At 35.0% G+C, this 144,179-nt stretch overlaps 14 protein-coding genes across 18 annotated transcripts in view; 3 read left to right on the top strand and 11 right to left on the bottom strand.

The window, feature by feature from the left end:
* The window catches only part of LOC100375190 (uncharacterized), an 11,187-nt gene extending 9,070 nt beyond the window's left edge, over positions 1 to 2,117 (top strand). For both annotated transcript variants that reach the window (XM_002739558.4, XM_085492841.1), the window contains one exon: positions 557 to 2,117. In XM_002739558.4, coding sequence (XP_002739604.2) covers positions 557 to 678 — 122 coding nt within the window. In that variant the 3' untranslated portion in view covers positions 679 to 2,117. The remainder of the gene's footprint in view (positions 1 to 556) is intronic.
* Positions 2,118 to 13,223: 11,106 nt separating this feature from the next.
* LOC146731528 (uncharacterized) lies at positions 13,224 to 19,760 on the bottom strand. The gene is made up of 6 exons (XM_085493202.1): positions 19,708 to 19,760; positions 18,780 to 18,962; positions 15,709 to 15,768; positions 15,437 to 15,466; positions 15,143 to 15,236; positions 13,224 to 14,974 (listed from the first exon to the last, which is right to left on the bottom strand). The coding sequence occupies exons 1-6, from the start codon at positions 19,751 to 19,753 to the stop codon at positions 13,594 to 13,596; spliced, it is 1,794 nt and encodes a 597-aa protein (XP_085349328.1). The 5' UTR covers positions 19,754 to 19,760; the 3' UTR covers positions 13,224 to 13,593.
* A 15-nt stretch (positions 19,761 to 19,775) lies between these two features.
* Positions 19,776 to 27,205, bottom strand: LOC146731527 (membrane cofactor protein-like). Its single transcript, XM_085493322.1, has 5 exons — positions 27,178 to 27,205; positions 25,826 to 26,008; positions 24,897 to 25,079; positions 19,820 to 19,890; positions 19,776 to 19,781 (listed from the first exon to the last, which is right to left on the bottom strand). Exons 1-5 carry the CDS (start codon positions 27,203 to 27,205, stop codon positions 19,776 to 19,778), a joined length of 471 nt encoding a protein of 156 aa, XP_085349448.1.
* Positions 27,206 to 32,705: 5,500 nt separating this feature from the next.
* On the bottom strand, positions 32,706 to 40,229 carry LOC146731526 (kremen protein 1-like). The gene is made up of 6 exons (XM_085493321.1): positions 40,126 to 40,229; positions 36,368 to 36,511; positions 35,945 to 36,121; positions 33,544 to 33,873; positions 32,794 to 33,126; positions 32,706 to 32,719 (listed from the first exon to the last, which is right to left on the bottom strand). Exons 1-6 carry the CDS (start codon positions 40,196 to 40,198, stop codon positions 32,706 to 32,708), a joined length of 1,071 nt encoding a protein of 356 aa, XP_085349447.1. The 5' UTR covers positions 40,199 to 40,229.
* Positions 40,230 to 56,312: 16,083 nt separating this feature from the next.
* On the bottom strand, positions 56,313 to 58,291 carry LOC146731525 (uncharacterized). Its single transcript, XM_085493392.1, has 4 exons — positions 57,257 to 58,291; positions 56,907 to 57,128; positions 56,716 to 56,800; positions 56,313 to 56,580 (listed from the first exon to the last, which is right to left on the bottom strand). The coding sequence occupies exons 1-4, from the start codon at positions 57,300 to 57,302 to the stop codon at positions 56,385 to 56,387; spliced, it is 549 nt and encodes a 182-aa protein (XP_085349518.1). The 5' UTR covers positions 57,303 to 58,291; the 3' UTR covers positions 56,313 to 56,384.
* Positions 58,292 to 58,396: 105 nt separating this feature from the next.
* On the bottom strand, positions 58,397 to 64,679 carry LOC146731524 (scavenger receptor cysteine-rich domain-containing protein DMBT1-like). Of its 2 annotated transcripts, none has more exons than XM_085493390.1 (7): positions 64,564 to 64,679; positions 62,101 to 62,244; positions 61,683 to 61,859; positions 61,126 to 61,455; positions 60,482 to 60,820; positions 60,195 to 60,389; positions 58,397 to 59,313 (listed from the first exon to the last, which is right to left on the bottom strand). In XM_085493390.1, the coding sequence occupies exons 1-7, from the start codon at positions 64,664 to 64,666 to the stop codon at positions 59,054 to 59,056; spliced, it is 1,548 nt and encodes a 515-aa protein (XP_085349516.1). In that variant the 5' UTR covers positions 64,667 to 64,679; the 3' UTR covers positions 58,397 to 59,053. The 2 variants fall into 2 exon arrangements, with proteins under 2 accessions (XP_085349516.1, XP_085349517.1); XM_085493391.1 differs by having other exon boundaries at positions 61,153 to 61,455.
* A 4,963-nt stretch (positions 64,680 to 69,642) lies between these two features.
* LOC146731523 (uncharacterized) lies at positions 69,643 to 71,615 on the bottom strand. Its single transcript, XM_085493419.1, has 4 exons — positions 70,581 to 71,615; positions 70,237 to 70,458; positions 70,046 to 70,130; positions 69,643 to 69,910 (listed from the first exon to the last, which is right to left on the bottom strand). Exons 1-4 carry the CDS (start codon positions 70,624 to 70,626, stop codon positions 69,715 to 69,717), a joined length of 549 nt encoding a protein of 182 aa, XP_085349545.1. The 5' UTR covers positions 70,627 to 71,615; the 3' UTR covers positions 69,643 to 69,714.
* A 105-nt stretch (positions 71,616 to 71,720) lies between these two features.
* LOC146731522 (scavenger receptor cysteine-rich domain-containing protein DMBT1-like) lies at positions 71,721 to 78,003 on the bottom strand. Of its 2 annotated transcripts, none has more exons than XM_085493417.1 (7): positions 77,888 to 78,003; positions 75,425 to 75,568; positions 75,007 to 75,183; positions 74,450 to 74,779; positions 73,806 to 74,144; positions 73,519 to 73,713; positions 71,721 to 72,637 (listed from the first exon to the last, which is right to left on the bottom strand). In XM_085493417.1, exons 1-7 carry the CDS (start codon positions 77,988 to 77,990, stop codon positions 72,378 to 72,380), a joined length of 1,548 nt encoding a protein of 515 aa, XP_085349543.1. In that variant the 5' UTR covers positions 77,991 to 78,003; the 3' UTR covers positions 71,721 to 72,377. The 2 variants fall into 2 exon arrangements, with proteins under 2 accessions (XP_085349543.1, XP_085349544.1); XM_085493418.1 differs by having other exon boundaries at positions 74,477 to 74,779.
* Positions 78,004 to 82,972: 4,969 nt separating this feature from the next.
* LOC146731521 (uncharacterized) lies at positions 82,973 to 85,361 on the bottom strand. The gene is made up of 4 exons (XM_085493406.1): positions 83,920 to 85,361; positions 83,567 to 83,788; positions 83,376 to 83,460; positions 82,973 to 83,240 (listed from the first exon to the last, which is right to left on the bottom strand). Exons 1-4 carry the CDS (start codon positions 83,963 to 83,965, stop codon positions 83,045 to 83,047), a joined length of 549 nt encoding a protein of 182 aa, XP_085349532.1. The 5' UTR covers positions 83,966 to 85,361; the 3' UTR covers positions 82,973 to 83,044.
* A 10-nt stretch (positions 85,362 to 85,371) lies between these two features.
* Positions 85,372 to 91,342, bottom strand: LOC144355689 (scavenger receptor cysteine-rich domain-containing protein DMBT1-like). Of its 2 annotated transcripts, none has more exons than XM_085493404.1 (7): positions 91,227 to 91,342; positions 88,764 to 88,907; positions 88,346 to 88,522; positions 87,789 to 88,118; positions 87,145 to 87,483; positions 86,858 to 87,052; positions 85,372 to 85,976 (listed from the first exon to the last, which is right to left on the bottom strand). In XM_085493404.1, the coding sequence occupies exons 1-7, from the start codon at positions 91,327 to 91,329 to the stop codon at positions 85,717 to 85,719; spliced, it is 1,548 nt and encodes a 515-aa protein (XP_085349530.1). In that variant the 5' UTR covers positions 91,330 to 91,342; the 3' UTR covers positions 85,372 to 85,716. The 2 variants fall into 2 exon arrangements, with proteins under 2 accessions (XP_085349530.1, XP_085349531.1); XM_085493405.1 differs by having other exon boundaries at positions 87,816 to 88,118.
* Positions 91,343 to 96,246: 4,904 nt separating this feature from the next.
* On the bottom strand, positions 96,247 to 98,112 carry LOC144360985 (uncharacterized). Its single transcript, XM_085493319.1, has 6 exons — positions 98,097 to 98,112; positions 97,619 to 97,801; positions 97,209 to 97,391; positions 96,838 to 97,059; positions 96,645 to 96,729; positions 96,247 to 96,511 (listed from the first exon to the last, which is right to left on the bottom strand). Exons 1-6 carry the CDS (start codon positions 98,110 to 98,112, stop codon positions 96,316 to 96,318), a joined length of 885 nt encoding a protein of 294 aa, XP_085349445.1. The 3' UTR covers positions 96,247 to 96,315.
* On the bottom strand, positions 98,024 to 108,063 carry LOC144355688 (uncharacterized). The gene is made up of 11 exons (XM_085493318.1): positions 107,943 to 108,063; positions 105,480 to 105,623; positions 104,810 to 104,986; positions 104,296 to 104,625; positions 103,660 to 103,992; positions 103,373 to 103,567; positions 102,308 to 102,490; positions 101,370 to 101,552; positions 100,432 to 100,614; positions 99,494 to 99,676; positions 98,024 to 98,738 (listed from the first exon to the last, which is right to left on the bottom strand). Exons 1-11 carry the CDS (start codon positions 108,043 to 108,045, stop codon positions 98,479 to 98,481), a joined length of 2,274 nt encoding a protein of 757 aa, XP_085349444.1. The 5' UTR covers positions 108,046 to 108,063; the 3' UTR covers positions 98,024 to 98,478.
* A 6,112-nt stretch (positions 108,064 to 114,175) lies between these two features.
* Positions 114,176 to 117,208, top strand: LOC100375723 (medium-chain acyl-CoA ligase ACSF2, mitochondrial-like). The gene is made up of 2 exons (XM_002736491.3): positions 114,176 to 114,246; positions 114,516 to 117,208. The coding sequence occupies exon 2, from the start codon at positions 114,534 to 114,536 to the stop codon at positions 116,244 to 116,246; it is 1,713 nt and encodes a 570-aa protein (XP_002736537.3). The 5' UTR covers positions 114,176 to 114,246; positions 114,516 to 114,533; the 3' UTR covers positions 116,247 to 117,208.
* Positions 117,209 to 141,873: 24,665 nt separating this feature from the next.
* The window catches only part of LOC102809337 (thiopurine S-methyltransferase-like), a 2,765-nt gene continuing 459 nt past the window's right edge, over positions 141,874 to 144,179 (top strand). The window contains exons 1-6 of the mRNA XM_006818656.3: positions 141,874 to 141,901; positions 142,293 to 142,425; positions 142,844 to 142,896; positions 143,407 to 143,481; positions 143,778 to 143,863; positions 144,018 to 144,062. Of these exons, the coding sequence (XP_006818719.2) occupies positions 141,894 to 141,901; positions 142,293 to 142,425; positions 142,844 to 142,896; positions 143,407 to 143,481; positions 143,778 to 143,863; positions 144,018 to 144,062 (400 nt within the window). The 5' untranslated portion in view covers positions 141,874 to 141,893. The remainder of the gene's footprint in view (positions 141,902 to 142,292; positions 142,426 to 142,843; positions 142,897 to 143,406; positions 143,482 to 143,777; positions 143,864 to 144,017; positions 144,063 to 144,179) is intronic.

Here is a 144,179-nt window from a genome sequence, read left to right as displayed (position 1 = left end):
AAACAATAGCAAAATAAAGGGTTGGGCAACTACTCTTTTGTTTAGGCTTGGGAAGAACAATGCAAGCTTTTTACAAATAATTTCAGCTGGATGTACGTTGGTGAGCAGGTGTTGAAAGTAACTAGGCGACCCACCTAAAACCCCTTGTGAAGAACACTGTACATGTATATGACTTAGATGCAACATAAAACATATGTACCCTGCGCAACATCATCATTTTTGGTCCTTTCATTATAGACTTAGCATTATGAAAATACTAAACTTATCTATGAAATGATCAATTTTTAGTCCTCTCTATAGTTCACGACGTGTACATGTATGCACTAATAATAAAACAAATACTGTACATGTAGCAAAGTAATTAAAACAATAATTAAGAGTTTAATCCTCTTTCTCCCATATTGAACTTTTTTACCTGCTGATATCTACTGTTAAAGATATTGATGATTTTCACTAGTTGTAATCAAATTCACTAGACTTTTTCCTAGTGTCTTGATCTGTCTCTGCTTATGACTTACCAAATTTTTAATTTATCCGTACTTGTTATTTTCAATAGATCCATTTCCTGTTATGCTGCACACTTCCCACAAGGAACGAACAGAGAATGATATAGTACATATTACAGATGTTCAACAGGGTGTGCCTTCTAAACGACCACGTCGGAATACATCCAAATGAATATAACTCTTAGTTACTTGAATTATCGATGGTCCTATGGGAATTATGTGATACTTTATTGATGAACAAAATAATTGCTAGCTATAATTACCTAAAATGATTGTTAGCAAAAGAATAATTATGTCATCGCTATCATGGATCGGAAAGTGCTGTTCTATTGTCATGACCTGTGGGTCCCATATTAACAAAGGTGTTGACTGCAATTGTTGCGCAGATCCACATGTGCAAACAAAAGAGAGATTCTACAAGGATTTCACTGAATAATTCTTGCTATGATGGGAACACATCAAAGGAATTTAAGCAGATGTTTTACGACCAAATTAAAACTTGAATTCCTGCTTGCCACTGAGAGAGTGCATTAGGTTGTAGGAAAATCACTGCTTATCAACACACTAATCTTGCAGATGTGAATGCAATGACCTCTAACAGCTGATTGTGTGCAACAATTCTCTGATGAATGTGTATAATACTTTAATATAACTTTTTTTTAAAAACATGCTGTATCACAAATATGTATCTGAAGACTAGTTTAGATGCGTCTCTTCAGACTATGTTTTAGATTGTTGTAATGTTTGAAAATCAATGAATACATGTAAAGGTATTGTAATTACATTTCTTTGGTAAGTGTAACTGCCGAGTCATGATTAAATTGTTTTTTCAAAGCACAATATATAAAATTTGTTCTACCCTACCTACTGTTTTGGGCATACCTTTTTCTTGGAATTCATCAATTGCCACAATCTCTAGAGTTTTTGCATATATGTCTGTGTGTAAAACAAAGTTAATGCAATTTTCGGTTTATGTGCATTTCAATCAGAGGTATGTTTCTATTAAAGCAAATATGGTAGTACAAATGTATATTTTGTTTTGCTACGTCCCCTGAAATGCTTTGTGTCTGGTCTGAATGTGCATCAGTTCAAAAAAGGCCACTCTTTTGAAAAAAAAAAATATATATAAACTATAAACCAAAAATATAAGAAGAATTTTTCAAACGGCTTGGGGTCCAGAAAGAAATCATCGTTGTTTATATATATAATTATATATAATATAATCTTTTCCATGCCTTCTTTATTATGGGTTAATACTATTGGGATCATTAGACAATTTTGTGGGAAATGACATTCTGAAATGCCATGGAAAATTGGTTTCCATGGTGAAATTATTTCTGCACGTCTAAAAATTTTGTTTGGTGAGTTAGAATAGAAAAGGTTATATATCAATATTGGTTTTAATCATAATATTTATCGAGTTACCAGTGTGATAATATTTTCCCATGATATACAATGGATAGTCCTCTTTCGTAGTTCATTGCATATATATGCATTAGCATGCTCAGTACACTGAATTCAGCGTGAACTCCCTTAAATCTATATTGTCAATGTCAGGGTCCTTGAATTTGAAAGGTATCCTGGAAATAAACAGTCTACATGAAAAACATTTCTTTTACAAAGTGGACTTTCAAAATTACAGTAAAATGTAAAGACCTGACCCCTGTCATTAAACAGATAATGAGTGATTCATAATGAATAAGATATTCACATTAGTTTCCATCAAGTCATGACTGTAAGTTTTATGCCTGTCTAAATATCTCACCTGACGAAAGAGAGTGAAGAAGAATATTATTCTCATTTCCCTATGGAATGCTTTTTGTTGTATGGTATTCATTTTAAGATCTTCATTTTAAATTAATTATTCATGGACAATTTTGGTTTATGTGCGGTTTTAGTGAGGATGTGCTAATAATAGAACAAATACTGTGTTGTTTTTTGTACTAAGTCACAGGGTGTTTGTGTAGAGTAGGTTGACACATCTACAGTCAATAATGTATTTGACCTGTGCCCTGTACTTTGTGGAATGGTTAAACTATCTAAATAAACACCTTAGGGTCTAATACTCTGTCAACAATATGCGTAAAATGTGAGTCCATACTCTATCTACAACGTGTGTAAAATGTGAGTCCCATACTCTATCTACAACATGTGTAAAATGTGAGTCCCATACTCTATCTACAACATGTGTAAAATGTGAGTTCCATACTCTATCTACAACATGTGTAAAATGTGAGTCTCGTACTCTATCTACAACATGTGTAAAATGTGAGTCCCATACTCTATCTACAACATGTGTAAAATGTGAGTCCATACTCCATCTACAACATGTGTGAAATGTGAGTCCCATACTCTATCTACAACATGTGTAAAATGTGAGTCACATACTCCACTTACAACATTGTAAAATATTAGTGCCATACTCAATCTACAACATTGTAAAATGTGAGTCCATACTCTATCTACAACATGTGTAAAATGTGAGTCCTATACTCCATCTACAACATGTGTAAAATGTGAGTCCCATACTCCATATACAGCATGTGTGAAATGTGAGTCCATACTCCATCTACAACATTGTAAAATGTGAGTCCATACTCTATCTACAACATGTGTAAAATGTGAGTCCCATAGTCCATCTACAGCATGTGTGAAATGTGAGTCCATACTCCATCTACAACATGTGTAAAATGTGAATCCCACACTCCATCTACAGCATGTGTGAAATGTGAGTTCATACTCCATCTACAACATGTGTAAAATGTGAGTCACATACTCCATTTACAACATTGTAAAATATTAGTGCCATACCCAATCTACAACATTGTAAAATGTGAGTCCATACTCTATCTACAACATGTGTAAAATGTGAGTCCTATACTCCATCTACAACATGTGTAAAATGTGAGTCCCATACTCCATCTACAGCATGTGTGAAATGTGAGTCCATACTCCATCTACAACATTGTAAAATGTGAGTCCATACTCTATCTACAACATGTGTAAAATGTGAGTCCCATAGTCCATCTACAGCATGTGTGAAATGTGAGTCCATACTCCATCTACAACATGTGTAAAATGTGAATCCCACACTCCATCTACAGCATGTGTGAAATGTGAGTTCATACTCCATCTACAACATGTGTAAAATGTGAGTCACATACTCCATTTACAACATTGTAAAATATTAGTGCCATACCCAATCTACAACATTGTAAAATGTGAGTCCCATACTCTATCTACAACATGTGTAAAATGTGAGTCCCATACTCCATCTACAGCATGTGTGAAATGTGAGTCCATACTCCATCTACAACATTGTAAAATTTGAGTCCCATACTCTATCTACAACATGTGTAAAATGTGAGTTCATACTCCATCTACAACATGTGTAAAATGTGAGTCCATACTCCATCTACAACACGTGTGAAATGTGAGTCCCATACTCTATCTACAACGTGTGCAAAATGTGAGTCCCATACTCTATCTACAACATGTGTAAAATGTGAGTCTATACTCCATCTACAACATATGTAAAATGTGAGTCACATACTCTATCTACAACATGTGTAAAATGTGAGTCCCATACTCCATGTACAACATGTGTAAAATGTGAGTCCCGTACTCCATCTACAACACGTGTAAAATGTGAGTCCATACTCCATCTACAACATGTATAAAATGTGAGTCCCACACTCCATCTACAACATGTGTGAAATGTGAGTCCCACACTCCATGCACAACATGTGTGAAATGTGAGTCCATACTCATCTACAACATGTGTAAAATGTGAGTCCCACACTCCATCTACAACATGTGTAAAATGTGAGTCCACACTTCATCTACAACATGTGTAAAATGTGAGTCCCATACTCCATCTACAACATGTGCAAAATGTGAGTCCCATACTCTATCTACAACATGTGTAAAATGTGAGTCTATACTCAATCTAAAACATAAATATATTCATTTATTCACAGAAATTCACTGCTGACAACACCGCCATCCTTTAAATACCACTTAACCCACATTGATGCATATTTTCAACAGGTCATTTACAAAAGCACATGTGCTTCTAAGAGCAAATCAAGTTTTCTGAGGAGTGAAAATTCAGGCATTTTCAGCATCTCACAACCATCACCTGTGAAAAAAGCCGAAAATTTCAGATAAAATATACTTTGAGTTAGTTGTTGAGACTTTGCTGAACAGTGTAACAAGACTACCCCTACATGTACATATACAACATGTATAAATCTTGTTTCTCAAGATTATCTAAAAGTTGAGTTTGTGCTATTTTCTTGACATCGTTGTTTTTACTACCTCTTTGACCAGCGTTCCACAGCAACTCAGGCACAACCCTTAGAAATGCATTGTACAGTGGTGTGTGTCCAAGCAACATTCTTCCATGACATAAATCCATCCTCCTGGAATATTTGATATAACATATACTGTGTTAATTCACTACGTTCAATTACCCACCATAGACTTCGGTTAGTCAAAATTACTATTTTGAACTGCAAGCATTAATCAGCGATTCTGCCAATGACGGAGAGATAGAATCTAGTTCAGGGGAAGCCCCATGACCCCAAGACTTTTTTCCCTTACGTCACGAACCACGTGACCGAGGCCATATGGCGGCGCCCATACGGCTGGCTAATCACTCTGGTTTTCTCTCTGCCTCGAATGGAGATGAAATCTAGCGAGCTCTGCCTGGATCGCTTGCTTTTTTTTCCTGTCCAGCTTGGGTTGTTGCCGCTGGGCAGCATGCAACATTGTAGCTGGTAGGATAAGTTTTTCTTGTCATTTTTACCCTCTTGTCGTTTTCCTCTTTGTGTGTAGCATTTTTCACAACAAAGAAATAAAACCTGGGCCTCGTAGCTTAATCACTTGTGGATTGCATTATGTTAACTTTTGCTACTGTAATTCGCTTTCCTCATGCATGTCGTCTTCATTTTATACTTGATCTACGTATTTAGAAAATGACAGCTCCATGACTCGCTGCCGTTTTTTGGTCTCGTTTTTGAGTCGACTGTGGAGTGGTTATATTAAGAATTTACCAGCATAGAACCTGCATCCGCTAAGCTTTTTGCCGTGGCTGCGTCCGAGGGTAGGAGTCTTTGCTTTGAAGGCGTGCGTTTTTCACTGGAGTTCCGAGGCCTGAGATATTTTTTTCAGAGCCATCAAATTGCTGAGACTGACCACGTCGTGTGTTTGGCATGAGTGAAAAGTCCTCACACTTGCTTACCTGTGCTTCGCGTACCGGGACCTCGAGTAGGAGGCCCGACCAATATTTTTTCGGTCTCCCCCAGCTGATCAAAGGGCATCCTCACAGTCTGTGTTTTCAGGCGGTGGTTTACCCGATTTTACCGGCTACCGCGAGGCTGTGCCCCTGGAGTGTTTTTCCTCCTATGGGGCCTGTCACAGTTCCCTTCATGGATCATTCCTCGCACGGCGCCGGGTTTGCCTCAGAGTTGAGGGCTTTGGTAGGACTGTAGGGGCAAATTGCATCCCTGGCAGGCCAGGTAGATCAGACGCAGTTGGAGCGAGCTGTCTCCACTGCGGCCCCCAGTGGGCAAGCAAAAAGAAACATGAAAACATTGTTTGCATTCAAACACATCTCTTCTAGGGAACCCCCATTCCCAGCCGTGGCTCTCCCACTAATTTGGGTGAGGCCGAGGCTCAGGCTAATTGCACTGGGTCTCCTCTGGAGCCTCAGGCACTGAATGCCAACGGGGTGCTGGCAGCCAAGCCTCCAATCTCAGGGTAGGGCTTTCAGGGCAGGGCAAACGTTGACCCCCCTACTTTCAGCCAGCCAGGGTTCGTTGCACGGTAATGGTACAACGGTAACGAATTTACCTTTGTGTCCGGTTTTCGCTGTGGGTTTTGACTCCCTTATTACCGACCCATGGGCGTCCCCAGAGGGAACCGACCCTGTCATGAGACACACATTCGAACACGCTCTCTCTCACATGTTTAAAGTGAAAATGAGACACAGTTCGCTCATGCCGGATACAGCCGATACCTCAGGCAGTCCGTCAGAGTCTTTCATCTGTAACGACTCAGTGAGCCATGCTTTTGGGGTGATACAGAGTTTCATCGATCTTAGTGATACTATGTAAATACCCCCACCCCTAAATACCCCCGACCACTTACAGTTGCTTCAACGCTTATGGGATTACAGGCACCGGATTCAAAGCAACCCCATCGGCAGGTCTCTCCCTGTCCGTCTGAGTGCAGAGTGGGACACAGGGTGGCTACTACTGTGCAACAAGACGCTGCCTTAGACGTGTGTGTTTTCCCCAGGGAGTCAGGGCGTACGACCCCACCTCAGTGATGCAGACTGGACATCTTCTACCCTCTTTGTTCAGGGAATGGTGGGTACAGTCTCGAAGCGTTGGAGTGCAATGAACCCTGCCAAGTGGAGGGCACCTCAAGCACAGAAAACACAACGCCTAGGGCGTTGTCCTCTAGCCAGAGTCAGAAGGCAAGCGCTCATACCCTTTTACAGAAGGGAAGAGTAGGGGCCGCCCCAGGGAGGAAAGAGCCAGGTGGTGGCTCCTCACCCTCCTCGAGTGGTCGTCTACCCCAACAGCAGGGAAGCATGTTTGACACTTACATCTGCAACCGGTGGACAGGCAGGTATTCGGCGAGTGGCCAGATCACAACTTAGTGACTACTTCAGGCCTTGATAAAATTCACCTCATGGGAGTGGAGAGCACCCCTCCCCCTCGCAACTATCGAACCAATGGCCACATATTCCTGTCATACACAGATTGCGTCGGTGTAGTCTGGTTTGGAGACAGCGGGTGCCTGATTTCAGGACCTTTTCAGGTCGTGACATTCTGTTACTGGATACTGCTGAAATCTCCATCTCTCCCGTCAGTGTCTCCCCGATTGGGCACTGTCAGGGGACTCCCGCAAGGTGAAAGCAATCAAACGGGAAGTAGCAGTTTGCTGGGAAAAGACGCCATACACAGGGTAGATCAGCCGGCACTAAGTCCAGGCTTTTACCCAAATGTATTCATTGTTCCAAATCTACAGGTGGCGGGCGTCCAGTTCTGGACCGAGGCAGACTGAATCAGTATGTGCTCCTCGATAGGTTCCACATGGAGATGCCATTCAGGGTTTTGCTCTCCATCCACCGTTTCTACTGGCTAGCCCCACAACACTTAAGCTGGGCCTACCTGCACATACTGATGTACCCAGCGAGTTGCCAGCTCCTTCCTATCACCCAGCTGGGCCAAGTATTCAAATTTTTGGTGCCCCCATTCGGGTTATGCACAGAACCCTACATGTTCACCCGAGTGATGAAACAGGTAGTGCTGCTGCTTCACCAAATGTCGGCACAACCTCATACCAATCAATCCATACCTAGATGACTCATTACTACACAACTCGTACAAGGGATTATTATGTCAGGCTAACACAGGATTTACTTCACCAGTTGGGCTCTTTAGTAAATTGACAAGTCCCATCTCTCCCGTCAGTGTCTCCCCGATTGGGCACTGCCAGGGGACTCCTGCAAGGTGGAAGCAAATCAGATGGGAAGTAGCAGTTTGTTGGGAAAAGACGCCATACACAGGGTAGATCAGCCGGCACTAAGTCCAGGCTTCTACCCAAATGTGTTCGTCATTCCAAATCTACAGGTGGCGGGCGACCAGTTCTGGACCGAGGCAGACTGAATCAGTATGTGCTCCTCAATTGGTTCACATGGAGATGCCATTCAGGGTTTTTCTCTCCATCCACCGTTTCTACTGGCTTGCCCAACTAGACTTAAGCGGGGCCTACCAGCACATACAGATGTACCCAGCGAGTTGCCATCTTCTTTGAATCGCCCAGCTGGGCCAAGTATTCAAATGTCGGGTGCCCCCCGTTCGGGTTATGCACAGCACCCTACATGTTCACCAGAGTGATGAAACAGGTAGTGCTGCTGCTTCACCAAATGTCGGCACAACTCAATCCATACCTAGATGACTCATTACTACACAACTTGTACAAGGGGTTATTACGTCAGGCTAACACAGGATTTACTTAGATGGGGTTGCTGGGCATGGAGTTTGACACAGAGGTAAGCTTGGTATAGCTATTTCAAATGTGTTGCTTAGCCAAACGCCTAGTCAGCGTTCCCTCAGTGTCCTTCCAAGAACTAATGGAAATCATCAGAATGATGACCTCGGTTCGAAAGGTGGTTTCCCAGGCCGCACTACACAGCTTGTTGTTACAATGCCAAGCTCTCCTATGGGAACTAGATTTTGATCTCGGACCAAGTCAAGGAAGCCCTGCTATGGTGGTCGTCACTGGCCAACCTCGGACATGGGCCCTCTTGGACCCACTCGCCGCAGGTATGACTCTGGTAACAGATGCCTCCCCCAAGGTTGGGGAGCACATCTATTGGACGAACAAGCCCAAGGATATGGCCCCCGCATTTGTTTCGGGACTACCATATCAACCGGCTCCAACTAAAAGCAGTGTACAAGCAAAGTCCTGCTCCACACAGGCAACACAGTGGTGGTCTCCTTCAAGAAGGAGGGAAGGGCGTTCCTCATCGTTGTCAGTCCTAGCGGAGCAAATCCTCCTTTGGTGCATGGAATACAATGTGGAGCTAACCGCACACCACCTTCCAGTCTCACAGACGCCTTTTCAGGGTGGCTCCGTCTCAAGAACACGGAGTGGCTGACACCCCAGTGGGTAACCCCCAGGCTGTTTTGACTGTGGAACGGTCCAAGGTTGGACTGGTTTGCCGCACCCGAAACACTAAGCTCCCGATGTACGTAACACTCCTGCTGACTCCAGGAGCCTGGGCCAGGGTCGCTTTGCTAACCATGTGGACCCACTTAGTTTCCACATCTGTTGGAAATGCTAGTCGAAACACCAGTAGTGCTTCCGGACTTACCGGATCTGCTGTCCCAACCAGACGGTGCACTACCAACGAGCCCAGCAGGTATCACTTACATGCATAGAGGCTCTCAGTAACCTGCACATACGAAAGCTTTTCTAGGTTGCGAGCATACACTGAGTGGTGTAGCGAAAAGGAGCTTGATCCATACCATCCCTCTATTGGCCAGGTAGCAGGCTCCTTTGTCCACCTGTTTGACGAATTGGGTTTGTCCTACGCAGAGTGGTTCATCCCGGACTGGGAAAAGACTTTCATAATTTTTCTGTCTGACTCTGCCTACAGTTCAAAATAGTCATTTTGAATGACCGGAGTCTATGGTGGGTAATTGAATGTAGTGAATTTAGGCAGAGGGTTCTCCGAACCCGCCTATTCACATAGTTCATACCCACCATAGACTCCGGGACCCCAACGACCCCACACTTTCCATAGCGTTGGTCTAAGTCGTCGAGGCGAAGAGAAAGGAACCAGAGTGATTAGCCAGCCGTATGGGCGCCGCCATATGGCCTCGGTCACGTGGTTCGTGACGTAAGGGAAAAGAATCTTGGGGTCATGGGGCTTCCCCTGATCTAGATTCTATCTCTCCGTCATTGGCAGAATCGCTGATTAATGCCTACAGTTCAAGATAATCATTTTGACTGACCAGTCTATGGTGGGTATGAACTATGTGAATAGGCAGGTTCGGAAAACCCTCTGCCTAATTCACAGAAATTCACCACATATGTGCATCATTTGTTTTAAGCAGGAGTGGATTTCACACAATGTAGTGGTCAAATTCGCAGATTTGATATAAATTCAATAAATGTACAATTTGTTCATTTAATAGTGTAGGAACCATTGCTGAATGAATAGAAACCAGTATTTAACAAGTTTTGCCTTCTACTGAATTATTATCCGAGTGTTGCTAAAAAGTGTGTATACATTGTGATGTGTTGACTCAGGAACACACAAAACAGTGAATTTCAAGTTTAACTTCTTGTTTATTTTCTCATTTTCAGTTACAACAATGGCACTACCCGTTTACATATCAATACATTTGGGTGATCAGGTGACACATAGCACCATTAGAAAAGTATGCATGCAATAAAGTAGTCTCAAAAACGTCACAACATGAACATGCACTATTAAAAGAAAACACTGCCATGAACCATGTTTGTGTTATTACCATCAAGTGACCACAAATTGAATTGGAAGATTATTGTCGCTATGGATACTCATAGCTTACTTTGTTAAACTTTAATTTTGTAACTTCTTTAACTATGTAACTTCTTGAACTCTGATTGGTTGAGCCATATAATTTGTAATGTTGTTTTATACTGTAAGTTGAAGAATGCATTGGATAATGTATCCTGAGATATCATGAACTGAAGAAATACATTGTTCTTGTAGCACATAACTGAGTACTCATTGGATGAAAGAATATATGTTTGCCCTAATGTGATGTAATGGTGTGATTTGGGATGCTATGACTTGTGAAGCTGTGACTTGTAATATTGTGACTTTTGTAATATTGTGATATTATGTGTGTTGTGATGCTGTGACTTGGGAGGCTGTGATTTGTGACTTGTGATGCTGTGACCTAGGATGCTTTGACTTTGGACCTTTTGCCGATGTGACTTGTGATGCTATGACTTGTCAAACTGTGGATTGTAACTTGTAACTTGTATATATGACTGGTTATACTGTGTCTTGGGATGCTGTGACTCGTTATGCTATGACTTGGAATGCTGTGGTTTAGGATGCTGTGACACGTTATGCTATGACTTGGGATACTGTGGCTTGGGAAGCTGTTGATGAGTTGATGAAAAAACATTTCTTAGTTCAACAGACAATGAATGATTTTCACAGAAGATATTACAATTTACACAATGAAATTTGACATTTGTTGGTGTACGTTTCTGGGAATCTAACCCGTTACAACAATAAGATACCAAGACGAGTAACCACTATCTTGATTGCCTCGCATGCAATGACTTTACGGTTCACTTGACTATTGCCTGTTTGTGATTTAAGGGTTTTTGTAGCACTAAAACACTCATTGCATATTTCCAAATAATTGAGGTACCCGAACATAATGTTCTTTAATTATGAACCCCAGTTGTACGTATCATGCTCATATTGTAATCGAAAATGACCGACACATAGTTTAACGCCAGGGGGTACGGTACCATGTCAATGTTCTTTTATAATTTAGTTGATGGTAGTTTTCACTCAGCAACTTATCATAACTGTAAAACCAATTCAGATTATTATTTTAATTTTAATAGGCTATGATATATTTTTTCATAGCGCACAAAAATTACCCTAATTAAAATACAAATCAAGACATTAAAACGACAATACAGACATGCTAATTTTTCTGATAACTTTTTGGTTTATATATCTGATTACAATTTATCGTCAATTATACGTTAGTTATGTATCATATCAATATTATAGTCGACAGTTCTTTGCAACATTATCAATAAAGCTTAATATGTGAATTAATTTCCATATAGCATACATATCTGGATAAATAAGTGTAGCATTATGTGGAATTGTAACAAACTATATTTGTTTGCTTTGTTTCAATATTTTGTACCGGAGATACAACTCCAATCAATTGTAATTGATGTCAACTGGAATATAACAAATGTAACATTACTGAACAATACGTGATGATAATTACAAAAGAATACATCATGTATCTATAATCAAAGTAAATGAAACTATCCTGCTACCTATACACCGTATATATGTATCAATCAGTAGTTTTGAACTGTTGACTGTATAACATCGTATATAATACAAAAATATATACATCCGAATTACTTTAGTTCTAATAGGAGAAAACAAATCGTGAACAATCTCGATTGAAATATGACGATAGTTGTTTGAATATGATATGTGCAATTTTCAACAGAAACAGCTTATTTCTGTCCAGGCAGGCAATAAGGTTATCAAATTGCGGTAGATATAGAAGATACATTAGTCAGCATATAGCCAGTGAAAATATAATAGATAATATACTTGCAATGCAAGATTTACCTTTCTATAAAGTATAAATTTAAATAATAGGTGTGGTATTATCAAGCGTAAATAATATAAATTGAGCAACACTATATCCGCTTAATAAATATCAGAATTATTTACTTAGAAAACCATATACTAATACCAATTACCTTTACATTTGTAATTATTATTTACGAATGTTCAGATTATGTAATGTTGAGGTAGAGATGCAGTTTGCCTGACAGGTATTTTAAATAGTTAATTAGGAAACCAAGATGACCTCCCTTGTCCACTAAACTATATATTTTCGGAAAGTTATTGTATGAATTTCAACATTTTGTTAGTATTTTTTTTATGGACACTCTAGTTTGAAATATGCACACAAATGTGCTTTTTCGTCAAAAGTGATTAAAAAATTAGTTTCGAAACCATGCTTCTGTTTCCTGTCAAAATTGGTTTATGGGTACATCTGTTAACTATGAAGAAAGTGCCATCTTGAAAACCGTCTACCAGTTTTGCAGGGCAGCAGCTCAAATTTCACTACTTCAAGTTTATGCATAAATTAACACCCAGGCTAGTTGTCTGTACGATTGTTGTGACACTGTTCAACCAAAAACAATGCCCCGACGGCGTTTTGAAAATAAACACATTGTTAATCATTTGTGAAAATTCAAAACAAAGAGTCAAAGCGTCTAGGAGCTATTTTTTTAAGTTCTGGGATGTGCACTAAAAAGAAGCTGAGATAATTGCTAATTTGCATAACAATGCACTCAATAAGAAGTTTGCTAATGCTCATAATTAAAATGGCTGTAACAGTTCCAAATTTAAATGTATTATCGTTTTGTTAAAAGTTAAATATAGTGCATAATATGGAGATTCCGTCATTTCTTTTTTTTCACCATTTTTCTTTTTTATTATTTATGTACAGCCTTGCTAAATCTTGCAAAGCATTCAAAAGAGAGAATGTTTGCACCCGTTATCTATATTTTAAACTCGTTTTTTGAGTATGTTCCACTATTCGCAATTCTACAAAATGATAACAGTCTATATAGCCAAGACTGTTTGGATAATAACAAGCCAAAAAAAAAAAATCACTCCCAAGTGCCCACAAACCTGCATCTCTACCTAAAATTCGCACACTTCTGATTATCTGTTTATTCGAATAAGTTTGAATTTGTTTTATTACGTCACACCAGTAATAATTTATAATGATTCATACAGAACATTGTCAACAAAACCTTCAGTTGAATCTTGAAATCTTGGTGCTGCTGCTGTCTCATACTCTACACATTTAACATCTGGATAGACAGGATTGGGAGCAACTGACAACTCAGCGGACTCGTATATTGTGTTCAAAGCAAACCCCTCATCGGTAGCCGATGGCACTGTAACTTGAATATCACTGCTATTTCGGAATTGATCCATTACTGTTTCAGTAGCGTCATCCAAATTAGTAGACCTAGCTGTATTGTTAATGGGATTGTCTACAAAACCTTCCTGCTGATCGAACTGACCTTCTGACTCTATCATGGAAAGTCTCTTGGGAGGCACAGGGGGAACACTTCCACCAACAGTATGATTTCTATCCGGATCTGGCTCTACTATATAGGCATTATTATCCACTCTGGAGCGTTTGGGTTTAACCACTACTGAATACATGTCACCACCTGGTGATGTCTCATCTGTAGCATCAGTCATGCGAGACGATGTTGGCAGAATCTCTACCTCAGTCTTACTTGGATCTAATCTAGGAGAGACCATTGGTACATTGTATTTCTTTGAAGATTGACCCATAGTTGCTTGGAGAAATGAAGAGTCATCCAAACCAGTGAAGCTAATTGACTCGTAAATGATATTATCTACAAAACCTTCTTCCTTCTGATTTGACTCGTCTTCTGACTGTTTCATGGAAAATCCCTTTGGAGGCACTGGGGGAGCACTTTCATCAACAGTATGGTAGGTATCAGGTACTATATCGACACTTGTATCCACTCTGGAACGTTCTACCTTGGGTTTAAGCACAACTGAGTACATGTTCCCAACTGTCTCATCTGTGTTATCATTAATAGAGGTTAATGCGGATGGTATCTTTACATCAGTACCACTTACATCTAACCTGAGAGGAATCAATGGATGCGGCTCTCCATCGCAATATGTCCGGGAGTTCTGAATGATTACGTTATGATCTTGGCTCCCAGATATATGTTGACTATTACGAGGGTTTTTTACACATGCATACATGTCCTCCAACAATTCATCTCCAATCCTACGTTCGTGACCTTCATTGTTTTCAGGAATATCATCTGCCATCAAATTGGTTCCGCCAGATGGATTGCCATGGTTTTGAGTATGTGCATCTTTGTCTGATCTATGACTTGGATGGACAAGAGCTACTTTTGGCAGAGGTGTTTTCGTCTCAACCGATGCATCCATATCATCCGTCTCCCCACTGTCATATGCCGGGTTATTAAACACAACATTATATTTATTTTCTAAACCTGCGGTATTGCCTTGTTGATTCTCAGTTACTTCGCTAGCTTCGGTCACTACACTTCTCTCGTTTTTTTCTTCTTTGGTGCTACGCCTGTCAAATTATATAATATACAGATCGGTTTCTTATAACAGATACTGATTGCCACAACATATTAAATACGGAGTTATTTTCTGTGTTTCAATTGTTGCTGAGTTTTTTATTGGATTGCGATTGTGCACGATTTCGTTCTTTAAACTTATTTTCGGAATTTGCTCTTACCTATTTATTTTGAGTATTATCACTAATATAATGATAATTATCAGAACCATGACAACAAAAGACCCCGCTCCGACACCTATGTACATCACCATACCTAGAATATGATCGTATTTTCAGTTAATATAATCTAATCACAATCCTATGATGTATTTCGAAAAACGTATTCCCTCATTACAAACAACACTGTATTTATATATGAAATTCACATAAATTTGATGGCAGCCTGAATATGTAAATCGAAGTAAAGCGATCAACATGAATTATAGAAATACGAATAATACAAATGTTTCGTACCTGTCCTTTTCACTAGTGACTTAAAAGAACCTGCGATGGAATTTATTGTTTTCGCCATTAGAAACACAATGAGTAGCTTGTTACGAATATATATCATGAAAAACAACTTTTTCCGTCATTAAATACAGGCATTGAATATTATAGCTTTTTCATTGTTAACATTGTACATGTAATTTTATTTGAATAAATATATCTAATTTGAACTGAACCACGTCTGTGAATAAAAAATAATCCTTAAAAAAGTAGTAATAACCAATAAATACGGTTCTCACCTGGAGATGGTTCAGATGACATAGTGTTAATAGTTGACGTATGTACTGTACTTGTCACAGCTGTTAATGAAACATATTTATTGAGGAATTAAGATGTTGGGATGTAGATTGGTTCTTAATAATAAATAATAATAAACATTCCAAGGTGTTACATAAAAGATGTCCATAGCAAAGAAGCGATTATAATTATTAGGGTGAAAATTATGTAGAGTAGAGAAGAGTAAAACACTATTGGGAAAAGAATCAGGGAGATTTCCACAGAACTGGGGCTAGATAAAACTGACGGAATGATATTTAAGACATGTGTTACGACGGAGAAGAGCTATACCAGTATTATTTATTTTATGGTTATTTATAACAGAGACACACGGCAATTGGTTTGAGTGAGAGGTGTACATTGGAGCAAAGTAGACTATCAGTGTCTGTATACAGGTGATAATTAGAGATAAATTATTTCTAATTGGTCCGATATAGTCTTAATATGTAAAGCAATCATCGGCTGTAATTGTGATCATATATGTTACAGCGTTTATCCAGTGAGACCCCCTTAGATGTTGTAGAAGTATACTTCAGAATACTTTATATAGATAAATACGGAATACTATCAAACTTGACTTGGTAGATTCACGGATACAGTTCTACCACACAACATATGTCCCTCCAGGACCCAAACAAAATGTTTTAATTAAGGATGTAGTAGACTTTCGTTGGGCAAAACAGAAAAAGCTTGATAAAAATAATAATAATGATTAATGACTAACAATTTTTACATGTTATTGTAGCCCTTGCAACACTCTATCCCAAAATTATGATAACGCTAATGTCAACATTAATTACGTCACGTGACTGCTAAATAAACAAAATCGATTGTTCTACTATTTTTACTGCTACTAGAAAACGAAAACAGTTAGCCAACATATTTTTATGAGAAAAGGAAGACTACAATGTTCTTAACAATAATGTAAAAGAGATAGTTTCTGAATTGTTTGGTTCTTTTACAAAGTGGTGGAGAAGAATTCTGTAATAAATTAGAGTGCTCTTTTTTCACAGGTCAATTAGTAATGAAATATTACTGATACTTGAAAAATATTTTACATTTTGTTTTCAATTGATCTTGAGTTCAATCTCTGATAAAATCAATGAAATCGGGCAAAAACTGTTCGCGTAATCGTGATTTTTGTGGTTTTAGACACGTTACGTTTCAAGTGGCTGAAAAGACTCAAAAACCAAAAGTAGCACAGTCGAGTGGATATTTTCTGTTCAGCGCATCGTGTTCAGTTAATTTTTGATGTTTAGGATAGCTACTGTGTTGGTTTTATAAAAATCAAAACAACCCGTTTGGTACAGGGCCGATAAAGTATGAAAAAATCGATAATTTGAAAAAAGCAACGTGAAAACGAAGTATGGCCGCCTTTGAATAAACAGTGTAATCCCGTTATCAATTTAAATGTATTTGCTTGACAAGCTTAGTTTCGAGTGTTATCCCATATCACAACAAACTTGGCAATTGTTTATGTACAAAACGTGATATGTGACCGTTAAACTTGAACACTGTCGTGTCTACGCTCCCTTTCTTGCAACTTTCTCGTAAGCCACGGCACCTGAACCGAGCGAAAGTGTCATCAGAGCAGAACTACATAATGAGATGCGAGTACTCGAAAAAGCTACGCTTTTTATTTTTACTAAATATCGGCGATGACACTTTTGTTGTTGAATATCAATTAAAAATCGTATTTGAAGTAAAAAAGGGCCTACTATTTGCTGACTGAATCCGCTTGGAAGCAAGTCAGTCAAGCTTGCCGACAGTACTGCCGTGAATTACAGGTTGTCGTTTTTGCTCTATAACTCGTTACAATCGGAGTTTCGTTTAGTTTAGTTTTGTCGACTTGCAGTACGATTGTTATAAAATTATTACCAGCACAAAACAGTTTTCATTTCAAAGTGCTAAGAATGTACGCGTAACTGCTTTGTCTACGAACCACCGATGCGTCACTAAAATTTGAAAGTCAGTCTGCCGTCCCACATGACACAATGGACCTGATTAGTCGATTTTTGACTACCTCGTATTCTTAGTCAATCCGCGTGCATGTGCTATGTTCGAAAGGCCGCATGTGCGCCGGAAACTAAAGTGAGATTCCCAGCCATAACGAGATTCTTCATTGATGTTTATTTTTCCCTTTTTACACCGAGAACATTTACAGTGGTCAGCCAGATTCGAAATCAATATATCCAGGCCGGCGAGCCTCGTGTTATGCGCTTCACCGCAAGCATTACCAGATACTGCAGACTTCGCTGGCGATATTTTTCGTTTCGACATCATGCTCATCCTGTATGTTGATGTTGTGTCGTCAGCCTCCAGTGACAGTTTAGTGGTGTCCTCATCGTCAGCATTCGAGGTAGTTACGGTGGTGTCTTCAGTCTCCAGTGCGGTAGAGCAGATGCCACTTTGGTTTTCACTCGACTTGTCTGTTGTCGACTCGTCCGACTTTGTTTCGTAGAGGGACTGTGTTTCGTAGTAAAAAATACGGTTTCTTGCTATTCAGAAACTTGCAGGTTTCGCCTGTCATTGGAACACTCTTTTTCCAATTTTTTCTCTGTGCCATTTTTCAAAATAAACTTGGTCAAAACAAAATAAATGAACAATAATATATAGTAGAGAAAAGCGATGCGATGAACTATCAGCAACGAGTGAGTGTATCCGGTCATTTGACCGAACGCGTACACGCGATGTTTATTTGCGGGATTAAGCTAATTACAAATGTTATTGTTTTGGCTCAGAGGGGCTTAGCCGAAGTGCACATTCCGCGGGATTTCCGTTAATTGTAAATTATTTTTTATTTTTTAAAAAGCCGTTTTTTCTTGAAATAAAAACGTGATTTAATAAAAAAAACAAGGTCGTATGGCTGCCTATAGATATAAGTCACCATTTAATAAAAGAAAAAAAAAATGAAGAAAAAAATCATCACGAAAGTCTACTACATCCTTAAATGCCAAACAGAGTAATATATGTGACATTGATACACTCACATGCTAATAACGGGTCTTCACACAAAGTGAAAACAATCACTAACCTGTACATTGTGGTTCTATACCAACTGACCAATTACCAGTATCCATACATTGTTTATATGATGTACCAATACTACTAATATAGTAACCATCCACACAATAATAGTACACAGTGTTTGAATAGGTATAGTCAGTATTGGTATGGTTGGCATTAGGGAATGACGGTGGAACACCACAGGATACAGCTGAAAAGACAATCATTTGCTTATTCTGAAATGAATAACTACCCAGTCCATTGACCAAATCCTAGTATCTACACACTGTTTATATGGTGTGCCACTCCCGCTACGACAGTATCTATCCACACATTGATAGTATACAGTGTTTAGATAGGTATAGTCAGTATTGGTACTGTGAGCATTGGTGAATGATAGTGAGATACCAAAGAGACAAATAACCCGTGAAATGCGGTTCTTTACCAGCTGACCAATTACCAGTATCCATACATTGTTTATATAGTATACCCCTACCACTATGATAGTAACCATCTACACATTGATAGTGTACAGTGTTTGGATAGGTATAGTCAGTATATATATGGTAGGCATTATAGAATGATGGTGGCACACCACCTGATACAGCTGTAAGAAAAACAATTTGCAGATTTTGAAATGGATAGTAAACCCGTAAATGTGGAAATAGACCAAATACTAGTAACCATACATTATTATTATGATGTATCAATGTACCAGAACTGTGATATTAAGCATCTACACATTGGTAGTATACATGTTTGAATAGGTATAGTCATGGTAGGCATTGTAGAATGATGCTGGGATACAGCTGAAATGATTATCAATTTTGAATAAATAAGCTGACCAACTACTAGTATTCATGCTTATATGGTGTACCACTGTGATAGTAACCATCTACACATTGTATGGTAGGCATTACAGAACACAATTATCGATTCTGAACTGAATAACCTACCTTTGCAATCTGGTTCTATACCAGCTGACCAATTACCACTATCCATACATTGTGTATATAATGTATCATTACCACTATGATAATAACCATCTACACATTGATAGTATATAGCGTTTGGATATGTATAGTTATCACTGGTATGATTAGCATTTGGAAACGATGGTGGGACACCACATGATACAGCTGAAATGAAAATATTAGATTGATTATATGTTGAATAAATACCCTGAACATTGCGGTGTTATACCAACTGACAAACTACTAGTATGTATATATTGTTTACAGGGTGCTGACTACCATTACATTTACATTTAGACAGTCAGGGAGCAAAAATGACTTGTTAGGATGGTAGTTAAGTGACTCAGATCGTGTTGTCATGTGTGTTTGAACGTGAGTCACTTGACTACCACAAATATGATATTCCAAATAGGGTTGGTAATACAAATAGGATAGTTTTGAAAAATAGGGTTAATATTCTAAATAGGTTTGATTTCTTGTTACAAATTGGGCTGGTTGTTATTACACATATGGTTGATAGTTATTACATAGGGTGGTATTAAAAATAGGGTAAATTATTGTTACAAATTAGGTTGATTATTACTTTTAGGGGTGATACAGTTGTGCACCAATGTAACCTCAATCGAACAAGCGATTGTGAACTAGCTGATGTTTGAATGTTTTTACAAAATCAAAGATATTTCCCTTTGCCATTGACTGAATAAATGCTCACGTTTGTCGGAAATCGAAAAATATACAGTCTCAGAAAAGTTATGTGATATATCTTCTGAACATGCGTAGTATATTTAAATAACCTATTGTAGAAGTGTGTTGAAACAAACAAAATAATTTCACACAAACAATAAATATTGAATTCGAATTTGCGTAATCTCAGACATTTCTCCATTCTCGCCGCTATTTTCTAAGCAAACACCCGCACATTGCGCATTATTTCCAGGTAGTGTCATCCATTCCCTTGATCAAACACTATAATATATAAAAAAAACACGTCTAGGCAATGTTTGGGAATGTCAATGAACTATAACAATCAACCAAATTACTGGTAGTGTAATTGTTATTACAATAGTTATGACAAATGGGGTTGATATTAAAAATATGATTGATTTCTATTACAAATAGAGTTGTTTGTTTTCACAGATATGATTGATATTTATTACAAAAGGTGGTACCAAATATCACTTCAATCGAACCAGAATTGTGAACTCGATGATGCTTGAATGTTTAGATAAGCACTTCTAGAAATGCAGGGGGAAGTTGCATGACACGATTGGTTGAAATAATCGCCTCATTTGCATAAATTAATATTCATGAGCAATGAAAAACTCGCCAAAATGCTTTCCGATAGCATACATGTTAGTTCTAAATTGACTGATTCTATCGTTACGAGCTGAAAAATGATCGGAAAAATGATGTAAAGGTATTTTTTGAGACACTTTTTCGATCAGACTCCAGCTAACTGTTGAAAGTAAGCATAGGTGGAGAATGCAGAGGCATGTTTAAATTTCACTCTAGTACTATTGCTCAAAATTGCTCAAAATGTTTTCGGTGACTTTTATCAGTGACAAGTTACCTAATTAGTATGCATTTCGAGAAACCACAGTGTGTGTGCATGCGCAGTTTGAAATGGAACAGTTTTGAACGCAATAAAATCACGCGTAGAACTCGGGCTCCAGCAAGAAATTGTGGCGTCAATCTGGTTGTCGGTTGAATTGTTTTGCAATAGACAATAATTTTGGAGCCTGTAGTTGTCTATGAAATGTTTTTGTTGAGGATTATTCTGTAAATAAATTGCTGAAATTATTTCATCTGTTCGTAAACGGGACGTTGTTGCTTTGACGATGGCTACGGACGACTGACGTCGAAACGTTCCATTCAGATCGGATGGCGCCCTCTCGTGCCAATCCCCCCTGTAGAAATGGGTCCAATTGACCACATTTGGGTTTTTACAAAATAAAAGATAGCAGCCGAACCACACAACTAATAGAAAAAAATGTTTCATTTACTTTGTAAAGCAACGAATTTCACATAAAAATGCCTTGTCACGCTTTCGCTGCTTGGCACACTGCTTTCGCATTGCAGTAAGTAGAGGAACAATCGAAAGAAACTAAAGGATATGTCAACTTTGCGAAACAAACCAAATAGAAGATGAGTACCACTTCCTGTTAGTCTGCCCTTTTTATAATGAATTTTGTGATAGATATCTACCCAGTTACCTCTATGATCCACCGTCTTTCAACACATTTATTCTTTTAATGAAATCACGTGACGATGTCATTTTGAAACTCCTCGGTGAATATGTATTTTATACAATAAATGTTAGGTACGACATTTCAGATTTATTGTAATATTTACTATACAAACCTACAAACGTGTTTTGTTTTGTAATCACCTTTTGGGCCGAAGGCCTTTAACATTTGTGAATAAAGACCATATATAGAAAATAAAATGTATACCTTAAATTTAGAGCCAAAATATTACATTTTAAAATTTGTTTGAACAAAACAGCAGCAGAAGTGTACTGACATTGAATTAAATAACTAACCTAAACATTGCGGTTCTATTCCAACTGACCAACTACTAGTATCCATACATTGTTTATATGGTGTACCACTACCACTATGATAGTAACCATCTACATATTGATAGTATACATTGTTTGGATAGGTATAGTCAGTATTGACATGGTATGCATTAGAGAATGATGGTGGGACACCACAGGATACAGCTTAAATGAAAATAATAGATTGATTATATGTTGAACTGACTAAAATTGAATAATTACATTAGACAGTCATCGAGTATAAATAACTTGTTGAGGTGTTACTAAAAGTAGAGTTGGTAATATTTGTAATACCAAATCTGTTTATAATATCAACCCTTTTCACAATATCTATCAACCCTATTTGTAATACAAATCCAATTTTACAAAAAAGATTAACCATAATTGTAGCATCAACCCCATTTGCAATTGGTAAAATCATAACATCAAATAATTTAAAATAATTATTATATGGAAGACTCCCAGTATTATGTATCATGCGAAAAATTGCCCCATCGCTTTTTGTGCTTGTCTTGCTAATGTATTTACATCCATTGACCATGAATTTCTACTAGAGATCAATAAACCAAGGTATTTGTAGTAACTCACTGTATTAATCCGTGTCCTCCCAAAATCCCAGTTTTCACTTTTCATAACAATGCCCCCGCGTCTAAAAACTATAATTTCTGTTTTACTTAAGTTTACCAACATTTTGGAAAGTGTACACAATTTTTCCTAAATCGACAAAAGTCTCTGTAAGCCAATAGGAGAATCGCTAAAAATGGCCACATCATCTGCATACAAAAGTGAAAAAAAAAAAAGTTCCTGTGAGATTTGAATACCCACGTGACCTGAATTTTCTAACATAGTGTTGAGTTCATTGATGAATTATGTAAATAAAAATGGACTAATCGTGCATCCCTGACGTACCCCAACATGACAAGAGAAGAGAAGTAGTTTGTAATACCTTGCTGTGATTTAACACAGGCTTTGACATCTTTGTACATGGACTTCTAATTAATAAGCATTTTCCCACTAATACCCTCTATACATAGTCTATACAATAATAAGTTATGGTCTACTGAATCAAAAGCTTTGCTAATATCCACAAATGCACAATAAAATATTTTTGAACCATAACATGCAAGACAAAGATGTTATCAACCGTACTATAACCTTCGCGAAAACCCGCCCGACAATCTGTAATAGAACCCACAGCACTGTCCATTTGACCAGTCTTATATTCAATATTGATGTGAAAATGTTACTCAATGAGTTTAATAAGGTAATTCCCCTGTAATTTTGTGGATCAGTCATACTTTCCTTTTTATGTATTGGTACTATTATACCTTTACACCATTCATTTGGAAAGACTCCAGTGTCAAAAATAACATTAAACATACACATTAGAGCGGGAACAAGTATATTTTTGGCAGCTTTATAAAAATCATTGGGAATGCCAACCGGTCCAGAGGATTTGTCATTTTTTTAGTTTTTTCAGTGCATGTAAAATTTCATTTTCTGAAATTTCCCTATTCAAAATGTCATCTATACTGCCATCCTGACTATTGCCCGCGTAATCAAAATCTTCTAAATATTGCTTAACTGTGGCATCTAAAGGTGACTTTTGTCTTTTGGGGTTGTGAAGTATTTCAAAATGATGCAGCCATTTTGTTGGTGCAATGTTTGGACAATGCTTACTGACTCCCGTGAACCGTTTGACCTGTTTCCACAAATCATTCCTATCTACCTCTCGTAAATTCTTACAAGCATCACGTTTGAATTTGCTTTTTGTTTGTTCACATACCTTTTTAAAAGCTACCTTTAAAGTTTTATAATTTTGTAAGCTCTCAAGATCATCATGCTTTCTGAGTTTACGTAATGCAGAGTACATATCACGTTTAGCTGACATACAATGTGTATTAAACCAGGTCGAGTATGGCTGCCTGTGAACACCTTTGCCACATTATGCACGTTTCCTGAAATCACTAGCTGCCCAGTTTAAAACATTATACAGATTTTCAATAATATCACTTACACATTCTGTACTAGAATTTAGAACCTGATTTATCATATTCATCCCCTTATTGGACATCATATTTCTAAAAGGGAAGGGTAAAGCACTAGGGAAAAGAATCAGGGAGATTTCCACAGAGCTGGTGACACGATAAAACTGACGTAATGATATTTAACACGTGTGTTTACGACCGCGAAGAGCTATACCAGTATTATTTATTTTATGGTTATTTATAACAAAGACACACGGCAATTGGTTTGAGTAAGATGTGTACATTGGAGCAAAGTAGACTGTCAGTGTCTGTATATAGGTGATACTTAGAGATAAGTTATTTCCGATATAATCCGATATAATCTTAATAAAACAATAAGCGGCTTTGATCATATATGTTGTATTGTTTATCCAGTCAGACCCCCTGTGTTGTAGAAGTATACTTAAGAAAACTTTATAAAGATAAACACGGAATACTATCAAACTTGACATGGTCGATTAACGGATACACTCCAGGACCCAAACATTTTTTTTAATTAAATGTCAAATAGAGTAATATATGCGGCATTGATACACTCACATGCTAATAACGGGTCATCACACAAAGTAAAAATAATCACTAACCTGTACATTGTGGTTCTATACCAACTGACCAATTACCAGTATCCATACATTGTTTATATGATGTACCAATACTACTATTATAGTAACCATCCACACAATAATAGTACACAGTGTTTGAATAGGTATAGTCAGTATTGGTATGGTTGGCACTAGGGAATGATGGTGGAACACCACAGGATACAGCTGAAAAGACAATCATTTGCTTATTCTGAAATGAATAACTATCCAGTCCATTGACCAAATCCTAGTATCTACACACTGTTTATATGGTGTGCCACTCCCGCTACGACAGTATCTATTCACACATTGATAGTATACAGTGTTTAGATAGGTATAGTCAGTATTGGTACTGTGAGCATTGGTAAATGATAGTGAGATACCAGAGAGATAAATAATCCGCGAAATGCGGTTCTGTACCAGCTGACCAATTACCAGTATCCATACATTGTTTATATGGTGTACCATTACTACTATGACAGTAACCAACTACACATTGATAGTATACAGTTTTTGGATAGGTATAGTCAATATTGGTATGGTACGTGTTTGGGAATAATGAAGGCACACCACGTGATACAGCTGAAAAAAAAAACAATTTGCAGATTTTGAAATGGATAGTAAACCCGTAAATGTGGAAATAAACCAAATACTAGTAACTATACATTGTTATTATGATGTATCAATGTACCAGAACTGTGATATTACGCATCTACACATTGGTAGTATACATGTTTGAATAGGTATAGTCATGGTAGGCATTGTAGAATGATGCTGGGATACAGCTGAAATGATTATCAGTTTTGAATAAATAAGCTGACCAAGTACTAGTATCCATGCTTATATGGTGTACCACTGTGATAGTAACCATCTACACATTGTATGGTAGGCATTACAGAACACAATTTTCGATTCTGAACTGAATAACCTACCTTTGCAATCTGGTTCTATACCAGCTGACCAATTACCACTATCCATACATTGTGTATATAATGTATCATTACCACTATGATAATAACCATTCACACATTGATAGAATATAGTGTTTGGATATGTATAGTTATCACTGGTATGATTAGCATTTGGAAATGATGGTGGGACACCACATGATACAGCTGAAATGAAAATATTAGATTGATTATATGTTGAATAAATACCCTGAACATTGCGGTGTTATACCAACTGACAAACTACTAGTATGTATATATTGTTTACAGAGTGCTGACTACCATTACATTTACATTTAGACAGTTAGGGAGCAAAAATGACTTGTTAGGATGGTAGTTAAGTGACTCAGATCGTGTTGTCATGTGTGTTTGAACGTGAGTCACTTGACTACCACAAATATGATATTCCAAATAGGGTTGGTAATTTGCGTAATCTCAGACATTTCTCCATTCTCCCAGCTATTTTCTAAGCAAACACCCGCACATTGCGCGTTATTTCCAGGTAGTGTCACCCATTCCCTTGATCAAACACTATAATATATAAAAAAAACACGTCTAGGCAATGTCTGGGATTAACAATGAACTATAACAATCATCCCCATTATAAATTACTGGTAGGGTAATTGTTATTACAATAGTTATGACAAATGGGGTTGATATTACAAATATTATTGATTTCTATTACAAATAGGGTTGTTTGTTTTCACAGATATGGTTGATATATAGTTATTACAAAAGGTGGTACCAAATGTCACTTCAATCGAACCAGCATTGTGAACTAGATGATGCTTGAATGTTTAGATATCCATTCCCAGAAATGGGTCCAATTGACCACATTTGGTTTTTTACAAAATAAAAGATAGCAGCCGAACCACACAACTAATAGAAAAAAATGTTTCATTTACTTTGTAAAGCAACAAATTTCACACAAAAATGCCTTATCACGCTTTCGCTGCTCGGCACACTGTCTTCGCATTGAAGTAAGTAGAGGAACAATCGAAAGAAACCAAATGTCAACTTTGCGAAACAAACCAAATAGAAGATGAGTACCTCTTCCTGTTAGTCTGCCCTTTTTATAATGAATTTTGTGATAGATATCTACCCCGTTACTTATATGATCCACCGTCCTTCAACACATTTATTCTTTTAATGAAATCACATGACGATGTCATTTTGAAACTCCTCGGTGAATATGTATTTCATACAATAAATGTTAGGTACGACATTTCAGATTTATTGTAATATTTACTATACAAACCTACAAACGTGTTTTGTATTTCATACAATAAATGTTAGGTACGACATTTCAGATTTATTGTAATATTTACTATACAAACCTACAAACGTGTTTTGTTTTGTAATCATCTTATGGGCCGAAGGCCTTTAATATTTGTGAATAAAGACCATATATAGAAAATAAAATGTATACCTTAAATTTAGAGGCAAAATATTACATTTTAAAATTTGTTTGAACAAAACAGCAGCAGAAGTGTACTGACATTGAATTAAATAACTAATCTAAACATTGCGGTTCTATTCCAACTGACCAACTACTAGTATCTATACATTGTTTATATGGTGTATCACTACCACTATGATAGTAACCATCTACACATTGGTAGTATACATTGTTTGGATAGGTATAGTCAGTATTGACATGGTATGCATTAGAGAATGATGGTGGGACACCACAGGATACAGCTGAAATGAAAATAATAGATTGATTATATGTTGAACTGACTAAAATTGAATAATTACATTAGACAGTCATCGAGTATAAATAACATGTTGAGGTGTTACTGAAAATAGAGTTGGTAATATTTGTAATACCAAATCTGTTCAAATATCAACCCTTTTCATAATATCTATCAACCCTATTTGTAATACAAATCCCATTTTACAATAAAGATTAACCATAATTGTAGCATCAACCCCATTTGCAATAACAATTAACCCCATTATAAATTACAAGTAGAGTAGTTATTATTACAATAGTTATGACAAATAGGATCCATATTACAATTATTGGTTCCTCTTACAGATAGGGTTGATTGTTTTTATAAATAGGATTGATAATACGAATAGGGTAAATAATTGTTACAAATAGGGTTGATTATTACATTTATGGTTGATTATTACATTTATGGTTGATTATTACTGTTAGATGTAATACAGTTGTGTATCAAAGGTCACTTCAATCGAACCAGCGATTGTAAACTAGATAATGATTGACTGTTTTGATATCTAACTCCCTAAGGTTGTGCAATTTAGAACCTCCGTTTTTTTCAAAATCAGAGATAGCAGCTAAACTACGTGACTAATTAAAATTCTGTTTCAGTCACTTTGTAGGGTAACAAATAAAATGTAAACCTAAATCTGCAAGCGAAATGTTACAGCAAAAAGAACTGATAAACTATCAGTATTCACATATTGCATATACAGCGATTTGGAGATAATAGCTATCTACACTTGAGAGTATACTTTTAAATATGTATTGACAACATCAATATGGTAGGTACTGGAGAATAATGGCGGAACGCCGCATAAAGTAGTGTATTGATTTTAAAGTAAATAACTCACCTGTACATTGCGGTTCTATACCAACTGACCAACTACTAGTATCCATACATTGTTTATATGGTGTACCACTACCACTATGATAGTAACCATCTACACATTGATAGTATACATTGTTTGGATAGGTATAGTCAGTATTGGTATGGTAGGCATTAGTGAATGATGGTGGGACACCACATGATACAGCTGAAATGGAAATATTAGATTGATTATATATTGAACAAATACTCCGAATATTGTGGTTGTACCAGTATGTATATATTGTTTAAAGACTGTTTGACTCCCGCTATGATCATGTGAACTGACTAAAATTGTATAAATGAGGCTTTATTGAAAATAGGGTTGGTGGTATTTGTAATACTAAATCTGTTTATAATATCAACCTTTTTCATAATATCTATCAACCCTATTTATAATACGAATCCCACTTTTACAATAAAGATTAACCATAATTGTAGCATCAACTCCATTTGCAATAACAATTAACCTCATTACAAATTGCAAGTAGGGTAGTTGTTATTACAATAGTTATGACAAATAGGGTTTCTATTACAATTATTATTGATTGCTATTACAAATAGGATTTGTTGTAATTACAGATATGTTTGATTGTTATTGTAAATAGGATTGGTAATACAAATAGGATACAGTTATTTATCAAATGTCATTTCAATCGAATCAGCGATTGTGAACTAGATGATGCTTGAATGTCAAGATATGTAAACCCCCAAAAAGTGGTGCTGTTTCGAACTTCCGGGTTTTTACAAAATCAGAGATATAAGCCAAACAACGTGACTAATCAAAAATCTGTTTCAGTCACTTTCTAAAACAACAAATAAAATGTATACCTAAATCTTCAAGCAAAATCTTACACCAGTTTTCAAGAAGAACTGATAAACAATATTTACATATTGCATATACATTATACCGATATACAGATATTGGCTATCTACACTTTATATGTAGACTTTTTATATGTATTGACAACGTCAATATGGTGGGCACTGGAGAATGATGCTAGGACGCCGCATATTGCATTGTATTGATTTCAAATTAAATAACTAACCTGTACATTGTGGTTCTATACCAACTGACCAACTACTAGTATCCATACATTGTTTATATGGTGTACCACTACCACTATGATAGTAACCATCTACACATTGATAGTATACAGTGTTTGGATAGGTATAATCAGTATTAGTATGGTAGGCATTAGAGAATGATGGTGGAACACCACAGGATACAGCTGAAATTGAAATATTATATTGATTATATGTTGAACGAATACTCCATGCATCGATTCCCATTCACACACACAAGCACAATACAGAGTGCCACGGTCATTTCAACATAACACGTATACAACAAATAGACAAACTCTGAACTCCCTATCCTACATGATGTTAATTTTGCGATGATCGGGGGGACCAGTGATGTGTCGATGGATTGAAGTTTGCACCCCATCTTGCTCGCGAGTTGAAGAGGAAAATTCCCACAGCAAGCCTTTCTAGGAAGAAAACACGTACTCCCCTCCCCATATCGTCTTCTGTGAAGTAATTTTTTTTCATTTATTGCATTTTCGAGGACATATAATATATAATATAATAATATATTATATATATATATATATACATACATACATATGAAGCTATTGGCAGTAGCGTCATGCGATTGTTGTAGCCCAAACTCTGCTACAAATAATTATGTCGAGACCCAGTCAATAGATGAAATGACATATCCACAGCCAAGCCATATTAGTGAAATGAGTGTGGGTATTAACTAAGCAGGGGCATTACATGCCAGTGTTTCAAGCTACAATTAACTATGTTGAAAGGTACATTGTTCAATCAAGGGCGTTAGGCAAACGTTGTAGATCAGTGATTCCACCTTCTTTGAAAGATTTGTGGAATAGTTTCAATATAAATATAAGTTTATCGGTTACACGCCCACTGGTTTCCACGGGTAACTTAGATATTAGTGGAATAACAATTAATAGAATAATGGTTTCTGAGCCACTTTTACAATTTGAAACTTTTTTTTACCAATTTATAGGATTACATGGGAGTTGTAAAGAATATTCAACTGCGCCACCACCGACGACGAATAACCATTGCGCTCCCCTACGCGGTCTTTGAGTTTTGGTATAATGGACTTCTTGAACGCGAACATTATTTATGGTAGTCATAAAGAACGATCGAAAACAAAATATAGAAGTTTTTCTTATTTTCGTGTGAATGGTGTGTATTATTTTGTGTCGGTTTCAATAAATTCCATATGAAAATACAGAAATTAATAAGTGTTCAAACTCTAAAAACCAGAATTCCGGTCGGCATTCTGACCGGAATCCGGAATTGCATTACAGATTATTACAATAGGACCTTGATTACTCGAATTTGGAAACTGTTCATAGATTAGTTATAAAATAATTTCTGTAACATTCATATGTATCTCTGTTTTGTCAACGAATAACACTCTGTGTGGAGTGCCCTTGTCATGTTTACCAAAACAGCCGGTCCCATATTTTGGCGGAAAATAAATTGTGGTTTCCTATAAATTCTCCGAACTATATTTCAGGCACGCATGTATTCATATTATACTTATTATGTTTTAAGTATGACTTAATAATTTTGAAGTTTACGAGTAAATCCGCAGGCATTTAAACGTCTTCGGTATTTTGCAAACGCATTGCGCCATTTGGTTTAATCATATTTACTCGAAAAAAATACAATACTTAGAGACAATATTTGCAATAAGCAAAAAGACAATTAAATAATAGTTATACGTGAGCAAAACCTGGATCTATAATCTATTACACTCCCCATTTATGCCCGAAATCCGTGTCACACTAGTTTAGGCTAATGCGAACTTCCTAACCTCAAAATGTACTACATTCAATATACGTGAAGCGGAGCAGTTTGCTAAATTTTGTATTCAATTGACTTGGAGGTAATGATAATTATATAGTAAGTATCAAACTGTAAGAAATAATATAAGGGATCGTTGGGGCGCTCTAGTTGACAACATGGCGAATAGGATTTGCATTAAAAATGAGTTAGCCAGATGAATTTTGACAGTATATTGTTTTTTATTGACGGTAAGATTATTTTGTTCTTCATACGACTAACTTTGCGACTAACTTCTCGAGTCCAGATCAGTGGATTTGGTTTTAAAATAACTCAATACTGTGTTACTTTGAACGGTAACGGTGTGCATTATAATTCGATGAAGATTGTTGAGCCAAACATGTTGGTCACGTTTTTTATATGGCCTATTGGTCAGCTACAGAGGTGTCAAACACAGTATATTTATTATGAAGAGTGGGTTTGGCAACAGATCTGGATGGCACGTTTCAAAATTAGTCGCGGGTAGGCAGATGTCTTAATAATTAGGTAGTGACTTTTAAATAAAAAAGGTAGCTCAACCAGTTCTCGAACTTCTTGAATAGATAAAATAAAAACCAACGCAACCTAAGTGTGGTAATAAAAAATGTGAATAAAAAATGAATTGTGATGTAAGTGTGCTGGTCAGTAGGTTTGCTGTATGTAGACGTGATGATGGTATTGTTGTGGACCGTTATATAGGTATCTAAGAAAGGTATTTGATGTGAGATGTATTCGATGGTAAACTTTAGTGTTGGATGGATACGATTACAGTGGTTTTGGGATTGTAGTTTTTCAATACCATTAGTCAAGATAAATCAGATGTCATAATTGTATTTTTTCCAGTAACTGTGTTTTGTGTCTGTACTTTGTAAAAAATCATTTTCTAGCATACCCATGGCAAGATTACCATACGAAGAAGCAATCTGCATATTTAGTCAATCAATTAGTTACTGTTGCAATGTGTGCAAATGTTTAAGTTCTGCAGTACTGTATATGTGACATCCTGTTACTGACAAAATATATGCCAATATATGATAGGAGATGTCTCCAGGTCACTGATGCTTGCTAAAAATGTGTGAATCAACAACATTTTTTAATCAACAATTATGAATTGTTATCGTATTTGCGGAGTTACCGCCTGGCAACTAACGTGCGCATGTTAGGATATTATTATTTTACTGTCCATCAGCATGACAGGATACAAGACTCTGTCCAATCAAATCAAATCATATCCTGAAGTACAGGTAAATGCGATGACGTCGCCAGGATAGAAATATACATGTGACTAACCTGTGCATATAGGTACATTATTACTCCACTGTCCATCATCTTGACAAGATATAAGACTCTCTCCAATCAATTCATATCCTGACGTACATGTAAATATGATGACGTCACCAGCGTTAAAAATGCCGTTCTGATGTGAAGGAGAGATGATCACGTAGTTGGCGACTGTAGGTGTTGTGCATAATTTATTTGATCGTTCAATACCTTGATAAACCACAACAAATCCTTGATCTATGCCGTTATTATTTGAGAAAAACTGCAGCCACAGTGCATTGCTGGAACTGTTGAGTTTGAAGGCATCACCGTAGCTATCAGTATAAATACCCAACGTTGTCGAATGTACATTTCCATCTTTGACAGCCAAGAAATCACCACTGGATAATTTCATCATCAGTATACTAAGTTCGATGATATTATTGTCTGATACAGTTATAGTCCATATACATGACTGGTTAGGAGGATAGAAACCCGGAAAGTTTGGAGAATATATATAACCAGTATCAGTAGTGTAGTTTCCTCTACATGCACTAACAACGGCTGTAACATATAGAAATATTGAATAATAATATTGTTTGTACGCATTCTGTGGAAAATGAGATACAAAGCTATTTAACACATGTAGATTTATTTATCATAGAATACGTGTTTGAGGAGGAAATTCGCCCGTTTCGCCCCCCCCAAAAAATCAGGTTGTTGAGCGATGGTCGTTTTTTGATGTTAGGGTAGGTTATTCAGATAGTAGATAGGACGCACATACCATGGTTTCACATAATGAGAAAATCGTCGAGATAAATTGCAATTTTCAATTCACAGAAAAAGCAATTCGCGAATGTGTCTTGTAAATAACAGATCAACACAATTATAGTTCTTAATATGATCTAGAAACATTCTTTTCTTTTTAAAGTTTTTAAAGTTGAGATTAAGTATATTATCAGACAACAGTGATATACTTACTGTCATATACATCAAATTGCCAATCACCTCCACATGCTTGTTTGTAAGGATCAGTTCCAGTATCACCACTACATTGTTGACTACCATATTCTGTATACTCATTTATCATTTCTCCAGGTATAGCTTCTCCATATCGCCAATAGTCAGTGTTTTCATCTCCACAGTAACATTCATCTCCACTCGACAGAACTGCTATTGATTGACTCTGCTCTCTACACATGTGTATACATGTAGGAATGTTGACTTCACTTGCAGGAATCTCCTTCTTAGTAGTTACAGGAAACACTCTCATTGGATCTTTTTCTTTATAGCGACCAAGAAATCCTGGAACTAATAGTAAACACGTCATTTAACATGTTGACAATGGTATTATTCTTTGACCACCATATCCTTATGGAATGCTTAGGTTATGTAGAATGTCATGGCAAGCAATTTAACTGAAAGGCTACATTTCTAATTGTCTTAGTGGGCACTTCACTCCACTTCAATTAAACAAATTCATGGTCAACATTATCAATGTTAACATTGAATATTTTTAGATTCTTTGCTTCCAATTCGTACAATAAGATGGAAAGTTTAGTGAAAGGAAAATAAATGAAAAACATATGTACACATTGCTCTACCATGAATTAAATGATTTATTTCATATTGCAAATTGGATACATTATAAGTAATCTTTTGTGCCTGTACCTGATGTGCTATTTTTTTGAAACACTTGACATCACGTCTTGCTTGGTTTCCTCGAAGTTTTCCTCTGGATTGTCTGTGTTGTACTATGGCGTGTGTTTACAACATATTTTATCAAAAAATAAAGATTTCAGATTATGCCACGAAATGAGCAAACATTAGTGAAGATAACCCATATATATATATATATATATATATATATATATATATATATATATATATATATATATATATAAGATAAGATAACAGTTTGAGTTGAATTTTTTTGACGAAAAACTGATATTTGTGGTGAATATAGAAATTTGTCGAACACGAACTGGACTGACAACCATCCTAGAAAATTTCGAATTAATATGAAAGCAATATGCGCAGCAGTTTCGTCGATAACGTCAATTTATATATTATTTATTATTTTTTTTAAGTAACATATTTACTATACCCAACTATCTTTGTTTAAGTGACTATTCATAGTTGCAATAATACATATCCAGTAGATTAAATGTAAATTTCTATACATCCCAGGTTCGGGTAGAATCTTAATAATAATGCCATGTTAGTTCTCATCTGTCCAAGATTATGGATTTTTGTCATTTTATTTCAGATTTGTGATATTTATTCAGTCTATTTTGTTTATTTCATACAGTATTGAGTCAATGTTGGCGAAAATGCTATTTTTGCTGAAAAATCTTCGAACTAACGCATTTCTGGCATTCCAATACTCGATCTCGGACGTTTATGAATGGATTTCAATCAAACTTGGACATACATTATACAGCATAGAACTCGGATACACGTCATTTGTCTTTCAGATCGGATTCAAAATGGCTGACTGGCGGTCATTTTGTTTTAATGAATGCAGTTCCAGAATCATATCTCTGACATGCATTGACTGATTATGTTCAAATTTCATATATTCATTATACATTATGTCATGGACAAAAAGGTCTATTGGTATGACGTTTCAATTCAAATTGGCCGACTGGTGGCCATTTGTTTTAATTAATGAAATTCCAAAGCAAAATCTCTCAATATGGAAAAATAATCAGTTGACGACCCGACCACATTTTAATATTAAAAAATCACAATCAAGCATCAGCTTCTCGATTCATAACTCTGACATGTTTATGTTAAAATGTTTGTGTATTTCTGATATAAAAAGGATTCAATGTGATGCTTCTATTTTCTTGTTCATCACAAAACATTGAAAGATGTATGTGTGTCACACAATTACGAATTTTGAAAGATAGTAAAAATGACTGCCATAACAATGCAACTAAGCAAATATTGTTATATCTTCCCAAACTCTCAATGTTTAAATATTTATCTATCTACACATATGTAAATATTCACACCTAATTATGCAAATCAGGGCTTGCATATTCTAACTTATTCAATATTGTGTTAATTAGAGCAAATAAAAAATTAGTTTGATATAGTTATGAGAATGCATGGCTACTTCAACTGAATATGCCTATCACCGCAATAAGGAAGGTTAAATGGTGGTGAAAATTGATAGAACTTTAACATATCCACCAAAGGATTTCATATTCTACATGTTCTGAGCTTTTAAAATGGTATGATGGCACTTTCCCAAACAATTTTAACGATGGCCTTTTTGAGTGTTTTAGTGTTGTTTCTTTCACAGTTTACAATCACAGTCAGATATACCACTCATCAGTTATATGCCTAATGTATATACTACAATATTACTTACAGTAGCAAGTGACGCCAGCCTGATACATAGCTGTACATGTACATGAATCAGTCCAAGATATTGTACAGTCATTAAGTGATGTGGATGATACGTCACAGCTGATATTACATACACTCACTGGTAGATCACTGACGCCAAACTCACTGTTCCTCCACAGCCACATGACATCGACAAAACCTGAAAATAGACATTGGCATAGAGTTGTTCAATTTACCTTTTTTTGGTGAGACTACTGATTTTTAGTCACGTTTGGTAAATAATTAAATAAAACCAGAATATCTAAATGCGTTAATTTTTTTTAATGTTTTATTCCTATTTGTAAACAAATAATAAATGAAAATGAAAGTATTATAACCTCATATAGATTTCCTAAACACGCAGAAGAACAATATGCCGTCTTGAATGGGAGTTTGGGACATATACCTAGATGTTTGCAAACTGTTCTCGCTTCCATCAAATTCCATTGTTGTGTATTCATTGCACATACTAATCCCCATTCACCATTGTTTCTTCTTGTCTCTACTCTTCCTTCAAATGGCGTTTGTCCATCAGAGAGTCTAACATCAACTGAAATATAGCAATATTTATACTGTTTATCATAAAAAAACGTGTTGTACATTTTGTAATTAATGTGATTTGTTTGTTATATGTTGTTAAGTTTATATGGTCTTTAAACAACTATACATGGACGTAATTGATAAATAGTGTAATAATACAAAAGCTTATTTGTTTACAACATTGTTATTGTTTCATTTCATTTGTATATTTGCTTAATTTAGAACAGTTATAGAATATTAGTTCATCCAACACGCAACATTTGGCATATAAACTAAAATAATAAATCATAACATAATATAAAACAAAATGCAAAATGTTTTCTGGAATATAGGTCATCTCATGTGACAATACAATATTGAATTCAACAGAACAACTTTTATACCTGATACATGGAGCTTAAATAAACAAAACTCAAATAAATAAACTTATTTTTTAATGCAGTGACTCATTAAATAATGAAAAATCTTTTAGCTAGTCATATGTAAATACAAATATGTGTTTGTATGAGATTTACTGTGTGGTTTGATATGCCAGTATCCTCTAATAACAGGATGTTGTGATTCAATTGTAAACCATGGCCATGCAGAACCATTGAAACCATAAAAAACACATATGTAACAATAAACAGTGGAGAACCGAACAAAAAGTTTGCTGGATTACAATATTTTTCACTACTCTTTCAAAACTGATATCAGCGGGATACAAGCACACACTGCACAACGTAATTAATTAATAAGAATATATTGGACGATACAAGCAAGACAATTGTCAGCTCAACACACCTTGTTATTATTGAATAATATTTAAAAAATAGCAATAGCTGAACATATGTTTTCCTATACAGAACATGATAATGCAGTACCGCTAGAATTTAAGTTTCGCTAGCAATTGTTTATAAGAACAGTGTCGGAGGAGATAACACATGGATTTGTATGTATATTCATTTTAGGGTCCATTATTAATACACTTATTAGTTTGACGGTATATTATGAATTATTGCATTATTCTTCTTATGAATCTCCTACTTCCATTGGCTTTCCTCTGTCACAATAAATATGATATATCAACTAGTGATATTACTATATTTTCGCATTGTTATATATTAATAATACATATTGTTATTGAGTAATGAGTTATAATGTATCAGTTAGTAAAGCGATTGTAGCAACTCAGTTTTCTGGAAATATAAATTATTTTATTTTGAAATGTACTTTTGTTGCCCAAACGTGGAGTGCAATGGTGACATGATTTCAGTGTATGTTCAAAAGATTGAAGACAATTCTTTGAGAAACAAATTTCATGATCATCATCAGACATACAATTCAACAAATTGCGTATTAATGCAATATAAATGTAACAATATATACCTCAAAGTATGCACGAATACATTACAGCGGCAGTATCACCGACGCGCAACGACGTTGTACTGTCTGATTGCATACTTTGAGGTATCTTCGTAATAACCTTATTTTTATACATCTTTTCCTTCCAAGGATACATCATGGGAATGCTGCAATGAAACATCTTATGAACAGAATCAGCGAACTTCTTTGTGTGGAGACCAGACTCCATGATCTTTCCCATGATGATGTGTTTTTATTATTAGAGGAGGCTTACGCGCGCAATCATTCCGAATATGGAATTCGCATTTCATGGTAGGACGAAAATATCTCAAAATTAAGGAACGCTGTAACTATTGACGTTACGGTGACAGATGTATAATAATAATAATAATAATAATAATAATAATAATAATAATAATAATAATAATAATAATAATAATAATAATAATAATAATAATAATACCATGAGTGTGCCTCTACCCCTTTAACACCATGGAATAGTGAATAGTTTATATGATAAAACAACAATTTGTTTTGACTCTCAACGACTATTTTCAGATTAGTTAGACGGGATTACTTAGCGTACTGTACCATGAATACTGCTAGTGCTGTTTTGTTTTGATGATCAAAAGAAAGAAATGACACATACAGTCACTTGAAATGCAAAATATACAGAGACAGATCTACATCCACACCATGCTATGCTTGATTACCAGTGAAAAAAATGTGTGATAATGGACTTTACTTAGGTCAACGAATAGTGACACAGTAATTAGTGACTATAACAGCTTACGCTTCCCAATGATATCAGTGCTATTGATAAGTTATGCTTTGTTAAAACTTAATGGTCACCATTGATCATTAAAATTACTATCAATTCTCTTTATTAAAGCAGTAAACCAACGCCGGAGGCGGGTATACCACGAGATATTGCACAATGCACGACATATATGCTCGAGCGGTAGCGAGTGCATATACTGAGTGAATTGTGCAATATCGAGTGGTATACCCGACTCCGGCGGTGGTTTATTGCTATTATATCATACCAACTTCATTTCTGTAGCATTTTCGACACTCTCGGTCTTTTTACAAAATAAGAAAGACTCGTTTTGATCGACGTGTAATGAGTATCGGCTGGTCGACACGGTGATCAGATGAAATGGGCCCTGGAACCAGTATTTGATCTTTGATCACACACTCGCGCTCAGTACACAGAAACGCACAAAACAGCAAGTTTAGATATCATCACAATCAACAACGCAAGAAACTAGCAAATAATTAGAAATTGAATAAACTGAACAAGCTCAACGCTTAATTTACATATGAATAGCTGTGAATAAATTATCATCAGCAGAACATTACCGGCAGCGAGCACTGTGCGCCGGTAGAATATATTTTAGCCTGGGTTTTGAAATCGTCAAGGTCAATTTCATTAAAAATGGCAAAGCGTTTCTTTCTCTCCATCTGGACGAATTCTTCGGTTTCTGCAAGAAAATCTTGCTCTGACAGGTCCCGAACATGATACTCGGCCATGTCTATGTTGCAGACAACAAAAACATGTCGCAAAGAATAGCATGCAAAAATTGTAGGTTGTACATTTTTTTCATTTAACCACTGCCAAAATAAAATATGTATATAATATCTTCATGCTATCAATATTACCCCAAAATTTCCCTAAAATTTAAATGCCCTTCCTTTTATTAGTTCACGAATTGAACTTGTATTCATATTCAGGAGCCTTATTTGGAACACCATAACTGTGCATTATGCTCTATTTAACCATGGCTTGCATAAATTAAAACAGTCTCCCAACCAATCACAATGATGTATTGATGGCAGTGATACACTGGTGTAATATAATTTTTGTTAACCCCTGTCGGTAATTGCTATAGATATATAACGGGAGTAGAAATGATAAAACGCTTGGTGTTTAACAGCCTGAAATTCAATAGTTTTCAGGTTTATTGAATTACATTCTGTGCACGTATACAGTAATATAACACAATAGCGTGGATATAATGATGACTGTCCATACCAGTGAAGAATGGAACGAGGAAGTAACTAAAAATAGACAGTCAGGTACGCTTTTTGTGGTGTTTGTGTAGGTGCATTAATATTAACTGAATCTGAACTTGAAAATCATTATTGACATATCAACGAAATTACCACCGTTCACTTATGACTAAGATACGATATTACGGAAATAGGCGTGTTATACTACAAAACCATCAATTATATTTGACTATTTGAAAATATAATTAAATTACGGCAATTTCTTACCTTGTCCATTTACTCTGGCAAAAGTGTCAATATTAACAACACATAGTATTATGAACAGCAGTTGTAGTTCCATATTATACACCTCACTGTGTTTACACCGAAACTTACGCTGTCTTACTGTGGAACTATACTAAAAATGGAAAGTACAGTGAAACATTCATATGCAAATAAGTTTGGTGATGGCTTTTGACACAGTCCACTTCAGTGACCCCAAGAGTACGAAGACATCGATGTCGTCGGTAAATCAAAATGACGTATATGGATGAAGGCAATGTCGTCATGGTTGTGTCGTTGTTTTATTTCGTCTAGTATGTTCTATAAATTCTCAAAAATATAATCCTAGTTGACAGACGGCTACATATCGACACGATATTGTGAGACCTTCATGTCACTAGAGGGCACAATTTATAAAAGACGTGTATTGTCCATCTTTTTCAAGGTCACATAGCGAGTGACTTTCTGACTGCCCACTGTCACAAGGTAAGTTATTTTGTAAGGTACTTTGGTGTGATAGAATCGCCAAACGTAATACAGAAACACAACAGCCAAAATAAAGTACCGTCACCGACCTTGTGGTTTGGTTCTTTACCAAAAAATCACACAATCTGAATAATATATAGGTATATTGGTATTGATATATATTCATACACAGTAATGCCATGGTAGTACGTAGGGATAGAACACGCACACCTGTAAAAAACTTGCACGCACTTAAAGAAACACAAGTTCACGTGGTCAACGACATATTTAATACGGGATAGTGTCAAATAATATTTGTAATGCTAATCACAATATTTGACCATACATAAGTAAAAAAATATTTACATTAGCATTAAATGCAAACAACTGTGGTTAATACCCTAAAAACGTAATAAGTGCATAATCATTCAATACAAGTAAATAACGTTTTATACTGTCACTTGCAGACTGTTATCATCAATCACTGTGCCGTAATGACGAACTGTATAACGTCGTAGAAATAACAACACCATACACCACTTAGCTTTTGTAGTTGACCCAGTTCTATATACGATGCTCGTTCTATCACACGATTTAATGTCTCGATGATGGTTCTCCTAGGAATTTTGTTCCGATGACGTTTTGGCAAATAAGTTGCAATGCGGCTATAGAGACTCGTCAAATTCACTATGTAGGACTGGATACTATAGTTGGTAGAAGCACATGTAGGCCATGGGGTTTTCGATGCAAAGTATCAGGAACTGGCAACAAACTTCTCAAGATGTTAACTGTGACAGGCAGCAGGGAGAAGTGATCCTTTTTTTCACGTCAATTTTAATTTATTCTGAAATGTTTCATTTACAGATGGGTTAGTTACACCCATCAAAGTGCCAAATACAGCGCCATCTCTGGCTAAAATAATAAAACTTAAATAACAAACTTGAAAAATATACACTCCCACAATAAAAGTTAAGTTACCGGGAAATGCCTCTGTGAAAACTACATTCAGTAGAAATGACCACAATTTTGCTAACTGAAGACGATGTTTCGTGGGTAAAATTGTTATTTCTAAGATCATAAAGCGTTTGGAAGAACAGTTAAAACGATAGTCGAAGTGTCGGCGGATTGAGAATAAGGATTGCCATAGTTTTATTCACAATCGCAAAATTCCCACCTATGAAAAGGATACCTTTGCAGTTCGATTTCAGATTAGTGATTTCCTCATGGCCTTAGGGAAATACAAAACTGTAATGTGTGAAGCTTACCCTATAAGACGAGAGGAGTTAGAACTCTACACTACGGATATCATTGCCATGGCCAACAGTTTTGGTGGACTATTTAATGAATACCACGTGAAGTTCACCACCAAGGCCTCTACATGGTGGCATCAGTAGAATATTAAGATTGATTGGTCGGTCAGGGATAGAGACATTTTTATGTGACTTACAGTTGGGTGTAAAACAGCAGCATGTTCACTTTGCCGGAATTCATTGACAGCAAGCACTACGGTAATCAAACATGATTTGTTATCATTGCTGGAGCATTTAAATGTTGTTGCTAGCGTTGTTCATCTGGGTCGTCCTTTGATATCATATATGTTGCAGCCAGTTGCATCATCGGTGCATACGTTTATAAACCTAGATTATCACATTTTATTAGATTTAATTCGGTACATAATGTTCAGTGCTTAGTGACTTGTCTATGATTTACGAAAATGTGTTTATTGTAACGCATTGCATCAGACATTTGCACTTGGGTTTGTCTACTATACTATTGTATATTGCAGGAGTCAGGTTTGTCTATATTGATTTACCGAATGCCTGGAAATACAAAGGTCATGAACTTTTGAGTTTAAACTTGTTGTTAAAGGCAATTAAACGTGAACAACAACATGTACCTTTTTACAGAAGATATTGCAGTATGTTAACACTTCACACGCCCCCTTGAAGACACATTTACTCGTATTATATTGATTTTATGCTATATGCTGATGATTCTCAGCTATATGTAACTTGTAACACAGTCAGTATAAAACAGTTAATTTTTAATTCAATGTGATTCGTATTGATGTATTCTACAGCGGTGTGTGGCGCAATGAACATCGCTTAAGTTTATTACATATTTATACATAGACTGCCATTGTTGAACAGGAAAATGTACATTTAAGTGTTTTCTTTTATTTGGGTTTTTACAGTATTTATTTCATCTTGGGGGTCTCTTCGAAGTTGGTCAAATACATCGTTTGGGGGCAAGTACGCTATTTTTATTTGTAGCTCAATACTGCAGATACATAAATTGCATACTGTGACCTTGACCTATTTCCCCCAAAATGCGACCAGATGCCGTGATTCGCAATGGGAACATATCTGCCAAATGTGAATGCCTTCGTTATTTTTCTCCTTCGTGCTGACACAGGTAATAAAGTATACGAAGCTCGGAAATGTATATATTCAGTTACATATTTATGGTGAAAATCAATAAATTACCAAAAAAAGTCCGATGCCTGAAAAAAAAGACATTTTGAAACACTGATCAATTTAAACCATTTAAATTAAACTCTATTATGTGGCCAGAAAATCATGGGCACCGGTTTTTTCAGGTGTGTAATCATTCTCCCTATATTTCACACAATATGTGTAAATGTTTGGATGTGCATAATATACTCAAGGCTGTCGGCTAAACCTGTCCGAACTTGAGTGTTGATTTTCGTTTATTGAAAATATGTGGCAGACCATGCTTTTCTTGGTTTAATTTACACTGCTATGTGATGCAGGAGAACAATATTAAACTCTCATGGTTCATGTCTAACCACATTTGGTCTCGGCTCTATATGGTCACCCAACAAACACCATGCATCGAAGCAGTTTAAGAATTGACGAATAAATGAATTCTCTCATCTCGGTAACTAAATCAACCAAATGTGCATTGCTACCCTGCAACTTATACATGGATATCTACGTGTATATACTGTCCCAAAAGCCACACCTACACTTGAAGTTCCCCCAAGCATCTACAACCCTGACAGAAAAAAAAAATCAATTCGGTGACACCAGTTATATATTTAAGCAATAACCCCCCTTATCATACTACTTGTAACTGTGGATAGTTGACGTTCAGCGGTACTTGGTTCGACCAAAGTTTGAGACATGGCGGGTCGCGGTAATGTAACTTGTACGGTGACCAGCACGACGACCTCAGTCCCAACATCTGACCTGGATACATTTTTGGTATAACCAAAGTTTTGTGACAGTGTGGCTGACAGGTTTTGTCGTTGTTCTGAGGTAAGTTTGTTGGTGTAAAATCGGAATCTCGCACCGTTTTTGTGACCCGTACATGATATGCCTTTCCCCAACTTCGGCAGTTCAACTGGTCGCAGTTTTTGTAGTAAAACGAATGTGTTTGAAAAGTATGATTCATCGCATACTTTTTAGTGATGAAGCAACACACTGGAATAAATTGTTGACTGCAAGAACTCTTCGACCTATACAACTAGTGATCAAACAATTTTGCTTCGAAATTATTTTCAATGATCTTTTTAACCCGTAGCTGTACACTATTGTCCAATAACACAGGCTACAATAAGTTGACTACATTTGGCTGATTTATAACAGATTGCCCATTTATAACAACTTTTTTTGATTGGCTGGTTTTTAGGCTCTCAACTCAACACCAGCCAATCAAAGCCGGCGTAACTTCACGATTGACATTTAAAGCTCGTTGCCACTAAAATGCACATTGCTATGCAATTTCGCCAGTTACCACGCGATTTAAACGATGATATTTATTTTTTAATTATTACTGTTCGTGTTAATATGTACTAATCTACTATCAGGGGGAAAATCTTCTCCCTCTGGGTTCTCCACACTTGTCAGGGGGGAATCTCGTCTCGTCTCTATGTCTCGTCCCCTTGAGGTATGGGATCGGGAAAGTCATTTAAGCTTTACAGTCAAATAAGACACACACAACGAAATACGTTCCAGCTCTCGTCTTAGTCGGTCAATCTAGCACTCTATAAGACACTGCGCCCTGGGGAAATGTCCCCAAGACTATCGCAAGGCTGAACCAAGACTCTCTTAGACTGCGTCAAAACTCGCCCCAAGGCTCTCCAGGACTGCACTCTCGACTGCGTCTATCGTGTTGTGTTCCCCAAGACCAACTCACAACTCTCTTTATTCATTTTCAAAACTCTAACCAATTACAAAACAGTAAAAAGACTCTAGGGCGTAACCTTCAATCATAAAGCCAATCACACTAAGTACTGGATACGTCATATCTTTTGATTAATCGTTCACTACATTAATAACTATGAATACCAACTGTCAGAATAGCGACGGTTATCTCGTAATTAGTTCCAAATCACTGAGCCAAGTTCCGTCCAAAACTTCAAATAGGCCTAAACGATGACAGACATAACACAGCAATTCGTTAATAATAAGCTAATTAAGTCGGTCAACAGATACGCGAAAACTAATTCATGACACTACGATCGATTGAACCCCCGAATCCCTCCCCCAACTACGGGCTTGCAATTACCCGGGTGCAATTTCACTGCAATTTTGTCTGCTAAAATTCGAACGCCGCTACAGGACGCCGGTTGTTATTGATGGCAAACATTTTTGTCTGTTACTCGTAGTTTTTTTGTCCTTCAATCCCCCAATCTCATCTAGTTGGCCACCAGTTAAACATAAAGGTCATGTTTAAAATCCATTTAAAGTCACAACACAGAGAACACAGCTTTCTGGCGTTCGTTTAGGCACCTCACAGTGTTGAGGAACGGAGGATTAGTTTTTTGTAGCGAACGACGATCACCCAACGACTGACGCTCACAGCAACAAAAAGCAATATTATGGTTATATAATTTTTCAGATGTTTTTTATTCGGTATTTTTCCCCATATTTTTCCAAAATTCAGCTATTATATTTCCCTAAAAATCAAATACTTCCGGTTTTAAGTTTTTCCCGCATTAAATCGGTAGTCAATTCATGTTCCAGGGCCACTTGGTCTAACCGTACATTATCAGCCAATTCACCATTAATTGCATATGCAAATTTTGTGTCTCGACCAATCAAATCGATGGATTACCACCAACAATGTACTGGTCTAATATATTATTATTATTATTATTATTATTATTATTATTATTATTATTATTATTATTATTATTATTATTATTATTATTATTATTTTATTTCCATTTCTCTAAAGAAATATACCCCACTAACCTGGGGGAACAGGTTACAATGCGAAAGTTACAGGCATGACTTTAATTGCCTCAATAAAATAAAGTATTATATATATATACACATACACACACATATACAACTCATCTATTGGGGAAACTCACACTAACAAATTATATCTAATCTGAAAAGCTGTGTATACAAATCTTGCAATACTTTGGATGATTTCATGATTATCCTGAGAAAAAATATATGTAAGTTTACGGATAGGCGAAAGGAACTCGAATTGTGGTTCAATGCGGTTAATTCGATCAAAAATTGGTTTTCGAATATGGTTATATGCTGGACAAACTACCAGAAAATGAGTTTCATCTTCAACAGCATCTATACATATTTGGCAGGTTCTGTTTTCCCCTGGAGTTCCATAATATCTACCGGTCTCAATGTGTAACTTATGATTAGAGCACCGGAGTTTAGTTAAAGCTTGTCTGTACAGGGTGTCACCAAGTTGCATTGATGTTGTCATGACGATGCTATGGGGCGACGCCCTCACAACGGGAAGATCCCGAACTAAACCCATTTTTTGATTTCTATGAACAGGGAAGCCTTCCAGTCGATGATAAATTGGCTAAAAGAATCATGTTACAGGCCCAATATCATTTGATAGTGGACAGCGCCCTCTATCGACTAGCGTCCCCCATCGGTAAAACGATGGATTTTAAGCGAATAATTAAACAACTGGTAATCCCTAAGGTCCTACAAAATCAAACTTTGAAACGTATGCACGACTCGCCTACCGCTGCTAATCACGCAGGATTTGAACGTACATACGCACTGCTTCGAGATAGATATTTTTGGGTTAATATGGCAAAACAAACGTACAATTACGTGAAGACGTGTGAACGTTGTCATACTAGAAAACGAGCCAACATTCCATGTAAATCAAATTTGCTGTCACAGTCCGTTGTCTCCCCAATGCATAAAGTGTGTATGGATTTAATAGGTCCTCTGCCTAAAACAAAAGACGGATTTATCTATGTTCTTATTCTTACCGACGCCCTAACACGATACCCAGTATGCTACACTCTAAAAGATGCTAGATCCGAAAGCATAGCATACAAACTAGTTAAGTTTTTTAGTATGTTTGGTGTGGTCAGAGAAATACATAGTGATTGTTGTAATAATCTTCTTTCTCAGGTGATTCTAGATGTTTGCCGTATATTTAATGTCAACAAACGCATTTCAGCTAGTAGACATCCCAAAGCACAAGGTCTAACTGAACGAGCAATTCAAATGCTCATTCATACTATCTCTATGCAAGCAGAAAAACAGCCACATACGTGGGATCTATATCTCCCATTTGCATTATTTTCTCAGCGCATTTCGATAAACGCCACGACTGGTTTTAGCCCCGCTTTTATGTTATTTGGTTTCCAGCCAACATTGCCCGCAGACATAGAATGTACGCCATCTACGGCCGGACATATAAATGTTAGCACTCACTATAATAATTTAGCCATAAATAGAAAACATGCCAGAAAAGTTGCACTCAACAATAATCGTAAGTTTCAACAAGAAATGATTAATCGCTATAACCGTCACACCCATCCTATTAATTTTGAAGTTAACGACTTGGTATATGTACATTTTCCATCACGTGGTAAGTTCACACATCGATTCAGAGGTCCATACAGAATTTTTGAGACATACCCTACAAATACAGCAAAACTTATTGACCCTGACACTGGAAAGAAACTCCGTCATGTTGTTCATTATGACCGCCTAAAACTGGCATTTATTAGACCCACTTGCGATGACAACCAGGTTTATGATAGCCCTCAAGCTGAACATATTGACATAATATCGGATAACCAAACAGAGCAGACCAATAGCCAATATTCACAGGACATTAGCCTAGAATCGTCGCAATCGTCTTCTTCTAGTGATGAATCTGACTATATAGTCGAAAAAATCATAAAATGTCGTTGGAATAAAGGAGTTAGAGAATATCTTTGTAAATGGCAAGGATATCCCAGTAACCGTAATTCATATGTGCCGTACACCGATATCAACCTCGCAGCACAACAATTCCTAGATACGAACACTATCCCCACCGTAGGGAAGAGTTCACGGCCTAAACGTAATTTTATAAGATCTATACTGAAAGAGAATAACATGCCACTGTTAAACTCTGATATATTTTAACATTATTATTATAATAATTGTTTTCCTGTTTATTTTGTACTCTTTGTTGTTAATCCATTTTTGTTCAGTAACACGCATATTTTAGGTGTTAGCCTTTTTTCCACGTATTTTATTATTTGTCTCATCGTCACCCTTCTATTGACCCATAGCCACAAAGCGGAGTCTACATTTTAACACCCCATACATACTTTGTTAACGCAATGCATCGACTGTGCTATGCGGGTGGTGTTACCGAAAACACGCATTCACCTTATTTTGACAACTAGATTCTATAACGTATCGTAATAATAGAGGTCCACAGACAATACGATATTCATTTGTCTCATATCTATTGTTGCTATTTCACGCCTCTATATGTTTTATGTGATAAGAGAAGTAAAAGATGCATTACAACAATTACGAAATGAGCATCATCACGTGATTCCTGGCAGAAGATGCAAAATATGCATATGGCCTGTGATTGGTCCTTTAGACAAATATGCTACGCCCTATTGGCTAAGCCAGCATTTCATCGACCAATGATCATTGTCCCGTTTATAGCTCTGTGCATATTTAACTGTGGTGAGTATTCCGAGTCAGTTAAACCCCGACATCGGTGCATTCAACTGCTCTTCTAGTATCTGACAAGATAATTGAGGTAAGGAATATAAAATGTTATTATATAAAAAAAAGAGAAGGTATATTAAGCAATAACTTAGACTTAATAAGTTTGACAAGAAAAAAAAATACTACTATTTACTAACATTGTTGCAAATGAGTAATATTTTATTTTTGTGTTTTCCCCTTGTTGCAGATGCCGTACACAAGTCTAATTATAGTGGTGCTCCTGAATACAATATGGTGGGCGAAGTCTCTTCCACTCGTATCTAGACTCAACCACGGCGTAATTTTCTATCCCGCCACAATAATTCACCAATCAGATTCAAATTGGCATGCTACATTTGTGGTGGAACGACCAGATATTTCGGTGTTTGACTCCCTATTTGACGAGTTTTCAAATCCATGTACCTCTCAAGAAAACAACGCATTTTGTGTTTCTTACAATCACATTATCGAGAGTTTCACTTTTCGGGCTCACAAATTTATCTCCAGGATCCGAAATTTAGCAAAAGAAATATCGCTCTTGGGTTCTCCTGATTCTGCTACTAACCCATCATATAGAATAAAAAGAAATATTTTAGGCTCTATTATATCCTCCATTACTGGTTTAGTAGAAGAAAAACAATTAAAGGTTTTGGCGCATCAAATTGACTCTCTTGAAACAGGCAAAATTGCTAACTTAGATTCGGTTTTAGATGAACAAACCAAAAAACTATCATCTATGTCATCTATTACCAATAAGCGTGTACAGAATTTATGGCATCATATTACGCATTCCAATGATCAGGTTAAAAATATCGTGACAGAAAACATAGTTTACAAGACTATATTAATTATTCGACTAGAAGCATTAATGTCACGATACTTGACATCAAACATCTAACCCAACTTTCATCCCTTCAATTCCAAGTGAATGAAAGATCAGATTTTCTTAATGACCTCATGTTTGAATATCAGCGTCATCTTACTGGTTTACATTCACTGATAGCTGGATTCCTTCCCATTGAATTCACCAGTCACCAATAAGTGAGAGACACCTTGGACCAGGTAAGAACACAACTTAATAACATAGCCACCGATTTTAAAATTACCCACAACGTGTTGTCGTATTATTTACGCCAAAAGAGTGTTATATTTCACCAAACTTCAAATTATCTATATATTCAACTCCGCATCCCATTGTCATTGGTTTACGCAGAGTATGATTTATATCGTGTTATGAACTTCCCAGTACCAACGCCAGAGAACATACGTACAAATAATTCTACTCTGGATAAATCATTTACCAAAGTTGTCAACCTTCCTGAGTATTTAGGAATTTCATCACACGACTATACATACATAGAAATTTCGGCTAATGATCTTATGCATTGTAGTGGAGATAGAAATAAGTCATGTGATCACCCCTTTACCATATTTCAATCTGATTCTACTTCATGCGCTCATGCAATTTATCTGGACAAACAAGACCGTATTTCGAAATTCTGTAGCGTACAAATCTTAATAAATTATAACCCTAGACCATCGGCATTCTATTTACCAAACTCAAAAGCGCTAATCCAAGGTTTGACTGCTGATACATATGTGGTCTGCCCTGGGCGTGAGACTAGATCCCTGCCTCCATGTGACTTGTGTCTTGTAGACATGGGATGCAATTGCAAACTTACTTCCAAAGATATATCACTTTATACCAGTTTGTCGCAATGCACAGGCAATTATACATTTCTGGTACATTATGTGACTAATCTCCATTTCACAATAGCTGTCTTTCAAAGCTATAGCTTAACAAACGTTACTGGGAGCCAGACGTTTGTATCGAAATGGAAGGCGGAACTTCCCGGCCTATCCATACTTCAACACGCATTCAACCAGTCTCTGGCAACGGATGCAGCCCTTACCTTGGATTTAGAGAAAGTTGCCAATTCACATAAAAAACGGTCGATTATGTACGCCTCTAATTTGGACCAATTAGCTTTCCAATGCCGACCCAATTTCGATTTGTTTTCTACGCCTTACTCATATTTGGCGCAATTATTATCCCCTACAATGATATTAGCGATCATATCTCTAACACTGTATCTTCTGATGTTTATTAAGATTCATCGCCAAGGTGGTTTAATACGACAACTTTTGATAGCCACTTCGACATCAAACATAATTCATACCACTAAGGGTGCACCTATTTTATATTTTATGCACTTCCTACTGTTTGTATATTTTTACCATACGTTGCCACGGTCCGAAAACGAGGTCATTTTCATCTTTTGTTGGACAGGACAGTGGGCGTATGGGGGCGTATGGTGACGATTGTAGTTGTAATAAATATCCGGCTATACTATATTACTGGTGTCCTTATGACTGAATGGTGCGTATAAGTGTCGAGCGATCCTAGTGTACCACTCACTGCCTTGCGAGTTACCCATTCCCCGTTACAACCACTTCCCGTATATTCAATCTGACAAACCATCCACCCATAACAACCCCTGATAGACGAAACCCGCATTATTTACAAGGGGAACACGAACGATATCCAAATAATTCTCATAAAAAATATTTGTTTTAAATTGGCGAAACGTTCGTAACTTATTTCTAATGTTTGGGGATCTACGAACATCGTCAAATAAAGCATCTTTCCAACTTTTGAAATAACAATCTCTCTCTTTCTTTCCAATTAACAACGTTGTTTCATCGAGATATTGGGAGATAAACCTATTCTCCCAAACAGTATGCATATCGTGTTTAATTAATAATTTCTTAATAGCTAAAGCAAAACATGGCTTTCCTATCTGTGCCATTTTTTCAGACTCTGTATAGACTTTAATTTGTAAACGAGTTGATTAGATGACATTTTCAGAATACGTTTTCAAAATTTAATACGGATTAGATTTCTGCCAATACTAAGTGGATATCTTCCGAGTTCACCCATAACTGCATTGTTGGTTGTATTTTGCCCCACACCTAATATATATTTACACCACTTTAACTGAACATCTTCAATTGGTTTACAATACCGATTTCCTATAACTGCCGCTCCATAGTTTAAAATTGGTTTAATTTTCGAGTCAAATATGTTTTGAAGTAATTTTGGTGAAATCTCGTTACCAATTTCTTTCCTGACCACGTACGCTGCCTTTGAAGCTTTTCCGGCCACAATTGCACATGCCAACTTAAATGAACCATTTTCGGCAAAGACAACGCTTAAATATGTATAATTAACAACAATATCAATTTGATTTCCAAATAATTTAAAATCCAAGTTATCGTCATCACAGGCAACAATATCCTTATTGAAAATAATAATTTCAGTTTTAGTGGTGTTTACAAACATTTTCCACGTATAACAATAAAATTGGAATCTGGCAAGTAACAACTGTAAACCCGAAGCACTATCGGATACAACAACGGTGTCGTCGGCACACATAAGACATGTTAGTGGATAACCATCCAATTCAACCCCATTAAATGGTGCTTTATTCAATACCATTTCTAAATCGTTTAGAAAAAATGCAAATAAAATTGGGCTTAATATGCCCCCTTGTTGTACCCCAATCTCAGATGTAAATGTTTTTGTGTAACCATGCGGTAATTTTTCACAATATTTAACCACACTGTACATACTCTGCAAAAGATTGACTATTTTACAACTAAAGCCTACTTTAACAAGCTTTAAAAATAAACTAGCTCGGTCAACATAGTCAAATGTTTTTTATAGTCTACAAAACAAACGTATAATCTCTTTCTAGTGGCTCTATATTTCTTAATTAGCGTTGACAGGATAACAATATTATCTTCAGTGCTGTGATTTGCCCGGAAGCCTGCCTGATTATCACTGAGAATATTATTTGTATCAAGCCATTTCACTATTCTTTCGTTAATAATAATTGTAAAAAACGTACCGAAACAACTCAATAGGGAAATGCCACGATAATTAGCGGGGTCGTGTATGTTACCTTTCTTTAAAATTGGACAAATCAGTGACTTTGACCAGGTCTCTGGGAAATGCCCACTATTCAAAATCAAATTAAAGACCTTTGTATAACACTTGATAAGATCTTGATTACTATTTTTGAATAACTCATTTCTAAGGCCATCAAACCCGGGTTGTTTTTTCATTTTTAATTTCTTTATTGCAGCTGTCACTTCCTCCGTACTAATCTCCATATCATGTTGCACAGTATCAATATAATCTTGTCGTGTATTATCATGAGTGGGAATTTCAGAGCCCACTGTCTCGGACACTGGCGCTTTACTCAAACGCTCAAAATAATAAAACCAATCTGTGTTCGAAATATTTTGGTTTGTTCCAGTATCTGACTGGGTAAGCCTACGAAATTTACCCCAAAATGAATAATCTTTTGAAAAACAACTTGATTCCAAATCAATAATTTGTTTTTTTCCGGTATTCCCGCTTCTTCCGTTTCAGCATTTTCTTATAAACACGTTTTGTATTCGCCAAAGTACAGTATACCGTTCGATTTGTCGGATCCCTATTTATTTGTTTATAAAGTTCGTTGACCTCGCTTTTCATTTCCGTGCACTCAATGTCAAACCAAGGTTTCTTTATATTTATTTTTCCCCCACGCCTTTTTCTAAAACGTTTTTTCTCTATCATTGCAGTTTTCGAAACTTTGTGTAAGATATTCTCGATATCACACAGTGCCAATTCAACCCCATTTTTGTCAATATTATAATTTTTTTTTTTTGAATTCATTAATCTCAGCCGTTATTGCTGGTGTATTATATGTTTCGATACAATCTGCCCGACTTTCACCCCTCAAGTCATACATTATCGCCGTAAGGCTTTCAGCATCAAACACGTTTCTATCCTGATACTTATTTCCGATTTCCTGTTCAGAAAATTCACAAAATACCACCGTTAATATTAAATGGTCAGAATGCCGTGTGATATCACCGACCCTAAAGTCTTTCAAAAAATCACCTGTTAACATCGAATCAGAAACCATCACGTAATCAACTGTACTGACACCTAATGCTATGCCATTACGTATTTGGAAACATGTGTATTTCCCCGGTATGTCTGTACCAAATCTTCCATTCAAAATTCTCATTCTAGTACTAATACACATATTTAACTCACCTTATTTATTAATTACTTTGTCACTATTTTGACGCAATTCAATTGGGTCATCAGTGACGTAATCGTCCGGCAATGGTAAATGATTTGTTCCATCTAATTTAACATAATCACACATGTTTCCAGTTCTGGCATTCATGTCCCCACAAATGATTACGTCACCCTGATCATTGTATTTACATAGTTGTTGTTCAATTGAGCCGAATGTTGTAATATTGCATTCCAAAGTACGTTACCTGTTGAGTTTTCAGGTACGATGTAGGTGAAGCAAATAAACAAATCTCTAGTTCTCCTGCTTTTTTGTGCCGAAATTCTAAACCAAATTAAATCATCGTTACTTTCCACTAATTCCATTAGATTTGCAAACTCTAATCGAATCAAAATGAGAAAACCTCCCGCTTCCCTCCTAGCCCTTTTGTGTTTCCTACTCCTATGAAAAGTGTAGGTCACGTACCCATTTATATCGACCTGCTTTTCTCTAGGTAGCCACGTTTCACTTAAACATAAACAATCATATGCAGCTATACAACTTAAAAACTCGTCATCCTGAGTTTTATCACCCAGTCCATGTACATTCCAATACCCGATTCGTAATTCAAAATCGTTATGTACGTACGTATGAGTCCCCCTTACGTTCTAGTCATCGTTCTTCTCAGTTTCTTTATTCCTTCCATTTTGTACTTTGTTATAAATATTACCATCGATATGCAATTTGTCGGCGACGAGAAATGCTCTTTTATTATCACGACGGGCTTGTTTAAGCAATGGCATCAATTCACGTCGTTTTTATAAATCTCCCTGGCTGTAGTCTTCTCTTACCGAATACGCAGTATCCTTCAGATTTCCCGCTGATTATCTAACTTTCTCGCGATCTTTATATCTAACAAATCGTGCAATTATTCCTCTCGGTCTATCTCTACTGCGTTGGCCATGTAGCCGATGAATCCGTTGAAATTCAATTGCCATGGCGTCTGGCTCAGGCTCGTCACATATAAATTTCCTTAGTACCATTTCTGTATCCTCACCTGGTTGCTCACCTATTTCATAAAATCGTAAGTTTTCACGTCTAATATAGTTATCAAGTTCGTCATTACGATAATTGACCTTTCTTAACTCATGTGTTGTTTCGTCGAGTTTCTTTTGTAACACCTGGATATCGTTCTGACTAAATTCCAACGAAGCCACCACGTCATCAATTCGTTTGTCAAGTTTTCCTAAATCGTTGGCAATACGTTTTACCTCAATTTCTGTATTATCCAGTTTATCAAGTTTGTCCAGTTTAGACAATATTGTATCCAATTTAGGTTCATGTTGAGTTCTATCAGTTGCTTCAGTCTGAGTAGTTACGTAATCATCGTCTTCTTCTTTACCAGCACCGCCATTGTCTGTACGTGGTCGAAGACCATCGCGTTTGCTTTGCTTACCTTGTCCTGGCATGGTCAAAATGAACGGTTCCCAGTCAAATTTGGTCAGAAGAGCTGCGTTACAACTTCATATATCTTTATGACCACAACTACGACAAAAACTATAACGAACAAACCTAAAATCAAGATATCAATGCAGATATATTACTGGATATGTGTGAATCAAGTTCGTGATGATGGCACTTGAAGTTTGTCACTGCAATGTTACAATTAGATCATACGCTGAATAAATGTGGAAAAGAACTAAAAGCGGCCTGTAGGGTCTTGACATTTTTCCAGAATCGCTTCAGTGTCAAAAGCCATATACAAGTCTAGATCGACCACCATACAAAGAATAGTAACTATGCTGGGACCTGTTGTTGGCATCTCTACTCTGTATTCAATACAATTTAATCAATGTTATTTCACTCATTTAATGTCGCTTCCATGAATATCGAAAATATATAGACTTCTGTTTCCATAATATACTAGTATGAGTATTGTGTGAATAAGACATATTTCAATAACTTGTTCTATTAACCTAAAAATGACACTGGGGGTAACAGGCAACATGATTTTATACCACATGTGTACTACAATTTACCGAAAAAAGTAGGAATGGCCATTTGTAACATTTTCACGAAGATAGATGAATATCCAAATTGCCCGGGAGCACTTGATAACATCTCTTCTTATCTCGTGGCTTTAACTATATCATCTTTATCATGATTTACGACATTCTTATCCAACATAATAATCATGGGAATTTGTTCTATGCAGTGCATCTTTGTAGAATAGATTCGCTAGCATGCTCATTCTGACGAACCATTTATGTTCAAGGGTTTCTATTAGGTTTTCCCGTTTGTTATCATTGAACAGGAAGATTTGTAGTTTGCTGAAAATTATGTTTATGTCATCAGTATTGCAGATTCCCGCTATTTCCTGGTTAGTCGTTATATAACTAAACGTGTTCCTTATCGGGATTACTATTTATTTTGTAGATTGTTTTACTACCTTTAATCATTTATTAAAATATTTTGAAGTTTCCCTTGGTCAATACATTAACTCACCAATTCTCTGTCAACAATTTTACAATTGCAAGATTGTGTTTTTAAAACTGAAAATCAAATAACATAACATAAGTTGACTATGACTACGTTATGTGGGAATTTTCAATCTAAAATCAGGCATTATGGTGGCCTCGCTGCACATTGTACAAATATCATTCAGACATAACAATAGACATATAAGCCATTCACTCATTTTATTACATGTTGCTAAACAAATCACAGTATATACAGGATTCAACTTAACATTTCATTTCGTATTCGGCACTTCTTCATAGTCGCTAATGCCACTTTCTTGGGTTTCTGGTTCATTTTGATACATTGGCCGATTGTTCAGTGATTGGTACACGTCAATTGAGATACCAGTAAGATTTAACGATGTATAATTATCTTCCTCTAAATTTATCTGTGTTGCCGGGTCAATATCATAATTTGTTGTACGATTTCTGTATTGAATATGAAAATACAAAATGTATAGAACATTTTGAATTAGAGAAATGATACATCAATATATTCAAATATGTATTTTAACATACTCATAAAAACGAAATATTTTTCAAACTGTTTGTCATTGGTCTTACCGTAATTTTCGACAGAGATACTGTGCGAAAAACGTCACACTGGCTCCCAATAAAAACGACAGTACTGTACTGACTGCAAGGATATCTATCAAAAGAATATCGTAAATGAATAATTTTGCTGAAGTGAATTTTTGATATTGTTCATTAGAACTTAGGTCAAAAAAAGAAAAATCAATCTAACAGGACTTTACCATTTGATGTATTTCCCAGGTTTTTATATCTTTTCGGATTGTAAATTCCTTCACAGAAACCTGCACACATCGTGCATGATAAGTTGAATTTGTCTGATATATCTGATGTATTAGTCTTCTCTGTTTCTGTTGAGTATTCGAATGAATAAGCCGTCGACTCCCTGTGAATCTTACTATGGAAAGATGTTGGCGTATAGGTTACAACCGTTTTTGTTGGAATGGCTGAAAATAAAAATAATGCAAATTGGATACATACATCAAACCCTATTGCTTAACTCTAGTTATTATTATTATTATTATTATTATTATTATTATTATTATTATTATTATTATTATTATTGCTAACTCACCTGAACACTGTGGTTCTATACCAACTGACCAACTACTAGTATCCATACATTGTTTATATGGTGCACCACTACCACTATGATAGTAACCATCTACACATTGATAGTATACAGTGTTTGGATAGGTATAGTCAATATTGGTATGGTAGGCATTAGAGAATGACGGTGGAACACCACAAGATACAGCTAAAATGATAACAATATGCTGATTTTGAAATGGACTAGACTTTACTTTGTGGTTCTACTCCAATTTACACACTACCAGAAAACATACATTGTTTATATGGTACATCACTTTTACAATGATAGTAACAATCTACACACTGAAATTAAACATTGTTTTGGTAGGTATAGTCAGTATTAGTATGGTAGGCATTGGAAATTAATTATGCCACACCATATGATTGAGCTGAAATAAAACACTATGCTAATATTGTTGAACCGAATCACTAAATTGCACATTGTGGCAAAGCCAACTAACCAATTACCAGTTCCATATTGGGTCATCCCAGGATAGAGCTGTGACTAACCTGTACATTGTGGTTCTATACCAACTGACCAACTACTAGTATACATGCATTGTTTATATGGTGTACCACTACCACTATGATAGTAACCATCTACACATTGATAGTAGACAGTGTGTTGATAGGTATAGTCAGTATTGGTATGGTATGCATTAGAGAATGATGGTGGGACACCACATGATACAGATGAAATAAACACAACATGTTGATGATAAACCGAATAAATGTAATAGATAAACTGTCAGTATTCACATATCGTTTACACATTGTACCGATATTTCTATGACATTATGTATTTACATTTTGAAAGTATACTTTTTATCGGTGTTAACAGCATCAATTAGGTAGGAACTGGAGAATGATGGTGGTACACTGCATAATGTAGTGTTTTGATGTTAAATTGAATAACTTACCTGTACATTGCGGTTCTATACCAACTGACCAACTACTAGTATCCATACATTGTTTATATGGTGTATTACTACCACTATGATAGTAACCATCTACACATTGATAGTATACAGTGTTTGGATAGGTATAGTCAATATTGGTATGGTAGGCATTAGAGAATGACGGTGGAACACCACAAGATACAGCTAAAATGAGAACAATATGCTGATTTTGAAATGGACTAGACTTTACTTTGTGATTCTACTCCAATTTACACACTACCAGAAAACATACATTGTTTATATGGTACATTACTTTTACAATGATAGTAACAATCTACACACTGAAATTAAACATTGTTTTGGTAGGTATAGTTAGTATTAATATGGTAGGCATTGGAAATTAATGATGCCACACCATATGATTGAGCTGAAATAAAACACTATGCTAATATTGTTGAACCGAATCACTAAATTGCACATTGTGGCAAAGCCAACTAACCAATTACCAGTTCCATGTTGGGTCACCCCAGGATAGAGCTGTGACTAACCTGTACATTGTGGTTCTATACCAACTGACCAACTACTAGTATCCATGCATTGTTTATATGGTGTACCACTACCACTATGATAGTAACCATCTACACATTGATAATATACAGTGTGTTGATAGGTATAGTCAGTATTGGTATGGTATGCATTAGAGAATGATGGTGGGACACCACATGATACAGCTGAAATAAACACAACATGTTGATGATAAACCGAATAAATGTAATAGATAAACTGTCAGTATTCACATATCGTTTACACATTTTACCGATATTTCTATGACATTATGTATTTACATTTTGAAAGTATACTTGTTATAGGTGTTGACAGCATCAATTAGATAGGCACTGGAGAATGATGGTGGTACACTGCGTAATGTAGTGTTTTGATGTTAAATTGAATAACTTGCATGTACATTTTGGTTCTATACCAACTGACCAACTACTAGTATCCATACATTGTTTATTTGGTGTATCACTACCACTATGATAGTAACCATCTACACATTGATAGTATACAGTGTTTGGATAGGTATAGTCAGTATGGGTATGGTAGGCATTAGAGAATGATGGCGGGACACCACAGGATACAGCTGAAATGAAAAAAAAAAGTTTTAATTTTTAACTGAGTAACTAACCTTTACATTGTGACCAACTGCCAGTATCCATGCATTGTTTACATGGTGTACCATACTATGATAGAAACCATTCACACGCCATCTGTGCAACTCAATTATATCATATACACATAATAACACATTAAATGCGTTGCTTCGTGCATTGCATTGCTTTGATACTTTTCCCTACGATTTCCTATGTAACACCGTCTTCAGCTTTAATTACGAATTATACATATTGTGGAAGCTACTATTTTTCAAACTAAGTCGAATAAAATTTACTTCAGAAATTAGAGGGTGGTCCAGTCTTATACAAAAAATATTGATAGAATAGGTGGCTCTTTAAGCGTGACGTTATGTCGTACCAGAAGCCTTCTCTGGTGGCTTGGTCACGGTGGCTGATGATGACACCAAGAGTTTAGCAACCCGCTCACGGAAATAAATGTGAAAACTATTGTTGAGACCACATTCGTGATAGGTTATGCATCCGCCATGTCACACTGGAACTGTTGTCATGCCTGGTACAATTTGCGATGCAATGTGCCAGCTCACTAGGCTGCCATTTTTGTTTCATTCATGATGCAGTGAGAAGGGCAATGGTTAATTGGTACCTACTTGATGTGCCGTCATTGTCGTCGTGTCACGCGTATTATCATAGACACAAAGATTGAAAAAAAGTTCACCAAATCTATTTCTTATTTGAACCATCTCACAAGATCCTTTTGTTTTTGGGCTCAATTGCACTTTCCTGATTTATTGATTTCCATTCAAATTAAAAGTTACTTTTATCAATTTATCTCCTGATGCACACATAATGTTGATGCCACAATAGGAACGGAAATGTTCTAATGGCTAACCTGTGCATGTAGGTATATTATTACTCCACTGTCCATCATCCTGACACGATATGAGCCTTTCTCCAATCAATCCATATCCTGATTTACAGGTAAAAGTGATGACGTCACCATGGTTAAAAATATCACTGTGGTGTGCAGATGAGATGATCAAGTGATCCGTGACTGTGGGTGTTGTGCACAGTTGCAGAGATGTATCTAAAATATGAATTCAAAAATATTCGTGACATAAGTTGAATGAACTTCAAATAATGTAGAAAATTTGCAGTGTTTTGTTGATCGTTTAATACCTTGATAAGCTATAACAAATCCTTTATCTGTGCTGCTATGATTTGAGAAAAACTGAAGCCATAATGCATTGCTGGAACTGTTGACTGTAAGAACCCCTTCATAGCTATTTATACCAGTATAATTAAGCAATATTGTCGAATGAACATTTCCATCTCTGATAGTCAAGAAATCACCACTGGATAATTTCATCATCAGTATACTAAGTTCGATGATATTATTGTCTGATACAGTTATAGTCCATATACATGAGTGATTAGGAGGATATAAACCAGGAAAGTTTGGAGAATATATATAACCAGTATCAGTAGTGTAGTCTCCCCCACATGCACCAATATATGCTGTAAAATATAGAGATATTGACATATCATATTACTTGTACGCATTCTATGAACAATAAGATACAGGGTTATTTAAGACCTTTATGCATATCATAGAATACTTGCATAAAGTGTTGTGGGGTGAATTCGCTCGATCGTTAAGATAGGTTATATATTTTATGTATTGAACATGACTGTATCGTCATGGTTATACAATTTCATCATTATTTCAATTTCCAAGTCTGTCAAAAAAAATATACAGATTTTAGTCGCACATATTGATGTTAAAAATAAAGATTTTTATAAGATTAAAGTGACATACTTACTATCATATACATCAAATTGCCAATCACCTGCACATGCTTGTTTGTAAGGATCAGTTCCAGTATCACCACTACATTGTTGACTACCATATTCTGTATACTCATTTATCATTTCTCCAGGTATAGCTTCTCCATATCGCCAATATTCAGTGTTTTCATCTCCACAGTAACATTCATCTGCACTCGACAGAACTGCTATTGATTTACCCTGCTCTCTACAAATATTTATACATGTAGGAATGTTAACTTCACTTGCAGGAATCTCCTTCTTAGTAGATACAGGAAACACTCTCATTGGATCTTTTTCTTTATAGCGACCACGAAAACCTGGAACTAATAGTTAACACGTCATGTAACGTGTCAACAATTGTATTTTTAATAATCAATTTGAAATTATAGCAGATATAAAATACATTACTGGTACATTACATACTAAATGTATTACAATAATATTTACATAGCAAGTGAGTTTGGTCTGATGCCCAGTAAGAATCACTCAACTATATTGTACAGTCATTAAATATTGAATATTATATAATATATACCACAATATTACTCACAGTAGCAAGTGACTCCAGCCTGATACATAGCTGTACATGTACATGAATCAATCCAATATATTGTACAGTCATCTAGTGATGTGGATGATACGTCACAGCTGATATTACATGCACTCACTGGCAGAACACTGACACCAAACTCACTGTTCTTCCACAGCCACATGACATCGACAAAACCTGAACATGACATTGGCATAGAGTTGTTCAGTTTTCTTTTTTCAGTGAGTCTACAGATTATTACAATTTTAGTCACGTTCGGTAAAACAAACCAGAATATCTAAATGCGTTTAATGTGTTCTTATGTTCTATTCCTATTTAACAAGTATTAGTACTAAAAACTTCATGTAGATTACATAAATATGCAGAAGACCGATATTCCGTCATGATTGTGAATAAAGATATAATTTGAGACATATACCCAGTTGTTTGCAAACTGTTCTTGCTTCCATCAGATTCCATTGCTGTGTATTCATCGCACATATAAATATCCATTCACCATTGTTCCTTCTTACCTCTACTCTTCCTTCAAATGGCGTTTGTCCACCCGAAAGTCGGACGTCAACTGAAATATAGAAATATTTCTACATCAAAGTCGTTGTTTAGTGATTAATACATTTTGTAAAATAAATGTGATTGGTTTGTCATTTGTTTACTTTATATATTCTTTGAACTATTACACGTGTGTCAATGATGATTAATATAAAACCACAATAACACATTTATATGATCTAATTGTTCGCTTTAGTGTAATTTAATATCGTTTTATTTTAGTAAGAATTAAATCGTCTGATTTATAATTGACGTTAGTTTCAAAGATACGTTTTTGAATTCAACAATATTTTCTTTAAACCACAGTAGCCATAATGTTCCTTGCTAACAATAATGATACTGTATTGTTTCATGCAGTGTGTAATAATAGCTCACTAATATCATCTTATCAAGAGAATGCAACATTTTCAAAAAAACACTTCAGTAATTATTAAAAACAGAAATATACTGGGTGATACGAACGTGACAATTTGATATCTTAACTTTTGTGGAAAATAGTTTTGTGGTCATTATTAAAGTTTTTGATCAGTGGAACATAATTTTTAAAATAAAATTCTTGATAATATAGTACCAGAAGCAGTAGGAAAAGCGATTTTCCTGTATATTCTTTTCAACGCCTACTGATAATATACCCACGTGTTTGAGGGTTTTATGATGCATTTCCTTCCTAAGGTTCTTCCACCAATTGCATTGATTTGTCAGTGTCATATCATATAATATAGCAGCTAGTGTCTAATTATTACAACTCATGTTCAATATTATTACGCCGATTGCTCACAATACAGTTGCTTGAGAGTCATGGAAACTGTGACTAATGACCACCGTTGAGATTATAAAAAAATAATGACTCGTGCAGTGATCCTACTGCGAATGCGTGCTTCATTTGTTTACATTATGCCATCATCATCCCGGTGTGGGACCAAAGCTTTGGTTCCACGACAGTTGGGATGAATAAAATGAAAGAAAATATTCAGCCCAGAAAGCTACTAAAGCTACGCCGCTGTGTTTTGAATGTGTTGCAGGAAGAAGAACACTTGCCTCAATTTTGAAGATATCAACAAGGAGGAACTTGCATCGCTGTTGGTATTGTTTTACACTGATGTTCGGAAAATAAACGCGAAGTACAGTTATTAACACGACACATGTTGAGTATACGGAAAATTGATAAGTTTTGTTATGCTAACAATAATTCAACCCATTGACCTGAAGAAGCTCACTATAGCGATATTATCAGCACTGAAAAGTATAGAAAAGTATAGGTCGGGAAAACCAGAGATAATTGACCACGGTTACGTCGTCAGATGGCCCCGAATATATTTACAAGGTAACCGATGAGATGGACAAATATCATGGAGTTAATGACGGCATTAGTGATAAGATTGGTGTTAATCACATTAATGTCGTTTCAGGTAAGTTTATTTGTATTAATTATTGCTGATTTGTAATAACAACGAACACAATTCTTTCTTTTGTTCTGTTACACCGAAATTAAACTATTAATTTTATTTTGTGCCGATCAGGTCTAGGACAATCATGAGAAATTCAAATATCGTTACCACCAAACATTAATTTTAGCAAATTTAGTAGTAAGGCAATATGATTTAACAATACACAATAATTGTTATAATACGAGTTTCCATTAGAACCCCATCTCGCGAAATTCCCATTTCACAACATTTACACTACATAACCAATGTAAATTCATATACAATTTGTTTTTTTTTCTCTCGATTACCTTTGCAAGAGTCGTGTACTGATATCAGTGCAATTGTTAAAACTCAGCTGAACGGCATTAGGTAATGACATTGTATATATGACAAAAGTTTGAACGTTAAACGCTTGGTGAATTATAGCCTGCAATTCAGTATTTGTCAGCTACACAACTTGAAATACATTCTGTGCACGTACACGGTAATATAACAATAACGTGGATATAATGGTAACTGTTGGTACCATTGAGGTGAGGTAACAAGAAAGTGTCTGAAAATAGGCATTCAGATACCTTTAGCTATATTGAATTACCGTAGAGTTTGAATAGGTGTATTAGTAATAACAGAATCTGAACTGGAAGCTTCTAGCACCGTGTCTGCATCAATAGTATTGATATTTCAACGAAACGTGACCACTAATGAATACGATACGATTAATATTACACGATATTATAGCATGGTATCTTCATATTCACAAGCTAGAAGCGTACACGGAAGGCGTAGTGTAAATTAGAAATCACTAAAGCACTTCATTAGAACTATATTGTGTTGTCCATTCCATACAAAACCAATAGTGCCACGTCTGTAATACGGTGTATGCTGAAACAGCAAAATGAACTTACCTTGTCCATTAACGGTGGCAAAAGTGCCAATACTAACAACACATAGTATTATGACTGACACATGTAGTTCCATAATATTATACCCTGCACTGTGTTTACACATAACTTACGCTGTCTCGCGGTAGAACTAATAATGGAAAGTACAATGACGCATTCATATGTAAATAAGATTAGTAGTGCAGTTGCCTTCAGCGCAGGGTCAGTCTCCTAGGGTATTATCAAGTAAGGATTCCCAAATGTTTAATTTATGACAAACAATATAACCAATTTATCATAACAATGAATACAAAAGGCGATAAACACATTCCATTGTTCTTTTTATTCTCAGGGGAAAAACGCCATCGTTCTACTTAAATACAAAATCTCTGTAAAACGCTTCTGTGACGTCAAAATGATGTATGTGGGTGATGGCAATGTTGTTCAAGTCAACTGTGTTTGGTCGGAAAGTCTTTTGTTCATCTAGTATGTTAAAATCATAATCTTCATTGATGTACGACTGCAGATCAAAACAACTCATTCAAGGCCATCATATCACAATTGTTTTATGCCGTGGAAATATTTTGTCATTTGATGGCGCAGTTTAGAGGAAAGATGTATTGTACTTCTTCTTCAAGCGCATCGACTCATCGGATCGAAAAGCATACAGGTGAACAGCTAAGACTATGATTGAATTGTCGTGGATTGAAAATAAGCGGGCAAAAATTACTTAAAGATAGAAAAAGCGATTAAACGTGTTTTCGTTTGATTTCTCTTGCCATATTCCCAGTGACATTTTTTCTATGTAATTAGATCCCCCCCCAAATAATCTTACAGTCACCATAAGAACATTTTTTGGTAGCAACCACCTTGTCTAATATGTGTAGAATAGTTAGGTTGGGTGCATAAATTGATGCTAATGAGACAGAATAAAACGTAAGATGTAGTTATGTCAAACGATATAGTCGTCCGCATTTCAATAAATTATTATTATAGTGTCGAAATGGAAACTCTGACCAACGCTATTACGTAACCAAAATTGTCCTTTCGTTTAGGGCCGTATTATCTTCTAATTGCAGCGAATTAGCAAATCTGCCCGTTCCCTTTAGTTTGTGCCTGTTGCGAGATGAGACGGCAATATAACGTCGTGAGATTGAGTTGAAAGCGATAACGTAACAAGAACGCTGGTTATCACTGAGAATATTATTTGTATCAAGCCATTTCACTATTCTTTTGTTAATAATAATTGTAAAAAACTTACCGAAACAACTCAATAGGGAAATGCCACGATAATTAGTGGTGTCGTGTATGTTACCTTTCTTTAAAATTGGACAAATCAGTGCGTTTGACCAGGTCTCTGGGAAATGCCCACTATTCAAAATCAAATTAAAGACCTTTGTATAACACTTGATAAGATCTTGATTACTATTTTTGAATAACTCATTTCTAAAGCCATCAAACCCGGGTTGTTTTTTTAATTTTTAATTTATTTATTGCAGCTGTCACTTCCTCCGTACTAATCTCCATATCAAGTTGTACAGTATCAATATAATCTTGTCGTGTATTATCATGAGTGGGAATTTCAGAGCCCACTGTCTCGGACACTGGCACTTTACTCAAACGCTCAAAATAATTAAACCAATCTGTGTTCGAAATATTTGGGTTTGTCCCAGTTTCTGACTGGGTAAGCCTACGAAATTTACCCCAAAATGAATAATCTTTTGAAAAACAACTTGATTCCAAATCAATAATTTGTTTTTTTTCCGGTATTCACGCTTCTTCCGTTTCAGCATTTTCTTATAAACACGTTTTGTATTCGCCAAAGTACAGTATACCGTTCGATTTGTCGGATCCCTATTTATGTATTTATAAAGTTCGTTGACCTCGCTTCTCATTTCCTTGCACTCAATGTCAAACCAAGGTTTCTTTATAGTTATTTTTCCCCCACGCCTTTTTCTCTATCATTGCAGTTTTCGAAACTTTGTGTAAGATATTCTCGATATCACACAGTGCCAATTCAACCCCATTTTTGTCAATATTATAATTATTTTGTTTTCAATTCATTAATCTCAGCCGTTATTGCTGGTGTATTATATGTTTCGATAAAATCTGCCCGACTTTCACCCCTCAAGTCATACATTATCGCCGCATGGCTTTCAGCATCGAACACGTTTCTATCCTGATACTTATTTCCGATTTCCTGTTCAGAAAATTCACAAAATACCACCGTTAATATTAAAAGTGAATGGTCAGAATGCCGTGTGATATCACCGACCCTAAAGTCTTTCAAAAAATCACCTGTTAACATCGAATCAGAAACCATCACGTAATCAACTGTACTGACACCTAATGCTATGCCATTACGTATTTGGAAACATGTGTATTTCCCCGGTATGTCTGTACCAAATCTTCCATTCAAAATTCTCATTCTAGTACTAATACACATATTTAACTCACCTTATTTATTAATTACTTTGTCACTATTTTGACGCAATTCAATTGGGTCATCAGTGACGTAATCGTCCGGCAATGGTAAATGATTTGTTCCATCTAATTTAACATAATCACACATGTTTCCAGTTCTGGCATTCATGTCCCCACAAATGATTACGTCACCCTGATCATTGTATTTACATAGTTGTTGTTCAATTGAGCCGAATGTTGTAATATTGGCATTCCTAAGTACGTTACCTGTTGAGTTTTCAGGTACGATGTAGGTGAAGCAAATAAACAAATCTCTAGTTCTCCTGCTTTTTTGTGCCGAAATTCTAAACCAAATTAAATCATCGTTACTTTCCACTAATTCCATTAGATTTGCAAACTCTAATCGAATCAAAATGAGAAAACCTCCCGCTTCCCTCCTAGCCCTTTTGTGTTTCCTACTCCTATGAAAAGTGTAGGTCACGTACCCATTTATATCGACCTGCTTTTCTCTAGGTAGCCACGTTTCACTTAAACATAAACAATCATATGCAGCTATACAACTTAAAAACTCGTCATCCTGAGTTTTATCACCCAGTCCATGTACATTCCAATACCCGATTCGTAATTCAAAATCGTTATGTACGTACGTATGAGTCCCCCTTACGTTCTAGTCATCGTTCTTCTCAGTTTCTTTATTCCTTCCATTTTGTACTTTGTTATAAATATTACCATCGATATACAATTTGTCGGCGACGAGAAATGCTCTTTTATTATCACGACGGGCTTGTTTAAGCAATGGCATCAATTCACGTCGTTTTTATAAATCTCCCTGGCTGTAGTCTTCTCTTACCGAATACGCAGTATCCTTCAGATTTCCCGCTGATTATCTAACTTTCTCGCGATCTTTATATCTAACAAATCGTGCAATTATTCCTCTCGGTCTATCTCTACTGCGTTGGCCATGTAGCCGATGAATCCGTTGAAATTCAATTGCCATGGCGTCTGGCTCAGGCTCGTCACATATAAATTTCCTTAGTACCATTTCTGTATCCTCACCTGGTTGCTCACCTATTTCATAAAATCGTAAGTTTTCACGTCTAATATAGTTATCAAGTTCGTCATTACGATAATTGACCTTTCTTAACTCATGTGTTGTTTCGTCGAGTTTCTTTTGTAACACCTGGATATCGTTCTGACTAAATTCCAACGAAGCCACCACGTCATCAATTCGTTTGTCAAGTTTTCCTAAATCGTTGGCAATACGTTTTACCTCAATTTCTGTATTATCCAGTTTATCAAGTTTGTCCAGTTTAGACAATATTGTATCCAATTTAGGTTCATGTTGAGTTCTATCAGTTGCTTCAGTCTGAGTAGTTACGTAATCATCGTCTTCTTCTTTACCAGCACCGCCATTGTCTGTACGTGGTCGAAGACCATCGCGTTTGCTTTGCTTACCTTGTCCTGGCATGGTCAAAATGAACGGTTCCCAGTCAAATTTGGTCAGAAGAGCTGCGTTACAACTTCATATATCTTTATGACCACAACTACGACAAAAACTATAACGAACAAACCTAAAATCAAGATATCAATGCAGATATATTACTGGATATGTGTGAATCAAGTTCGTGATGATGGCACTTGAAGTTTGTCACTGCAATGTTACAATTAGATCATACGCTGAATAAATGTGGAAAAGAACTAAAAGCGGCCTGTAGGGTCTTGACATTTTTCCAGAATCGCTTCAGTGTCAAAAGCCATATACAAGTCTAGATCGACCACCATACAAAGAATAGTAACTATGCTGGGACCTGTTGTTGGCATCTCTACTCTGTATTCAATACAATTTAATCAATGTTATTTCACTCATTTAATGTCGCTTCCATGAATATCGAAAATATATAGACTTCTGTTTCCATAATATACTAGTATGAGTATTGTGTGAATAAGACATATTTCAATAACTTGTTCTATTAACCTAAAAATGACACTGGGGGTAACAGGCAACATGATTTTATACCACATGTGTACTACAATTTACCGAAAAAAGTAGGAATGGCCATTTGTAACATTTTCACGAAGATAGATGAATATCCAAATTGCCCGGGAGCACTTGATAACATCTCTTCTTATCTCGTGGCTTTAACTATATCATCTTTATCATGATTTACGACATTCTTATCCAACATAATAATCATGGGAATTTGTTCTATGCAGTGCATCTTTGTAGAATAGATTCGCTAGCATGCTCATTCTGACGAACCATTTATGTTCAAGGGTTTCTATTAGGTTTTCCCGTTTGTTATCATTGAACAGGAAGATTTGTAGTTTGCTGAAAATTATGTTTATGTCATCAGTATTGCAGATTCCCGCTATTTCCTGGTTAGTCGTTATATAACTAAACGTGTTCCTTATCGGGATTACTATTTATTTTGTAGATTGTTTTACTACCTTTAATCATTTATTAAAATATTTTGAAGTTTCCCTTGGTCAATACATTAACTCACCAATTCTCTGTCAACAATTTTACAATTGCAAGATTGTGTTTTTAAAACTGAAAATCAAATAACATAACATAAGTTGACTATGACTACGTTATGTGGGAATTTTCAATCTAAAATCAGGCATTATGGTGGCCTCGCTGCACATTGTACAAATATCATTCAGACATAACAATAGACATATAAGCCATTCACTCATTTTATTACATGTTGCTAAACAAATCACAGTATATACAGGATTCAACTTAACATTTCATTTCGTATTCGGCACTTCTTCATAGTCGCTAATGCCACTTTCTTGGGTTTCTGGTTCATTTTGATACATTGGCCGATTGTTCAGTGATTGGTACACGTCAATTGAGATACCAGTAAGATTTAACGATGTATAATTATCTTCCTCTAAATTTATCTGTGTTGCCGGGTCAATATCATAATTTGTTGTACGATTTCTGTATTGAATATGAAAATACAAAATGTATAGAACATTTTGAATTAGAGAAATGATACATCAATATATTCAAATATGTATTTTAACATACTCATAAAAACGAAATATTTTTCAAACTGTTTGTCATTGGTCTTACCGTAATTTTCGACAGAGATACTGTGCGAAAAACGTCACACTGGCTCCCAATAAAAACGACAGTACTGTACTGACTGCAAGGATATCTATCAAAAGAATATCGTAAATGAATAATTTTGCTGAAGTGAATTTTTGATATTGTTCATTAGAACTTAGGTCAAAAAAAGAAAAATCAATCTAACAGGACTTTACCATTTGATGTATTTCCCAGGTTTTTATATCTTTTCGGATTGTAAATTCCTTCACAGAAACCTGCACACATCGTGCATGATAAGTTGAATTTGTCTGATATATCTGATGTATTAGTCTTCTCTGTTTCTGTTGAGTATTCGAATGAATAAGCCGTCGACTCCCTGTGAATCTTACTATGGAAAGATGTTGGCGTATAGGTTACAACCGTTTTTGTTGGAATGGCTGAAAATAAAAATAATGCAAATTGGATACATACATCAAACCCTATTGCTTAACTCTAGTTATTATTATTATTATTATTATTATTATTATTATTATTATTATTATTATTATTGCTAACTCACCTGAACACTGTGGTTCTATACCAACTGACCAACTACTAGTATCCATACATTGTTTATATGGTGCACCACTACCACTATGATAGTAACCATCTACACATTGATAGTATACAGTGTTTGGATAGGTATAGTCAATATTGGTATGGTAGGCATTAGAGAATGACGGTGGAACACCACAAGATACAGCTAAAATGATAACAATATGCTGATTTTGAAATGGACTAGACTTTACTTTGTGGTTCTACTCCAATTTACACACTACCAGAAAACATACATTGTTTATATGGTACATCACTTTTACAATGATAGTAACAATCTACACACTGAAATTAAACATTGTTTTGGTAGGTATAGTCAGTATTAGTATGGTAGGCATTGGAAATTAATTATGCCACACCATATGATTGAGCTGAAATAAAACACTATGCTAATATTGTTGAACCGAATCACTAAATTGCACATTGTGGCAAAGCCAACTAACCAATTACCAGTTCCATATTGGGTCATCCCAGGATAGAGCTGTGACTAACCTGTACATTGTGGTTCTATACCAACTGACCAACTACTAGTATACATGCATTGTTTATATGGTGTACCACTACCACTATGATAGTAACCATCTACACATTGATAGTAGACAGTGTGTTGATAGGTATAGTCAGTATTGGTATGGTATGCATTAGAGAATGATGGTGGGACACCACATGATACAGATGAAATAAACACAACATGTTGATGATAAACCGAATAAATGTAATAGATAAACTGTCAGTATTCACATATCGTTTACACATTGTACCGATATTTCTATGACATTATGTATTTACATTTTGAAAGTATACTTTTTATCGGTGTTAACAGCATCAATTAGGTAGGAACTGGAGAATGATGGTGGTACACTGCATAATGTAGTGTTTTGATGTTAAATTGAATAACTTACCTGTACATTGCGGTTCTATACCAACTGACCAACTACTAGTATCCATACATTGTTTATATGGTGTATTACTACCACTATGATAGTAACCATCTACACATTGATAGTATACAGTGTTTGGATAGGTATAGTCAATATTGGTATGGTAGGCATTAGAGAATGACGGTGGAACACCACAAGATACAGCTAAAATGAGAACAATATGCTGATTTTGAAATGGACTAGACTTTACTTTGTGATTCTACTCCAATTTACACACTACCAGAAAACATACATTGTTTATATGGTACATTACTTTTACAATGATAGTAACAATCTACACACTGAAATTAAACATTGTTTTGGTAGGTATAGTTAGTATTAATATGGTAGGCATTGGAAATTAATGATGCCACACCATATGATTGAGCTGAAATAAAACACTATGCTAATATTGTTGAACCGAATCACTAAATTGCACATTGTGGCAAAGCCAACTAACCAATTACCAGTTCCATGTTGGGTCACCCCAGGATAGAGCTGTGACTAACCTGTACATTGTGGTTCTATACCAACTGACCAACTACTAGTATCCATGCATTGTTTATATGGTGTACCACTACCACTATGATAGTAACCATCTACACATTGATAATATACAGTGTGTTGATAGGTATAGTCAGTATTGGTATGGTATGCATTAGAGAATGATGGTGGGACACCACATGATACAGCTGAAATAAACACAACATGTTGATGATAAACCGAATAAATGTAATAGATAAACTGTCAGTATTCACATATCGTTTACACATTTTACCGATATTTCTATGACATTATGTATTTACATTTTGAAAGTATACTTGTTATAGGTGTTGACAGCATCAATTAGATAGGCACTGGAGAATGATGGTGGTACACTGCGTAATGTAGTGTTTTGATGTTAAATTGAATAACTTGCATGTACATTTTGGTTCTATACCAACTGACCAACTACTAGTATCCATACATTGTTTATTTGGTGTATCACTACCACTATGATAGTAACCATCTACACATTGATAGTATACAGTGTTTGGATAGGTATAGTCAGTATGGGTATGGTAGGCATTAGAGAATGATGGCGGGACACCACAGGATACAGCTGAAATGAAAAAAAAAAGTTTTAATTTTTAACTGAGTAACTAACCTTTACATTGTGACCAACTGCCAGTATCCATGCATTGTTTACATGGTGTACCATACTATGATAGAAACCATTCACACGCCATCTGTGCAACTCAATTATATCATATACACATAATAACACATTAAATGCGTTGCTTCGTGCATTGCATTGCTTTGATACTTTTCCCTACGATTTCCTATGTAACACCGTCTTCAGCTTTAATTACGAATTATACATATTGTGGAAGCTACTATTTTTCAAACTAAGTCGAATAAAATTTACTTCAGAAATTAGAGGGTGGTCCAGTCTTATACAAAAAATATTGATAGAATAGGTGGCTCTTTAAGCGTGACGTTATGTCGTACCAGAAGCCTTCTCTGGTGGCTTGGTCACGGTGGCTGATGATGACACCAAGAGTTTAGCAACCCGCTCACGGAAATAAATGTGAAAACTATTGTTGAGACCACATTCGTGATAGGTTATGCATCCGCCATGTCACACTGGAACTGTTGTCATGCCTGGTACAATTTGCGATGCAATGTGCCAGCTCACTAGGCTGCCATTTTTGTTTCATTCATGATGCAGTGAGAAGGGCAATGGTTAATTGGTACCTACTTGATGTGCCGTCATTGTCGTCGTGTCACGCGTATTATCATAGACACAAAGATTGAAAAAAAGTTCACCAAATCTATTTCTTATTTGAACCATCTCACAAGATCCTTTTGTTTTTGGGCTCAATTGCACTTTCCTGATTTATTGATTTCCATTCAAATTAAAAGTTACTTTTATCAATTTATCTCCTGATGCACACATAATGTTGATGCCACAATAGGAACGGAAATGTTCTAATGGCTAACCTGTGCATGTAGGTATATTATTACTCCACTGTCCATCATCCTGACACGATATGAGCCTTTCTCCAATCAATCCATATCCTGATTTACAGGTAAAAGTGATGACGTCACCATGGTTAAAAATATCACTGTGGTGTGCAGATGAGATGATCAAGTGATCCGTGACTGTGGGTGTTGTGCACAGTTGCAGAGATGTATCTAAAATATGAATTCAAAAATATTCGTGACATAAGTTGAATGAACTTCAAATAATGTAGAAAATTTGCAGTGTTTTGTTGATCGTTTAATACCTTGATAAGCTATAACAAATCCTTTATCTGTGCTGCTATGATTTGAGAAAAACTGAAGCCATAATGCATTGCTGGAACTGTTGACTGTAAGAACCCCTTCATAGCTATTTATACCAGTATAATTAAGCAATATTGTCGAATGAACATTTCCATCTCTGATAGTCAAGAAATCACCACTGGATAATTTCATCATCAGTATACTAAGTTCGATGATATTATTGTCTGATACAGTTATAGTCCATATACATGAGTGATTAGGAGGATATAAACCAGGAAAGTTTGGAGAATATATATAACCAGTATCAGTAGTGTAGTCTCCCCCACATGCACCAATATATGCTGTAAAATATAGAGATATTGACATATCATATTACTTGTACGCATTCTATGAACAATAAGATACAGGGTTATTTAAGACCTTTATGCATATCATAGAATACTTGCATAAAGTGTTGTGGGGTGAATTCGCTCGATCGTTAAGATAGGTTATATATTTTATGTATTGAACATGACTGTATCGTCATGGTTATACAATTTCATCATTATTTCAATTTCCAAGTCTGTCAAAAAAAATATACAGATTTTAGTCGCACATATTGATGTTAAAAATAAAGATTTTTATAAGATTAAAGTGACATACTTACTATCATATACATCAAATTGCCAATCACCTGCACATGCTTGTTTGTAAGGATCAGTTCCAGTATCACCACTACATTGTTGACTACCATATTCTGTATACTCATTTATCATTTCTCCAGGTATAGCTTCTCCATATCGCCAATATTCAGTGTTTTCATCTCCACAGTAACATTCATCTGCACTCGACAGAACTGCTATTGATTTACCCTGCTCTCTACAAATATTTATACATGTAGGAATGTTAACTTCACTTGCAGGAATCTCCTTCTTAGTAGATACAGGAAACACTCTCATTGGATCTTTTTCTTTATAGCGACCACGAAAACCTGGAACTAATAGTTAACACGTCATGTAACGTGTCAACAATTGTATTTTTAATAATCAATTTGAAATTATAGCAGATATAAAATACATTACTGGTACATTACATACTAAATGTATTACAATAATATTTACATAGCAAGTGAGTTTGGTCTGATGCCCAGTAAGAATCACTCAACTATATTGTACAGTCATTAAATATTGAATATTATATAATATATACCACAATATTACTCACAGTAGCAAGTGACTCCAGCCTGATACATAGCTGTACATGTACATGAATCAATCCAATATATTGTACAGTCATCTAGTGATGTGGATGATACGTCACAGCTGATATTACATGCACTCACTGGCAGAACACTGACACCAAACTCACTGTTCTTCCACAGCCACATGACATCGACAAAACCTGAACATGACATTGGCATAGAGTTGTTCAGTTTTCTTTTTTCAGTGAGTCTACAGATTATTACAATTTTAGTCACGTTCGGTAAAACAAACCAGAATATCTAAATGCGTTTAATGTGTTCTTATGTTCTATTCCTATTTAACAAGTATTAGTACTAAAAACTTCATGTAGATTACATAAATATGCAGAAGACCGATATTCCGTCATGATTGTGAATAAAGATATAATTTGAGACATATACCCAGTTGTTTGCAAACTGTTCTTGCTTCCATCAGATTCCATTGCTGTGTATTCATCGCACATATAAATATCCATTCACCATTGTTCCTTCTTACCTCTACTCTTCCTTCAAATGGCGTTTGTCCACCCGAAAGTCGGACGTCAACTGAAATATAGAAATATTTCTACATCAAAGTCGTTGTTTAGTGATTAATACATTTTGTAAAATAAATGTGATTGGTTTGTCATTTGTTTACTTTATATATTCTTTGAACTATTACACGTGTGTCAATGATGATTAATATAAAACCACAATAACACATTTATATGATCTAATTGTTCGCTTTAGTGTAATTTAATATCGTTTTATTTTAGTAAGAATTAAATCGTCTGATTTATAATTGACGTTAGTTTCAAAGATACGTTTTTGAATTCAACAATATTTTCTTTAAACCACAGTAGCCATAATGTTCCTTGCTAACAATAATGATACTGTATTGTTTCATGCAGTGTGTAATAATAGCTCACTAATATCATCTTATCAAGAGAATGCAACATTTTCAAAAAAACACTTCAGTAATTATTAAAAACAGAAATATACTGGGTGATACGAACGTGACAATTTGATATCTTAACTTTTGTGGAAAATAGTTTTGTGGTCATTATTAAAGTTTTTGATCAGTGGAACATAATTTTTAAAATAAAATTCTTGATAATATAGTACCAGAAGCAGTAGGAAAAGCGATTTTCCTGTATATTCTTTTCAACGCCTACTGATAATATACCCACGTGTTTGAGGGTTTTATGATGCATTTCCTTCCTAAGGTTCTTCCACCAATTGCATTGATTTGTCAGTGTCATATCATATAATATAGCAGCTAGTGTCTAATTATTACAACTCATGTTCAATATTATTACGCCGATTGCTCACAATACAGTTGCTTGAGAGTCATGGAAACTGTGACTAATGACCACCGTTGAGATTATAAAAAAATAATGACTCGTGCAGTGATCCTACTGCGAATGCGTGCTTCATTTGTTTACATTATGCCATCATCATCCCGGTGTGGGACCAAAGCTTTGGTTCCACGACAGTTGGGATGAATAAAATGAAAGAAAATATTCAGCCCAGAAAGCTACTAAAGCTACGCCGCTGTGTTTTGAATGTGTTGCAGGAAGAAGAACACTTGCCTCAATTTTGAAGATATCAACAAGGAGGAACTTGCATCGCTGTTGGTATTGTTTTACACTGATGTTCGGAAAATAAACGCGAAGTACAGTTATTAACACGACACATGTTGAGTATACGGAAAATTGATAAGTTTTGTTATGCTAACAATAATTCAACCCATTGACCTGAAGAAGCTCACTATAGCGATATTATCAGCACTGAAAAGTATAGAAAAGTATAGGTCGGGAAAACCAGAGATAATTGACCACGGTTACGTCGTCAGATGGCCCCGAATATATTTACAAGGTAACCGATGAGATGGACAAATATCATGGAGTTAATGACGGCATTAGTGATAAGATTGGTGTTAATCACATTAATGTCGTTTCAGGTAAGTTTATTTGTATTAATTATTGCTGATTTGTAATAACAACGAACACAATTCTTTCTTTTGTTCTGTTACACCGAAATTAAACTATTAATTTTATTTTGTGCCGATCAGGTCTAGGACAATCATGAGAAATTCAAATATCGTTACCACCAAACATTAATTTTAGCAAATTTAGTAGTAAGGCAATATGATTTAACAATACACAATAATTGTTATAATACGAGTTTCCATTAGAACCCCATCTCGCGAAATTCCCATTTCACAACATTTACACTACATAACCAATGTAAATTCATATACAATTTGTTTTTTTTTCTCTCGATTACCTTTGCAAGAGTCGTGTACTGATATCAGTGCAATTGTTAAAACTCAGCTGAACGGCATTAGGTAATGACATTGTATATATGACAAAAGTTTGAACGTTAAACGCTTGGTGAATTATAGCCTGCAATTCAGTATTTGTCAGCTACACAACTTGAAATACATTCTGTGCACGTACACGGTAATATAACAATAACGTGGATATAATGGTAACTGTTGGTACCATTGAGGTGAGGTAACAAGAAAGTGTCTGAAAATAGGCATTCAGATACCTTTAGCTATATTGAATTACCGTAGAGTTTGAATAGGTGTATTAGTAATAACAGAATCTGAACTGGAAGCTTCTAGCACCGTGTCTGCATCAATAGTATTGATATTTCAACGAAACGTGACCACTAATGAATACGATACGATTAATATTACACGATATTATAGCATGGTATCTTCATATTCACAAGCTAGAAGCGTACACGGAAGGCGTAGTGTAAATTAGAAATCACTAAAGCACTTCATTAGAACTATATTGTGTTGTCCATTCCATACAAAACCAATAGTGCCACGTCTGTAATACGGTGTATGCTGAAACAGCAAAATGAACTTACCTTGTCCATTAACGGTGGCAAAAGTGCCAATACTAACAACACATAGTATTATGACTGACACATGTAGTTCCATAATATTATACCCTGCACTGTGTTTACACATAACTTACGCTGTCTCGCGGTAGAACTAATAATGGAAAGTACAATGACGCATTCATATGTAAATAAGATTAGTAGTGCAGTTGCCTTCAGCGCAGGGTCAGTCTCCTAGGGTATTATCAAGTAAGGATTCCCAAATGTTTAATTTATGACAAACAATATAACCAATTTATCATAACAATGAATACAAAAGGCGATAAACACATTCCATTGTTCTTTTTATTCTCAGGGGAAAAACGCCATCGTTCTACTTAAATACAAAATCTCTGTAAAACGCTTCTGTGACGTCAAAATGATGTATGTGGGTGATGGCAATGTTGTTCAAGTCAACTGTGTTTGGTCGGAAAGTCTTTTGTTCATCTAGTATGTTAAAATCATAATCTTCATTGATGTACGACTGCAGATCAAAACAACTCATTCAAGGCCATCATATCACAATTGTTTTATGCCGTGGAAATATTTTGTCATTTGATGGCGCAGTTTAGAGGAAAGATGTATTGTACTTCTTCTTCAAGCGCATCGACTCATCGGATCGAAAAGCATACAGGTGAACAGCTAAGACTATGATTGAATTGTCGTGGATTGAAAATAAGCGGGCAAAAATTACTTAAAGATAGAAAAAGCGATTAAACGTGTTTTCGTTTGATTTCTCTTGCCATATTCCCAGTGACATTTTTTCTATGTAATTAGATCCCCCCCCAAATAATCTTACAGTCACCATAAGAACATTTTTTGGTAGCAACCACCTTGTCTAATATGTGTAGAATAGTTAGGTTGGGTGCATAAATTGATGCTAATGAGACAGAATAAAACGTAAGATGTAGTTATGTCAAACGATATAGTCGTCCGCATTTCAATAAATTATTATTATAGTGTCGAAATGGAAACTCTGACCAACGCTATTACGTAACCAAAATTGTCCTTTCGTTTAGGGCCGTATTATCTTCTAATTGCAGCGAATTAGCAAATCTGCCCGTTCCCTTTAGTTTGTGCCTGTTGCGAGATGAGACGGCAATATAACGTCGTGAGATTGAGTTGAAAGCGATAACGTAACAAGAACGCTGGTTATCACTGAGAATATTATTTGTATCAAGCCATTTCACTATTCTTTTGTTAATAATAATTGTAAAAAACTTACCGAAACAACTCAATAGGGAAATGCCACGATAATTAGTGGTGTCGTGTATGTTACCTTTCTTTAAAATTGGACAAATCAGTGCGTTTGACCAGGTCTCTGGGAAATGCCCACTATTCAAAATCAAATTAAAGACCTTTGTATAACACTTGATAAGATCTTGATTACTATTTTTGAATAACTCATTTCTAAAGCCATCAAACCCGGGTTGTTTTTTTAATTTTTAATTTATTTATTGCAGCTGTCACTTCCTCCGTACTAATCTCCATATCAAGTTGTACAGTATCAATATAATCTTGTCGTGTATTATCATGAGTGGGAATTTCAGAGCCCACTGTCTCGGACACTGGCACTTTACTCAAACGCTCAAAATAATTAAACCAATCTGTGTTCGAAATATTTGGGTTTGTCCCAGTTTCTGACTGGGTAAGCCTACGAAATTTACCCCAAAATGAATAATCTTTTGAAAAACAACTTGATTCCAAATCAATAATTTGTTTTTTTTCCGGTATTCACGCTTCTTCCGTTTCAGCATTTTCTTATAAACACGTTTTGTATTCGCCAAAGTACAGTATACCGTTCGATTTGTCGGATCCCTATTTATGTATTTATAAAGTTCGTTGACCTCGCTTCTCATTTCCTTGCACTCAATGTCAAACCAAGGTTTCTTTATAGTTATTTTTCCCCCACGCCTTTTTCTCTATCATTGCAGTTTTCGAAACTTTGTGTAAGATATTCTCGATATCACACAGTGCCAATTCAACCCCATTTTTGTCAATATTATAATTATTTTGTTTTCAATTCATTAATCTCAGCCGTTATTGCTGGTGTATTATATGTTTCGATAAAATCTGCCCGACTTTCACCCCTCAAGTCATACATTATCGCCGCATGGCTTTCAGCATCGAACACGTTTCTATCCTGATACTTATTTCCGATTTCCTGTTCAGAAAATTCACAAAATACCACCGTTAATATTAAAAGTGAATGGTCAGAATGCCGTGTGATATCACCGACCCTAAAGTCTTTCAAAAAATCACCTGTTAACATCGAATCAGAAACCATCACGTAATCAACTGTACTGACACCCAATGCTATGCCATTACGTATTTGGAAACATGTGTATTTCCCCGGTATGTCTGTACCAAATCTTCCATTCAAAATTCTCATTCTAGTACTAATACACATATTTAACAATAATTCACCATATTTATTAATTACTTTGTCACTATTTTGACGCAGTTCAATTGGGTCATCAGTGACGTAATCGTCCGGCAATGGTAAATGATTTGTTCCATCTAATTTAACATAATCACACATGTTTCCAGTCCTGGCATTCATGTCCCCACAAATGATTACGTCACCCTGATCATTGTATTTACATAGTTGTTGTTCAATTGAGCCAAATGGTGTAATATTGGCATTCCTAAGTACGTTACCTGTTGAGTGTTCAGGTACGATGAAGGTGAAGCAAATAAACCAATCTCTAGTTCTCCTGCTTTTTTGTACCGAAATTCTAAACCGAATTAAATCATCGTTACTTTCCACTAATTCCATTAGATTTGCAAACTCTAATCGAATCAAAATGAGAAAACCTCCCGCTTCCCTCCTAGCCCTTTTGTGTTTCCTACTCCTATGAAAAGTGTAGGTCACGTACCCATTTATATCGACCTGCTTTTCTCTAGGTAGCCAAGTTTCACTTAAACCTAAACAATCATATGCAGCTATACAACTTAAAAACTCGTCATCCTGAGTTTTATCACCCAGCCCATGTACATTCCAATACCCGATTCGTAATTCAAAATCGTTATGTACGTACGTATGAGTCCCCCTTACGTTCTAGTCATCGTTCTTCTCAGTTTCTTTATTCCTTCCATTTTGTACTTTGTTATAAATATTACCATCGATATACAATTTGTCGGCGACGAGAAATGCTCTTTTATTATCACGACGGGCTTGTTTAAGCAATGGCATCAATTCACGTCGTTTTTGTAAAACTCCCTGGCTGTAGTCTTCTCTTACCGAATACGCAGTATCCTTCAGATTTCCCGCTGATTATCTAACTTTCTCGCGATCTTTATATCTAACAAATCGTGCAATTATTCCTCTCGGTCTATCTCTACTGCGTTGGCCATGTAGCCGATGAATCCGTTGAAATTCAATTGCCATGGCGTCTGGCTCAGGCTCGTCACATATAAATTTCCTTAGTACCATTTCTGTATCCTCACCTGGTTGCTCACCTATTTCATAAAATCGTAAGTTTTCACGTCTAATATAGTTATCAAGTTCGTCATTACGATAATTGACCTTTCTTAACTCATGTGTTGTTTCGTCGAGTTTCTTTTGTAACACCTGGATATCGTTCTGACTAAATTCCAACGAAGCCACCACGTCATCAATTCGTTTGTCAAGTTTTCCTAAATCGTTGGCAATACGTTTTACCTCAATTTCTGTATTATCCAGTTTATCAAGTTTGTCCAGTTTAGACAATATTGTATCCAATTTAGGTTCATGTTGAGTTCTATCAGTTGCTTCAGTCTGAGTAGTTACGTAATCATCGTCTTCTTCTTTACCAGCACCGCCATTGTCTGTACGTGGTCGAAGACCATCGCGTTTGCTTTGCTTACCTTGTCCTGGCATGGTCAAAATGAACGGTTCCCAGTCAAATTTGGTCAGAAGAGCTGCGTTACAACTTCATATATCTTTATGACCACAACTACGACAAAAACTATAACGAACAAACCTAAAATCAAGATATCAATGCAGATATATTACTGGATATGTGTGAATCAAGTTCGTGATGATGGCACTTGAAGTTTGTCACTGCAATGTTACAATTAGATCATACGCTGAATAAATGTGGAAAAGAACTAAAAGCGGCCTGTAGGGTCTTGACATTTTTCCAGAATCGCTTCAGTGTCAAAAGCCATATACAAGTCTAGATCGACCACCATACAAAGAATAGTAACTATGCTGGGACCTGTTGTTGGCATCTCTACTCTGTATTCAATACAATTTAATCAATGTTATTTCACTCATTTAATGTCGCTTCCATGAATATCGAAAATATATAGACTTCTGTTTCCATAATATACTAGTATGAGTATTGTGTGAATAAGACATATTTCAATAACTTGTTCTATTAACCTAAAAATGACACTGGGGGTAACAGGCAACATGATTTTATACCACATGTGTACTACAATTTACCGAAAAAAGTAGGAATGGCCATTTGTAACATTTTCACGAAGATAGATGAATATCCAAATTGCCCGGGAGCACTTGATAACATCTCTTCTTATCTCGTGGCTTTAACTATATCATCTTTATCATGATTTACGACATTCTTATCCAACATAATAATCATGGGAATTTGTTCTATGCAGTGCATCTTTGTAGAATAGATTCGCTAGCATGCTCATTCTGACGAACCATTTATGTTCAAGGGTTTCTATTAGGTTTTCCCGTTTGTTATCATTGAACAGGAAGATTTGTAGTTTGCTGAAAATTATGTTTATGTCATCAGTATTGCAGATTCCCGCTATTTCCTGGTTAGTCGTTATATAACTAAACGTGTTCCTTATCGGGATTACTATTTATTTTGTAGATTGTTTTACTACCTTTAATCATTTATTAAAATATTTTGAAGTTTCCCTTGGTCAATACATTAACTCACCAATTGTCTGTCAACAATTTTACAATTGCAGGATTGTGTTTTTAAAACTGAAAATCAAATAACATAACATAAGTTGACTATGACTACGTTATGTGGGAATTTTCAATCTAAAATCAGGCATTATGGTGGCCTCGCTGCACATTGTACAAATATCATTCAGACATAACAATAGACATATAAGCCATTCACTCATTTTATTACATGTTGCTAAACAAATCACAGTATATACAGGATTCAACTTAACATTTCATTTCGTATTCGGCACTTCTTCATAGTCGCTAATGCCACTTTCTTGGGTTTCTGGTTCATTTTGATACATTGGCCGATTGTTCAGTGATTGGTACACGTCAATTGAGATACCAGTAAGATTTAACGATGTATAATTATCTTCCTCTAAATTTATCTGTGTTGCCGGGTCAATATCATAATTTGTTGTACGATTTCTGTATTGAATATGAAAATACAAAATGTATAGAACATTTTGAATTAGAGAAATGATACATCAATATATTCAAATATGTATTTTAACATACTCATAAAAACGAAATATTTTTCAAACTGTTTGTCATTGGTCTTACCGTAATTTTCGACAGAGATACTGTGCGAAAAACGTCACACTGGCTCCCAATAAAAACGACAGTACTGTACTGACTGCAAGGATATCTATCAAAAGAATATCGTAAATGAATAATTTTGCTGAAGTGAATTTTTGATATTGTTCATTAGAACTTAGGTCAAAAAAAGAAAAATCAATCTAACAGGACTTTACCATTTGATGTATTTCCCAGGTTTTTATATCTTTTCGGATTGTAAATTCCTTCACAGAAACCTGCACACATCGTGCATGATAAGTTGAATTTGTCTGATATATCTGATGTATTAGTCTTCTCTGTTTCTGTTGAGTATTCGAATGAATAAGCCGTCGACTCCCTGTGAATCTTACTATGGAAAGATGTTGGCGTATAGGTTACAACCGTTTTTGTTGGAATGGCTGAAAATAAAAATAATGCAAATTGGATACATACATCAAACCCTATTGCTTAACTCTAGTTATTATTATTATTATTATTATTATTATTATTATTATTATTATTATTATTATTATTATTATTGCTAACTCACCTGAACACTGTGGTTCTATACCAACTGACCAACTACTAGTATCCATACATTGTTTATATGGTGCACCACTACCACTATGATAGTAACCATCTACACATTGATAGTATACAGTGTTTGGATAGGTATAGTCAATATTGGTATGGTAGGCATTAGAGAATGACGGTGGAACACCACAAGATACAGCTAAAATGATAACAATATGCTGATTTTGAAATGGACTAGACTTTACTTTGTGGTTCTACTCCAATTTACACACTACCAGAAAACATACATTGTTTATATGGTACATCACTTTTACAATGATAGTAACAATCTACACACTGAAATTAAACATTGTTTTGGTAGGTATAGTCAGTATTAGTATGGTAGGCATTGGAAATTAATTATGCCACACCATATGATTGAGCTGAAATAAAACACTATGCTAATATTGTTGAACCGAATCACTAAATTGCACATTGTGGCAAAGCCAACTAACCAATTACCAGTTCCATATTGGGTCATCCCAGGATAGAGCTGTGACTAACCTGTACATTGTGGTTCTATACCAACTGACCAACTACTAGTATACATGCATTGTTTATATGGTGTACCACTACCACTATGATAGTAACCATCTACACATTGATAGTAGACAGTGTGTTGATAGGTATAGTCAGTATTGGTATGGTATGCATTAGAGAATGATGGTGGGACACCACATGATACAGATGAAATAAACACAACATGTTGATGATAAACCGAATAAATGTAATAGATAAACTGTCAGTATTCACATATCGTTTACACATTGTACCGATATTTCTATGACATTATGTATTTACATTTTGAAAGTATACTTTTTATCGGTGTTAACAGCATCAATTAGGTAGGAACTGGAGAATGATGGTGGTACACTGCATAATGTAGTGTTTTGATGTTAAATTGAATAACTTACCTGTACATTGCGGTTCTATACCAACTGACCAACTACTAGTATCCATACATTGTTTATATGGTGTATTACTACCACTATGATAGTAACCATCTACACATTGATAGTATACAGTGTTTGGATAGGTATAGTCAATATTGGTATGGTAGGCATTAGAGAATGACGGTGGAACACCACAAGATACAGCTAAAATGAGAACAATATGCTGATTTTGAAATGGACTAGACTTTACTTTGTGATTCTACTCCAATTTACACACTACCAGAAAACATACATTGTTTATATGGTACATTACTTTTACAATGATAGTAACAATCTACACACTGAAATTAAACATTGTTTTGGTAGGTATAGTTAGTATTAATATGGTAGGCATTGGAAATTAATGATGCCACACCATATGATTGAGCTGAAATAAAACACTATGCTAATATTGTTGAACCGAATCACTAAATTGCACATTGTGGCAAAGCCAACTAACCAATTACCAGTTCCATGTTGGGTCACCCCAGGATAGAGCTGTGACTAACCTGTACATTGTGGTTCTATACCAACTGACCAACTACTAGTATCCATGCATTGTTTATATGGTGTACCACTACCACTATGATAGTAACCATCTACACATTGATAATATACAGTGTGTTGATAGGTATAGTCAGTATTGGTATGGTATGCATTAGAGAATGATGGTGGGACACCACATGATACAGCTGAAATAAACACAACATGTTGATGATAAACCGAATAAATGTAATAGATAAACTGTCAGTATTCACATATCGTTTACACATTTTACCGATATTTCTATGACATTATGTATTTACATTTTGAAAGTATACTTGTTATAGGTGTTGACAGCATCAATTAGATAGGCACTGGAGAATGATGGTGGTACACTGCGTAATGTAGTGTTTTGATGTTAAATTGAATAACTTGCATGTACATTTTGGTTCTATACCAACTGACCAACTACTAGTATCCATACATTGTTTATTTGGTGTATCACTACCACTATGATAGTAACCATCTACACATTGATAGTATACAGTGTTTGGATAGGTATAGTCAGTATGGGTATGGTAGGCATTAGAGAATGATGGCGGGACACCACAGGATACAGCTGAAATGAAAAAAAAAAGTTTTAATTTTTAACTGAGTAACTAACCTTTACATTGTGACCAACTGCCAGTATCCATGCATTGTTTACATGGTGTACCATACTATGATAGAAACCATTCACACGCCATCTGTGCAACTCAATTATATCATATACACATAATAACACATTAAATGCGTTGCTTCGTGCATTGCATTGCTTTGATACTTTTCCCTACGATTTCCTATGTAACACCGTCTTCAGCTTTAATTACGAATTATACATATTGTGGAAGCTACTATTTTTCAAACTAAGTCGAATAAAATTTACTTCAGAAATTAGAGGGTGGTCCAGTCTTATACAAAAAATATTGATAGAATAGGTGGCTCTTTAAGCGTGACGTTATGTCGTACCAGAAGCCTTCTCTGGTGGCTTGGTCACGGTGGCTGATGATGACACCAAGAGTTTAGCAACCCGCTCACGGAAATAAATGTGAAAACTATTGTTGAGACCACATTCGTGATAGGTTATGCATCCGCCATGTCACACTGGAACTGTTGTCATGCCTGGTACAATTTGCGATGCAATGTGCCAGCTCACTAGGCTGCCATTTTTGTTTCATTCATGATGCAGTGAGAAGGGCAATGGTTAATTGGTACCTACTTGATGTGCCGTCATTGTCGTCGTGTCACGCGTATTATCATAGACACAAAGATTGAAAAAAAGTTCACCAAATCTATTTCTTATTTGAACCATCTCACAAGATCCTTTTGTTTTTGGGCTCAATTGCACTTTCCTGATTTATTGATTTCCATTCAAATTAAAAGTTACTTTTATCAATTTATCTCCTGATGCACACATAATGTTGATGCCACAATAGGAACGGAAATGTTCTAATGGCTAACCTGTGCATGTAGGTATATTATTACTCCACTGTCCATCATCCTGACACGATATGAGCCTTTCTCCAATCAATCCATATCCTGATTTACAGGTAAAAGTGATGACGTCACCATGGTTAAAAATATCACTGTGGTGTGCAGATGAGATGATCAAGTGATCCGTGACTGTGGGTGTTGTGCACAGTTGCAGAGATGTATCTAAAATATGAATTCAAAAATATTCGTGACATAAGTTGAATGAACTTCAAATAATGTAGAAAATTTGCAGTGTTTTGTTGATCGTTTAATACCTTGATAAGCTATAACAAATCCTTTATCTGTGCTGCTATGATTTGAGAAAAACTGAAGCCATAATGCATTGCTGGAACTGTTGACTGTAAGAACCCCTTCATAGCTATTTATACCAGTATAATTAAGCAATATTGTCGAATGAACATTTCCATCTCTGATAGTCAAGAAATCACCACTGGATAATTTCATCATCAGTATACTAAGTTCGATGATATTATTGTCTGATACAGTTATAGTCCATATACATGAGTGATTAGGAGGATATAAACCAGGAAAGTTTGGAGAATATATATAACCAGTATCAGTAGTGTAGTCTCCCCCACATGCACCAATATATGCTGTAAAATATAGAGATATTGACATATCATATTACTTGTACGCATTCTATGAACAATAAGATACAGGGTTATTTAAGACCTTTATGCATATCATAGAATACTTGCATAAAGTGTTGTGGGGTGAATTCGCTCGATCGTTAAGATAGGTTATATATTTTATGTATTGAACATGACTGTATCGTCATGGTTATACAATTTCATCATTATTTCAATTTCCAAGTCTGTCAAAAAAAATATACAGATTTTAGTCGCACATATTGATGTTAAAAATAAAGATTTTTATAAGATTAAAGTGACATACTTACTATCATATACATCAAATTGCCAATCACCTGCACATGCTTGTTTGTAAGGATCAGTTCCAGTATCACCACTACATTGTTGACTACCATATTCTGTATACTCATTTATCATTTCTCCAGGTATAGCTTCTCCATATCGCCAATATTCAGTGTTTTCATCTCCACAGTAACATTCATCTGCACTCGACAGAACTGCTATTGATTTACCCTGCTCTCTACAAATATTTATACATGTAGGAATGTTAACTTCACTTGCAGGAATCTCCTTCTTAGTAGATACAGGAAACACTCTCATTGGATCTTTTTCTTTATAGCGACCACGAAAACCTGGAACTAATAGTTAACACGTCATGTAACGTGTCAACAATTGTATTTTTAATAATCAATTTGAAATTATAGCAGATATAAAATACATTACTGGTACATTACATACTAAATGTATTACAATAATATTTACATAGCAAGTGAGTTTGGTCTGATGCCCAGTAAGAATCACTCAACTATATTGTACAGTCATTAAATATTGAATATTATATAATATATACCACAATATTACTCACAGTAGCAAGTGACTCCAGCCTGATACATAGCTGTACATGTACATGAATCAATCCAATATATTGTACAGTCATCTAGTGATGTGGATGATACGTCACAGCTGATATTACATGCACTCACTGGCAGAACACTGACACCAAACTCACTGTTCTTCCACAGCCACATGACATCGACAAAACCTGAACATGACATTGGCATAGAGTTGTTCAGTTTTCTTTTTTCAGTGAGTCTACAGATTATTACAATTTTAGTCACGTTCGGTAAAACAAACCAGAATATCTAAATGCGTTTAATGTGTTCTTATGTTCTATTCCTATTTAACAAGTATTAGTACTAAAAACTTCATGTAGATTACATAAATATGCAGAAGACCGATATTCCGTCATGATTGTGAATAAAGATATAATTTGAGACATATACCCAGTTGTTTGCAAACTGTTCTTGCTTCCATCAGATTCCATTGCTGTGTATTCATCGCACATATAAATATCCATTCACCATTGTTCCTTCTTACCTCTACTCTTCCTTCAAATGGCGTTTGTCCACCCGAAAGTCGGACGTCAACTGAAATATAGAAATATTTCTACATCAAAGTCGTTGTTTAGTGATTAATACATTTTGTAAAATAAATGTGATTGGTTTGTCATTTGTTTACTTTATATATTCTTTGAACTATTACACGTGTGTCAATGATGATTAATATAAAACCACAATAACACATTTATATGATCTAATTGTTCGCTTTAGTGTAATTTAATATCGTTTTATTTTAGTAAGAATTAAATCGTCTGATTTATAATTGACGTTAGTTTCAAAGATACGTTTTTGAATTCAACAATATTTTCTTTAAACCACAGTAGCCATAATGTTCCTTGCTAACAATAATGATACTGTATTGTTTCATGCAGTGTGTAATAATAGCTCACTAATATCATCTTATCAAGAGAATGCAACATTTTCAAAAAAACACTTCAGTAATTATTAAAAACAGAAATATACTGGGTGATACGAACGTGACAATTTGATATCTTAACTTTTGTGGAAAATAGTTTTGTGGTCATTATTAAAGTTTTTGATCAGTGGAACATAATTTTTAAAATAAAATTCTTGATAATATAGTACCAGAAGCAGTAGGAAAAGCGATTTTCCTGTATATTCTTTTCAACGCCTACTGATAATATACCCACGTGTTTGAGGGTTTTATGATGCATTTCCTTCCTAAGGTTCTTCCACCAATTGCATTGATTTGTCAGTGTCATATCATATAATATAGCAGCTAGTGTCTAATTATTACAACTCATGTTCAATATTATTACGCCGATTGCTCACAATACAGTTGCTTGAGAGTCATGGAAACTGTGACTAATGACCACCGTTGAGATTATAAAAAAATAATGACTCGTGCAGTGATCCTACTGCGAATGCGTGCTTCATTTGTTTACATTATGCCATCATCATCCCGGTGTGGGACCAAAGCTTTGGTTCCACGACAGTTGGGATGAATAAAATGAAAGAAAATATTCAGCCCAGAAAGCTACTAAAGCTACGCCGCTGTGTTTTGAATGTGTTGCAGGAAGAAGAACACTTGCCTCAATTTTGAAGATATCAACAAGGAGGAACTTGCATCGCTGTTGGTATTGTTTTACACTGATGTTCGGAAAATAAACGCGAAGTACAGTTATTAACACGACACATGTTGAGTATACGGAAAATTGATAAGTTTTGTTATGCTAACAATAATTCAACCCATTGACCTGAAGAAGCTCACTATAGCGATATTATCAGCACTGAAAAGTATAGAAAAGTATAGGTCGGGAAAACCAGAGATAATTGACCACGGTTACGTCGTCAGATGGCCCCGAATATATTTACAAGGTAACCGATGAGATGGACAAATATCATGGAGTTAATGACGGCATTAGTGATAAGATTGGTGTTAATCACATTAATGTCGTTTCAGGTAAGTTTATTTGTATTAATTATTGCTGATTTGTAATAACAACGAACACAATTCTTTCTTTTGTTCTGTTACACCGAAATTAAACTATTAATTTTATTTTGTGCCGATCAGGTCTAGGACAATCATGAGAAATTCAAATATCGTTACCACCAAACATTAATTTTAGCAAATTTAGTAGTAAGGCAATATGATTTAACAATACACAATAATTGTTATAATACGAGTTTCCATTAGAACCCCATCTCGCGAAATTCCCATTTCACAACATTTACACTACATAACCAATGTAAATTCATATACAATTTGTTTTTTTTTCTCTCGATTACCTTTGCAAGAGTCGTGTACTGATATCAGTGCAATTGTTAAAACTCAGCTGAACGGCATTAGGTAATGACATTGTATATATGACAAAAGTTTGAACGTTAAACGCTTGGTGAATTATAGCCTGCAATTCAGTATTTGTCAGCTACACAACTTGAAATACATTCTGTGCACGTACACGGTAATATAACAATAACGTGGATATAATGGTAACTGTTGGTACCATTGAGGTGAGGTAACAAGAAAGTGTCTGAAAATAGGCATTCAGATACCTTTAGCTATATTGAATTACCGTAGAGTTTGAATAGGTGTATTAGTAATAACAGAATCTGAACTGGAAGCTTCTAGCACCGTGTCTGCATCAATAGTATTGATATTTCAACGAAACGTGACCACTAATGAATACGATACGATTAATATTACACGATATTATAGCATGGTATCTTCATATTCACAAGCTAGAAGCGTACACGGAAGGCGTAGTGTAAATTAGAAATCACTAAAGCACTTCATTAGAACTATATTGTGTTGTCCATTCCATACAAAACCAATAGTGCCACGTCTGTAATACGGTGTATGCTGAAACAGCAAAATGAACTTACCTTGTCCATTAACGGTGGCAAAAGTGCCAATACTAACAACACATAGTATTATGACTGACACATGTAGTTCCATAATATTATACCCTGCACTGTGTTTACACATAACTTACGCTGTCTCGCGGTAGAACTAATAATGGAAAGTACAATGACGCATTCATATGTAAATAAGATTAGTAGTGCAGTTGCCTTCAGCGCAGGGTCAGTCTCCTAGGGTATTATCAAGTAAGGATTCCCAAATGTTTAATTTATGACAAACAATATAACCAATTTATCATAACAATGAATACAAAAGGCGATAAACACATTCCATTGTTCTTTTTATTCTCAGGGGAAAAACGCCATCGTTCTACTTAAATACAAAATCTCTGTAAAACGCTTCTGTGACGTCAAAATGATGTATGTGGGTGATGGCAATGTTGTTCAAGTCAACTGTGTTTGGTCGGAAAGTCTTTTGTTCATCTAGTATGTTAAAATCATAATCTTCATTGATGTACGACTGCAGATCAAAACAACTCATTCAAGGCCATCATATCACAATTGTTTTATGCCGTGGAAATATTTTGTCATTTGATGGCGCAGTTTAGAGGAAAGATGTATTGTACTTCTTCTTCAAGCGCATCGACTCATCGGATCGAAAAGCATACAGGTGAACAGCTAAGACTATGATTGAATTGTCGTGGATTGAAAATAAGCGGGCAAAAATTACTTAAAGATAGAAAAAGCGATTAAACGTGTTTTCGTTTGATTTCTCTTGCCATATTCCCAGTGACATTTTTTCTATGTAATTAGATCCCCCCCCAAATAATCTTACAGTCACCATAAGAACATTTTTTGGTAGCAACCACCTTGTCTAATATGTGTAGAATAGTTAGGTTGGGTGCATAAATTGATGCTAATGAGACAGAATAAAACGTAAGATGTAGTTATGTCAAACGATATAGTCGTCCGCATTTCAATAAATTATTATTATAGTGTCGAAATGGAAACTCTGACCAACGCTATTACGTAACCAAAATTGTCCTTTCGTTTAGGGCCGTATTATCTTCTAATTGCAGCGAATTAGCAAATCTGCCCGTTCCCTTTAGTTTGTGCCTGTTGCGAGATGAGACGGCAATATAACGTCGTGAGATTGAGTTGAAAGCGATAACGTAACAAGAACGCTGGTTATCACTGAGAATATTATTTGTATCAAGCCATTTCACTATTCTTTTGTTAATAATAATTGTAAAAAACTTACCGAAACAACTCAATAGGGAAATGCCACGATAATTAGTGGTGTCGTGTATGTTACCTTTCTTTAAAATTGGACAAATCAGTGCGTTTGACCAGGTCTCTGGGAAATGCCCACTATTCAAAATCAAATTAAAGACCTTTGTATAACACTTGATAAGATCTTGATTACTATTTTTGAATAACTCATTTCTAAAGCCATCAAACCCGGGTTGTTTTTTTAATTTTTAATTTATTTATTGCAGCTGTCACTTCCTCCGTACTAATCTCCATATCAAGTTGTACAGTATCAATATAATCTTGTCGTGTATTATCATGAGTGGGAATTTCAGAGCCCACTGTCTCGGACACTGGCACTTTACTCAAACGCTCAAAATAATTAAACCAATCTGTGTTCGAAATATTTGGGTTTGTCCCAGTTTCTGACTGGGTAAGCCTACGAAATTTACCCCAAAATGAATAATCTTTTGAAAAACAACTTGATTCCAAATCAATAATTTGTTTTTTTTCCGGTATTCACGCTTCTTCCGTTTCAGCATTTTCTTATAAACACGTTTTGTATTCGCCAAAGTACAGTATACCGTTCGATTTGTCGGATCCCTATTTATGTATTTATAAAGTTCGTTGACCTCGCTTCTCATTTCCTTGCACTCAATGTCAAACCAAGGTTTCTTTATAGTTATTTTTCCCCCACGCCTTTTTCTCTATCATTGCAGTTTTCGAAACTTTGTGTAAGATATTCTCGATATCACACAGTGCCAATTCAACCCCATTTTTGTCAATATTATAATTATTTTGTTTTCAATTCATTAATCTCAGCCGTTATTGCTGGTGTATTATATGTTTCGATAAAATCTGCCCGACTTTCACCCCTCAAGTCATACATTATCGCCGCATGGCTTTCAGCATCGAACACGTTTCTATCCTGATACTTATTTCCGATTTCCTGTTCAGAAAATTCACAAAATACCACCGTTAATATTAAAAGTGAATGGTCAGAATGCCGTGTGATATCACCGACCCTAAAGTCTTTCAAAAAATCACCTGTTAACATCGAATCAGAAACCATCACGTAATCAACTGTACTGACACCCAATGCTATGCCATTACGTATTTGGAAACATGTGTATTTCCCCGGTATGTCTGTACCAAATCTTCCATTCAAAATTCTCATTCTAGTACTAATACACATATTTAACAATAATTCACCATATTTATTAATTACTTTGTCACTATTTTGACGCAGTTCAATTGGGTCATCAGTGACGTAATCGTCCGGCAATGGTAAATGATTTGTTCCATCTAATTTAACATAATCACACATGTTTCCAGTCCTGGCATTCATGTCCCCACAAATGATTACGTCACCCTGATCATTGTATTTACATAGTTGTTGTTCAATTGAGCCAAATGGTGTAATATTGGCATTCCTAAGTACGTTACCTGTTGAGTGTTCAGGTACGATGAAGGTGAAGCAAATAAACCAATCTCTAGTTCTCCTGCTTTTTTGTACCGAAATTCTAAACCGAATTAAATCATCGTTACTTTCCACTAATTCCATTAGATTTGCAAACTCTAATCGAATCAAAATGAGAAAACCTCCCGCTTCCCTCCTAGCCCTTTTGTGTTTCCTACTCCTATGAAAAGTGTAGGTCACGTACCCATTTATATCGACCTGCTTTTCTCTAGGTAGCCAAGTTTCACTTAAACCTAAACAATCATATGCAGCTATACAACTTAAAAACTCGTCATCCTGAGTTTTATCACCCAGCCCATGTACATTCCAATACCCGATTCGTAATTCAAAATCGTTATGTACGTACGTATGAGTCCCCCTTACGTTCTAGTCATCGTTCTTCTCAGTTTCTTTATTCCTTCCATTTTGTACTTTGTTATAAATATTACCATCGATATACAATTTGTCGGCGACGAGAAATGCTCTTTTATTATCACGACGGGCTTGTTTAAGCAATGGCATCAATTCACGTCGTTTTTGTAAAACTCCCTGGCTGTAGTCTTCTCTTACCGAATACGCAGTATCCTTCAGATTTCCCGCTGATTTTCTAACTTTCTCGCGATCTTTATATCTAACAAATCGTGCAATTATTCCTCTCGGTCTATCTTTACTGCGTTGGCCATGTAGCCGATGAACCCGTTGAAATTCAATTGCCATGGCGTCTGGCTCAGGTATTTTTAGCTCGTCACGTATAAATTTCAAATTTAAATAATAAATCAAGTTCGTCATTACGAAAATTGACCTTTCTTAACTCATGTGTTGTTTCGTCGAGTTTCTTTTGTAACACCTGGATAACGTTCTGACTAAATTCCAACGAAGCCACCACGTCATCAAGTCGTTTGTCAAGTTTTCCTAAATCGTTGGCAATACGTTTTACCTCAATTTCTATATTATCCAGTTTATCAAGTTTGTCCAGTTTAGACAATATTGTATCCAATTTAGGTTCATGTTGAGTTCTATCAGTTGCTTCAGTCTGAGTAGTTACGTAATCATCGTCTTCTCCTTTACCAGCACCGCCATTGTCTGTACGTGGTCGAAGACCATCGCGTTTGCTTTGCTTACCTTGTCCTGGCATGGTCAAAATGAACGGTTCCCAGTCAAATTTGGTCAGAAGAGCTGCGTTACAACTTCATATATCTTTATGACCACAACTACGACAAAAACTATAACGAACAAACCTAAAATCAAGATATCAATGCAGATATATTACTGGATATGTGTGAATCAAGTTCGTGATGATGGCACTTGAAGTTTGTCACTGCAATGTTACAATTAGATCATACGCTGGATAAATGTGGAAAAGAACTAAAAGCGGTCTGTAGGGTCTTGACATTTTTCCAGAATCGCTTCAGTGTCAAAAGCCATATACAAGTCTAGATCGACCACCATACAAAGAATAGTAACTATGCTGGGACCTGTTGTTGGCATCTCTACTCTGTATTCAATACAAATTAATCAATGTTATTTCACTCATTTAATGTCGCTTCCATGAATATCGAAAATATATAGACATCTGTTTTCATAATACACTAGTATGAGTATTGTGTGAATAAGACATATTTCAATAACTTGTTCTATTAACCTGAAAATGACACTGGGGGTAACAGGCAACATGATTTTATACCACATGTGTACTACAATTTACCGAAAAAAGTAGGAATGGCCATTTGTAACATTTTCACGAAGATAGATGAATATCCAAATTGCCCGGGAGCACTTGTTAACATCTCTTCTTATCTCGTGGCTTTAACTATATCATCTTTATCATGATTTACGACATTCTTATCCAACATAATAATCATGGGAATTTGTTCTATGCAGTGCATCTTTGTAGAATAGGTTCGCTAGCATGCTCATTCTGACGAATCATTTACGTTCAAGGGTTTCTATTAGGGTTTCCCGTTTGTTATCATTGAACAGGAAGATTTGTAGTTTGCTGAAAATTATGTTTATGTCATCAGTATTGCAGATTCCCGCTATTTCCTGGTTAGTCGTTATATAACTAAACGTGTTCCTTATCGGGATTACTATTTATTTTGTAGATTTTTTTACTACCTTTAATCATTTATTAAAATATTTTGAAGTTTCCCTTGGTCAATACATTAACTCACCAATTCTCTGTCAACAATTTTACAATTGCAGGATTGTGTTTTTAAAACTGAAAATCAAATAACATAACATAAGTTGACTATGACTACGTTATGTGGGAATTTTCAATCTAAAATCAGGCATTGTGGTGGCCTCGCTGCACATTGTACAAATATAATTCAGACATAACAATTCACTCATTTTATTACATGTTGCTAAACAAATCACAGTATATACAGGATTCAACTTAAAATTTCATTTCGTATTCGGCACTTCTTCATAGTCGCTAATGCCACTTTCTTGGGTTTCTGGTTCATCTTGATACATTGGCCGATTGTTCAGTGATTGGTACACGTCAATTGAGATACCAGTAAGATTTAACGATGTATAATTATCTTCCTCTAAATTTATCTGTGTTGCCGGGTCAATTTCGTAATTTGTTGTACGATTTCTGTATTGAATATGAAAATACAAAATGTATAGAACATTTTGAATTAGAGAAATGATACATCAATATATTCAAATATGTATTAACATACTCATAAAAACGAAATATTTTTCAAACTGTTTGTCATTGGTCTTACCGTAATTTTCGACAGAGATACTGTGCGAAAAACGTCACACTGGCTCCCAATAAAAACGACAGTACTGTACTGACTGCAAGGATATCTATCAAAAGAATATCGTAAATGAATAATTTTGCTGAAGTGAATTTTTGATATTGTTCATTAGAACTTAGGTCGAAAAAAAAGAAAAATCTATCTAACAGGACTTTACCATTTGATGTATTTCCCAGGTTTTTATCTAATTTCGGATTGTAAATTCCTTCACAGCAACCTGCACACATCGTGCATGATATGTTGAATTTGTCTGATATATCTGATGTATTAGTCTTCTCTGTTTCTGTTGAGTATTCGAATGAATAAGCCGTCGACTCCCTGGGAATCTTACTATAGAAAGATGTTGGCGTATAGGTTACAACCGTTTTTGTTGGAATGGCTGAAAATAAAAATAATGCAAATTGGATACATACATCAAACCCTATTGCTTAACTCTAGTTATTATTATTATTATTATTATTATTATTATTATTATTATTATTATTATTATTATTATTATTATTATTATTATTATTATTGCTAACTCACCTAAACACTGTGGTTCTATACCAACTGACCAACTACTAGTATCCATACATTGTTTATATGGTGTACCACTACCACTATGATAGTAACCATCTACACATTGATAGTATACAGTGTTTGGATAGGTATAGTCAGTATTGGTATGGTATGCATTAGAGAATGATGGTGGGACACCACATGATACAGCTGAAATAAACACAACATGTGGATGATAAACCAAATAAATGTAATAGATAAACTGTCAGTATTCACATATCGTTTACACATTGTACCGATATTTCTATGACATTATGTATTTACATTTTGAAAGTATACTTTTTATAGGTGTTGACAGCATCAATTAGGTAGGCACTGGAGAATGATGGTGGTACACTGCATAATGTAGTGTTTTGATGTTAAATTGAATAACTTACCTGTACATTGCGGTTCTATCCCAACTGACCAACTACTAGTATCCATACATTGTTTATATGGTGTATCACTACCACTATGATAGTAACCATCTACACATTGATAGTATACAGTGTTTGGATAGGTATAGTCAATATTGGTATGGTAGGCATTAGAGAATGACGGTGGAACACCACAAGATACAGCTAAAATGAGAACAATATGCTGATTTTGAAATGGACTAGACTTTACTTTGTGGTTCTACTCCAAGTTACACACTACCAGAAAACATACATTGTTTATATGGTACATTACTTTTACAATGATAGTAAAAATCTACACACTGAAATTAAACATTGTTTTGGTAGGTATAGTCAGTATTAATATGGTAGGCATTGGAAATTAATGATGCCGCACCATATGATTGAGCTGAAATAAAACACTATGCTAATATTGTTGAACCGAATCACTAAATTGCACATTGTGGCAAAGCCAACTAACCAATTACCAGTTCCATGTTGGGTCACCCCAGGATAGAGCTGTGACTAACCTGTACATTGTGGTTCTATACCAACTGACTAACTACTAGTATCCATGCATTGTTTATATGGTGTACCACTACCACTATGATAGTAACCATCTACACATTGATAGTATACAGTGTGTTGATAGGTATAGTCAGTATTGGTATGGTATGCATTAGAGAATGATGGTGGGACACCACATGATACAGCTGAAATAAACACAACATGTGGATGATAAACCGAATAAATGTAATAGATAAACTGTCAGTATTCACATATCGATTACACATTGTACTGATATTTCTATGACATTATGTATTTACATTTTGAAAGTATACTTTTTATAGGTGTTGACAGCATCAATTAGGTAGGCACTGGAGAATGATGGTGGTACACTGCATAATGTAGTGTTTTGATGTTAAATTGAATAACTTACCTGTACATTGCGGTTCTATCCCAACTGACCAACTACTAGTATCCATACATTGTTTATAGGGTGTATCACTACCACTATGATAGTAACCATCTACACATTGATAGTATACAGTGTTTGGATAGGTATAGTCAATATTGGTATGGTAGGCATTAGAGAATGACGGTGGAACACCACAAGATACAACTAAAATGAGAACAATATGCTGATTTTGAAATGGACTAGACTTTACTTTGTGGCTCTACTCCAATTTACACACTACCAACAAAACATACATTGTTTATATGGTACATTACTTTTACAATGATAGTAACAATCTACAAACTGAAATTAAACATTGTTTTGGTAGGTATAGTCAGTATTAATATGGTAGGCATTGAAAATTAATGATGCCGCACCATATGATTGAGCTGAAATAAAACACTATGCTAATATTGTTGAACCGAATCACTAAATTGCACATTGTGGCAAAGCCAACTAACCAATTACCAGTTCCATGTTGGGTCACCCCAGGATAGAGCTATGACTAACCTGTACATTGTGGTTCTATACCAACTGACTAACTACTAGTATCCATGCATTGTTTATATGGTGTACCACTACCACTATGATAGTAACCATCTACACATTGATAGTATACAGTGTGTTGATAGGTATAGTCAGTATTGGTATGGTATGCATTAGAGAATGATGGTGGGACACCACATGATACAGCTGAAATAAACACAACATGTGGATGATAAACAGAATAAATGTAATAGATAAACTGTCAGTATTCACATATCGATTACACATTGTACTGATATTTCTATGACATTATGTATTTACATTTTGAAAGTATACTTTTTATAGGTGTTGACAGCATCAATTAGGTAGGCACTGGAGAATGATGGTGGTACACTGCATAATGTAGTGTTTTGATGTTAAATTGAATAACTTACCTGTACATTGCGGTTCTATCCCAACTGACCAACTACTAGTATCCATACATTGTTTATAGGGTGTATCACTACCACTATGATAGTAACCATCTACACATTGATAGTATACAGTGTTTGGATAGGTATAGTCAATATTGGTATGGTAGGCATTAGAGAATGACGGTGGAACACCACAAGATACAACTAAAATGAGAACAATATGCTGATTTTGAAATGGACTAGACTTTACTTTGTGGCTCTACTCCAATTTACACACTACCAACAAAACATACATTGTTTATATGGTACATTACTTTTACAATGATAGTAACAATCTACAAACTGAAATTAAACATTGTTTTGGTAGCTATAGTCAGTATTAATATGGTAGGCATTGGAAATTAATGATGCCGCACCATATAATTGAGCTGAAATAAAACACTATGCTAATATTGTTGAACCGAATCACTAAATTGCACATTGTGGCAAAGCCAACTAACCAGTTACCAGTTCCATGTTGGGTCACCCCAGGATAGAGCTGTGACTAACCTGTACATTGTGGTTCTATACCAACTGACTAACTACTAGTATCCATGCATTGTTTATATGGTGTACCACTACCACTATGATAGTAACCATCTACACATTGATAGTATACAGTGTGTTGATAGGTATAGTCAGTATTGGTATGGTATGCATTAGAGAATGATGGTGGGACACCACATGATACAGCTGAAATAAACACAACATGTGGATGATAAACCGAATAAATGTAATAGATAAACTGTCAGTATTCACATATCGATTACACATTGTACTGATATTTCTATGACATTATGTATTTACATTTTGAAAGTATACTTTTTATAGGTGTTGACAGCATCAATTAGGTAGGCACTGGAGAATGATGGTGGTACACTGCATAATGTAGTGTTTTGATGTTAAATTGAATAACTTACCTGTACATTGCGGTTCTATCCCAACTGACCAACTACTAGTATCCATACATTGTTTATAGGGTGTATCACTACCACTATGATAGTAACCATCTACACATTGATAGTATACAGTGTTTGGATAGGTATAGTCAATATTGGTATGGTAGGCATTAGAGAATGACGGTGGAACACCACAAGATACAACTAAAATGAGAACAATATGCTGATTTTGAAATGGACTAGACTTTACTTTGTGGCTCTACTCCAATTTACACACTACCAACAAAACATACATTGTTTATATGGTACATTACTTTTACAATGATAGTAACAATCTACAAACTGAAATTAAACATTGTTTTGGTAGCTATAGTCAGTATTAATATGGTAGGCATTGGAAATTAATGATGCCACACCATATGATTGAGCTGAAATAAAACACTATGCTAATATTGTTGAACCGAATCACTAAATTGCACATTGTGGCAAAGCCAACTAACCAATTACCAGTTCCATGTTGGGTCACCCCAGGATAGAGCTGTGACTAACCTGTACATTGTGGTTCTATACCAACTGACTAACTACTAGTATCCATGCATTGTTTATATGGTGTACCACTACCACTATGATAGTAACCATCTACACATTGATAGTATACAGTGTGTTGATAGGTATAGTCAGTATTGGTATGGTATGCATTAGAGAATGATGGTGGGACACCACATGATACAGCTGAAATAAACACAACATGTGGATGATAAACCGAATAAATGTAATAGATAAACTGTCAGTATTCACATATCGATTACACATTGTACTGATATTTCTATGACATTATGTATTTACATTTTGAAAGTATACTTTTTATAGGTGTTGACAGCATCAATTAGGTAGGCACTGGAGAATGATGGTGGTACACTGCATAATGTAGTGTTTTGATGTTAAATTGAATAACTTACCTGTACATTGCGGTTCTATCCCAACTGACCAACTACTAGTATCCATACATTGTTTATAGGGTGTATCACTACCACTATGATAGTAACCATCTACACATTGATAGTATACAGTGTTTGGATAGGTATAGTCAATATTGGTATGGTAGGCATTAGAGAATGACGGTGGAACACCACAAGATACAACTAAAATGAGAATAATATGCTGATTTTGAAATGGACTAGACTTTACTTTGTGGCTCTACTCCAATTTACACACTACCAACAAAACATACATTGTTTATATGGTACATTACTTTTACAATGATAGTAACAATCTACAAACTGAAATTAAACATTGTTTTGGTAGCTATAGTCAGTATTAATATGGTAGGCATTGGAAATTAATGATGCCACACCATATGATTGAGCTGAAATAAAACACTATGCTAATATTGTTGAACCGAATCACTAAATTGCACATTGTGGCAAAGCCAACTAACCAATTACCAGTTCCATGTTGGGTCACCCCAGGATAGAGCTGTGACTAACCTGTACATTGTGGTTCTATACCAACTGACTAACTACTAGTATCCATGCATTGTTTATATGGTGTACCACTACCACTATGATAGTAACCATCTACACATTGATAGTATACAGTGTGTTGATAGGTATAGTCAGTATTGGTATGGTATGCATTAGAGAATGATGGTGGGACACCACATGATACAGCTGAAATAAACACAACATGTTGATGATAAACCGAATAAATGTAATAGATAAACTGTCAGTATTCACATATCGTTTACACATTGTACCGATATTTCTATGACATTATGTATTTACATTTTGAAAGTATACTTTTTATAGGTGTTAACAGCATCAATTACGTAGGCACTGGAGAATGGTGGTGGTACACTGCATAATGTAGTGTTTTGATGTTAAATTGAATAACTTACCTGTACATTGCGGTTCTATCCCAACTGACCAACTACTAGTATCCATACATTGTTTATATGGTGTATCACTACCACTATGATAGTAACCATCTACACATTGGTAGTATACAGTGTTTGGATAGGTATAGTCAGTATGGGTATGGTAGGCATTAGAGAATGATGGCGGGACACCACAGGATACAGCTGAAATGAAAAAAAAAAGTTTTATTTTTTAACTGAGTAACTAACCTTTACATTGTGATCAACTACCAGTATCCATGCATTGTTTACATGGTGTACCATACTATGATAGAAACCATTCACACGCCATCTGTGCAACTCAATTATATCATATACACATAATAACAAAGTAAATGCGTTGCTTCGTGCATTGCATTGCTTTGACACTTTTCCCTACGATTTCCTATGTAACACCGTCTTCAGCTTTAATTAGGAATTATACATATTGTGGAAGCTACTATTTTTCAAACTAAGTCGAATAAAATTTACTTCAGAAATTAGAGGGTAGTCCAGTCTTATACAAAAAATATTGATAGAATAGGTGGTTCTTTAAGCGTGACGTTATGTCGTACCAGAAGCCTTCTCTGGTGGCTGGGTCACGGTGGCTGATGATGACACCCAGAGTTTAGCAACCCGCTCACGGAAATAAATGTGAAAACTATTGTTGAGAACACATTCGTGATAGATTATGCATCCGCCATGTCACACTGGAACTGTTGTCATGCCTGGTACAATTTGCGATGCAATGTGCCAGCTCACTAGGCTGCCATTTTTGTTTCATTCATGATGCAGTGAGAATGGCAATGGTTAATTGGTACCTACTTGATGTGCTGTCATTGTCGTCGTGTCACGCGTATTATCATAGACACATGGATTGAAAAAAAAGTTTACTAAATCTATTTCTTATTTGAACCATCTCACAAGATCATGTTGTTTTGGGGTTCAATTGCACTTTCCTGATTTATTGATTTCCATTCAAATTAAAAGTTACTTTTATCTATTTATCTCCTGATGCAAACATAATTTTGATGCCACAATAGGAACGGAAATGTACTAATGACTAACCTGTGCATGTAGGTATATTATTACTCCACTGTCCATCATCCTGACACGATATGAGGCTTTCTCCAATCAATCCATATCCTGATTTACAGGTAAATGTGATGACGTCACCATGGTTAAAAATATCGTTCTGGTGTGCAGATGAGATGATCAAGTGATCCGTGACTGTGGGTGTTGTGCACAGTTGCAGAGATGTATCTAAAATATGAATTCAAAAATATTCGTCACATAAGTTGAATGAACTTCAAATAATGTAGATAATTTGCAGTGTTTATGTGATCGTTCAATACCTTGATAAGCTATAACAAATCCTTTATCAGTGCCGTTATGATTTGAGAAAAAATGCAGCCACAGTGCATTGCTGGAACTGTTGAGTTTGACGACATCAACATAGCTACCAGTATAAATACCCAACGTTGTCGAATGTACATTTCCATCTCTGATAGTTAAGAAATCACCACTGGATAATCTCATCATCAGTATACTAAGTTCGATGATATTATTGTCTGATACAGTTATAGTCCATATACATGACTGGTTAGGAGGATAGAAACCAGGAAAGTTTGGGGAATATATATAACCAGTATCAGTAGTGTAGTCTCCCCCACATGCACCAATATATGCTGTAAAATATAGAGATATTGACATATCATATTACTTGTACGCATTCTACGAACACTAATATACAGACTTCTTTAAGACCTTTATGCATATCATAGAATATTTGCATAAAGTTTTGTGGGGTTAATTCGCTCGATCGTTAACATAGGTTATTGATTTTATGTATTGAACATGATTGTATTGTCATGGTTATACAATTTCATCATTATTTAAATTTCGTAGTCTGTCAAAATAAAATACAGATTTTAGTCGCACATATTGATGTTAAAAGTAAAGATTTTCTCAGATTAAAGTGACATACTTACTATCATATACATCAAATTGCCAATCACCTGCACATGCTTGTTTGTAAGGATCAGTTCCAGTATCACCACTACATTGTTGACTACCATATTCTGTATACTCATTTATCATTTCTCCAGGTATAGCTTCTCCATATTGCCAATAGTCAGTGTTCTCATCTCCACAGTAACATTCATCTGCACTCGACAGGACTGCAATTGATTTACCCTGCTCTCTACACGTGTGTATACATATAGAAATAGTAATTTCACTTGCAGGAATCTCCGTCCTAGTAGATACAGGGAACATTCTCATTGGCTCTTTTTCTTTATAGCGACCAAGAAATCCTGGAACTAATAGTTAACATGTCATTTCAGGGGTCAACAATACATTACTAGTACATTACATACTAAATGTATTACAATAATACTTACATAGCAAGTGAGTTTTGCCTGATGCCTAGTATGAATCACTCAACTATATTGTACAGTCATTAAATGATGAAGATTATATAATATATACCACAATATTACTCACAGTAGCAAGTGACTCCAGCCTGATACATAGCTGTACATGTACATGTATCAGTCCAAGATATTGTACAGTCATTAAGTGATGTGGACGATACGTCACAGCTGATATCACACACACTCATTGGTAGATCACTGACACCAAACTCACTGTTCCCCCACAGCCACATGACATTGACAAAACCTGAAAATAGACATTGGCATAACGTTTACATTTTTCAGTGCGTCCACTGAATATTACAAATGTAAATGTTTGCGTTTGTTAAATATTAAAACAAAACAAGTATATCCAAAGTGCTCAATGTATTCTTATTTTGTATTTCTATTTCTGTTATAAAAAAAACAAAATAAAAGTATTAAAAACTTCCGTGGATTCCCTTGACATGCATAATACCGATATGAATGTTATTCCACGGCCACATGACATCGACAAAACCTGAACATGACATTGGCATAAAGTTGGTCAGTTTACTTTTTTCAGTGAGTCTAGAGATTATTACAATTTCAGTCAAGTTCGGTAAAACAAACCAGAATATCTAAATGCGTTTAATGTGTTCTTATGTTCTACTCCTATTTGAAAAGTATAAGTGCTAAAAACCTTATGTAGATTTCCTAAACATGCAGAAGACCGATATGCCGTCATGATTGTGAATAAAGATATAATTTGAGATATATACCCAGTTGTTTGCATACTGTTCTCGCTTCCATCAGACTCCATTGCTGTGTATTCATTGCACATATAAATATCCATTCACCATTGTCCCTTCTTACCTCTACTCTTCCTTCAAATGGCGTTTGTCCACCCGAAAGTCGGACGTCAACTGAAATATAGAAATATTTCTACATCAAAGTCGTTGTTTAGTGATCGTATTTATACATTTTGTAAATAAATGTGATTGGTTTGTCATTTGTTATTTTCTTTACATATTCTTTGAACTATTACACATGTGTGTCAATGATAATTAGTATAAAACTACAATAACACATTTATTTTACCTAATTGTTCGTTTAGTCTAATGTTAAATGTTTATAAGATTTAAATCGTCTGATTTATAATTGACAGCGTTAGTTTCAATAATATGTTTTTGAATTTGGCAATATTTTCTTTAACTCACACTAGCCATAATGTTCCTTGCTGACAATAATGATACTGTATTGTTTCATGCAGTGTGTAATAATAGCTCACTAACATCATCTTATCAAGAGAATGCAACATTTTCAAAAAAACACAGTAATTATTAAAAATAGAAATATACAGGGTGACACGAACATGACATTTGATATCTTAACTTTTGTGGAAAATAAATCTGGCCATCATTAAAGTTTTTGATCAGTGGAACATAATTTTTAAAATAATATTCTTGATAATATAGTACCGTAAGTAGTACCAGAAGGAGTAGGAAAAGCGATTTTCCTGTATATTCTTTTCAACGCTTATTGATAATATACCCACGTGTTTGAGGGTTTTATGATGCATTCCTCTTCTTAAGCTTCTTCCACCAATTGCATTGATTTGCCAGTGTCATATGATATAGCAGCTAGTGTCTAATTATTACAACTCATGTTCAATATTATTACGCCGATTGCTCACAATACAGTTGCTTGAGGGTCATGGAAACTGTGACTAATGACCACCGATGAGATTATAAAAAAATAATGACTCGTGCAGTGATCCTACTGCGAATGCGTGCTTCATTTGTTTACATTATGCCATCATCATCCCGGTGTGGGGCCAAAGCTTTGGTTTCACGGCAGTTGGAATGAATGAAATGAGAGAAAATATTCAGCCCAGAAAGCTACTAAAGCTACGCCGCTGTGTTTTGAGAGTGCTGCAGGGAGAAGAACACTTGCCTCAATTTTGAAGATATCAACAAGGAGGAACTTGCATCGGTGGTGGTATTGTTTTACACTGATGTTCGGAAAATAAACGCGAAGTACAGTTATTAACACGACACATGTTGAGAATACGGAAGATTGATAAGTTTTGTTATGCTAACACTAATTCAACCCGTTGACCTGAAGAAGCTCATTATATCGATATTATCAGCACTGAAAAGTATAGAAAAGTATAGGTCGGGAAAACCTGAGATAATTGACCAAGGTCACGTCGTCAGATGGCCCCGAATATATTTACAAGGTAACCGATGAGATGGACAAATATCATGGAGTTAATGACGGCATTAAGATTGGTGTTAATCACATTAATGTCGTTTCAGGTAAGTTTATTTGTATTAATTATTTCTGATTTGTAATAAAAACGAACACAATTCTTTTTTTTTGTTCTGTTACACCGACATTAAACTATTAATTTTAATTTGTGCCGATCAGGTTTAGGACAATCATGAGAAATTCAAATATCGTTACCACCAAACATTAATTTTAACAAATTTAGTAGTAAGGCAATATGATTTAACAATACACAATAATTCTTATAATACGAGTTGCCATTAGAACCCCATCTCGCGAAATTCTCATTTCACAACATTTACACTACATAACCAATGTAAATTCATATACAATTTGGCTTTTTTTCTCTCGATTACCTTTGCAAGAGTCGTGTACTGATATCAGTGCAATTGTTAAAACTCAGCTGAACGGCATTAGGTAATGGCATTGTATATATGACAAAAGTGTTAACGTTAAACGCTTGGTGAATTATAGCCTGCAATTCAGTAGTTGTCAGCTACACAACTTGAAATACATTCTGTGCACGTACACGGTAATATAACAATATCGTGGATATAATGGTAACTGTTGATACCATTGAGGTGAGGTAACAAGAAAGTGTCTGAAAATAGGCATTCAGATACCTTTAGCTATATTGAATTACCGTAGAGTTTGAATAGGTGTATTAGTAATAACAGAATCTGAACTGGAAGCTCCTAGCACCGTGTCTGCATCAATAGTATTGATATTTCAACGAAACGTGACCAATTATGAATACGATACGATTAATATTACACGATATCATAGCATGGTATCTTCATATTCACAAGCTAGAAGCGTACACGGAAGGCGTAGTGTAAATTAGAAATCACTAAAGCTCTTCATTAGAACTATATTGTGTTGTCCATTCCATACATAACCAATAGTGCCGCGTCTGTAATACGGTGTATGCTGAAACAGCAAAATGAACTTACCTTGTCCATTAACGGTGGCTAAAGTGCCAATACTAACAACACATAGTATTATGACTGACACATGTAGTTCCATAATATTATACCCTGCACTGCGTTTACACATAACTTACGCTGTCTCGCGGTAGAACTAATAATGGAAAGTGCAATGACGCATTCATATGTAAATAAGTTTAGTAATGCCGTTTAACACAGTTGCCTTCAGTGCAGGGTCAGTCTCCTAGCGTATTATCAAGTAAGGATTCCCAAATGTTTAATTGATAATGAACAATAGAACCAATTTATCAAAACAATGAATACAAAAGGCGATAAACACATTCCATTGTTCTTTTTATTCTCAGGGGAAAAACGCCATCGTTCTACTTAAATACATAATCTCTGTAAAATGCGCACTTTATTAATTAAACGCTTCTGTGACGTCAAAATGATGTATGTGGGTGATGGCAATGTTATTCAAGTCAACTGTGTTTGGTCGGAAAGTCTTTTGTTCATCTAGTATGTTAAAAACATAATCTTCATTGGTGTACGACTGCAGATCAAAACAATTCACTCAAGGCCATCATATCACAATTTTTTTTATGCCGTGGAAATATTTTGTCACTTGATGGCGCAGTTTATAGGAAAGATGTATTGTACTTCTTCTTCAAGCGCATCGACTCATCGGATCGAAAAGCATATAGGTGAACAGCTAAAACTATGATTGAATTGCCGTGGATTGAAAATAAGCGGGCAAAAATTACTTAAAGATAGAAAAGGTGATTAAACGTGTTTTCGTTTGATTTCTCTTGCCATATTCCCAGTGACATTTTTTGTATGTAATTAGATCTCCCTCCCCAAATATTCTTACAGTCACCATAATAAAAATTCTTGGTAGCAATCACATTGTCTAATATGTGTAGAATAGTTAGGTTTGGGTGCATAAATTGATGCTAATGAGACAGAATAAAACGTAAGACGTAGTTATGTGAAACGATATAGTCGTCCGCATTCCAATAAATTATTATTATAGTGTCGAAATGGAAACTATGACCAACGCTATTACGTAACCAAAATTGTCCTTTCCTTTAGTTCGTTCAGTGAATTGCAAACCGGGATATTCTACCAGTAAACATACGCTCTGTCGGCAAATGGTCAGGCTTGCTTGCTATGCATACACTTCACACTTGATTGGTATCCATATTATTATTTGAATTCACTTCAAAAAATCTTGGTATATTTACATTCTGATTTGGGATCGTGCAAAATAAATCTAATCTAGGTCATACGTAAAAACGTTCACTGACAACATAATCTTAATTCATTGAATATTCATTATGTCATATAATGTATTATCGATCATCGAACGGAGAACTATAGAATGTTGAAAAATAGAATCGGCTATTGGCAAGGCGGGTATCTTGCGATACTTATTGAAGCAACTACATGTTACCATAAATATAACTTTAAAAAAAATGCTTCTACAATCTGGATAATTTAATATTTGTGCGACAATACAAATCTATTGAATCTGCTGTATCTGGTCTAGTCTGTGTGTGTTTGTGCAGAGTAGAACCGTGGGACAAGGTACGAATTTGCAAAGCGCCACCACTGTATTTGTTTCAGACAATGTTTGACCTTTTCGCCTTGATGTGGCCGTTGGCACTGTGCCGGTTTGTACACAATTCCGTGACACGCTTCACTCTGGAATACTTAATCAGGTAGGCATTAATTTGTTTAACAATAACGGATCCCCGGGTACGTGTTTTAGAGAGTAAGATTATATGCACCAACATGTGTTAAACGACCCAAATTGATTCTTTTTGTGAATTTATAGAGATTTGCGAACTGTATCGGTGACAGTGGTTGTCAGAGTGAGTAACACCAGTCAAGGTAAATGTCAATATAAAAGTAGCTGTTGTACGCATGACGTAAGTGTCAATTTGCATCTAAATATCTGGAAGGGTAACACATCTATTTTAATGTATATGTGTGTGTATGTCGTCCAAGGACATTAGACAAGTGTGTTAACATGTGTTATATCAGAGACACATTTGCTTTGGAAAATTTGTGGAATAATACAAATGTAAGTTTCCCAGTTACACACACTGGTTTCCACGGGTAACTAGATATTAGTGAAATATATAACATATAAACAAATAGAGAAAAACATGAGTTTTATTAGCGACGTACATGAATATCGTAAAAAAATAGTCAAGTTTATGGTTGTAGAAGACGTTTGAAATCAAAATAACCAAATCTTGTATTGTAGTTTAAAATGGGGTGTAGCTTGTTTGTGCTGGTTTTAAACAAATCTTATGAAATACAGAAATAAACTAAATTTGTCATGTACATACTGAAAACTTTTCTTGATCGAGCCTATTCTTTCCAAGTGCTCACACCCTGGCGTCAGCGGTATACACACATTGTTCAAAATAAATTAATTTTTGAGTTAGCTGGATGAGTGTGTTGTTAACAATGAATCATTAGCTATGGTACTGCAACGGTATATCTTTTTCATCGCCGGTAATAATATTTCTTCCGTCAACGAACTGACTTTATTTATTCACATAACCGCATGTACTCAACTAGTCATGAAGAGTGGTCGCACAGTGATGATTGTCAAAGTTTTTGGATTTTGCAATTGATATTCGATATTGAGCCCTTTTATTGAGTTTTTGTTTTTAAATAACTTATCCTTGTTTTATAAACGACTAACGTGCACAATAATGCAATGGTACACGTAAACTATGATACGAGCACTGAACGAAAAATTCACATCAAGTCATATCCCGTATATTTATTATGAAACTCCTAGTGCAATCAAAGAGCAAACGCAATATATGTTCCACATTTAAATCAAAACACTACAGCATAACGTATATTAGTGTTTTTTTTTTACATTTTTCACTGCGAAGTTACTAATAATTGATTTTAGTCGAGAAGGAAAATATTCATATATTAATTGTTTTCTCACGTATAGTAGTACAAAATATTTTGCCTGCCGCCCTTGGGTATTATTTATATTATTAGCATATCAGCACTAATATAATTCAGTATACTAGTGATGGTTCCAAACATTGTAGCTGGTCTCTACCTAGGGTGACAGGTAATCAGGAAGACTGAAAGTATACATACATTTTTCATTGATATTAATAATGTGTTAATGTATATAGTAAGCCGGATATGATGCCAGTAAATTAATTGCACCATAGATGATTTGTAAATTATTTAAGAAGCCATAGGGCATGGCGTAATAACTTTTTGGAAATTATTTTTAAATTATTGTTAAATATATGCACGATTCTTCATGATATGGATATCAATTTGAAAGTAAAAGCTAAAATCATGTTATTATACAAGTCTGATGATTTTCGAATGTTTGTCATTGAGGGAGTTAATTAGGATACGTTTGATTAGTTGTGTTAAAAAGCGTATGACCTAAAATTGCGTAGTAAACCACCTACCAGTCTATATGTAAAAATATATAGTAATAATGTTTAAATAACATAAATAATTAAGCTAAATGCAGCCCTATTTATTGTATTAAACATCTCCTTTTTATTTGTACCATCGTACCAGCTTGTTATAGTTGACCATGTTACATTAGAGATCAATTGTAAATTATTTACCTCTTTTCATTAAGAACAAAGAAGGTAACATCATGATTTTGATGTTGTAGCAATTGAGATTAGCAATTTTAACAAACACTAAAAATGTTAAGCATTAATACAATACTATTTATTACTTGATGTGACATTGACAAAAATCATCTTCTGCTTTAACTAAAAACTATTTGTTAAACCCGTTTGAAGACAAATCTTTAGAGAAAATCATATTATAATTTGCTATGTAATCTTTTCCCAGTGATATAATTGGTCAAGTTGATGCCATATTGGAAAGAGCAGCATTCAGTGCTATTATGCCAGTTGAAAGAAACAAGTAGGTTTAATTTACATTATTCATATTATTCATATATTATGCATGAAATAAGAGTTAAATGTAATGAGGTCATAATGAATGTTTGTATATGATATCATTGCATAAACCCATATATTTAACGAAAATCAAACTGTATGCATTACGTAATAAAACAATAAATAAGTTAATTGATTAAGTTTCATTTTAATTGTATTGTTCAAATCTAAAAGTAAAAATATCATTTCATGATAATACTGAGAAAAAAAACATATCAACAATGCATACACATACAAGATACGGTCTTATTTTAGAGAACTTTGATCATACAATAATGTCAGGTAACTACTATTGGCTTCTTTATACTGCATTTCATACACAATGCTTGAACAAATATTTGGTGAGTTGGAACACAATGAAAAATTGAATTACAGAAATTAGAAAGATGTATTTTTTTCAATAAAATTGTGTACGATTTTCACCCACTGTCTTTCGCAAGTGATCAACTAAATATTGAGAAGATTGGTGAAAAAGCAAATTCACGGGAGAGATGGATTAACATGGGACACAAGTACTTCACGAATGCATTGTATATATTAACAATTAAGTAATTAACATCTCGTTATATTGTGTGATATTCACTACGTATACACTAACATTTGTCAAGAGAAGAGTAAATATTTACCCATGACTAACATATAATTTCATCACAAGCAAGTTTATAAATTAAATGGCAATGAATAACCAGCAGTGTCATGTGAATAAAAATAAAAATGTATGCCCTAATATTTCACAAACATTGTTTGGGAGACGAAAGGCTAGTTCACGAACTAAACAGTGTGTTTCAGAACATATGATTTCTCGTGTCATATACAAATATTAATTTCCTAATCCCTTCACGAGAAAATGATCCCCGTCATAAGCAGAAACGTGTATATCAGTAGAAAATAAAAACGCCTCAGAGAGTGCAAGAAAACCAAATCCTTGGTCAAGAATTTCTTTCCTAAGTGTGGGAGTGATTAATTTCCCCATAGCAAATGAAACGTGTGTAGCACATTTCTCATAGGCAGAATGAAAATTGAGTCTAAAACGCCTATAAAATGGGTAAAAACGACTCGAATTTTTTGCAAATGAGTAAAACGACTGGAATTTATGCATATAATATGTTATCATCGGTTTTTCATTACATTGTACACTATGGCGCTGTATTCTTGTCTTGCGGGGTACCTTGTCATACAGAATATTCATTAGAATTTAACTCTTAAGTTTTGTTAACACCAAACAAGAACCATTATTATAAATTCTCATGCAAGCAAAAAGACGAGTGAGAAGCCTAGAGTAAATATAATTGAGCGAATTCCAAACAATGAACATACTGAGGTATATATTGGTGCTTCTGGGTGTTACAATTACCATACAATTACAAAATGCTATGCGCTCTAAAATACCATATTTAGCCAGATTATTCTGACAATCTGCTCCGGCTTTTGTTACATAATCACCTCCACCATTACATAATATATTCCATACAGGAACGAGTTATGTTTTTTGTTAATATTCATTGTATTATGCATGATAATTTAAGTTTTTAATTTACTAGCTAGCAATTGAACATTATAAGTAGATATTTTTTTAATTTTCTATTCAGCATTTCATTTGAAAGACGATGTGTTGACATGGAATATCAACAAGTATCAACAATATTTTAAAACATTTATTATGTATCATTCTGTTTTGCACCCTTCATATAATATAAAAATGGTCTTTCGCAACTCCGCATATTTTTTTTTAAAATCGTACTCGGCACCCATATAGAACCTGGTTTACTAGGCAATGAGCTATTTTTGTTTCTCTTGGGGCGCTCACTAGAACGCACTGGATGATGGCTAACATGCACAATTGCCCTGCGCACTAAAATACCAGCATTTATTCAGAATATGGCAATATTACATCCCTGACTTTAGAATGGCTAATTTTCACTGGGTTTACATTTCACTGAATTACCATTTCACGCATACTCAGTGGATTCCAAAGTCACGGTTTTAATATTCTATGCTCAATTTTATATATACACTGAACTTTAATTTAGCGCATTTTCCAGTCCGCGAAATAAGCAAAATTAAAACCCAGTGAATAATTTATCCTTTTACAGTATTTGACAATCTCAGCTACCATGACATAAACATATTCCAAGCACCAACAACAACTTTCTTGCCAGTAATTGTTATAACGAGGTAGTTTACTACATTTTATTAGCATTTCATTATTTTAAGGTCATATTATAATAAGCAAATGTGGAATAATATGTTAATACAAATCTATTTTTGTATAATCTGTATTATCTTGTCCTGGCTGGATGTTCACAAACAGAAAATTCATACTGTACCGTAATATTTGAATATTTTCACTAAAGGTAAGTACAAACATCATATGATATTTCAATACATAACATAACTTCTCAGCTATTTTGAAGTAAATACATCTAAATAGAACGGGTACTCCATTTTGTCTGTTTGTTGGTGACTCATTGTCGTTGATTCTGATGACGTTTCTTTTTCTTTTACATTATATTTCATTGCCTGACTTCAATGATCTCTGAATAAATGTCGTAATTAATTAATTTAATTTAATTAATAACAGTGCGATTATACAGACCACGTATTACTTCATATTTATCTACAGTGTTTACCGAGCAATAGCATGATGAATATAGCAATGAACAAGAGTTATTATCACTCAACATCCAGTGTTCCTCTAGTAGCAGCTACAACTGGAGACATGCTTGATTTGTTCGCAAGAAAAACGCCACATAAAGAGGCCTATATCTTTCCGGTAGAAAAGATACGACTAACATTTGCAGATTTGCATAGGCAAGTGAATGCATTAGCCACTGGGTTTCTATGTGTTGGATTAAAACGAGGTGACACTTTGGGTATTTTGTCATCATGTGCACCTGAATATATATTGGTGCAGATGGCTGCTGCAACGATTGGCGTGATACTGGCACGATTTCACATCGCGTTGCCAAATGATAAGCTGAAAAACAGTATGTTAAAAAGTGAGTGCGTTGCTCTGGTTATTGGTACTACTGATGGTGATGTATACAAGCGTTTGGAGCAAATCATACCGGATTTGAAAAAATCAGGTTCTGGAATACTGCAAACAAAGGAATTGAAACTTCAACAGATAATCACTAACGTTTCGGCAGCTCAAGGCAGGTGGAAATCTATAGACCAGATCATGAAATTAGGCGACGTGGATCCTGAAGGTGGTCAAAAGCTACTGGAAGAAACCCGCAAAATGGTCGAGTTTGGTGACCTCTATACCGTTTTCTATACTTCCGGGACCACTGGGCCATCAAAGGGCACACTCCATACATATTTAGCAAATCACAACGTTTACATAATGAGCGCAGATAGATTTGGATGGACGACGGATGACATCCTACTGTCTGCTAATCCATCACTGTCCCATTGCAATTCAGAAATAGCACACATTGTCCCTGTAATACTTGGAATGACATCAGTTATTATTTCCCCTGGTGCAAACGTGCGAGATACAATGACTGCTATACAGGATGAACGTTGCACTGTATTGTTTTCCGGTTATCGAAGTCTCTATAACCTTCTACATCATGACAACATAGATCAATATGATTACTCATCTCTTCATTCTATTCTGACTGGTGGCACCACACTCGCACCAGACTTTATCAAGAATATAAGCACACTATTCCAAGCCAGGGTGTTAATTATTTATGGGTCATCTGAGACCTTATGCACAAGTGGGAGATATGTCACATTGAAGGAAAAAGAAGTTATTGATACAGTCGGGCGCCCACTTGGTCACACCGAAGTTAAAATAGTGAATGAAAATGGTAGAATGGTACCATTCAACACACTGGGTGAGCTACTTATCCGCAGCAATTTCATATTTCGCTCATATATTCAAGATGAAGAAAAGACGAAGAAAGCTAAGAGCATTGATGGGTGGTATAAACCAGGTGATATAGCTAAGATAAACAGCAACGGTTATATAACTATTGTTGGAAAAACAGAAGATGTCATCGTGAAAGGAGGAAATACGATGTACTATGCCATTCTTTTGGACTATATTTTAAGTCATCCCAATGTCAAGGCCGCTTGCATAGTGCCAGTACCAGATGACGAATTCCAAGAAGACTTCTGTGCTTGCGTTTGCTTGATTGAAGAAGCTACATCCTCCTCCTGCGACGAGCTAAAGGATTTCTACATTCGTAATAATGATACATACAATTGTATACCAAAACATGTAATGATCTTTGATGATTTTCCGGAACTCCCAAGCGGCAAAATAGATCAGAAGAGCATGTCCCGGGATGTGTTTGCTAGACTGAATTTGAATGAAGACTGGCTTGAACATCGCGTACAGTAACATGGCAGATGTAATATAAATAGGGACATTTAAAACTGGTTTAGTTAATGCAATATATGTTTTTCTGAATCTAGAAGAGCTGGTCGTTATTTTTATTATTCATGTTTTGTCTAAAATGTCTCGCTTCAATATTGAAGAGAGACAGATGAGATGATATAGAGGGCATTTTTAGATTTTATGTATACAGAATTTCAAATAAAAATAATAGAGTTGTTTTAAAACGAAAACATGAAAACAAATGAAAAAATAAAAGAGGTAATTTTGTTTATTAACATCATTTTATAGTTATAGCATAGGGAAGTTATTTCGAACATGTGAGGTAAGGTGTAATTTTAATTTGTGGTTAAACTTGCTAAAGTCTATAAGTTAATTATATATTATACATTCTGCATGAATATATAAAAGTTTATTTATGTCCGGTTATACAACCCTATGTCATGATTTACTGTGGGGATATGCAAATAGTAGAAATTTTAAAATATCTATTAACATTAAAGTTTATCAATTAGTGAATAAGTAATGTATACTCTCAATGTTAATATTTGCTTGTGCAAAATCACGTGAACACGAGTTAATCGATGCATAGCATTTCTACAATGAAGATTACAATATTAGTATGCTTGACTTTGTCAACATATTTTTTTTTATTTTGGGGATAAAGTATAAAATTGACAAAGGTTAGGTAACAACAATAGGTATAAATAAACTAAATTGTGTAATTTTACATTCAGATATATTTATATATGTTATGCTTTCCATCAATAATTTTATTCTAATGATATAGATTGCTAGTATTGTGGTTTAGAAAATTATATAATTCCTTTACATGATACTTGAAGTACAATTTAAGGCAAGTGCCTACATGTTGGCTTACTATCATACTGTTTTACAAAAACTAGTTTAGATTATTGTTCAGTCATCTGCATTTTTTTTATATAATGACTAATAAATTATTATATGTATAGATTTTTGTTATTCTTACTGTTCTGCATATCAGTTTCTGACTAAGCTACCACGCTGCTGACGAATCCTAATGTAACTGGATTTTGTTATCTGTCTCGTGTTTTCTTAAAGCCAGTCCCTTGTATATAATACATACCTCAAATATTTTTATTGGCGTCTGGCCAATTAAGTGTTCCGAAATACTATGAATAGCATATGTTATCTAATAAATAAAACTGTAAGAGCTCGATTCTATAGCCAGTTATCCAATTGACTTTGTAGAGGAGTGGGGTGACCATTGAAGTAAACACGAACGTCCCATCCTAGGCGTCTCTGCAGGGTGCCACCTACGGCAAAGTCCCATTCCAACCGACGCAAAACATTGGTGAACAATACACTGGACGTCAGAGAAAATAGATCAATGCGACCAAGCTATGCTGGCGCAAGAACACTTGTGTCCTGGGGTCTAACGAATGTTTGGTAACTCACCAAGTCTACCAAAACACTGTGACTCATTATTGGATGCGTCTAACAACATGGAGACGGAACTGCAGGTATGTATGGTAGCTAGGTTAGAAGGAGAGATAAAAGACATTCCCAAGAGTTATCTGAGTGAGGACAACATTTTTCTCTTGTAAAGTTGATATACTAGAGTTATGCAATAAAGTAGTTAAAGCGCCCCTTGCCTAGAACAGCTCTTTTTATGTTTCAGTCATTGAAATATTATGTTCCAAAATAAACCCTTTGCCCGTGGACAAAACAAAGGAATTGACATATTGTATAGTTCACTAAATAATTTTAGTCAGTATCTCGAATATATTGGAAAGACACAGTTTGCGTTGTACAGTATTAAATATAATTGCGAAAATGCTAAAAAATAATATTCGGATCGTGCGAGATATCTTTTATTTTGAAAATAAACGTCATTTGCATCAACATCAGATACAATGGAGTGTGCGATGGTAATATGAGTACGTCATTGATTGCAAACTATCCCTCAGACACGAATATCTGAAAAAATACATAATATATATATACAAAAACCCTAACATTTATTGAACATTCAACTTAGAAAAACAACCCTTAGAACCCCGTCGGCAAGCCAGTCACACTGGTTCTCACTGCAATAGGTTGCGACCCCCTGCCAAATTCTAAGGCCAATTAAAAACCTGATACAAACACGTAACGTGTTGTGTGATAGCATAAAAACAAACAACAGCATTGAATGAAATGTATTGAATTAGACACACAAATTAAACAACAAGATAGACCAAAACGACAATTTGAATTACAAAAGCGTAAAAACAACCTCTGAACCATAACAGTCACAAATGAATTTGTAATTTTTCATTTTCCAAGAAACATTTGTAGTCCAAATGTATTCGAACCTCTCGTCCTGTTTAACAAGATTGAAGTACTGGTTTTTGGATTCATTTCCGATGGTGAGTTTTAACAATCTCCAACGGACCCTAAAAAGAACGTCCATTTTGTTTATTTCGCCGGGAGATATGGATAGCAACTTTTGCAGTGATAAGGATAAAAGAAAAATACTCTCACACTGACGAGAGAGAAATCTACGAGAGTGTTGAGATGGCAGAATAACGAACCACCAAGAGTAACCGTCAAACCAGGTAAAAATCCTTAGAAATGCGCGAAATGAAGCAAACAACCCGTATTATTTATAAACTAAACTAAATCAACACGTTTGCTGATGATTTATGTTTAATTGATTTGAAATATTTATTAATAATGAACCTTTGTACATGATATAATAACCTTAAATCCACAAAAAGGTTATATAAATAAATGCACACACGTATGAGAATGTTGTAAAACACTATTCATGATTTACCTTAACCTCCGTAGGACAAGGCAAGTTTTGCGTAGAGAAACAAGGCACCCTCAATATCGATTTGTCGATTTGATCTTAGACAATTATATTTCCGTGTTACCCAAGGGAATGATGTGTATCCAGTTGGTTCAAATCATTCAATGTTAGAATGTTGTGTTGATTCGGTCGTGGTTTGAATGCCGACATGAGCACCTCGACATTCTGAGTTAGGTCATGTGTGTCAAATTACTCCTTATATAGAGTGTTGGTCAAAATGTACATTCTCAATATTTATGTACTTCCACATGTGAACAATTTAGAACTGTGATATAACATTGATCCGATTAAAACGAGGATGTTTGACTCTAGAAGCATTATTCATTGTGTCAGAAAAGAGACCCTTTCAAGACCACTAACACCGGCACAAACCATACATATCTAAAAATTGGAAAACAATGTTTAGCAATGTATTATTATCAATTATTTTTGGATTTTAGCTGTGGTATAATAACTAATTAAAGACGTATTGACCGTCAAATGTGCTGTGATGATGACGAGTTTGGCGTCCCAATAATGCCTACCTGAATGTATTCCAATGCGTAATTTTAACTTATATTGTGCTCTATGTCTCATGTTCAATGTCTTGATTGCTTATAATAGGGCAAACGCCATACACTCTATCTCCCTTGCACGGCAGTCGCAATTACGGATGGGAAGACCCGATACAACCATATAAGCGTCACCAACCGCCTCAACCTGTATTCAAGCGGTGTGATAATTGGCTGAATTGAAAATAGAACTCGATATGCAAATCAGAACAGCGACGCTGTCCCTTGTTCGCTGCTAATTATCGTTTATACTTATATATTGTTCAAAGTTTGTATCGGAAAAGTACCTATTATATACACAAGTGTTTTTTTTTTGTGTGTAATCCGTAAATCTTGAAAATGTGCTTCTTACTTTATCGCAGAGCGATACAAATAGTAGATGTGATAACACTGTATTTACAAATGTACATTTATAATATCTGTATAAACAATATTAGCATACACGTCAATGATATGTGCGGAATATCACGCCCAACTTTTCAAACATTGTAAACAAGTTGTCAATAATCGCAATAAATTTCGTGTATGAATCATTTAGAGAAGCGATGACATGAAGGGTGGGAGATATGGTAAAAAAATGATCAAAATATAACATAAATAAAGCAACAGGCGATATATTATAAATATATTACAGATGAATTGTTCCAATATTTAACCTTTATTATGGTTGACACTATAAACATTCAAAACAATCAGAGTTTCCAGAAACAGTAATCTGAATCTAAATCAAATATACAAAACAAGCATGGCTTCTATCTTCGAAAGAGTACTAGATTTGTACTAGAATTAATTATCACATTAAGATAAAACTTGGTACATGTGTAAACTGACTACTTCCTTCAATATACCATACGTATGTAAAAGCCAGTAGTATGGGTTTATACGTGAACTGAATTCTACCTTCGGTTTGATACGTAAACTTACTAATCTGTTATATATACTTTGCAATAATAATTACATATATAAAGGCAAGTAGTATGGATTGATCCGTAAACTGACTGCAAACCTTAATATGGAATGCAATAAGAACTACGCTATTTATTTATTTATTTATTTATTTATTTATTTATTTATTTATTTATTTATTTATTTATTTATTTATTTATTTATTTATTTATTTATTTATTTATTGCTTCCCTTTTGTAACAGGGCTTCACTATGTAAATTACGAGCTGCACCAAATAAAAATTACATTTCAGTCAAAGACTAATGAACAAACTTTTGTTAGACAAAAAGAAACTAAGTTACATGAACTAGAATAACAAAATATAACAACAACAACATCTAAAAGCAGAAAAAAATAAGAAAACTAAAATATAAGAAGTACATTGGAAAAATATTAAATATTATCTGTATACTTCTTTCTACTCTCCTTGTCATCAATTAAGAATTTTTTTGTAAAAGTATCAATTTCGTCACACAGGACTGAATTATACTGCCTTGTACTGTCACCCAGGATTAAACAGATCACTTCTTTGTTTGCTATGAGGTCTTTATGTAAATTTATTCCGTTTTTGTTACATAGGAGCATTTCAATCCTTTCCATTAGGGTTTTTCTCTGTGCTGAGAAACATTCACAATGTAATATGAAATGCTCAAGTGTTTCAGGTTCCTTTTTGCAGCATGGACAGATACAATCATTGTTATCCAAGTTTCCTTCTCTCATATGCCAAACCAAGAGTGCAGGATCTTGCCTTGAATTTTAATTGGGTGCCCTTGAAGTTGGATAAAAAATTTAAATATTTCCCACAATATTTTAAATTTGTTATAAATTTTCTATAATAAACGAGACTTGATTTCTCTGCCATTTTTTATTTCCATTGAATCTCTTCACTGTTTACTATCATATTTTTAATATTTCTTTCAGACAGATTAGTGAATTGACGTTTGTTTATCTTTATAGTTCTTTCTATATCTTCAATGCTATTTAGCTGTGGCTAGGTCTTATTCAGATTATTCTCTTTAAATGCAGTTAGTTTATTAAAAATAACGTTTGACCATCTGGTTGATTACATTAAAAAAAACCTCTTGTATTAATTCAGTTTTAATAAACTGACTCTACTTTTCATAGTTATCCACCCCAGGTCCCCGAGAACGGCTTCGTTTGCTGTGTATCGACATGCTCCTAGAATACGCTTTCCCATTGTACGTTGCATTCTTTCTATTTTTTCCATATCTGTTGAACTAAATATTAGTAACTCACAGGCATACTCTAAGGCAGGTATAATAATGTGGTTCCACAGAGATATACCATATTCTACTCTATTCACATTGCCATGGTTACCAAGAATTGATTTCATAATGGGAATAACTTGTTTAACTTTTCAGACATTTTCGCACATTGTGTATGATCTGACAAGTTACGTGTAATCCATCCACCCAACTATTTATACTCAGAAGCTTCTTTTATATTTGAGTTCCTAATCTGCCAATCTTTGTTTTTGTTAACTTTCATATTAATGATCAACACGTTTGACTTTTCCTCGTTAATTGTCATCTTCCAAAGTTTGCAGAAATGGTGAGTTGGTCCTTATTTGTTGCAATAAGTACCACATCATCAGCAAAAAACATTCCATTTATACAAATTTCATCTAATTTAACACCAAGTAGTGAATCATTTGACAGTTTTTTGAATTCATTTATGTAAATTGAGAATAACGTTGGGGCTAAAACACATCCTTGTTTTAAACCCTCATTCTGTGTAAAATGATCTGTTTCAATATCGCAAAATGATAATTTACTTTCAATATGGTTATATGTATTTTTTTATTATACGCCATAACTTGCCCTTTACACCATTCTGCCATAAAGCATACCATAAACCTTCTCTACCAATGCTGTCATAAGCCTTTTTAAAATCTAAAAAGGAAAAAATATGTATGCTTTTTTAGGTGTTTACGAATTGAAGCTATTCTTTTTAGAATGAACACTTGGTCAATTGGCCGTCTGTTTTTCCTGAAACCCCCTTGAATTTCCCCTAAAATATTATTAGATTCCATCAAATTGGATAATTCTTTTTCAACTATTTTACTATAAATTTTTCCATTAACTGAGCTGAGTGAAATGCCTCGATAGTTATTCAGATTTTTTATATTGCCTTTCTTGTGTAATGGTATTATTATGCTTTTTCCCCAATCAACAGGGACAATCTCAAGGTGGAGACACATATTAACATAAATTTTAATGAATTTGTCACTACTTTGCCACCACCTTTAGAATATTTTATATCGGTAGTGACAACAATATTATGTATGCCATTCTAAACATTCGAACTTTAAAACGTATAGCTCAGACTCGTTAGACACCAACCCTCTGAAATTTACATATCCTACCCGTAATTTTGCTGCAAGTGGTTTTGATTTGTTGGATTTTCGTCTTGTTTTATGGGTAGCTTTATGGCAGTTAGGAGTGTTAGATGAAACACTACTGGACATGCATGTATGGCTTTCAGTTTTCACTACTTTATCAAAGAAAACATTTGAGTTTGTAGCATTTGGTAAAATTATATCATTCTTAAAAGTCTCATTAATGCCCAGTTGGTACTGGTTTAAATATTCTATAAGAGTCTCTTTTTTGCGTTCTTCTTTGGCGTACTAAATAAAGGCTCTACTATATAACTGACTAAAGTCCTCAATATTCCATGTTACAGTGAATACATATATACTTGTTTGTAGTAGGGTTTGATATGTAAACTGAATTCTGCACTCAATATACTATGCGAAAATAAGTACGAATATAAGGCTAGTATTATGGGATGTTATGTAAACTGAAATCTTCCCTCAACATACCATGTGAAAACGAGTTCGTATGGTTGGTCAGCAGTATTGGTTGAAACTGACTAATGCCCTCAATATATCATGTGATAATGTGTTCGTATGTCTTAGCCAGTAGTATGGTTTGATACGCAAACTGACCACTACCCTCAATATACCATGCAATAATGAGTTTTGACCGTAGTGCTGTTTACTGTAATCGGTAACGATCGCACTAGTCGGATTGAAAGATTGATCGATAAATAGTTAGATACGTTTGCAAACTTGCCGTTGTCTAACCGTATCCCGCAGTAAAATGTTAGAAACAAATTTTGAAAGTCGAGATGGAGCCCAAAATGTATCACAAGCCATGCGTGCTATATAGATAATGTAAGAAAATAGCGTACAAAGTTGTGAAGTACTTGCATCGGCGACCACCTGACCACTTCCCAATTTTATGCTTTATTACTTTAGAGCTTTTATATTCATTAAAGAAAGATAAATAATTCATTCCACGACATCGACACCGATATCTTTGATGAAAAGATTGAGAGATTTAGCTTGAATAACATCTTGTAGGAAGATATAGTTAAAGTTGCATTCATCATTGCATCACTTCGAAATGAAAACTCTAACCCTGGTAAACTCGGACGATTAACATATGATGATTCATTGAGTTTGTATGTGAAAGAAGTCCTATTCAGCACAGGTGTATGTCAGATGTGTATTCGTTTAAGCTAGCATTCTGCTCGTTATTCCATTACTTGTATTGATGATCAAGTCTTTGAATATTTATCTTCATTTTCATTTAAGATGAGTGCCTACCATTAACATAGATGAGAACACATCCAAGAATAGTAATATGTTGTGCTTCCCATCACCAATTTTATTTTTTGAATTATAAATACACACAATTGTCTTCTGTACAAACTATTTAAATGTATTTTTTGTGATTGTGAATTCCTTTATGAGTGTGTATCTATTATTGTTGCTAAGTCGCTTGTGATATGTTCTCGGACTAGTAAATTGTCATTGATGAGTATGAATCTAAATATCGTTTGTGTATGTGGTTAACTCTTCTGTAATTTAGATTAACTTCCTGTACTAATTAATTGTTTATATCATAGTAACCATCTAACCTTGGGTCTAACATATGTCTGGTGACTCGCCCGATCTAGCCAAACAATATTATTAATTATTGACGGCCAGAATGAAATTAGCGATCCAGAGACAGTACTGGGGTCTGAGAATTGAATCCTGTGGGCTCAGACTAAACATGAGCACTCACACCAGATTAGAAGGAACGACAAATATACAGCCCTAAGAATTATCTGAGTGAAGACAACATGTTTCTCACGTAAAGTTGACTACCATCAATTCTGATATCCTTGAGGTTATCCAATAAAGTAGTTAAAACGTATATTACTCTGTGATGGTGAGTTATTTTTTCCCTTGTCCAGAACAACCCTTTTTATGTTTCAGTCATTGGAATATTACTTTTCAAACTGAATCATTTGCCTGTGAGAAAACTATAAAAAAAGACGTTTTATAGTTCAGTTTAATTAAAAATATATTTAAAAAAATGACTTTTGAACTTCTGGGTTTGACACAGTTTGTATTGTACAGTGCAAAAAGGCTAAACAATAAATAATAGAATCGTCAACGATATATAATATTTGAGAATCATACGCATCAACATCGTATACAACAACGCTGTAGCGCATTGGGGGTAATACAATTAGGTTATTGAAAGCAAAGTATCTTTCAGGCACGAATCTCTGTAAATAAAATGTATTGCTTGCAATTGTGGATACTGTCTTTCAGAATTTTGTAATTGCAATCAGGTAAATATGTTGAAAGCCGTAATTAATATGACCCAGTTTTATGAGTTAATATATTGACCTGGCATGTGTTATTCCTGCATAATTTGCAACACTGTCGTTATAGTAACTATAGATCATATTTAATTTATACTAGTTATGAAGAATATTAAAATACGCAGAAATTAATATATACTGAATATGATAAATGAATTTTAATGTGGTAAATCTCTCATGGTGGAAATTCCCAACTCAGAAATAGCTGATATCGTTTCACATTCAGTTTGCAACTTCATTTTCTTGTGATTAAGACTGACTGACTTCGTCAACGCAATTCCTAAACGCTTACCTATCAACGTAATTGTCGCTGAACGTTGGACAATCTTGCTGAAGGCACACTATTTTAAAATAGGCGTAACGAAGTTAATGTTTATAATTGTTTACAGTAAAGACTCGTATATATATTTCTGTTCTATTTTTATAGAAGAGCTTTCCCAAATAAAAGAAATTAGAGTTAGTCTGTAAAGTGAGTGTGTTATTGTTTGCTGTCTTAAAAACATAAGTTTTTTCACACAAAATCCTGCAGACCTCACATTATTATATTTCTGTCAAGTTTCCACATCCAAAAATACACATTCTATTTAATTTATTTTATTTATAATATTTTCACTGAATTCTTAAAAACTAAGTTACCATTTACAAATTAATTTGTTGGACACTATCTAATCTTAATATGTTGCAATCCATATCCTTATATTTGAATCTATTACAAGACATTTTTATAATTTATTTTAGAAGCATAACAATACAACGACTAGATTTGGTGTCACAGTTTGTTTCCAATTGATATTGGAATAATGCCAGCAATAATTAATAAAGCTAGTTCAGCATACAATTTATTCCCGACATTATATTCAATGGCTAGTTCTCAGGATCTACAGCAGTGATAAATAAACAAAACTCATTTTGATGCATTTTTTTAAGAGAGTACCATTTCAAGCTACATGATGTCTAGAAAATAACCCGAAACCAATCAACCCATCTTCCACCCACCACAAAAAATGTCAGCCATAATTGAACAACCAAGAAAGCAACAAATATCAGGCTGCATCCTGAAAACAACGAGATAGCAACCAATCATTGCAAACATGAACCCACCCCTCTCAATACACCATACATCATTAATGGTTCCATACTCTTTGCATATATGTACAGCAAGCTTAGCCAATAGATGCACCCGTCTCATCACATATCAGTCATTATAAGACACGTAATTTTTTTTTCAATGTTATTTATATTGGTGTATTGTACTGTGGTGTGTGACGCAATGAACTTTCCTTAAGTTCCCTTATTATTATATGTTTATACTCAGACTGCCTTTTCGAAGCAATTATTTTTTCCCGGGTGTATCCTTGAGTGATGCCCAATCTGCACTAATCCATGGTTGTTAAAAATATATTTGTTTGTTTTGGTTTTCTGACAAGTTGTAATAGGAGTTTACATTGAGTAGTGTAGATTCATTTATTTTAGGTGTGCTTGTTTGTTTATCGTTTTTCCTGTTGAACTTTCATGTACATTTAAGTGTTTTTCTTTCGACTGTATTTATTTCATCTTGGGGTTGGTCAAATGCATCGTTTTGGGGCAAGTACGCTATTTACATTTGTAGCTCAATACTGAACATCAATAAATTGCATAATGTGACCTTGACATTTGACCCGTTGTCTCGAAAATGAAAATGAGTCGCAAAGGGAACATATGTGAATGCCCTCGTTATTTTTCCCCTCCGTGCTGGCACAGGTAATAAGGTATATGAAGCACGGAGATGCACATATTCAGTTACATATCTATGGTGAAAATCAATCAATTACCAAAGAAGTCCGATGCATGGAAATAAACATTTTAAAACACTGATCAATTTACTAGGAAATCATTAAAATTAAACTCTATTAAGGCCAGACTTTTATTATCCTTGTTTCGCGAACCCGCCGAACGAATAGGAGCCGAAAATGAAATGAAAATAAAATTATCTTTCAGCGTAATTTCTCGCGCCTGCCGACTTGTGAGTGCAAAACATTGCTAAAAAGAATTATTTATATCTTCATTTTTTTCCGCCCGCCGCCTAACAAATCCAGGTTGCATTTTCGTGGGAGTATCATGATCAAAGTACAGAAGTCTCGCGTAGATCTATATTTTATGCGGGTTGGTTGACAGTGAATCTCGGGTATTGAACTCTCTGCCTGCTGCTTGCGAACATGGCGGCGGCGTGGTTTGTGGTGATACGCCTTGAAACTCTGTCGTCAAAAACCGTGAAATCCCTCATTAATGCTGAAAAATGCCAACCAGGTTATACATGGAATAAAATTGTATTTCATTTCTTCTCGCCGATCAATTATCTCACTTACAATTCTTTGAAATTCAAATATAATGGATAAAAAGAATTAATTTTATTTTTCCGCCCTCCTCAAAAAAATGACTCAAGCAACAACTTTTACATAAATGTCTATGTGTATATACTATCCCAAAACCACACCTACACTTGTAGTTTCCCCAAGCATCTACAACCCTGACACCAGTTATATATTACTGGATATGTGTTAATCAAGTTGGTGATAATGGTCCTTGAAGCTGCAATGTTACAATTAGATCATACGCTGGATAAATGTGGAAATGAACCAAAAGCTACCTGTATAGTCATTCTTGAAGATTTTCCAGAATCGCGTCAGTGCCAAAAGACATATACAAGTCTAGATCGACCACCATACAAAGAATAGTAACTATGCTGGGACCTGTTGTTGGCATCTATGCTCTGTGTTCAATACAATGTAATCAATGTTATTTCACTCATTCAATGTTCCTTCCATGAATATCAAAAATAAATAGACTTCTGTTTCTATCATACACCCCTGCATGGCATGCCGGTGTTGAGTATTGTGTGAATAAAACATATTTTAATGTTCTATTAACCTGAAAATGACACTGGGGGAAATGGGCAAAATGTTAATTTATCATGATTTGATACCACCTGTGTAGTTCAATTTACCGAAAACATGTAGGAATGGTCACTTGTAAAATTTTCACTAAGATGGATGATTATCCAAATTGCCTAGAAACACTTGTTAACATATCTTCTTATCTCGCTGCTTCAACTATATCATCTTTATCATGACTTACGATGATCTTATCCAACAGAATAATCATGCTAATTGTTTTTGTGTGGAATTGGTTCGCTGGAATGCTCATTCGGACGAACCGTTTAACAGTTTCTATTGGATTTCCAGTTTGTTAGTGGATTTACTGATTTAATATTTTGAAATTTCCTTTTTGTAAATACATTAACTTAATAATTCTGGGTCAACAAATTTACATTTGCAGGATGAAATCATCAAATGGTAATAACAAACATGTTATGAGAGAATTTTCAATCTAAACGCAGGTGTTATAGCAACCAAGCTGCACATTGTACAAATATAATTTCGACATAACGATAGACATATAATTATAGAAAGCAATTCACTCATTATTTCATTTCACTAAGAAATTAGCCTTAAAATTCACAGTATATACAGGATGCAACATTCAATTCGTATTCAGCACTACTTCATAGTCGCTGATGCCACTTTTTTGGGTTTCTGGTTTATTTTGATACAGTGGCCGGTTGTTCAGTGATTGGTACACGTCAATTGAGATACCAGTAAGATTTAACGATGTATAATTATCTTCCCCAAAATTTATCTGTGTTGCCGGGTCAATTTCGTAATTTGCTGTACGATTTCTGTATTGAATATGAAAATACAAAATGTATAGAACATTTTGAATTAGAGAAATGTTACATATATTCAAATATGTATTTTAACATACTCATAAAAACGAAATATTTTTCAAACTGTTTGTCATTGGTCTTACCGTAATTTTCGACAGAGATACTGTGCGAAAAACGTCACACTGGCTCCCAATAAAAACGACAGTACTGTACTGACTGCAAGGATATCTATCAAAAGAATATCGTAAATGAATAATTTTGCTGAAGTGAATTTTTGATATTGTTCATTAGAACTTAGGTTGACAAAAAAGGAAAATCTATCTAACAGGACTTTACCATTTGATGTATTTCCCAGGTTTTTATCTAATTTCGGATTGTAAATTCCTTCACAGCAACCTGCACACACCGTGCATGATGTGTTGAATTTGTCTGATATATCTGATGTATTAGTCTTCTCTGTTTCTGTTGAGTATTCGAATGAATAAGCCGTCGACTCCCTGGGAATCTTACTATGGAAAGATGTTGGCGTATAGGTTACAACCGTTTTTGTTGGAATGGCTGAAAATAAAAATAATGCAAATTGGATACATACATCAAACCCTATTGCTTAACTCTAGTTATTATTATTATTATTATTATTATTATTATTATTATTATTATTATTATTATTATTATTATTATTATTTTTATTATTATTATTATTGCTAACTCACCTGAACACTGTGGTTCTATATCAACTGACCAACTACTAGTATCCATACATTGTTTATTTGGTGTACCACTACGACTATGATAGTAACCATCTACACATTGATAGTATACATTGTTTTGGTAGGTATAGTCAGTATTGGTATGGTAGGCATTTGAGAATGATGATGGGACACCATATGATTGAGATGAAATGAAACACTATGCTAATATTGTTGAACTGAATCACTAAATTGCACATTGTGGCAAAGCCAACTAACCAATTACCAGTTCCATGTTGGATCACCCCAGGATAGAGCTGTGACTAACCTGTACATTGTGGTTCTATTCCAACTGACCAACTACTAGTATCCATGCATTGTTTATATGGTGTACCACTACCACTATGATAGTAACCATCTACACATTGATAGTATACAGTGTTTGGATAGGTATAATCAGTATTGGTATGGTAGGCATTAGAGAATGATGCTGGGACACCACAAGATACAGCTGAAATGAGAATAATATGCTGATTTTGAAATGGATTAAACTTTATTTTGTGGTTCTACTCCAATTTACACACTACCAGAAAACATACAATGTTTATATGGTGCATTACTTTCATTATGATAGTAACCATCTACACACTGAAATTATATTGTTTTGGTAGGTATAGTCAGTATTAATACGGTAGGCATTAGAGTTTAAATTAAATAATTCATCTGTACATTGCGGTTCTAATCCAACTGACCAACTACCAGTATCCATGCATTGTTTATATGGTATACCATTACCACTATGATAGTAACCATCTACACATTGATAGTATACAGTGTTTGGATAGGTATAGTCAGTATTGGTATGGTAGGCATTTGAGAATGATGGTGGGACACCACAAGATACAGCTAAAATGAGAACAATATGTTGATTTTGAAATGGACCAAATTTCTCTTTGTGGTCCTACTCCAATTTACACACTACCAGAAAACATACATTGTTCATAAGGTGCATTACTTTCACTATGATAGTAACCATCTACACATTGATAACATACATTGTTTTGGTAGGTATAGTCAGTATTTGTATGGTGGGCATTGGAGATTAATGATGCCACACCATATGATTGAGATGAAATGAAACACTATGCTAATATTCTTGAACTGAATCACTAAATTGCACATTGTGGCAAAGCCAACTAACCAATTACCAGTTCCATGTTGGATCACCCCAGGATAGAGCAGTGACTAACCTGTACATTGTGGTTCTATTCCAACTGACCAACTACTAGTATCCATGCATTGTTTATATTGTGTACCACTACCAATATGATAGTAACCATCTACACATTGATAGTATACAGTGTTTGGATAGGTATAATCAGTATTGGTATGGTAGGCATTAGAGAATGATGCTGGGACACCACAAGATACAGCTGAAATGAGAATAATATGCTGATTTTGAAATGGATTAAACTTTATTTTGTGGTTCTACTCCAATTTACACACAACCAGAAAACATACAATGTTTATATAGTGCATTACTTTCACTATGATAGTAACCATCTACACACTGAAATTATATTGTTTTGGTGAGTATATTCAGTATTAATACGGTAGGCATTAGAGTTTAAATTAAATAATTCACCTGTACATTGCGGTTCTAATCCAACTGACCAACTACCAGTGTCCATGCATTGTTTATATGGTATACCATTACCACTATGATATTAACCATCTACACATTAGTAGTATACAGTGTTTTGATAGGTATAGTCAGTATTGGCATGGTAGGCATTAGCGGATGATGGCGGGACACCACAGGATACAGCTGGAATAAAAAAAAAGTTTTAATTTTTAACTGAGTAACTAACCTTTACATTGTGACTAACTACCAATATCCATGCATTGTTTACATGGTGTACCCATATCACTGTGATAGAAACCATTCACACGCCCATCTGTGCAACTCAATTATATCATATACACATATTAACAAAGTAAATGCGTTGCTTCGTGCATTGCATTGCATTGCATTGCTTTGATATATTTTTCCCCACGATTTCCTATGTAACACCGTCTTTAGCTTTAATTACGAATTATACATAATGTGGAAACTACTATTTTTCAAACTAAGTCGAATGAAATGTAGTTCAGAAATTAGAGGGTGGTCCAGTCTTATACAAAAAAATTTGATAGAATAGGTGGCTCTTTAAGCGTGACGTTATGTCGTACCAGAAGCCTTCTCTGGTGGCTGGGTCACGGTGGCTGATGATGACACCAAGAGTTTAACAACCCGCTCACGCAAATAAATGTGAAAACTATTGTTAAGACCACATTCGTGATAGGTTATGCATCCGCCAGGTCACACTGGAACTGTTGTCATGCCTGGTACAATTTGCGATGCAATGAGCCAGGTAACTAGGCTGCCATTTTTGTTTCATTCATGATGCAGTGAGAAGGGCAATGGTTAATTGCTACCTACTTGATGTGCTGTCATTGTCGTCGTGTCACGCGTATTATCATAGACACATGGATTGAAAAAAAGTTGACCAAATCTATTTCTTATTTGAACCATCTCACAAGATCATGTTGTTTTGGGGTTCAATTGCACTTTCCTGATTTATTGATTTCCATTCAAATTAAAAGTTACTTTTATCAATTTATCTCCTGATGCAAACATAATTTTGATGCCACAATAGGAACGGAAATGTACTAATGACTAACCTGTGCATGTAGGTATATTATTACTCCACTGTCCATCATCCTGACACGACATGAGGCTTTCTCCAATCAATCCATATCCTTGTTTACAGGTAAATGTGATGACGTCACCATGGTTAAAAATATCGTTCTGGTGTGCAGATGAGATGATCAAGTGATCCGTGACTGTGGGTGTTGTGCACAGTTGCAGAGATGTATCTAAATTATGAATTCAAAAATATTCGTCACATAAGTTGAATGAACTTCAAATAATGTAGATAATTTGCAGTGTTTATGTGATCGTTCAATACCTTGATAAGCTATAACAAATCCTTTATCAGTGCCGTTATGATTTGAGAAAAACTGCAGCCATAGAGCATTGCTGGAACTGTTGATTTTGAATACATCACCATAGCTACCAGTATAAATACCCAATGTCGTCGAGTGAACATTTCCATTTCTGACAGTCAAGATTTTCTCAGATTAAAGTGACATACTTACTATCATATACATCAAATTGCCAATCACCTGCACATGCTTGTTTGTAAGGATCAGTTCCAGTATCACCACTGCATTGTTGACTACCATATTCTGTATACTCATTTATCATTTCTCCAGGTATAGCTTCTCCATATTGCCAATATTCAGTGTTCTCATCTCCACAGTAACATTCATCTGCATTCGACAGAACTGCTATTGATTTACTCTGCTCTCTACACATATTTATACATGTAGGAATGTTAACTTCACTTGCAGGAATCTCCTTCTTAGTAGATACAGAAAACACTCTCATTGGATCTTTTTCTTTATAGCGACCAAGAAATCCTGGAACTAATAGTAAACATGTCATTTAACATGTTGACAATGGTATTATTCTTTGACCACCATATCCTTATGGAATGCTTAGGTTATGTAGAATGTCATGGCAAGCAATTTAACTTAATTTAATCTAATTGTCTTAGTGGGCACTTCACTCCACTTCAATTAAACAAATTCATGGTCAACATTATCAATGTTAACATTGAATATTTTTAGATTCTTTGCTTCCAATTCGTACAATAAGATGGAAAGTTTAGTGAAAGGAAAATAAATGAAAAACATATGTACACATTGCTCTACCATGAATTAAATGATTTATTTCATATTGCAAATGTGATACATTATAAGTAGTCTTTTGTGCCTGTACCTGATGTGCTAATTTTTTGAAACACATGACATCACGTCTTGCTTGGTTTCCTCGAAGTTTTCCTCTGAATTGTCTGTGTTGTACTATGGCGTGTGTTTACAACATATTTTATCAAAAAATAAAGATTTCAGATTATGCCACGAAATGAGCAAACATTAGTGAAGATAACCCATATATATATATATATATATATAAGATAAGATAAGATAAGATAACAGTTTGAGTTGAATTTTTGTGACGAAAAACTGATATTTGTAGTGAATATAGAAATTTGTCGAACACGAACTGGACTGCACTCGACAGGACTGCTATTGATTTACCCTGCTCTCTACACGTGTGTATACATATAGAAATAGTAATTTCACTTGCAGGAATCTCTTTCTTGGTAGATACAGGGAACATTCTCATTGGCTCTTTTTCTTTATAGCGACCAAGAAATCCTGGAACTAATAGTTAACATGTCATTTCAGGGGTCAACAATACATTACTAGTACATTACATACTAAATGTATTACAACAATACTTACATTGCAAGTGAGTTTTGCCTGATGCCTCGTATGTATCACTCAACTATATTGTACAATCATTAAATGATGAAGATTATATTATATATACCACAATATTACTCACAGTAGCACGTGACTCCAGCCTGATACATAGTTAGTTGTACATGTACATGTATCAGTCCAATATATTGTACAGTCATTAAGTGCTGTGGATGATACGTCACAGCTGATATCACACACACTCAGTGGTAGATCACTGACACCAAACTCACTGTTCTTCCACAGCCACATGACATCGACAAAACCTGAAAATAGACATTGGCATAACGTTTACATTTTTCAGTGCGTCCACAGAATATTACAAATGTAAATGTTTGCGTATGTTAAATATTAAAACAAAACAAGTATATCCAAAGTGCTCAATGTGTTCTTATTTTGTATTTCTATTTCTGTTATAAAAAAACAAAATAAAAGTATTAAAAACTTCCGTGGATTCCCTTGACATGCATAATACCGATATGAATGTTATTCCACGGCCACATGACATCGACAAAACCTGAACATGACATTGGCATAGAGTTGTTCAGTTTACTTTATTCAGTGAGTCTAGAGATTATTACAATTTCAGTCAAGTTCGGTAAAACAAACCAGAATATCTAAATGCGTTTAATGTGTTCTTATGTTCTATTCCTATTTGAAAAGTATAAGTGCTAAAAACCTTATGTAGATTTCCTAAACATGCAGAAGACCGATATGCCGTCATGATTGTGAATAAAGATATAATTTGAGACATATACCCAGTTGTTTGCAAACTGTTCTCGCTTCCACCAGACTCCATTGCTGTGTATTCATTGCACATATAAATATCCATTCACCATTGTCCCTTCTTACCTCCACTCTTCCTTCAAATGGCGTTTGTCCACCCGAAAGTCGGACGTCAACTGAAATATAGAAATATTTCTACATCAAAGTCGTTGTTTAGTGATCGTATTTATACATTTTGTAAATAAATGTGATTGGTTTGTCATTTGTTATTTTCATTACACATTCTTTGAACTATTACACGTGTGTGTCAATGATAATTAGTATAAAACTACAATAACACATTTATTTTACATAATTGTTCGTTTAGTCTAATGTTAAATGTTTATAAGATTTAAATCGTCTGATTTATAATTGACAGCGTTAGTTTCAATAATATGTTTTTGAATTTGGCAATATTTTCTTGAACTCACACTAGCCATAATGTTCCTTGCTAACAATAATGATACTGTATTGTTTCATGCAGTGTGTAATAATAGCTTACTAACATCGTCTTATCAAGAGAATGCAACATTTTCAAAAAAAACACAGTAATTATTAAAAACAGAAATATACAGGGTGACACGAACGTGACATTTGATATCTTAACTTTTGTGGAAAATAAATCTGGCTATTATTAATGTTTTTGATCAGTGGAACATAATTTTTAAAATAAAATTCTTGATAATATAGTACCGTAAGTAGTAGCAGAAGCAGTAGGAAAAGCGATTTTCCGGTATATTCTTTTCAACGCCTACTGATAATATACCCACGTGTTTGATGGTTTTATGATGCATTCTTCTTCTTAAGCTTCTTCCACCAATTGCATTGATTTGCCAGTGTCATATCATATGATATAGCAGCTAGTGTCTAATTATTACAACTCATGTTCAATATTATTACGCCGATTGCTCACAATACAGTTGTATGAGGGTCATGGAAACTGTGACTAATGACCACCGATAAGATTATAAAAAATTAATGACTCGTGCAGTGATCCTACTGCAAATGCGTGCTTCATTTGTTTACATTATGCCATCATCATCCCGGTGTGGGACCAGGGCTTTGGTTCCACGACAGTTGGAATGAATGAAATGAGAGAAAATATTCAGCCCAGAAAGCTACTAAAGCTACGCCGCTGTGTTTTGAGAGTGCTGCAGGGAGAAGAACACTTGCCTCACTTTTGAAGATATCAACAAGGAGGAACTTGCATCACTGTTGGTATTGTTTTACACTGATGTTCGGAAAATAAACGCGAAGTACAGTTATTAACACGACACATGTAGAGTATACGGAAGATTGATAAGTTTTGTTATGCTAACAATAATTCAACCCGTTGACCTGAAGAAGCTCACTATAGCGATATTATCAGCACTGAAAAGTATAGAAAAGTATAGGTCGGGAAAACCTGAGAGAATTGACCAAGGTTACGTCGTCAGATGGCCCCGAATATATTTACAAGGTAACCGATTAGATGGACAAATATCATGGAGTTAATGACGGCATTAAGATTGGTGTTAGTCACATTAATGTCGTTTCAGGTAAGTTTATTTGTATTAATTATTGCTGATTTGTAATAAAAACGAACACAATTCTTTCTTTTGTTCTGTTACACCGAAATTAAACTATTAATTTTATTTTGTGCCGATCAGGTTTAGGACAATCATGAGAAATTCAAATATCGTTACCACCAAACATTAATTTTAACAAATTTAGTAGTAAGGCAATATGATTTAACAATACACAATAATTGTTATAATACGGGTTGCCATTAGCACCCCATCTCGCAAAATTCTCATTTCACAACATTTACACTATATAACCAATGTAAATTCATATACAATTTGGCTTTTTTTTCTCTCGATTACCTTTGCAAGAGTCGTGTACTGATATCAGTGCAATTGTCAAAACTCTGAACGGCATTAGGTAATGACATTGTATATATGACAAAAGTGTGAACGTTAAACGCTTGGTGAATTATAGCCTGTAATTCAGTAGTTGTCAGCTACACAACTTGAAATACATTCTGTGCACGTACACGGTAATATAACAATATCGTGGATATAATGGTAACTGTTGGTACCATTGAGGTGTGGAACAAGAAAGTGTTTGAAAATAGACATTCAGATACATTTAGCTATATTGAATTACCGTAGAGTTTGAATAGATGTATTAGTAATAACAGAATATGAACTGGAAGCTCCTTGCACCGTGTATGCATCAATAGTATTGACATATCAATATGACCACTTATGAATACGATACGATTAATATTACACGATATCATAGCATGGTATCTTCATATTCCCAAGCTAGAAGCGTACACGGAAGGCGTAGTGTAAATTAGAAATCACTAAAGCTCTTCATTAGAAGTATATTGTGTTGTCAATTCCATACATAACCAATAGTGCCACGTCTGTAATACGGTGTATGCTGAAACAGCAAAATGAACTTACCTTGTCCATTTATTATGTCAAAAGTGCCAATGTTAACAACACATAGTATTATGAATGATACATGCAGTTCCATAATGTTATACCCTGCACTGTGTTTACACCTAACTTACGCTGTCTCGCGGTAGAACTCAACTAACTATGGAAAGTACAATGACGCATTTATATGTAAATAAGATTAGTAGTGCAGTTGCCTTCAGTGCAGGGTCAGTTTCCCACGGTATTATCAAGTAAGGATTACCAAATGTTTAATTTATAATGAACAATAGAACCAATTTATCATAACAATGAATACAAAAGGCGAATAACACATTCTATTGTTCTATTTATTCTCAGGCGAAAAACGCCATTGTTGTACTTAAATACATAATTTCTATAAATTGCGCACTTTAATAATTAAACGCTTCTGTGACATCAAAATGACGTATGTGGATGTCGTTTGTTTGGTTGGAAAGTCTTTTGTTAATCTATTATGTTGTTAAATCTAAAAAAACATAATCGTCTTTGATGTTCGACTACAGATCACAACAAATCATTCACTGCCTTCATGTCACCAATTTGTATTTCATAGTAGCATTTCGTGAGATGAGCGCATCGACTCCCCACATCGAAAAGCACATGTGTGAACATCTAAAACTATGATTGAATTGTCGTGGATTGAAAATAATTGGGTGAAAAATTACTTGAAAACAGAAAAGGCGTGTTTTCGCTTGATTTCCTTAGTTACATTTTTAGTATGGAAGAAGGTATATATTCACTGTTAATATGGCAATTGGACCCCCCCCCCAATCTTACAGTCACCATAACAACGTTGCTTTGTATCAACCACATTGCCTAATATGTGTCAACAAGTTAGGTTTTGGAGCATAAATTGACGTTAATGCGACAGCATGAAACGTAAGAGGGAGTTGGGTCAAACGATGGAGTCATTCACATTCAAATATGATAGCCGCACATGCGTGAAAATAAAATGTATTTATAGTGTCGAGATAGAAACTTTGACCAACGCTATTACGTAACCCAAATTGTCCATTCATTAGGGGCGTTATTGCAAGATTGTGCGGGATGGGAAGGCCTGATAGATAACGTTGTGAGATTGATTTAAGAGCGATGTAACACGAATGATGGTTGCTGTGACTCAGTAAAAGAAGGTTAGACCACAAATTTAAATATAAAAATTAATTACGGCGTTTTGAACGTTAGGAATTTCGTGTCCCCGCGAATCTTTGAGATGCTACATTGTGTGCATTTTAGTGAAAACTATATGAGTTTGTAAGAAATGTACGAATCTGACAGGGTGATGTTGAAATGATATACCCCATACGTGGAATGTAATATAATAAGGTAGCTGTCAATGTAAAATGTAAAACAGTTGTGTGAGCTATTTAAATTTGAACGTCACTGGCCAACTGAAAAATAGAGATGGAGAAATTCACTCAGACAGAATTATGCCGATGCGTATAATTAAAATGGTCGTGACAGTAATTTATATAACCCGATTATTGTTATATTCAGTTTCCTTATAACTACTTATCACAACCTTATAAATAACTAAACATTCAAAGGAGCAAATGTTTGTATCTGTTTTCTATATTTTGAAATTGCTTGATGAGTAGGTTCCACCCAAAATCTTAACAGTTTCTAACCAAGACTGTCTGAGTAAGAATAAGCAAAACAAAAATTCACTCCAAGTTATTAAGAACCTATATCTATATCTTGAAATTATTCATGAGTATGCTAATTCGGATGACCTATACGGTGGACCATAAATACAAATTGGGCAATATTATCGACTGATATACGATTTGAAATTCATCTAAGTTATTCACACTGTACCAAACACCGGCATGACATACATTTAAACTAATGTGGAATAAAATATATAAAGATAAGGATCAAGGTGTTCACGTACGTATCTATATTCAAAGTCAATAAATTACCAAATAAGTCCTGATTTAAAAAAAAAGTGATTTGAACCATTTAAACTGAACTAAATTATGTGACCAGAAACAAATCATGAGCACCACACCACGCTATATACATTTCAAGTTTATAAATAAAGATATATCCATGCCATGTACATAATTCTCTACGCCTATACCTAACACAAGTTGGAAAATCAATAAAATTATATTGTTGACAATATTTGGTAAAACATTAAATCTGCAAACTACAGCAATCTATTGTTATCCAGATTTGAACCTGACACATTGCGTCTTGTATGGATAAGTTATTATTTGAATTTACTTCAACAACTCTTGTTATGTTTTCATCTGCTTTTGGATCGTGCAAAATTAATCTAACCTAGGTCATACATATTCACTGGTAACATTGGTAATCTAATCTTCTTATAAAATCTAAAAGTCAGATTTGCATCTCGGACTAATTCTAATTCAGTGAATATTTAATTTGTTAAATAGTGTATATTCGACCGTTGAAAGGAGAACTATAGAATGTTGAAAAGTAACAACAGAATCGGCTATTTGCAAGTCGGGTATTTTGGGAACACAGCACATGCTGCATTTATTAAAGCAACTAAATGTTGCCATGAATATAACTTTGAAAGAATGATTCTACAATCTGGATAACGTAATGTTTGTTTGACAATACAAATATATTGAATCTGCTGTATACTTATCTGGTCTAGTCTGGGTGTGTTTGTCTGTGCATAATCGACCAGTGGGGCAAGGTACGAATTTTCAAAGCGCCACCACTGTATTTGTTTTAGACTATGTTTGACCTTTTCGACTCGATGTGACCCTTGACACTATGCTGGTTTGTGCACCATTTCCGTGACACGCCAAACTCTGGAATACTTAATCAGGTAGGCATTAATCTGTTTAACAATAACGGATCCCCGAGTACGTGTTTTAGAGTGTAGGATTATATGCACCGGCATATGTTCAATGACCCACAAAATGCTCTTTGTAAATTTATAGAAATTTGCGAACTGTATTGGTGACTGTGGTTTTCAGCGTGAATAACATCAGTCAAGGTAAATGTCAATATTAACGTAGCTGTTGTACGCATGACGTACGTGTTAATTTGCATCTAATTATCTGGAAGGGTAAAACATCTATTTTAATGTATATGTGTGTGTAGGTCGCCCAAGGCCATTAGACATATGTTTATATCAGCGATAACATGCTGCATTGGAAGATTTGTGGAACAATACAAATGTGAGTGTGCCAGTTACACATACTGGTGTCCACGGTAACTATATATTAGTGAAAGAATAATAATAATTAATTATCTATAACATGTATATTGCGGCATATTCCTTCTATTCAATTTCTTCACCGGTTTTTCACATATTAAACAGATAGAGAAAGCCATAAAATATCATTAGCGGCGTAGATGAAAGTCGAAAAACAAGTTTAAAGCGCCACCACCAACAAAGAACGATATACGGAGTATGACGCTGCATTTCATTTTCGGACACGTCGAATATCAGACTTCCCGTAGGCGAAATTGTTTATGGGATTTGTAGAAGACAAAACAAAATAAGTAGTGTAAAATGACGTGTAATTTGTTTTAAAATTATCTTATGAAATACATAAATAAAGTACATTTGTTATGTACATACTGAAAACTTTTCTTGATCGAGCCTATTCTCTCGCTCGCACCCTGGCGTCGGCGGTATACACACATTTTTCAAAAAATATGTTTTTGAGTTTGACTTTGTTGGTAACAATGAATCAGTAGCTGTATTACTGCTACGGTATATCTTCTTTTGTTTAACGCCGGTAAGCTTATTTCGTCTGTCAACGAACTGACTTTATTTATTTATTTAGATAAATTGAAATACATCATATATGGATTGTACAGTGTATTAGCAACCATTGGCATGGCTTATTATTTTTTTTAAATTATTGTTAAATATATATATTGTGTTAAAAACAGAATGACCCAAAATTGCGTAGTAAAACCACCTACCAATCTATATGTAAAAATATATAGTAATGACTCATGAAATCTTATATGCCTTCAATGTCTGATTTTCAAAGACATGCTTTTATATAATTACCCAATGTATGGCATATTATCCTTTATTGATTATACATTCACAAAACACAAACTGAAAGAAATACTTACACAATTAAGAAATGTACGACTACATAAATCACACACGCCCTATAACAACTCCCATCTGATTTATATTCACAGAATGGCTGACGAACAAGCAAAAAATAACGAAAATCAACTTAAAGTTCAAAAATCAGATTACCTGACACCTGTTCATTGGAATGAACGATGGGAGCAAGGAAGAATTAAAGGCTTTCATTTACCACATGTAAACGAGTAAGATCTTTCAGTAATCTTTTAACTGACTTTATGACTGAATAATCTGACATAACGGTAACTGTTGTGAAATCTGAACTTTGACAATAAATTATTTTGTGAAGTATGTTCCTATAATGGATCCCAATACATGCATACTGTCGGAGTTTAAATACAAATATATCACTGTAAATGAAAATGATTATGAAATATTATTGACGTTTACATTACAGATTATTATCAGAGCATTTACACTCGTTGATAAATGGAAGAAAGAAACTCAGGATATTTGTGCCACTTTGCGGAAAATCCGTCGATATGATATGGTATGAAAACAATTCCTATAAAAGCAAATGTGAACTGCGTTAAAAATAAAAACATGTTAGTGTACTAGATCTTCAATTTAATGTTAATATTGATGCCTGTGTGCGTACTATTCGTCGTGCCTTTCTTTGCACTTTGATGGATATTTGTAAATCAAAATTATTTCTGCGTTTTTGTTCTTATGTTACCATTTATTCGCATAATTTTGTCATATTGACCCTACACGTATATATTCCTTTTTTCAATTCAAGGCACGTGAGCTAGTTTGATTCAGTATTATATGCAACAATTGGTCTCGTACAATATTATAGGTAATCATGCGAGACACGTTCAATTGTCAGTGGTACATTGTTTGATTGACTAGTCTATTGTTATTGATTGTTAATGTTTCAGGTTAGCTAACCAAGGACATATTGTTATTGGTGTGGAATTCTCAAAACTTGCCATTCTACAGTTCTTTGGGGAAAACAGTTTAGAATACACAGCAACATCGGTGGATAAATTGGTAAATGGAGAGCTTTTTCAGGTAAACATATTTATTGAGTAGGTTAATAAAAATATTCTCAATTACACAAATAGTTCTGTGACCATAAATAAAAGGTAGATGTACAACCACAGTTCAATCAAGGAATTCCGCAAAGGGGACATATATAGTTAAAATAATTATGTTACATCATGCGTGTGTCAAAAAATATCGGGCAAACTTAGGTTTAGCAATTGTCTTGTAATTATTTTATTGTCTAATTGCATGTTTGTCCACTTTTGAGGCATATGTATGTCTTTCACATTTTGAGTAAAGCAACAATAACATAAATAATTAGGCTAAATGTAGCCCTATTTATTTTCTTAAACATCTCCTTTTTATTTGTACATGTACCAGCTTGTTCTAGTTGATCATGTTACATTATAGATCAATTATGAACTGTTTACATTTTTTCATTTAGAACAAAGAAGGCAACATCATGATCTATAAATGTAATTTGTTTGATTTGTCAAGGTAAGGGACCATTTTAGTGACGGAAAAACGTGATTAAAATTACTTCATATAACTACATAGGTTCACACTTAGTTATTCAATATAAGTATGTTTTACTCAGACTGTATTTGTTTAGAAGGAGGCAATGAGTCCAAATAGTAGCCGTTAATATTATTCATCAAATACTATTAGAATAAACTGGCACTAGAAATTTACACAAGGAAGGTTTCGCAGATTGCACACACAAGTAAGAAATATGAACAAGCCAAGTCACAAAACATAAATACATCATTATAAATCCTTCACCCACACTTCTCCCAATGACTCACATTGTGATGTTTTGGCAATTGAGATCAGCAATTGTAACAGACAATAACAATGTCAAGCATCAATACAATAATATTTATTACTTGATGGGACATTGACAAAAATCATTATCTGCTGTAACTAAAAACTACTTCTTAAACCTGTTTAAGACAAATTATTAGAGCAAATCATATTATTATTATTTGCTACTTAATCTTTTCCCAGTGATATAATTGGTCAAGTTGATGCCATATTGGACAGAGCAGCATTTAGTGCTATTATGCCAGTAGAAAGACAAAAGTAGGATTAATTTACATTATTCATATTATTCATATATTATGCATGAAATGACAGTTACATTTAATGAGCTCATAATGAATGTTTGGATCGGATATCTTTGCATAAACCCATATATTTAACGAAAATCAAACTGTATGCATTGCGTAATAAAAAAAAAATAGTTAATTAATTAAGTTTCATTTTAATTGTATTGTTCAAATCTTCAAGTAAAATATCATTTCATGATATTACTGAGACAAAAACATACACATATGATATGATCATTCTCATTATTATCATGTTCGTTCCGTTTGCAGATATCGAGACTTAATGATATCAACTATGCATACACATACACGATACGGTCTTATTTTAGAGAACTTTGATCATACAATAATGTCAGGTAAGTTTTTAAAAATCTACTTTATTACTACTACTACTTGGCTTCTTTGCTATTATTGCATACATTGTATTACTGCCTCTTATCACGCGCATGTTCAGTGTAGTTTACAATATGTTCAACATTAATTGTGTATGTATTATGATTTTATTGTCAGGACCACCATACTGTATTTCACCCACAATGCTTGAACAAATATTTGGTGAGTTAGAACACAATGACAAATTTTATTACAGAAATGAGAAAGGTATCTTGTGACCAACAATAAAAGTGTAAGTTTTTCAATGAAATTGTATAGGATTTTCAACCACTGTCTTTC

The sequence above is a fragment of the Saccoglossus kowalevskii genome, chromosome 18 (genome assembly GCF_978046115.1).
Source record: "Saccoglossus kowalevskii chromosome 18, keSacKowa6.1, whole genome shotgun sequence".
NCBI classification, from domain to species: Eukaryota; Metazoa; Hemichordata; class Enteropneusta; family Harrimaniidae; genus Saccoglossus; species Saccoglossus kowalevskii.
Note: the sequence above shows the minus strand (reverse complement) of the source record. Positions and strands in the feature narration are given on the sequence as shown.

Bases quoted from the DNA above. Each gene is read 5' to 3' on its own strand.
- LOC146731528 (XM_085493202.1), bottom strand. From the start codon at position 19,753: ATGGATAGTGGTAATTGGTCAGCTGGTATAGAACCAGATTGCAAAG. The intron at 18,963-19,707 runs GTAGGTTATTCA...TTGTCTTTTCAG, and splicing joins TATAGAACCAGATTGCAAAG to CTGTATCCTGTGGTGTTCCA. The intron at 15,769-18,779 runs GTTAGTGATTGT...TTTCATTAACAG, and splicing joins TATAGAACCACAATGTACAG to CTGTGACAAGTACAGTACAT.
- LOC146731527 (XM_085493322.1), bottom strand. From the start codon at position 27,205: ATGATTACAAAACAAAACACGTTTGTAG. The intron at 25,080-25,825 runs GTAGGTTATTCA...TTGTCTTTTCAG, and splicing joins TATAGAACCAGATTGCAAAG to CTGTATCCTGTGGTGTTCCA. The intron at 19,891-24,896 runs GTTAGTGATTAT...TTTTCATTTCAG, and splicing joins TATAGAACCACAATGTACAG to CTGTATCATGTGGTGTCCCA.
- LOC146731526 (XM_085493321.1), bottom strand. From the start codon at position 40,198: ATGGAACTACAACTGCTGTTCATAATACTATGTGTTGTTAATATTGAC. The intron at 36,512-40,125 runs GTAAGAAATTGC...GCTATATTTCAG, and splicing joins TGCCAGAGTAAATGGACAAG to TTGATGTTAGACTCTCTGAT. The intron at 36,122-36,367 runs GTATATGTCCCA...GTCTATTTTCAG, and splicing joins AACAGTTTGCAAACATCTAG to GTTTTGTCGATGTCATGTGG.
- LOC146731525 (XM_085493392.1), bottom strand. From the start codon at position 57,302: ATGGATACTAGTAGTTGGTCAGTTGGTATAGAACCACAGTGTTCAG. The intron at 57,129-57,256 runs GTGAGTTAGCAA...TTTTATTTTCAG, and splicing joins TATAGAACCACAGTGTTCAG to CCATTCCAACAAAAACGGTT. The intron at 56,801-56,906 runs GTAAAGTCCTGT...TTCTTTTGATAG, and splicing joins CCTGGGAAATACATCAAATG to ATATCCTTGCAGTCAGTACA.
- LOC146731524 (XM_085493390.1), bottom strand. From the start codon at position 64,666: ATGTGTAAACACAGTGCAGGGTATAATATTATGGAACTACATGTGTCA. The intron at 62,245-64,563 runs GTAAGTTCATTT...TCTATATTTCAG, and splicing joins TGCCACCGTTAATGGACAAG to TTGACGTCCGACTTTCGGGT. The intron at 60,821-61,125 runs GTAAGTATGTCA...TATATTTTACAG, and splicing joins GCAATTTGATGTATATGATA to CATATATTGGTGCATGTGGG.
- LOC146731523 (XM_085493419.1), bottom strand. From the start codon at position 70,626: ATGGATACTAGTAGTTGGTCAGTTGGTATAGAACCACAGTGTTCAG. The intron at 70,131-70,236 runs GTAAAGTCCTGT...TTCTTTTGATAG, and splicing joins CCTGGGAAATACATCAAATG to ATATCCTTGCAGTCAGTACA. The intron at 69,911-70,045 runs GTAAGACCAATG...TATTCAATACAG, and splicing joins TATCTCTGTCGAAAATTACG to AAATCGTACAACAAATTATG.
- LOC146731522 (XM_085493417.1), bottom strand. From the start codon at position 77,990: ATGTGTAAACACAGTGCAGGGTATAATATTATGGAACTACATGTGTCA. The intron at 75,184-75,424 runs GTATATGTCTCA...TGTCATGTTCAG, and splicing joins AACAGTTTGCAAACAACTGG to GTTTTGTCGATGTCATGTGG. The intron at 73,714-73,805 runs GTATTAAACGAT...TTCATATTTTAG, and splicing joins ATTTGTTATAGCTTATCAAG to ATACATCTCTGCAACTGTGC.
- LOC146731521 (XM_085493406.1), bottom strand. From the start codon at position 83,965: ATGGATACTAGTAGTTGGTCAGTTGGTATAGAACCACAGTGTTCAG. The intron at 83,461-83,566 runs GTAAAGTCCTGT...TTCTTTTGATAG, and splicing joins CCTGGGAAATACATCAAATG to ATATCCTTGCAGTCAGTACA. The intron at 83,241-83,375 runs GTAAGACCAATG...TATTCAATACAG, and splicing joins TATCTCTGTCGAAAATTACG to AAATCGTACAACAAATTATG.
- LOC144355689 (XM_085493404.1), bottom strand. From the start codon at position 91,329: ATGTGTAAACACAGTGCAGGGTATAATATTATGGAACTACATGTGTCA. The intron at 88,908-91,226 runs GTAAGTTCATTT...TCTATATTTCAG, and splicing joins TGCCACCGTTAATGGACAAG to TTGACGTCCGACTTTCGGGT. The intron at 88,523-88,763 runs GTATATGTCTCA...TGTCATGTTCAG, and splicing joins AACAGTTTGCAAACAACTGG to GTTTTGTCGATGTCATGTGG.
- LOC144360985 (XM_085493319.1), bottom strand. The intron at 97,392-97,618 runs GTAAGTTATTCA...TGTTTATTTCAG, and splicing joins GATAGAACCGCAATGTACAG to CTGTATCATGTGGTGTCCCA. The intron at 96,730-96,837 runs GTAAAGTCCTGT...TTCTTTTGATAG, and splicing joins CCTGGGAAATACATCAAATG to ATATCCTTGCAGTCAGTACA.
- LOC144355688 (XM_085493318.1), bottom strand. From the start codon at position 108,045: ATGTGTAAACGCAGTGCAGGGTATAATATTATGGAACTACATGTGTCA. The intron at 103,993-104,295 runs GTAAGTATGTCA...TATATTTTACAG, and splicing joins GCAATTTGATGTATATGATA to CATATATTGGTGCATGTGGG. The intron at 100,615-101,369 runs GTAAGTTATTCA...TTCTCATTTTAG, and splicing joins GATAGAACCGCAATGTACAG to TTGTATCTTGTGGTGTTCCA.
- LOC100375723 (XM_002736491.3), top strand. From the start codon at position 114,534: ATGATGAATATAGCAATGAACAAGAGTTATTATCACTCAACATCCAGT.